At 45.7% G+C, this 123915-nt stretch overlaps 1 protein-coding gene and 1 non-coding gene across 3 annotated transcripts; one reads left to right on the top strand and one right to left on the bottom strand.

The window, feature by feature from the left end:
* Positions 1 to 691: 691 nt before the first annotated feature.
* Positions 692 to 763, top strand: TRNAW-CCA (transfer RNA tryptophan (anticodon CCA)). Its single transcript has one exon. It is a non-coding gene; the product is annotated as a tRNA-Trp (tRNA).
* Positions 764 to 31507: 30744 nt separating this feature from the next.
* MTMR12 (myotubularin related protein 12) lies at positions 31508 to 100057 on the bottom strand. 2 transcript variants are annotated; one of them, XM_061393801.1, is made up of 17 exons: positions 99852 to 100057; positions 70889 to 70949; positions 68306 to 68448; positions 66736 to 66808; positions 65774 to 65904; positions 63924 to 64017; positions 60159 to 60288; positions 52878 to 52953; positions 48240 to 48346; positions 47474 to 47598; positions 45238 to 45316; positions 43655 to 43725; positions 41115 to 41287; positions 38611 to 38778; positions 37556 to 37717; positions 34920 to 34946; positions 31508 to 34396 (listed from the first exon to the last, which is right to left on the bottom strand). In XM_061393801.1, exons 1-17 carry the CDS (start codon positions 100017 to 100019, stop codon positions 33827 to 33829), a joined length of 2358 nt encoding a protein of 785 aa, XP_061249785.1. In that variant the 5' UTR covers positions 100020 to 100057; the 3' UTR covers positions 31508 to 33826. The 2 variants fall into 2 exon arrangements, with proteins under 2 accessions (XP_061249785.1, XP_061249786.1); XM_061393802.1 differs by lacking the exon at positions 34920 to 34946 and having other exon boundaries at positions 99852 to 100053.
* Between the last annotated feature and the right edge of the window lie 23858 nt (positions 100058 to 123915).

The following is a 123915-nucleotide window of genomic DNA, read 5'->3' as shown; positions in this document are numbered from 1 at the left end:
GGCTCCAAAATCACTGCAGAGGGTGACTGCAGCCATGAAATTAAAAGACGCTTACTCCTTGGAAGGAAAGTTATGACCAACCTAGACAGAATATTAAAAAGCAGAGACATTACTTTGCCAACAAAGGTCTGTCTGGTCAAGGCTATGGTTTTTCCTGTGGTCATGTATGGATGTGAGAGTTGGACTGTGAAGAAAGCTGAGCACCAAAGAATTGATACTTTTAAACTGTGGTGTTGGAGAAGACTCTTGAGAGTCCCTTGGACTACAAGGAGATCCAAACAGTCCATTCTAAAGGAGATCAGCCCTGGGATTTCTTTGGAAGAAATAATGCTAAAGCTGAAACTCCAGTACTTTGGCCACCTCAGGCGAAGAGTTGACTCATTGGAAAAGACTCTGATGCTGGGAGGGATTGGGAGCAGGAGGAGAAGGGGACGACAGAGGATGAGATGGCTGGATGGCATCACTGACTCGATGGACATGAGTCTGAGTGAACTCCGGGAGTTGGTGATGGACAGGGAGGCCTGGCGTCCTGTGATTCATGGGTCGCAAAGAGTCAGACACGACTGAGCGACTGAACTGAACTGAACTGAACTCATTTTTCCTGGAAGTCTAGAGAGGCAAGATTTCAAGGCTTTACCAGGTAGTTTAGTACCTATGCAGTGTGATCAGCAGAAGTCTTCTGAACTTCTAAGGCCTCGTGGCGCAGTGGTAGAGCGTCTGACTCCAGATCAGAAGGTTGTGTGTTCAAATCACGTCGGGGTCACAGTGTTATTTTGGACTTCCCTGGTGGCTCAGACGGCAAAGCATCTGTCTACAATGTGGTAGACCCAGGTTCGATCCGTGGGTTGGGAAGATCCCCTGGAGAAGGAAATGGCAATCCACTCCAGGACTATTGCCTGGAAAATCCCATGGACAGAGGAGCCTGGTAGGCTACAGTCCATAGTCCATGGGGTTGCAGAGAGTTGGACACAACTGAGCGACTTCACTTCACTTCATAAGGCAGATATGAAAACTGTTGACAGGGAGATAAGGAATCTTCTGAGTCATTAAGATCTCTACTGTGATTGGAAGTTTTAGGCCAAAGTAATCTTTTGGGTATTTTACCCCAGGCTCCTCTATCCTCTGGAATTCTCCAGACAAGAATACTGGATCAGGTAGCCATTCCCTTCTCCAGGGGATCTTCCTGACCCAGGGATCAAACCTAGGTCTCCAGCATTGCAGGCAGATTATTTACTGTCTGAGCCACTAGGGAAGCCTATAATCTTCTTGGAATTTACTTCAGGTTTAAGTATAATCCTCAACCTTTCTGTTGCACTAAACATTCTCCCTTTTTCTCAGCTCAATGGAATCTGAATAGCTTACTTACTGATACCTAGGAAAACAGTTCCTTATACACATATACAAATTTAATGTGTTTTCTGCCCCACGTTCACTGAATAAATTATCCTTAGTTCCCTGTGTCGACAGGAAAATAAATGCCTTTCTTATCCAAGATTTTAAATAAATCACAGTGTGATAAGAAAGAATTGACGCTTAGGAAAAAAAAAATAATTGGAGTATAGTTGATTTACAATGCTGTGAATAATTGACCTTCTAAAGAATGTCTCCCTCTTTCCACAAACCACAAATTTTCCTTCTAGGAACAAAGGTTGCTTTCCGGTCAAAAGGTTGAATGCTGACGCTTCCTGAGTAGCTCTGTTAGCTTTCTGTGCTGTAGAACAAATAGAAGACCTTTCAATATCATCTCACAGTTTCTGTGGGGCCGGCATCAGGCACAGCTTAGCTGGATTCTCTACTGTGGGACTTAGAGGGAGGCCATCACGATGTCAGCTGAGCTGCATTCTCATCTGAAGACTCAAATGGGAAAGAACTGCCTTCCAAGTTTGCTTGGGTTACTGGCAGAACTCATTTCCCGATGACTATAGAACTAAGGGCTTCCGTTTGTCATTGGCTGTTGTTTGTCTAGTCAAGACTATGGTTTTTCCTGTGGTCATGTATGAATGTGAGAGTTGGACTGTGAAGAAAACTGAGTGCCGAAAAACTGATGCTTTTGAACTGTGGTATTGGAGAAGACTCTTGAGAGTCCCTTGGACTGCAAGGAGATCCAAACAGTCCATTCTGAAGGAGATCAGCCCTGGGATTTCTTTGGAAGGAATGATGCTAAAGCTGAAACTCCAGTACTTTGGCCACCTCAGGCGAAGAGTTGACTCATTGGAAAAGACTCTGATGCTGGGAGGGATTGGGGGCAGGAGGAGAAGGGGACGACAGAGGATGAGATGGCTGGATGGCATCACTGACTCGATGGACATGAGTCTGAGTGAACTCTGGGAGTTGGTGATGGACAGGGAGGCCTGGCGTGCTGTGATTCATGGGGTCGCAAAGAGTCGGACACGACTGAACGAATGAACTGAACTGAACTGTTGGCTGAAGGCCACCCTTGGCTCCCAGAGGCTGCACGTGGTTTCCTGCTGAATAGCCTTCTTCAGCATGGCTGCTTACTTCATCATGCCGACAAGGAGAATGCCTAGTGTGAATCTGTCAACGTCATGGAGTTTTATAGAATGTAACGTTGTCCTGGGAACGACATCCTGACACACTTTCCATATTCCATTGGTTAGAAACAGTCATTAGTTTCAGCCCAAACTCAGGAGGACAGGATTACATGAACGCATGAACACCAGTAAACGGTGATCACTGGAGATCACCTTTGGGTCTGCCCAGCATAGCCGACTTGAATCCTTTCTTCATAGAGATGGAGTATGTGACTGAACAAATTAATAAAGAAAGGCTAACCTATCTTTCAGTATTTTATGTTATGTATTTTCTTTCTTCATTACTCCTCAGAATAGCATTTGTATGAGTTATTTATTGCTGTTTAACAAACCATGTCCCCCAAATAGTAGCTTAAAACAGCAACTATTTGCTTATTATTCTGAGGGTCAGAAATTTGGGCTGGCCTCAGCTAGGCTGTTCTGCTGGTCTCCCATGGGGTTACTTGAATGGCCGGAGTCAAACTGCAGCTTGACATGGGTTAGTTACTTTAACACAGACTCACTTGCATCCGTGGAAATTGATGCTGGCTGTAGGTCTCCAGTAGGCTGGCCTGGTATTCACATGGAATCTGAGTTCCAGGAGGCAGAGAAGCTACAAAGCTCATATGTTGTACAATATCATTTCTGTCACATTCTATTGATCAAAGGTGAGCCCAGATGCAGCAAGTGAGAAAATAGACTCTACCTCTTTTCCTTTGTAGACTTGTGTGAATTTCAAAACTGAAAACCCTGCAAGATATTTACCTGATAGCTACCAGAAACTATCCATCCTCACATACAGAGCATTTCTTAGCTGGTTAAAGATTCGGTGGCATTTAATGTTTGTTATTGCTAAAGTAGTTAATTGATCTTTGCTTAAATAAGCTACTGTCTCCACATATCTTCGCATGTTAGTCTGAAATGTTGCTAGGTTTATTCTCAGTAAATGTCCATTTTAATATTGCTAGTTGTTTTCCTTTTTCTTTCAACTTTTTATTTTGATAAATACTTCTAAGCATTTAGTAAATAAACCATAAAAGTTTTAGATGAACACTCTGTAGGTGAACTCTTTTCTAACATTGAAAAGGAGAATCTTTTCTTACTATCACATAAAACCCAGAATCCTGAAAGAAAACATTAAGAAATTCAATTCCATAAAAATAAAAAATTCCTGAATGGAAAAAAAGTAAAATCACAGTCAAGACACATGGCAAACAGGAGCACAACAGGTTAACAGATCATTCCCATAAAAACAAATAGAGTTGGCTCTTAAATATGACAAAGAGCTAACTTTATTAATAATGAAGGAACATTAAAAGTACACCGATAAAACCATTTCACCAATTAATTGGAAATATAACATGTAGGCAAAAGCATGGCGACACCATGTATGAAATGACACAGGTAGGTGGTTGTTCATTGCAACGTAGAAGTGAAAGCCTGGAAAATAATAATCATATGGTTCCTCAATGGGAGAGTGATTAACACCCAATGGAGGACCATATCCTGTGAAAATGAGTGAGGAAGCTCTGTGTGCTAAGAAGAAAAGATCTCTGATATACATTGTATAGAGAAAAATACAAATAGCACAAAGGTTTACATAATATGCTGCCTTCCCTGTAAGAAAGGGAAGAACAAAAGAATACATATTCATATTTTGTTTATATGTGTATTGTTAAAGCCCTGGAAAGATACAGACAAAATTCACAAAAAGTAGTAGTACATGATGTGGGAGATAAAACAGGACACAGTGGTGAACAAGTAAATGATGTATTAGGTTTTTCTATGCGGCGTAACACTTTTTAAAAAATCTACGCATACATGTCTTTCATTTATATTCAATTTTAGATTTACTTTTTCAAAATGTCAGCTCTATTGAGATATAATTCATATATATACAATTTACCTATTTAAATTGTATGAATTCATGTTTTTTAGTGTATTCACGGGAGAAGGCATTGGCACCCCACTCCAGTACTGTTGCCTGGAAAATCCCATGGACGGAGGAGCCTGGTAGGCTTCAGTCCATGGGGTAGCTAAGAGTCAGACACGACTGAACGACTTCACTTTCACTTTCCACTTTCATGCATTGGAGAAGGAAATGGCAATCCACTCCAGTGTTCTTGCCTGGAGAATCCCATGGACGGAGAAGCCTGGTAGGCTGTAGTCCATGGGGTCGCACAGAGTCGCACACGACTGAAGCGACTTAGCAGCAGCAGCAGCGGCAGCAGTGTATTCACAGAGTTGTACAACCATCACCACAATCCATTTTAGAACTTTTTCATCACCTTCACCAAAAAAAGCACCTATGCGTAGCAGTCATGCCCCTGTGCCCCCAAACTCCCTCCCTTGGCCCTAGACAACCATGAATCTACTTTTTAAATTTTACTTAGTTATTTTTGACTGTGCTGGGTCTTTGTTGCTTCATGTTGGCTTTCTTTAGTTGTGGCAAGTGGTAGCTACTGTTCGTTATGGTGCAAGGGCCTCTACTGAGGTGGCCTCTCTTGCTGCCGAGCATGGGCTCTAAGTGCACAGGCTCGGTAGTTGTGGCTTCCAGGCTCTAGAGCCCAGGCTCAGCAGTGGTGGCTCACGGGCTCAGCTGCTCCAAGGCACATGGGATCTTCCTGAACTAAGGACTGAACCCATGTCTTCTTTTTTTTTTTCAGATTTTTAATACGCTGTCTAGGTTTATTTTCTTTCAAGGAGCAAGTGTTTGGTTTTTTTTTTTTAATTTTATTTTTAAACTTTACAAATTGTATTAGTTTTGCCAAATATCGAAATGAATCCGCCACAGGTATACCTGTGTTCCCCATCCTGAACCCTTATTGCAAGACAGACTCTTAACTACTGGACCACCAGAGAAGTCCTCCTACGCATGTTTTAAAAGTCAAAATTGTGGTATTGTTTTGCATTTATGTAACCCCTTTTCTAAAAGCTCATGATACCTCTTCAGTACTATGTGGCAGTTTTTACAATATCCTCCGGAGGTTTACCACAACATTTCTTTCATATTTGTTGCTACTCTGTTATCCTCTCCCCAACAAAGCCCCTCCCATCAATTCACAAACAAAATTCAGAAAGTATTCCACATGAATTGAACAGGGAAAGCTCTTCTGAATAAAGCATACTGACCATATGAAACAAGATTCAGATACAAAACACTAATTTTACCAAAAGTTAACCTACTCAAAATAGAAATGATGACTTCGACTAGATTATTTCTTCCCACCAAAACGAATTAAGAATGCAAGAAAGTTATCTTAATAGGTAATTTAGCAATATTCATAATAATCTTAATAATGACTACATCTTCTTTAACTCAAAATCCCAGTAAAACTTTACTTTGACTCACTTAATAAATAAGATAGTGGGATGTAAGTAACTCTATTTCCTTTTAAGAAAGGGATGTTCAGATAAGTCAAAATTTAAAAAGTAATAATCCTAAATTTGACATTGAAATTGGGGTCTTTTTTTTTTAACAGTTGCTTGATCAAGTAGGTTTGGGTTTTGGTTTTTAATTATTATTCTTTTTATTTGTAGAAGAAATAGGCTTCGGAAATTTTATTATCAACCAACTACAGAAGATCTGTTTGAGAAGACCTGGGAAGATCAGTTTCTCTGTCTCTGCATTGCTTAACTGCTATTATGCTGCTGCTGCTGCTAAGTCGCTTCAATCATGTCCGACTCTGTGTGACCCCATAGACAGCAGCCCTCAAGGCTCCCCTGTCCCTGGGATTCTCCAGGCAAGAACACTGGAGTGGGTTGCCATTGCCTTCTCCAATGCAGGAAAGTGAAAAGTGAAAGTGAAGTCGCTGTCTTGTCCGACTCTTAGCGACCCCATGGACTGCGGTCCACCACGCTCCTCCATCCATGGGATTTTCCAGGCAAGAGTACTGGAGTGGGGGTGCCATTGCCTTCTCCGTAACTGCTATTATATTCTATTGATATTTCCGATCCAGTCATCAGCTCTTTGCTACCTCTCAAAACTAAGCCGTGGCCAATAGCTGGCCTACATTTACCCCCCAATCAAGAGAGGGACTCTATAGCTCCTCTTCTTAAACCTGAGCAGAACTTGAGACTGCCTCAACAACTTAGTGTGTGCGTGCTAAGTCATTTCAGTCGTGTCTGACTCTTTGCGACCCTATGGACTGTAGCCCTCTAGGCTCCTTTGTCCATGGGATTTCCGAGACAAGAATACTGGAGTGGGTGGCCATGCCCCTCACCAAGGGATCTTCCCAAGCCAGGGATTGAAACTGTATCGCTTACACCTCCTGCATGGGCAGGTGGGGTTTTGTTTTTGCTTTTTTTTACCACTATCAATACCTACTTCTGCTTTGTTCTCTAAGGGTGATTGTTCTTGGAATCAACTGCCATACTGTGAGGAAATCCAAACCGTCTAAACTGTTCCGAGGTCCCCTAGAAAGAACAGAGGCCCTGGTCCACATGTCTGGCTGAGCTCCCAGTTAGCAGCACAGTTTGCAAGCCATGTGAGTGAGGGGTCCTGAAAGTGAATCCTGGCCTTCAGCTGAGCCGTCCCAGCTGATGCCATGTGGAGCAGAGACGAGCCGTCCACTCTCGTGGATGAGAATAGGAAGGATTCTCCCGGCTGGAACTGCTCTAGAGTGGAGTCTGGTACAGATTCAGATTCACAGGACTTCCTTCTTTCTGAGGTAAATCAACCAAGCCAAGAATCAAGAGGAATTGTTAACTGCCAGTAGAACTCTGAACCTTCTGTCAGCCTCCCTCATCTCAAACAAGTAATTTAGTCAAAGTTGACCCTCCACTAATTTGACAGGCTGGAGGTTTTTATCAGGAAGTCAAGCCATCGATGGACACCAGGGCCAGGAGCAGTCTGACTGAGAAACACAAGCAGGTTCATGAGGCAGTCTGGAAGAGAAGAAAGTGGATAAGCTCTCAAGAGACAGGGTGAGACCCCTCCAACTGTGAGGGCAGGACCGAAAAAGACAAGCCAGTTAAGTGACTTCAGCTGATTTTGCGTAGCTGCCTCAGAAATTGTCTCTTGTTTTTTAGTTCTCGAAAGCGGTGTGGGTGGGATGAAGTCAGATGCCAAAGAAGTTCAATGAGTTTAGTACTTCTTGTTTTTAGAGGATTGCCTGCACCAAACAATCTTTCGAAAATTACGCAAGTCACAAACACATTCTTATGATAAAAGATTCAAACCAGAATCAATTCCAGAGAGCACCTTTCATCCTCATCCCCATTTTCACATCTCTCCTCCAAATCAGCCAGGACTGTGGTGTGGCCCCATCCTTCCATCCCCATTCTATGCGTTTATGTGCAACACATTCACACGTTATACAGATTCATGTGAAAGGGTTGTGTTGTACGTGTTGTGCTGCATGTAGCTTTTTTCACGTAACAGTGTGTCTTCGGAATCTCCCCGTTTCAGTGCGTTTAACTCTATCTCATTCTTTTTATTTTTTAAATTACTTTTTATTGGTGTATAGTTGCTTTAGAATATTCAATCGGTTTCTACTGTACAGAAAAGTGAATCAACAATACATACATCCGCTCTTTTTTGGATTTCCTTCCCATTTAGATCACCACAGAGCACTGAGTAGGTTTCTCTGAGCTATACAGTAGGTTTTCATTAGATATCTGTTTTATATATAGTATCAATAGGATATATATGTCAATCCCAATCTCCCAATTCATCCCACCCACCCGCTTCCCATAACATTTGTTCTCTGTGTGTGTCTCTATTTCAGTTTTGCAAATAAAATCACATATGCCATTTAGATTCCACATATACGCACTGATATACAATATTTGTTTTTCTATCACATTCTTTTTGCTGTACTGTATTTCACAGTATGAGCAAACAATTTAATCTGTTCAGTAATGATGAGGACACCTACTTTATTTCTAAATGTTCACTATCCCAACAGTGCTGTGAGAAACCCCTCTGTGCAAACATCTGCCTGCCAAGTGTTTCTGTAAGATTGATTCCATATCTCAGATTGAGTGTGGGCTCATGAATAAAGCAGCTCATGTCCTGGTTTATTTCTCTCGTTGACATAACATTCACATAGTCTCTGACATCCTTTTCTCCTCTGCCTTTAAGGACCGTTTCTTGAGTGACTGCTCCCGAGGAACTCTAGAAGGGCTACTCCCTAAAGAAACAGAAGACTCCAGTGACAGGAAAATTAAGCTCTGCAGAAGCTGAGGTTAAATAAGACACAGAATTTGAAATGAGCCACGGGAAAGCAATTTTGGTCTCCCCAAGAGTTTCTTAAGAAAGATGACCTTGACATATGTTTACCTTTCTTGGTTCCCCTACTATTTTTAGTTATTTGGGCAAAGTTAAGACTTGATTATAAATATATCCTTTTAAAATAAAAGAAACCTTATAACATGAATGTAGAAGGTTTCAGCTAAAAGTAGCCATATTCTGCCCCTGTAGATGACCATCCGGGCTGAACGGCATATACCCTTGGAAGCATCATTAACTCCTTTACCCTGCTAACCTCCTCTCAGACAGATATATTTGCCTCATGGTACTAACTGATGCCTCACGACCTTAGAATCTTAATGCCTCTTCCAAAGGTCATCTGACCAAGTCTAAATCTAATCACCAGGCTTCCCAGATAGCTTAGTGGTAAAGAATCTGCCTGCCAATGCAGGAGATACAGGTTCGATCTCTGGGTTGGGAAGATCCCCTGGAGAAGGAAATGGCAACCCACTCCAGTATTCTTGCCTGGAGAATTCCATGGCCAGAGGAGCCTGGTGGTCTACAGTCCATAGGATCACAAAGAGTTAGATATGACTTAGCAGCTAAATGTTAACAACAAGAAAATCATAGCTATAGCAGCCTTTGGATCTGGTTTACCAGCTTTACTTATTTAACATTTTTTTTGTTTTTTTAATATGTACTTATTTGGCTGCACCAGGTCTTTGTTGCTGCAAGTGGCATCTAGTTCCCTGACCAAACCTAGGCCCCTGTATTGGGAGCATGGAATCGTAGCCATTGGACCACCAGGGGAGTTCCGTTTTCAGTTCAGTTCAGTTCAGTTGCTCAGTCATGTCCGACTCTTTTCAACCCCATGGACTGCAGCATGCCAGGCTTCCCTGTCCATCACCAACTCCCAAAGTGTGCTCAAACTCATGTCCATCGAGTCAGTGATGCCATCCAACCACATCATCCTCTGTCGTCCCCTTCTCCTTCTGCCTTCAATCTTTCCCAGCATCAGGGTCTTTTCCAATGAGTCAGATCTTCACATCATGTGGCCAAAGTATTGGAGTTTCAGCTTCAGCATCAGTCCTTCCAATGAATATTCAGGACTGATTTCCTTTAGGATGGACTGGTTTGATCTCCTTGCAGTCCTAGGGACTCTCAAGAGTCTTTTCCAACACCACTGCTCAAAAGCATCAATTCTTCGGCGCTCAGCTTTCTTTATAGTCCAACTCTCACATCCATATGTGACTACTGGAAAAACCATAGTTCTGACTAGATGGATCTTTGTTGGCAAAGCAATGTCTCTGCTTTTAATATGCTGTCTAGGTTGGTCATAGCTTTTCTTCCAAGGAGCAAATGTCTTTTAATTTCATGGCTGCAGTCACCATCTGCAGTGATTTTGGAGCCCAAGAAAATAAAGTCTGTCACTGTTTCCATCATTTCACCATCTATTTTCCATGAAGTGATGGGATCAGATGCCATGATCTTAGTTTTTTGAAAGTTGAGTTTTAAGCCAGCTTCTTTACTCTCCTCTTCTCACTTTTACCAGTTTTACTTTTATCTATTTGTCTCAATAAGGGTTGAGGAGGGGAGGTAGAAAACCAATAGGTTAGGTTTGCCTTTTACAAAGGTCAGACCAGTGGGAGGTTTCAAAGGCAAAGCTAATTATAAGTCAACCTTTGTTCTGGGGCCTGACATAACTGAATTGAATTCCACCTATCATGTCAGTAAAACTATAGCCTTTCGTCCAGCTATGTCAAAGATACACCTACCATTCTAAGAAGGGTTTTCTTCCTCAACCATAATTCCTCAGAGCTGTGACAGTCCCACTCCAGTTGCCACAGACGTCTTCTGTCCCTCATGAGAAAAGTCTCTTTGTAAAGGTGGTCCATTTGTTTGCTTGTTTATTGAGAGGCATCTTTCAAATTGTCTAACTCCAAAAACCGTTTGCTTGTTTATAGTAGAAAAATAAACCTAAAAAGGCCATTGCAATTTGAACTAAAATTCCTGTCTCGGGAATAGGAGCTTGGCTAGGAATCCACATTTAGAGAGATGAGATTGAGGACATCAGTTTGCTGTAACGGGACTGATATGAATCAGAGGAGATGAAGTAGTAGACACAGACTGGCTGTTGTGCTCTCACCACTGTGCTCAGCGTTTCGTCAGGGGAAGCAGAGGTGGGAGAAACAGATGATGTTGTGCTCTCACCACTGTGCTCAGCGTTTCATCAGGGGAAGCAGAGGTGGGAGAAACAGGTGACGTTGTGCTCTCACCACTGTGCTCAGCGTTCCGTCAGGGGAAGCAGAGGTGGGAGAAACAGGTGATGTTGTGCTCTCACCACTGTGCTCAACGTTTCATCAGGGGAAGCAGAGGTGGGAGAAACAGGCGATGTGCAGTAAACAAGATCCCACCATCTTCCATTTCCTTTTTCTCTTTTTGACAACGAAGAAATAGTAGTTTTATGAGACAGTTAAGAAGCCACTAAGATACTTCGAAGGTATTACCTTCAACTATGCTCCCTATCTTCTTTTCAGGGAATATTCAGCCCCTACAGCTACCACCAATGCAGCAAACCCTCATTTGAATTCTTTTAATAATTCACCAACAAAGAAAATATCGCTTGCAAAGTTGCTCTGGTATCCCCCAAGCTTCACTATGGCCCCACGGATCCCTTAGCCCTGGGGGCCAACTTCTCTTGGACAGTCTCGAGTGGGGTCCCTTCTATCTTCCATTATTTATAATCAGAAAGTTTCACTTTATTGTAATCATGTTCATATCCACATTCATGGGCCATGCCTAACCCACGGCAAACTGACGTCTCAGAACACTCAATATTTAGTCTCCAGCCAGAGCCACCATATTCTGAGACCCATTACCATGCTCTTTCATTAAGCAAGTGCTGTGAAGTGAAGTGAAAGTCACTCAGTCATGTCCGACTCTTTGTAAACCCATGGACTATACAGTCCAGTGGAATTCTCCAGGCTAGAATACTGGAGAGGGTAGCTTTTCTCTTCTCCAGGGGATCTTCCCAACCCAAGGATAGAACCCAGGTCTCCCACATTGCAGGCAGATTTTTTTTACCAGCTGAGCCACAAGGGAAGCCCAAGCAAGAGCTGTAATGCTCCCAAATTATCCTTTTGTTCTTTCTCAGGCATCTCTTCCCACATGGCCCACCCAACCATCTACTCTTACACCTCTGGGTGGGCTTCAGTTCTCTGAAACACACCTCTTCCCTAAGTTACAGATGGGCCTGAGACATAGGCCTCTTCTACTCTCATGTGTGCATGCTCAGTCGTGTCTGACTCTTTGTGACCCCATGGACTGTAGCCCGCCAGGCTCCTTTTGTCCATGGGATGCTCAGATTCCCCAAATCAATGTTGTGGGTTGTGGGGGAGTAGAGTCCCCACCTACCTCTGCTCACACTCAGGGAGCTCAATGGGTAGGAGTGGGGTGCTTCACCCCATCCCTTGCTCTCTGCCGACTCTTCTTCCTAGCCAGGGGACCTTTAGTCAAGAGAGGTTGGGGAGGGTATGTTTGTGTGTGTGTGTGTGTGTGTGCCATGAATTCTTCAGGGTCTGCAAGTGGCCAGTAGAATTGCACATGGGGAAAAAATATCTATTAACTGTATAAAGTAATCTTCTCTCTTTTTATTCTGTGCTCAGCTGTTTCCAACTCTTTATGACCCCATGGATTAGGCCCACCAGCCTCCTCTGTCCATGGGAGTTTTCAGGCCAGAAAACTGGAGTGGGTTGCCAATTCCTATTTCAGGGGATCTTCCCAACCCAGAGATCAAACTCACATCTCTTGCGTCTCCTGCATTTGCAGGCAGATCCTCTACCACTGAGCCACTCATTGGAAAAGTCTTAAAGTAAAGTACTAGCCACCACATTTTCTCCAGTGGTTTGAATCAGACAAGGCATGACTTACCTCCTGTATGAGCTGTTGGGTCCTACTCTGCCCAGGATTTGGAGGAGAGGCATCTGCTGCCCTAAATTCCATATCATCATGCAGTGTTCTTCAGGCAGATTACTGCAAACTGGTTCACTCAACACCCTCTCCAGCCTACTCCTAGCACACAATACTTATAGAATCCTAAGTATATGTTACATGCTATTTTAATTGCTTTATATTTATTTATAATAATAATTATTATTATTTGCCATGCAACGAGGGATGTGGGATCTTAGTTCCCCAACCAGGGATTGAACCTGTGCCCCCTTCAGTGGAAATGCAGAGTCAACCACTGGATTGCCAGGTAAGTCCCACTTTATTAACTTGTGCCCTCCTCATAAAATGCCTATGAGGTGGATACCATATTATCTCCATTCTCCAGATGGGGAAAGTGAGGTTAAGAGAAGTTAAGTAACTTCCCAAAGTCACAGAGCTAGTAATTGTAGTAACGAATAACTCTAGTCACCATCTAGTGTCAGAGTTGGAATTGACACAGTTTCAGGATTCCGAATCTGTGCCGTTGATCACTGCGCTGTGCTGCCATGAAAACCAACCCTGTTAGCTGAAAATGGGGAAAATCAATCTTCCTAAATATTTCGTCATTAGACTCAAAACTATTTTACTTAACAATTTTAGTGACCAAAAGAATCAGAGTTTATAATGCACACTCGTTTCCTTAAAAAAGAGCCTTGTTATCCAAAGCATCATGCAAAAGCAAAACATAGAATATTTTAAACTAGGAACTCCTTGGTGATCTGCTGATAAGAATATGGCAAAATTTCTTATCAGATTTGTAGTAACTGTTCTACTAAAAAAGATCTGTCAGCTCTTGCAAGGTCATTCCCCTTTAAATTTCTCTTCAGCTTATGCATCCAGACTGTCTCCAGCTCAGCAGTAAGTAGCCTTTAAAAAAATGTTTATATTATATTTTATTCACTTATCTATTATTATTGGCCCTACTGTGTGGTATGTGGGATCCTAGTTCCCTGACTAGGGACTGAACCCACAACCCTGCATTGGAAGTGTGGAGTCTTAATCACTGAACCACCAGGGAAATCCCTAAGTAGCCTTTATTTTACAAAATTTGTGACTTGTTCTCCATATAAGGAGCTTCTGACTGAGTGTATTAGCCAACTATTGCTGCATAACAAATTATCTCCAAATGGTAGCTTTAAATGACAAAACAGTTTTATTATCTCATAGCTCCTAAAGATCAGGAATCTGGTCATGGCTTAGCTGGGTGCTCTGCCTCAAGCTCTCTTGCAAGACTGCTGGTTTCCAGTAGGGCTAAACCTTAATAGATTTCCTTAATAGGCTTCCAGTAGGGCTGGACCTTAATATTCAGCTGGGGGAGGGAGGGTCTGTTTCCAGGCTTACCCCTGGTTGTTATCTGTTCAGTTCACTTCAGTTGCTCAGTTGTGTCCGACTCTTTGTGACCCCGTGAATCGCAGCACACCAGGCCTCCCTATCCATCACCAACTCCCGGAGTTCACTCAAACTCATGTCCATTGAGTCAGTGATGCCATCCAGCCATCTCATCCTCTGTCGTCCCCTTCTCCTCCTGCTCCCAATCCCTCCCAGCATCAGAGTCTTTTCCAATGAGTCAACTCTTCGCCTGAGGTGGCCAAAGTACTGGAGTTTCAGCTTTAGCATTATTTCTTCCAAAGAAATCCCAGGGCTGATCTCCTTTAGAATGGACTGGTTGGATCTCCTTGTAGTCCAAGGGACTCTCAAGAGTCTTCTCCAACACCACAGTTCAAAAGCATCAATTCTTTGGTTCTCAGCTTTCTTCACAGTCCAACTCTCACATCCATACATGACCACTGGAAAAACCTTAGGTCCTCAATAAATTAACCAGAGACATCAATTTCTTGCCATGTGGACCTCTCCCCAGATAGCTCACAAAATGATAGCTTGCTTCCCTAGAAACCAAGTGCTCCAAACATGAGAGAGAGAGAGAGAGGAAAGTCACAGTCCTTTGTAACTAATCCCTTTTGCCATACCCTATCTGTCAGAGGGAGTCACTAGGTCCAGCCCACACTCAGGGAGAGAAGATTCACAAGGACATGACCATTGGGACCCATTCTAGAGTCAGCCTGCCACACTGAGGAATTTTCTTCTTCCCGATCCTTGTTGTCCTTACCATCTTGTCTTTTTAAATTCATTCATTCATTTGGCTGTGCTGGGTCTTAATTGCAGCAGGCAGGACCTTCACCGCATCATGCAGGATCTTTAGGTACAGTGCAGGGACTCTCCAGTTGCGGCCCACAAGCTTAGTTGGTCCCTGGCATGTGAGATCTTAGTTCCTTGACCAGGGATCAAACCCACATCCCCTGCATTGTCAGGCAGATTCTCAACCACTGGACCATCAGAGAAGCCCCCCATCCTGTCTTTATAGGATAATCTAGGTCATGTGATATGGCCAGTCAACCCAGGCCTGATAGTCCATATTTGAAGCACATCCAGCATCCTTCCACAAATACAACAGTGTGCTTTTTACAAATGAATGCATAATGAAGCCTGGGGGGGTGGGTGGGGGTAGGGTAGTGGGGGGAGTCTTCCATAGCCATCTCCTTGTTTGGATGTGTTCAGGTATTAGACTCCTAGATCTACAACCTGTAGCATTTAGAGGCAAGAAGCTCCCCTGCCTCAGAATGTGCCTGTATCCTCTCCGGCATATCCTGGGAAGCCCTTTGTCCTGTGAGTACTCTACTGAACTACACGGAGTTAGAGGAATTGTGCAGGAAAAGACTCAAGTTTTCCCAGTGAGTGTCTAGGTCTAGGAAAGGCAGCTGAATAGAGTATAATGCCACGGGATTGTCAGGCTTGCTGTACTCTTAATTAAGCCTTTGTTCTGAGTAGTCTTGGAGACACAAGCTGAGATGTGGAGAGGGTTTATGAAGGCAGGTGGTCTGGGTAGAAGAGAGGAAAAGCAGTGGACGAGAAAGGTGAAGATGACATTCTGTTAACCCCCTGGGGGAGCTCAGCGATTCACGTCATCCCTCTGGGCTTGAGTTTGTCCTCTCAGAAATAACAGGGCTGAAGCAGATAATCTATACATTTTATGGGTAAACGACCAGCAGGAAGAATTCATGAGAAGGCTAGACAGGAATGTGTTTAGCTGTTGCGAAAAGGAAAGGGGGATAAGTCAGTGCTGAGTTACTAGGAAGCTACTGAAAATAGTTTATGAGATTAAAAAAATATCATACTGTATACTTTTTCTAACTTTAATAAAATTTCATTTTGGTGTGAAGATTTTGTTTTGTAAATACAGAGCTCCTTTCCTTCTGGAAACAACCACCTACTGTTACCAAAAGGCATGTGTGGGGGTTCTGGGTGCTCGCCGCTCAAAAGCCAGTAAACAGGCTGGGTTGGTGGTAAGGAAAATTTGCCTTATTTCTGATGCCAGCAACTGGCGGAAGGGTGGTAGACATCTGTCCAAAGGCCAACTCCCCACCCTGACAAGTAGGGGGTGAAAGCATTTACAGGCAGAGTGGGGGATGGGCAACATGCAGAAACAGCACAGTCATCTCTGTTGTCTTCAAATTGGTCATCAGTGGTCTGACTAACATCATCTGGGTTGTTTTAGGTACAGTTAATCTTTAGTTCTGGCGTGCACTTGTTTCCATTTCTTTGCAGTCAGTTCTTGGAATTGTGGTGGTTCAAGTCCTGGGTACAGTCCGGTCCTCACATAGTTAACTTCTCCAACCTGGTGTTTTGGTATCTATAAGACAGCTCACAGGAAATGGCTCAGAATATCATCTACAGCCCTTGAGAAAGAACTAAAGGTCCTTGACTATGTTTAATGACTGCCTTAGTCTCCTTAGTGTTTTTCTTTGTTTCAGCATTTCTCACTTCTCTGATTAAAGTTATTTTTTAACTAAAGTTTTCCACCAGCAATAGGCAGGCAGAGGACATGTTGGAGGGGGGCAAGGACCATATGGTCCTGCTCCATTTCACTACTGTTCTTTTTCTTTTCATTTCATTCATGCTGCATGGCATATGGGATCTTAGTTCTTTGACCATGGATTGAACCTGCACCCCTTGTATTTGATGCACAGAGTCTTAATCACTGGACTGCCAGCGAAGTCCCAACCACCTCCTATTCTTCTTTTCAATCCCTTGCCTACCACACACACATATACACACCATTCACATGATAACCAGGGAAGCCACCATGTTAGTGCACCATGATTCTGCCTCTCTCGGCAGGGGACCGGTGCACTTATCTGAGCTGGGAGAGTCCTAATCCTTAGCTGATTTGGATCTAGAGACAGGTGGTCTAGTCTGTCTTAAGAATCCCAGGACCATGAACTGTGAAGTCAGGGCATGCAAGGACTACATTTTCTCTTACTTGGACCAGAGAAAATTGGTCTGAAAAGTAAGGATGAAACTAAGCAGACATACAGAGGAAAGCCACTGAGGTGGAGAAAGAACATAGGCAATGTTTGCATTTCTGGTTCAGTAATTGCTGAGGCTGGCCTGGTTTCCAGTCATTTAGTTTTGGAGATACAACAGGATTCTCATAACTTCCCCCTATGCTTAAAGTATATTTGATTTGAGTTTCTGTCTCTAGCAACCAAAGTGGGGAAAAACTTCTGACTTATTCACAAGTTCATTATAGAAGCAATTGTCAAATTATTAAAAATATAAAGTGAAAGTGTTAGTCACTCAGTCACGTCCAACTCTTGGTGACCCCCTGGACTGTGGCCGCCAGGCTCCTCTGTACATGGAATTCTCTCATGCAAGAATACTGGAGTGGGTTACCATTTCCTTCTCCAGGGGATCTTTCTGACCCAGGGGTCAAACTCAGGTCTCCTGCATTGCAGGCAGATTACTTACTGTCTGAGCCACCAGGGAAGCCTATAAGGAAGAATATAAAAAATGACCAATAATTCTACGAGTTTGAGTTTTCCTAACATTTTGGAATATTTTTCCTGTTACCTTTTCCATGCATTTTTGTAAAGGAAATTAGAAACGTGACAGAAGTTTTAAATTCAAGCTTTTTTCACTTAAGGATGATGTTGTGAACATTTTCTTGTGTCAATTAATATACTCTTCATAAACAACATTTTTACGACTGTATGACAATTTATGTTCATGAGAAGTGACTGGATTTGGTTGACATTTTGGAAAGATTCTGTCTTCAGAGTGGAGATCAACTTGGAGATTAACATCCATAAAGACAAAATGAGAGACAGTGAGAGAGCAGTCCAGGTGCTGCCCAAGCTTGTTAAGATACGTGTGGTGACAGTGAGGATGGAGAGAAGAGGAAGGCCATTCAGAAGTCATGTAGTAGGTAGACCCATAGGGCTTGGGTTTAATTAGGGTCAGGGAACAGGGAAAGAAGACATCCAGAGCAGTGAAGTGAATGGCACAGCCATTCATGAAGACACAACTCTGGAGGAGAAGCAAGTTTGGAAGGAATGAGTTTAATTTTGGATATGTTGAGTTCTAAGTGTTTTGCAGACATTCAAGTCTTGCTACAGGGTAGCAAGCAGGAGACAAAGATCTGGAGTAGAGGCAGGAGATAAGGACTGGGGAGTCATTCATATCCACATGGTGACTAAAGCCACAGGAATGAACGACATCATCCAGGAAGAGGGTTAAGAGTGAGAAGGGACCTGAGGAGGATAGAAGAAAGAATCTCTGTCAAGGAGACTAGGAAGCAGCAGCCAGAGGGGTAGGAAGAAAACTAGGAGAGTGTATTATCATGGCACCCAAGAGAAGAGATTTACTCAAGGAGGAAATGGCCGACAGTGCTGGCCACTGAGGGAGTCAGTCAAGGTCTGGCAGGTGTTGATGGCCAGCTCCCCAATGCCCACGTCCCCCTTCTTGCCTTGTCATGCTCAGTCCTAACTGCTCCACAAGATGAGAACTGAAAAGTGTCCTTTGGGCTTGGTGACACAGAACTCATTGGGTTTTTGAGATAACAGTCTTAGAAGTTTGGGGTTGGGAACTTCCCTGTGACTAAGAGAAGTCCAGTGGCTAAGACTACATGCTCCCAGTGCAGAGGGCCTGGTTCCATCCCTGGTCAGGGAACTAGATCCCACATGCCAAAGCTGAGAGTTGGCATGTCACAATGAAGATCGACTATTTCGAGCGCTGCAGCTAAGACCTGGCACAGACAAATACATGATTTTTTTTTTTTTTTAAAGGAAGTTTGGGTGGACTGAGAAGTGAATGTGAGACGGGACAGTGCTGGAGGGCAGGCATGGGGGTGGGGAGCATAGGTGGAGGAGGAAGATAAGATCAAGACATGAGTTTTGTTTGTTTCGAGATAAGCTAGAGTGGGGCTCATTGTAATACTGATGGACAGGACCAGTAGGGACTAAATGACCAGTGTAAGTCGCTCTGTTGTATCCAATTCTTTGTGACCTCATGGACTGTAGCCTGCCAAGCTCCTCTGTCCAGGGGATTTTCCAGGCAAGAATACTGGAGTGGGATACTCCAGGGGATCTTCCTGACCCAGAGATCAAACCCAGGTCTCTTGCATTGCAGGCAGATTCTTTACTGTCCGAGCCACCAAGGAAGCCCAGGACTGTCTCCCTGAACTAAAGGACCAGGGAGACAGAAAATAATAGAGAGCAAAGGTTCCTGAGAAGATAAAAGGCAACGGTAGTCAGTGTTCAGGTCATGGAATCCTGGGATTCCATGTGCGTAGAGGCAGTCAAGTCTTCCAGAGCAACAGAGAGAAAAACAGTGGAAGAAAGGCAGTGGAAAGCTGGGAATGATGGGGAGTGTGGACCGGGAGCCACAACCTCCCTGAACAATGCTGACTTAGGTCCGTAGAGCTAGAGAAGATTTCCTTCCTATCTTCTCTATTAATAAATCCTATCTTCTTGATGTGGTACACATATACAGTGGAATATTACTCACCCAGAAAAAGGAAAAAAATTGGGTTATTTGTAGAGCGTGGATGGATCTAGAGTCTATCATACAGAGTGATGTAAGTCAGAAAGAGAAAAACAAATATTATATATTAATGCATATATGTGGAATCTAGAAAAAATGATACAGATGAATCTATTTGTAGGGCAGGAATAGAGATGCAGACATACAGAATGGACATGTAGGCACAGGGGCGGAAGGGGTGGCAGGATGAACTGGGAGAGTAACACGGACATATACACTGCCGCGTGTACAGTGGAGAGCTAGTGGGAAGCTGCTGCATAGCACAGGGAGACCAGCTGGTGCTCTGTGACAATGTAGAGGGCTTGGGTGGGGGGCTGAGAGGAAGGCTCAAGAAGGAGGAGATATATGTGTACATATAGCTGATTCACTTTGTGGTACAGCAGAAACTAACATAACATTGTAAAGCAATTATGTGTGTGTGTGCTCAGCTGTGTCTGACTCTTTGCAACCCCCTGGACTGTAGCCTGCCAGGCTCCTATATCCATGGAATTTTCCCGGTAAGAATACTGGAGCGGTTTGCCATTTTCTCCTCCAGGGGATCTTCCTGACCCATGGATCACACCTGCATCTCTTGCATTTCCTACATTGGCAGGCGGATTCTTTACCACGCAGATCAGATCAGATCAGATCAGTCACTCAGTTGTGTCCGACTCTCTGCGACCCCATTAATCGCAGCATGCCAGGCCTCCCTGTCCATCACCAACTCCCAGAGTTCACTCAGACTCACGACCATCAAGTCAGTGATGCCATCCAGCCATCTCATCCTCTGTCGTCCCCTTCTCCTCTTGCCCCCAATCCCTCCCAGCATCAGAGTCTTTTCCAATGAGTCAACTCTTCGCATGAGGTGGCCAAAGTACTGGAGGTTCAGCTTTAGCATCATTCCTTCCAAAGAAATCCCAGGGCTGATCTCCTTCAGAATGGACTGGTTGGATCTCCTTGCAGTCCAAGGGACTCTCAAGAGTCTTCTCCAACACCACAGTTCAAAAGCATCAATTCTTCAGCACTCAGCCTTCTTCATAGTCCAACTCTCACATCCATACAGGAAAAACCATAGCCTTGACTAGACGAACCTTTGTTGGCAAAGTAATGTCTCTGCATTTGAATATGCTATCCAGGTTGGTCATAACTTTCCTTCCAAGGAGTAAGCGTCTTTTAATTTCATGGCTGCAGTCACCATCTGTAGTGATTTTGGAGCCCAGAAAAATAAAGTCTGACACTGCTTCCACTGTTCCCCATCTATTTCCCATGAAGTGATGGGACCAGATGCCATGATCTTCGTTTTCTGAAGGTTGAGCTTTAAGCCAACTTTTTCACTCTCCACTTTCACTTTCATCAAGAGGCTTTTGAGTTCCTCTTCACTTTCTGCCATAAGGGTGGTGTCATCTGAGGTTATTGATATTTCTCCTGGCAATCTTGATTCCAGCTTGTGCTTCTGCCAGCCCAGCGATTCTCATGATGTACTCTGCATAGAAGTTAAATAAGCAGGGTGACAATAGACAGCCTTCATGTACTCCTTTTACTATTCGGAACCAGTCTGTTGTTCCATGTCCAGTTCTAACTGTTGCTTCCTGACCTGCATATAGGTTTCTCAAGAGGCAGGTCAGGTGGTCTGGTATTCCATCTCTTGCAGAATTTTCCACAGTTTATTGTGATCCACACAGTCAAAGGCTTTGGCATAGACAATAAAGCAGAAATAGATGTTTTTCTGGAACTCTCTTGCTTTTCCGATGATCCAGCGGATGTTGGCAATTTGATCTCTGGTTCCTCTGCCTTTTCTAAAACCACCTTGAACATCTGAAAGTTCACAGTTCATGTATTACTGAAGCCTGGCTTGGAGAATTTGAGCATTACTTACTAGCGTGTGAGATGAGTGCAACTGTGCAATAGTTTGAGCATTCTTTGGCATTGCCTTTCTTTGGGATTGGAATGAAAACTGACCTTTCCAGTCCTGTGGCCACCGCTGAGTTTTCTCAAATAGGAAAGTCTGATAATAACCAATACTAGCAAGGTGCGGAGAAATGGCAATCCTCATATGTTGCTGAGGAGAGTATAAAATAGTGCAGCCACTCTGGACTACAGTCTGGCAGTTCCTCAGGAAGTTAAACAGACAGTGACTATGTTACCCAGACATCGCATTGCTAGATACCTATCCAAGAGAAATAAAAACATATGTCTGCAAAAAAACTTGCACAAATGTTTCTAACATCATTAGTCATAATAATGTGGAAGATATGGAAACAACCCAAACTAAGGAATGGGTAAACTTGGTGGTTTGGATGGATATGGACCCATCCAACAGGTGAAATGCCCAAACTAGTGAACGGATGAACCAAATGTGGATATCCATACAACAAGCTGTTATTAGGCCACGCAAAGGAATGAAGTTCTGATACATCCTATATATATTGATGAACCTTGTAAACATTCTGCTAAGTGGAAGAAACTGATCACAGAAGACCACATACATGATTCTGTTTATATGAAATGTCCAAAATAAGCAAATATCAGAGACAGACAAACTAGTGGCTGCCTAAAGCTGGCAGATCATGAGGGGTTGGGAAGTGATAGCTAAGGGTGAGTTTCTTTTGGAGGTGATGGAAATGTTCTATAATTGTGGTGATGGCTACACAACTGTGAATATATTAATAACTATTGCTTAGTACACCTTAAATGGGTGAATTGTATGGTATGTGAATTTTATCTCAATAAAGCTGTTACCTGTTCAGTTCAGTTCAGTTCAGTCGCTCAGTTGTGTCCGACTCTTTGCGACCCCATGAATCGCAGCATGTCAGGCCTCCCTGTCCATCACCAACTCCTGGAGTTCACTCAGACTCAAGTCCATCGAGTCAGTGATGCCATCCAGCCATCTCATCCTCTGTCGTCCCCTTCTCCTCCTGCCCCCAATCCCTCCCAGCATCAGAGTCTTTTCCAATGAGTCAACTCAGGCCAACCTGAGGTGGCCAAAGTAGTGGAGTTTCAGCTTTAGCATCATTCCTTCCAAAGAACACCCAGGGCTGATCTCCTTCAGAATGGACTGGTTGGATCTCCTTGCAGTCCAAGGGACTCTCAAAGTCTTCTCCAACACCACAGTTCAAAGCATCAATTCTTCGCACTCAGCCTTCTTCATAGTCCAACTCTCACATCCATACATGACCACAGGAAAAACCATAGCCTTGACTAGACGAACCTTTATTGGCAAAGTAACATCTCTGCTTTTGAATATGCTATCTAGGTTGGTCATAACTTTCCTTCCAAGGAGTAAGCGTCTTTTAATACCACCTCCAAAAGAAGAAACTCTCAGCTAAAGATGCTTGCTCCTTGAAAGAAAAGTTATGACCAACCTAGACAGCATATTAAAAAGCAGAGACATTATTTTGCCAACAAAGTTCCATCTAGTCAAAGCTATGGTTTTTCCAGTAGTCATGTATGGATGTGGGAGTTGGACTATCCATATACGGATGTGAATGCTGAAGAATTGATGCTTTTGAACTGTGGTGTTGGAGAAGACTCTTAAGAGTCCCCTGGACTGCAAGGAGATCCAACCAGTCCATCCTAAAGGAGATCAGTCCTGAATATTCATTGGAAGGACTGATGCTGAAGCTGAAACTCCAATACTTTGGCCACCTGATGTGAAGAACTGACTCATTTGAAAAGACCCTGATGCTGGGAAAGACTGAAGTCAGGAGGAGAAGGGGACGACAGAGGATGAGATGGTTGGATGGCATCATTGACTCAATGGACATGAGTTTGAGTCAACTCTGGAAGTTGGTGATGGACAGGGAGGCCTGGCAGACTGCAGTCCACGGGGTTGCAAAGAGTTGGACACAACTGAGCGACTGAACTGACTGAAAGGGCAGCTTCCTTCTACCCAGCCTGTTCTCTCTGGGAGTCATGAATACTCTAAACCACCTGGTCTACGAACAGGGGTACCCAACAAGGCAGCTCACTGGGACATAGCCATGGAACTGTATCTCTGAACTGAGCAGCCGGGGGTGTCAGGCTGGAATTCATGGAGCTCAGTTGCCCTTTGTCTTGACAACTTGGCTCCTTTCTGCCTGAGTCAGTCCAGGATAAGTTCTCCTTGTGCCGACAACACACTGAGCCCTTATTCCCTGGCATGTGCTATGTTATTGCAAAGAAAACCAACAAATTTTGAAGCTGCTCACACAGTAGAAGCATACATCTAACTGGTTAGGCATGGGCAAGAAATGGCATGTGTTACATTATGTTTTTCTTACCACCTACTATAAACAGATGCTGTTTAATGTCTTGGCATTTTGCTCATTTTTTTTTTTTAATCACAAAACATTTATTTCTTGAATTCTGGCTGTTGTTTCTTCGTGTCTCATAGCTCAGAGGATTTGGGGTGGTGGTGCATGTTTGAGAATGTCATTGCACTTGAAAAGGCTGGTGGGGAGCCTTGGAACTGGATGAATGTATGGGTGCTCTGGGAATTGAAAACACTACAGGTATTTGATTTTATTTAATTAAACAAAAGGTTCTAATTCACAGTAAGGACTAAATCACATACTCATCTAGTTTAATTTCGCCACTTCCTGGGAGGCAAGGGACAGGGTGGGTCAAATATTCAAGAATTCTGGGAAATCAGGCCCTGTAACCAGAAGCCCTGGGGCAGGATGAAATTCAGCCTCCTAGTAGAAATAAGAAGGGCATTTAGAATGCCCACGAGCATTGAGGATATATAGAAATAGTACCCCTTAAACAAGAGGGGAGCCACAGCCACAGATTCTCCCACATTTGGAATCTGGGGAGAAATCAAGGAATTTATCTTGAGGTAGGAGAGAGGTGAAAGGGTTAGTTGTTACAAAAGCCCTTTATGATGCTCTTTGAGGCGCTATTATATAAAATGCATTGGAACTCTACCTCCTAATTTAGAGGAATTTTCACAAGACCATGCTGAGTGAGGCAAGATAAGGAGATATGGGGACTTCCCTGGTGGTACAGTGGATAAGAATCCTTCTGCCAATGCAGGGGATGGACACCGGTTCAATCTCTGGTCTGGAAAGATTCCATATGCCACAGAGCGACCAGGTCCACACGCCACAATTCTGAGCCCGCACATCACAACTATTTGGAGCCAGTGCGCTCTAGGGCCCAAGAGCCGCAACTACTGAGCCTGTGTGCTGCAGCTACTGAAGCCCATGAGCCTAGATCCTGTGCTCTGCAACGAGAAGCCACTGCAATGAGATGCTCACACATCACAACTAAGAGTAGCCCCCGCTCGCCGCAACTAGAGAAAGCCTGCTAGCAGCAACAAAGATGCAAAGCAGCCAAAAACAAATTGTTTTTTAAAAAGAGAGATGGGTATAATCAGCACTCTCCTAAGTTCATATGGTCTCTCAGAGGGTTCCTGGCAGGGCTGGGCCCCATTGCTCACTGCAGTAACTTACATGAACCTTTCCTAATTGCTCACTCATTCACGCTGTTCCTTGGGATCACTTGCCAGATAAACAAGTTGCATTCAAACATTTGTCTGAGTCTTGGCTACTGGGTAAATCCAAACTAAGCCAACGAGTAACTTCCCTGGTGGTCCAATGGTTAAGAATCTGCCGGCCAACGCAGGGGACACAGGTTCAATCCTTGATCCAGGAAGATCCCATGTGTCACAAGGCAACTAAGCCTGTGCACCACAACTACTGAAATCTGTGTACTCTAGGGCGCATGTGCTGCAATTACTGAAGCGCATATGCCCTAGAGCCCGTGCTCCACAGCAAAGAGTAGTCTCCACTCGGCACAAGTAGAGAAAGCCCACGTGTAGTAACAAAGACTCAGCACAGCCAAAAATTAACTAATTAATTAAAAAAACAAACAAAGACATAGAGACCTTAGGTGGCAGCCACAATGAACCAAAAACTGCAGGCCGACTTCATATACCCTAAGCCTCCCATACAACTGTAGGGAACAGGGAGGCGTTCCCCCAGATACGACTATGACTGAACATCCAGTAAATGTTAACTACTGATATATATAATGATTGAAGTCATGACTTGATCCAAGTCATTTTGGCCATTACATAATTGTGACACTCTTCTGCTAAGTCAGTAGCTTCTGGAAATCAGCAGTGGGCAGGGGCAAGAGTATATCCCAAGTACTGACACATCTCGCTGCCAGAAGATGCTCAGCAAACCTTTGGAGGTAGATTTTGAACATCTGAAGTGCTTACATAGCCACCTTTGGAACTTGGATTCCTGTTTGGGGTATTTCAAATGTTAACTGCTCCTGGTTAAGTTTACACACACATACACACACACACACACACACACACCTCTGTTTACCTAAAGTATTTAAATGACCACATAATAATAGCTAACATTTGTTGAACATCTACTACGTAATAGACACTTAAGAGGAACTCATCATTAATCCTCCAAAGCTCCAATAAGATGGGTTCTGTGAATGCTGCCATTTTACGGGGAGAGAGGGACAGTAACTCCCTCAGCCAAGTCCCACAATTCGTAAGTTGTGAATCAGGGGTTCAGAAATTCAGGTAGTTTGGTTCTAGAGAGGCCACCCCTTAACTATCACACTCCTCAGCCCCTGATGGGGGCCGCTGTCAGTCAATGTAGAAAAACACAGAAATGTGACATTCATAATATGATGAAACTTGAGAATTTGACAGGGAAAGATGACTACCTCACAATTAATAAGCAGTGAATAGCTGGCATCTGTTCTGGGCAGGCAAGCGCACAGCACACTCAGAGCTGTGGGGAGTGGCCCAGTGAAGACCCCGCCCCACAGCTGGCTGGCCCAGACTCTCCGCCCCGGATCTGGAATGGGACCAAGATTCCAATTCAATCTGACTGGTCTCTTGAAAACACTTGCTGTGGGAGTTTCATTCCACTTCATCAACTGGGAAGACAAGAAAGCTGGTATGCAGATCCAAGAACAGCAAAGAATGCTCAGAACAGACTACATGGGCTTCAGGGAGAATTCCCTGGTCGTCCCATGGCTAAGATTCCACACTTTCAATGCAGAACCCAGGTTCAGTCCCTGATCAGGGAACTAGATCCCACATTTTGCAACTAAAGATCCCATATGCTACAATGAACTCACCTGCTGCAACTAAGACCCAGAGCAGCCAAATTAAAAAAAAGAAGACTACATGGGCTTCAGGAACAGAGATCCAACAGCATCTCTGACCCCCACCTCCAAACTCATAGTCTCTCTTTTTGGCTTAAGATACTGTAACCCAGAGTTCTAATGGATGCATCCATCACATGTTTTCAAGTCAAAAAGAAGAAAAAAAAAAAAAATCACATGACTACTTTAGGAAGATTCACTAGCAACATGAGACAAAGGACAAAAGCAGAGAGAAAGGAGTTTAGAATGATGATCCAGGCAACAGAAAATGATGGTGCAGAAATGATGGAAACAGAAATAGGGGGCTCTGGGCAGTGGGGGGAGGAGAACATGAACATTCCGGTTCCTTCTCTCAGTTTCTTTATATCTTCCTGGTGGCCAGGTAGTTTTATAAGGATAGGGTTTCTCTTCTCTCATAAAAGACTGCTATAGTCGTAGGCACCTTTCCTCCCTCTGTTTAGAATTAATTCTTGAAGGGTTTATTTTTAAAATTTTCCATGCAATTCCCTGGTGGTCCAATGGTTAAGACGCCACACTTCCACTGCAGGGGGCACAGATTCAATCTCTGGTTGGAGAAATAGGCTCCTGCATGCTGGAGGCATGGCCTCCTCCAAAACAATCCAACTTTTTTTTTTTTTCACTTTTTGGCCACGCTGCATGGCATGTGAAATCTTAGTTCCCTGACCAGAGATTGAACCCATGGGCCCTGAATTGGAAGCAAAGAGTCTTAATCACTGGACTGCTGGGGAAGTCCCCCAGATCCAACATTTTATTACAAAAACTTCCAAACACACTCAGTTTTAAAGAATTTTGTGGACACTCATACTCCCACACACCCAGCTCGAGATCACATCACTGTCATTTTATCTACTATCCGTTATTCACTTTATCACATATCCAGCCATGTCCATCCCTCTACCCAGCCATTAATCCCTCATGGTGTTGGTGCCACTGAAAGTAAAACGCAGACAACAGAGCATTTCCCCATAAATAATTTGTTAGCAGTATCATTAAATAGAGTTCAAGATTTGCTTAATATTCTCTTAATGCAAAATTTAAATACCGTGAAACACACAGCTTCAATGTAATTTCACCGAGATTTGTCACACACCTGTATAAGCCAAATGCTTATCAAGATGTAGAATGCTGTATACTCTGAAGAAACCAAAATTGAAAAAGACACATATACCCCAACGTTCACTGTAGCACTATTTATAACAGATAGAACATGGAAGCAACCTAGATGTCCATTGACAGATGAATGGATAAAGAAGCTGTGGTACATATACACAATGGAATATTGCTCAGCCATAAAAAGAAAGGCATTTGAGTCAGTTCTAATGAGGTGGATGAACCTAGAGCCTATTATACAGAGTGAAGTAAGTCAGAAAGAGAAAGATAAATATTGTATACTAATGCATATATATGGAATCTGGAAAGATGGTATTGAAGCATTTATTTACAGGGTAACAGTGGAGAAACAAACATAGAGAATAGACTTATGGACATGGGGAGAGGGGAGGAGAGGGTGAGATGTATGGAGAGAGCAACATGGAAATTTACATTACCATGTATAAAATACATAGTCAATGGGAATTTGCTGTATGGCTCAGGAAAATAAAACAGGGGCTTTGTATCAACCTAGAGGGGTGGGATCGGAGAACGCAATGGCACCCCACTCCAGTACTCTTGCCTGGCAACTCCCATAGATGGAGGAGCCTGGTAGGCTGCAGTCCATGGGGTCGCTAGGAGTCAGACACGACTGAGTGACTTCACTTTCACTTTTTACTTTCCTGCATTGGAGAAGGAAATGGCAACCCACTCCAGTGTTCTTGCCTAGAGAATCCCAGGGACGGGGGAGCCTGGTGGGCTGCCGTCTATGGGGTCACACAGAGTAGGACAAGACTGAAGCGACTTAGCAGCAGCAGCAGCAGCAGCAGTAGAGGGGTGTGACGGGGAGGGAGATGGGAGGGAGGTTCAAGAGGGAGGGGACATATGTATACCTATGACTGACTCGTGTCGAGGCTTGACAGAAAACAACACAATTCTGTAAAGCAATTATCCTTCAATTTAAAAAATTAATTTAAAAAAATGTAGAATGCTGGACTTCCCTGGTGGTCCAGTGGTTAAGAATCTGCCTGCTAATGTAGGCAACACAGATTCGATCCCTGCTCTGGGAAGATTCCACATGCCCCGGAGCAACTAAGCCTGTGCGCCACTACTGAGCCTGTGCGCCACTACTGAGCCTGTGCGCCACTACTGAGCCCGCACACCCTAGAGCCCTTGCTCTGCAACAAGAGAAGCCATCACAATGAGTAAGTAGCCTCCACTCACCACAACTAGAGAAAGCCCACTCGCAGCAATGAAGACCCAGTGCAGCTAAGAACAAAAATAAAATAAAGATGTAGAATGCTGCCATCATCCTGGAACAAGTCCTCCTGCCCCTTTCCCAGCCCATCCCTGCCCCCACACCTCCACTCTCACCCCAATCTGTTGTTCTCCACTCTAGGTATAGTTTGGGTTGGGCTGTGTTCAGCTCTTCCTGCAGCAATGCATTCCAGGCCAAGGTCCTCAGGTCAGTCTGACGGGGATGAAATGTCGCCCTTTTGCATTCCTTCCCAGCCCAGGAATGGCACGCCCTGTGCCCTTTCAGTGTGGGGAGCTGTGCCCTTTCGGCGATGGGAATTAGCAGTGCACTTGCCTGCCCCAGTCCTCTGATTATTTGAAAAGTTCTCCATTCAAGACTAAAACAAACGTCACATAGCTTTTCACAAAAGGAATATTCAAACCTAATGTTTTTAAAAAAAAAAAAGTTAACAAAAACTGGACTGACCAGCAAAACTGGATTTTTTTAAAAAGCCACATACTTCTCTGGCTGTCCACTGGTTAGGACTGTGTATATTTCCATATGATTACATACCTTCATATTCTTAAACTGCTAAAGGTGGACGGTGTCATGGGAGGATTAAACACCAAAGAATTTAAAAGAACCTGGGCCTGAACCACAAAATAGACCAACTTGTCTGTTTTTAGAGATACAGAACCATCATTCTAACAAATAACTTTCCTGTTCAATACATAAATGACCCTTAACCAGTTATTTGTTATTACCCATGGCCGGCCTGATTGTTAGTACATTCCCATATAAGCCCTTGCACAATACCTGGTTACACTGGAACCCAAGGCACAAACAGGGCCTTCTCTTTTCCACCTCCATCTAATATTTTTAAGAGCAAGTGTGTTTGGGGATGGTTGCTAGAAGGGTCGATGTGGAAGGACCTGTCACTGAAGGCCCTGTCCCCTGGCCTTGCAGTAGTCCTGCCCTGGGGTGGGCTTCACAAATGCCCTAGGGCCCAGCAGGGCACAAGCACAGCTGAGGAGACTCTCCTCCTGTTGAAGAAACAGTGAGCACAACCACGGGAGGGGAGGGGCTCAGAAAACAAGCGAGAGTCCAGGTTCCCTCTGCCCGTCCACTCACCTTCCAGGACAGGAGGTGACACAGAAGGCAGGCAGTCTGTTCTCAGCAGGAGCCACCTCTCCCCACTGTCCTGTTTCACACTGGATGGGAAATGAAATGCTCACTCTTCCTCTCCCCGCCCTGCTTTCCCTCAGTCCCCCCTTGGCCCGCACCTAGAAATCCAGGAACAAGCAAAACCTGGAGAGAGGGTGTTCTCCCAAGTCCAAGAGCCAGTTAACAAATGTGGAAAACAGGACTGGAGTCGGCTAACCTCAGGGCTTCCCAGGTGGCACTAGCGGTAAAGAACCTGCTGCCAATACAGGAGACGTAAGAGATGTGGGTTGGATCTCTGGGTTGGGAAGATCCCCTGGACAAGTAAAGGGCAACCCACTCCAGTATTCTTGCCTGGAGAATCCCACGAACAGTGGAGCCTGGCAGGCTACAGTCCATAGGGTCACAGTCGGACACAACCAAAGTGACTTAGCTTGCATGCACTGCTAACTTGTAGGGGCCAGAACTTCTAACGGGAGTTTAATACAAATATCAGGTACCTGACGCACGTGAGGGCAATGTGGCAGCAGTGGGAGCATACGGAGTTCCAGGGATGGCTCAGAACCGGCCCTGTGCCAGGCCTGGCCCACAGCAACAGAGCGGTGAGCAGAGCCGGGGGAGAGGGCCACGGGCAGGAGCAGGCAGAGAACAGAGCTTCTCAACCAACAGCGATAGGTCTCATTCTCGAAGACGAACGCTAAACAAATGAATGAGGAAAAAGTCCTCCTTGTACACACCGTACCACCCAAGCCAGCCTGCTTACTCTCTGAGGCAGGAAATGAAGCCTTTTCTCTTTCATCAAAGCCCTTCCATCAACAGTTATTCTCATTTTATATATCCCCACAAAAGCAGAGAGGCAGTGATATTTCATTTCAGGGATTAAAAAACTCTCTCCCTTTACTTATCCTGTAGGCATGCATGCATGCTAAGTCACCTCAATTGTGTTCAACTCTGTGTGACCCTATGGACCGTAGCCCACCAGGCTTCTCCATCTATGGGGATTTTCTAGGCAAGAACACTGGAGTGGGTTGCCATGCCCTCCTCCAGGGGATGGATCTTCCAACCTGAGTCTCATGTTTCCTGCACTGGCAGGCAGATTCTTTACCACTAGCACCACCTCCTTACTCTATAGGGTCCTACCCTGTTTTATTTTTTGTTATAGTATTTTATCACCTCCTGAAATTTTAAATCTCTATTTGGTTATTGGTTTTCCATCCACCCACTAACCAATCAACCACCTCCCCCTGCAACACATACAATGACTAAATGAAAATAATTATTCCATGTTATACCAACCACACCAAATACAGTATTGTAAATTGTGCTTTAATTTCTGCAATCAGATACGATGCAGTGAAATACAAGTATAAACTTTCATTGTACATCCAGAAAATAAAAAGCACATTTATACAGATTTAGCCCAACAGCTTATTCCCTTTAAAAAAAAAAAGTTTCTAATGTAATTAAAGCTAATTTATCTTCAGTGTAAAAACTTGGAGGTATAAACAAACTCAAGATATTATATACAGGAAATTAATATACATTTCCAAACGTGCACAGTGCAGCATTTTAGACAAAGTAAATGATCTCATTTTAGCTTTTACTGTTAACCATAATCCATATCTCAATCTTGAATAAAAATGTCACAATATATAAATCCACTGAGAATTCTGTACACAAATACAAGTTTATAGAAATCTCATTTCAGATATAAATACATAAACTGTCATGACCTTACATGTTAAAACAGCTTATTTTTCTATTGTAATTTTATTTTAAAAAAATCATAGAAAAATATTTCAATGCACATTCAACTGCTATGAGAGAGGCCATGACCTTGTGCCTTTAAACCATACTTTATGGATGTAAAGCATCACACTGGGCATTTTTGGAATGAAAATTACTAAGATCTTAAGACTGAAGAGGCTACTGTAGAAATATTCCCATTATAATATGATCACAAAACTAGTTAACTCCATAGTGTATCTGGGAGGCAGTGGGGCAGAGAAAGGAGGTGAGTGCTAATTTAAGAAGGCCCACAGAACACAGCCAATGAATTAGGGTCATTTTAAAGTCCCCACTGCAAGCCTACACTGACCTTACTAGTGAGACTCTTAAGGCAACCAAGACTGGGCATGCGTTTGGCCCCAGATGCATAAACCCTGCCCTCCCCTCAATCTCCATCGTCTTAACAGACCAACAAGGCTTGAGCATCAACTCGGCGTGGGGAGGACTGGAAAGCAATTTCCTGTGGTGTACAAAAGACGATTCAGTGCAAACCGAGAAACTCCTCTTTGTCAACAGTTTCAAATTTTCTTATTGCCCTTCAGCAACTGAAAGCTTTTCTAAACAGGTAATGTTCAAATTGGAATCCATACTGGAGAGCAAACAGATATAAAAGGCAAACTTCTGATAGGGAACATTCTGACGTGAGATCGATCATTTTTCCCACTTCCTTCTGTGGAACTGAACAGGTTTCCACAGAAAATGAAAAAACAGGTCCTTACTAAGTGTGCTTTGCCGGTACTTAAAAACTATAGATCATTTAAACAGCAGATCCAGGAAGGTTACCAGGCATAGTCAAGTTTCTTCTATGGCTTTTTAAATCGCTGAGGTACTATGTGGTCACCATCACTTCTGAGACTTATGCTTAACCGCTTCCCTATGATAGCCGCGTTCGACAGTGACCTTCTTCCCCGGTCTGCAAGGTAGCGAAACTGGGGAAACGCCTGAGGACTGCGGTCACAGATGCTCCGAAGCCTCGGCGTGCTGTTGGAAAAAGGTGAAGCAGCCTCTTTCAAACACTGCGTGCCTCCGGGAGAATGGAGGCTCCTCCGGGCAAACCTAAGAGATTCCCCCAGTTTGACCCACAGGCTTAGCAGCAAGATCCCAGGACGAGGTACACCAAGGCAGGGATTGCGAAGGGACAGTGGAAAGCGGTGCACAGCCAGTGGCGAGCGGCGGGGAGCCTGGGGCTGTCGGCCGCGAGCCAGCCCCCTGCCCCGACATAAAGTGACACAGTCTGAGGATGGTCGGAGACATTAGGATGGTGACACGCATGGCAAGAGGACACAGGAAAACTGCTACGGTTTGGAAATGAAGGCCACACATCTTAACACCGCTATCTGAATCTGTTAATCCAACACACACATACACCACACACACACACACACACACACACACACACACACACACACATCATGTAAAGCTGAACTTGCTCTGAACTGGGATGGGCTAAAGAGACGCTACTCCTGACGACTGGATAAAGCACATTGGCACAGGAAAGGTGTGAGGACCATACGGCGTCCAAGCACAGCTTACCAAAGCCCTTTCTGAGTAGTAAAGTAGCTACCGTGGGGTCTGAGTGATGCTAACACAGAGGACACTGGCCACAGCTGTATTACAGGTCACGTACTAACTCCTTTCAATAATACTCGAGATACGGGTTTCAACTGCATAGTCTTTCAGAACTGGGGGGGAAAATGAGAACCAGCTCTTTTCCAGAAGACCCAGGCTTTCCCTGGCAGTCAGCTTCAGCGTGACATGCCAACATGGAAAGCAGACGTGCCCAAGCTCCTGTCCCAGCCTGCGAGGGTCCTCTCTCACTGCCACCGAGCAGGCCAGTCACACGTCCCCTAGATCCACAAACTCGTCTTCTCGCTTGGCCAAGTCGTCTTCATCTCCCAGGGCTTTCCACCCGCTGGTGGGCAGGACGGGCTTGGAGGAATGTCGCTGCAGGAGCGCGAAAGGGAACAAGGAGGACAGGCGGCCCGAGGTCCTCGGTGGCGAGGCAGCCTCTGCCTGGAGGGCCTCCTGGCTGTGGTGTCTCGCCTCGATTTTCTCCTGTAGGCGCTGGACTTCCTCCATCATCTCCAAGAGTTTGCTCATGGTGGCCACTCCGCCACCACCCAGGATCTGGGCCTCCGGAATCCAGCGCAGGTAACGCTGGGCCCAGACTTTGATCTCCGGGCCCTCGAGGTGAGGCAGCAGCAGCCCCTGGTAGCTGGGGGGCCTGCTGTGCCAGCCGTCATAGAACTCTCGGAAGCCGTCCTGCAGCTCCTCCGAGGAGTTGATCAGTTTGCTGATTCTCTTGCCCAGCAGGTTTTTAATTAAGTGATCCGTTTCTTCCCTGAAAAATCCTCTTTTGGGAGATGATTTCGATTGGGTGAGAGGCAGAGAAAGTTGTCTTTGATGCTTTGAGAGAGAACACAAATAAAAAAAAGTCTCTGGTTAGCCCAAGAGCACAGTGACAGTTGTTTCCATCCAAAAAAACAACAAAAAAAGCAGAATCCTACTTTAAGAAGAGTCATGAGAACTGCCCTGTGAACGCAAATTCATTACAATGCCATCACACACAGAGAGAAAGCGGCAGCGGGTGGGTGGGGGACGCTGTTTATTCCACGATGAGCATATCAGATGCACGCTGGGTTGCTAAACAAACGGGTGAGACCAGGCGCAGGGTATTAAGCACTCATGAAGAACAAGCTGAAGTTAAGACAGGCGGATGAGGACCTCTCTGGTAGTCCAGGGGTTAGGAGCTCGCCAGCCAATGCAGGGTACATGGGTTCGATCCCTGGTCCAGAAGGATTCTAAGTGCCAAGAGGCAAGTAAAACCATGCACCAGGCTCTACTGAGCCCAGGCTCTAGAGCTCCGTGACTAGAGAAGCCATTGCAAAGAGAAGCCTGTGCACTGCAACCAAGATCAGTCCCGACTCACCGCGACTAGAGAAAAGCCAGAGTGGAGCTACAAAGACCCAGCACAGCCGGTAAATGAGGGAATAAAAAGAGAGGCAGATGATGAGTCAGGGGTGTTTGGAGACGATGCCTATTCATCTGTGAAGGGAGCAGAATGTTTCTTCTTTGAAAAACTTAGCGGGCTCGCTTCCACAATACTCTCAACACCTGTGAAGAAACAGTGCCAACGACCTGAAGAGCCTGTTGCTCCAGTGAAATAACTTACAGGCTTAACTTGTGGGAGGTCAGGCATCCAGTGGGAGGTCAAGCCTAAGTCAGAAAGGTTCTTTTGGACAAAGAGACAGATGGGAGCAAAAGGAACTTGAGGACTGTCTAAATGGGCCGGGTGTTCTTGTCAACGAGCTGCACAGGGTGGAAGATGCTGGAGCGTCTACACGCTTGTCCTCCTCAGGAATTTGACCTGAAGCCAAAGCTCGGCGCTGTATTTTGGGATGCACTGGGAGAGGGTTGTGGGGATGGCCAGGACGGTTGCAACAGATCCTTGGTGCCCGAAGATAAAGGTAAAAACCTGAGGAGGAGCTACTTCTCCCCATCTCTTTTGCTCCTGAGTTGTCATGTGAAATAAGAAGAGACAGTTTTATTTTGAGACTAGGCTCCTAACTCTGTAACATGTTCCTACCAGTGGTTCGTATTTATTACGGAGTGTAGAACAAACAATAAAAATATACCGTAGAAACCAAAACCATTCACAACACCCCAAGTCAGAGACGACCAGGATTGCTGACTTTCCGTCTGAGGGCAGGAGAGTTGGGGGCCGGCCTCTTCTGCCCAGTGACCCAGGTGAGTCAGGGATGAGGGAAGCAGGCGGGATCTTCACTGCATGCCGGGCTCCATGCTCAGTGCTGAACATGCAACCACTCACCTGGTCCTCAGTCGGCATTACTGCCCCACGTTACACACGAGAAAACTAAGGCACGGTGGTTAAGTCAAGCGCAAAGGCCCCGGTACCAAGTGCCAGGTGTGGTCTCACAGTCTGGCTCCGGAGGGAGCCCGGACTCGTAACAGAGCCCTCCCCGTCTTGGAAGCCCTTCTCTCAAGCCCAAAGTGAGTGGAGCGCTCGGGACAGGCCAGGTGGGGGCAGCACTGTGTCCCTGTAGCCTGGTCAAGGCCTGGGGCTGAGGCTGGGACCCCACACCTGAGCGGACCTCACGGTCTCGAGGGGGAATCACGGGGCAGCGCACTGGGCATTCCCAGGGCAGCCATGGTTGGCCACGGCTCTTTGGTCTCTACAGAACGTCTCCAAGGCTGCCTGTTCCCCAACAAGAGGCCCCAAGCCTGACACCAGGACTCCTCACCCAACGGCCTCAAAGGTTCTCGCTGGCCCACCGCTGGCCCTGCATGAGCTAATACAACCTCAGATGCCCTGACCTGTAGCTCAAGCCTCTCCCACGGGCCAGCTCCTGCAACCTGGGCCCTTAGATTCTTCACTCCCATCTACGAAAAGGGACGCTCAGAAAAACAGGGCCTGGGCAGAGAAATGGACTTACAGGTAGAGCTTCCATGTCCTCCCTCAGGGCTCTGAGTGCCCTCGCCCCTCTGGTGGGGGCAGCTGGGCCATCTTGACCTGGCGGGAGGCGTGTGTGCAGCCACCAGGGGGCACAGCACACTGACAAAACTGACCTCTGGCCTGGCTGTGCAGGAGCGCAGGGCGGTTCTGGCCCAGCAGACAGGACAGAGGCTTAACCAGGAGTGCTAACACCCAGCCTGGGCCTGAGGACCCTTGAAGGGGTGAAGCGGCAGCCAGCAGAGCCACCTTCTGTGAGTGCTGGCATTGACTCATGGGTCCCCAAGCCCCTTTAGAATGGAGCCATCTCCCACACCAGAACTGGCCAGGCCCCTAGGAGCCCCGCAGGACTTCTGAACCAGAAAGATGGTGGTGGAAAAGGCAGTGACGTGCTCTGACTTGCGAGGGACCATCACTGACCACCCTGCTCTCCTCTTTGTGGGGGGCTCCCAAGTCAGGAGGCAGAACAAGAAATGCCATGTACATCATACATCATCTAGGGAATGTCGGAGTTTTAATAACTGGTAAAATCAGGAACAAATATCTAAAGGGAAACCCAAATAATTTGATGTTTGTCATTTAAGCCCAGGTCTGCAAATAACAGCCCAAGGGCCCAACCTGGCCCATGCCAGCCTCTGTAAATACTGGAACACAGCCAGGCCCGTCTGCTCACATGGTGCCCATGGCTGTCTTCCAGCTCCAACAGAATGGCGGGGGGTGATGGTTGTGCCAGAGCTCTGTGACCCCTGACAGAAGATTTCAGTCACAAACACCATTTTTAGCATGAAGAGAGGCCTTGCTAGTGAAGACGTGAACTGGTACAGATGACAGAAAACCCTCACTGTGATCAGCATTCCCTCTGCTCTATCAATCACACTTGGGCAGGGCTGAGACCCTCGATTCCCCACAGCATCCCCTGGGACACTCGGGACAAACATGCATCTGCCGAAGGCAAGGATGCTCAGGGGCCCTGACAACCTGCCCATCACAGTCTCGACTCTGTGACTGTGCCCAGAATCCACAGGTTAAATGTAATCCTTCCACATAAGGAGATCTCTGCATAGACAAGGGGGTTAGACATGCACAAATCTTACTTTGAAATGCGTTCCTTTCCGCTGGACTTTCTCCAGTTTTGGCTTCTCCACGTAAAGAGGGTTTGTGAGCAACGTCTGGGCTTTGGGTTCAAACTGCACGGACCAATCCCACACGGTGAGCAGATTCAAAGGCCTGCTTTGTGAGTCCTGGCTCTCCTTGCCCTGCCAAAACAAGCACAGGTCACAGTGTTTGCAGGGAGGGCTGAGGAAAGCAGACAGTGCGGAGAGACAGGCTCCAGGACAGCGCACCCGGCCTGCCCTGAGACCCGGCCTCCGCGGCACCGCACGTGAAGGCTGTGGTCGTCGGTGGTCGCTCCCCGATGGCTTTAGGTGGGGAGGAGGCAGGACACGTTACTTCCAGCAGAACTTGTGCCGGCCACTGTGCTGCCACACGCTCACTACACCCTCAAGGTCGCTCCTATTTTTTCAATTTACCTTTGGGGAAATGGAGGCTGGGAAAATGAAGTGAACCACCTGAGGCCATGAGGCTGGCGGGCAGCAAGGCTGTGTGACTGGAGGCCCGGGCTCTGTTTCCCGCTCCCTGTAGGATGCGGTGAGACCCACCGGGAGGGCAGCTCCGGCAAACCCCAGGCCCCCAGAGGGCTAGTCGCGGCCCTGACTAGCAGAGTTAAAGCCCCGGAAGCAGGGCCTCAAGGGAGACTATAAAGATGTTTAAGGCAGAGAGCGAAAGCAGAGCTCCCCTCCTCTGCCTCCACTCTCTTCTGAGTCACTCCCGGCATCCGTCAAGTGGAAGAGAATGCATCTGAGCTGTTCACAAAGACCCCTTTTAATGTGCTTAATCCCCAGCTCTCACACCGGCTCCCAGCCAGGATATTTACCCTGTGACCCACAGTGACGGCCTCAGTGACTCACTCTCAGAGATAATAATAATTCGGACTTGAGGATTACATATCAATACCTGGAAAGTACTCAGAACAGGGCCCTCTGTGTAATCACTGTTATAAAGACAATATCATTTTCATCATCGCTCCTCTTACATCTTACTTGTTAGACACGGCTTCTTCAATACACAGGTTCCTAAGAGCGACTCTTACCACGTTCATATCTTTTTGATGAGGCGAATTGAAGAAGAAGGTGCTAAAAATAGGTATGTACAGGCTGTCTGACAAAACGGTCAGGTACGTCTCTGTAAACTCGAACGCTGGGGGATGCTGGTGCACTAGCTGCCACACGCAGTCCAAGAAGAGCAGGAACACGGGAGCCTACGTGAAGATAAGACACGCGTGATGGAGGGGTGCCAACGGTCCGAAGCCAGCGGTCCTGGGTATAGTGCAGCCATCTGGACAGCTGTGGAGTAGCCTCTCCTGGGCACTGCATGCTCTGGGAAGCACATTCCAGGCAACTGCCATTCCCAACTGCATCCCAACCCCAGGGATAAACATGCTTGACTGAAAAACCACACACCCGTGGATTAACCTCGGGACTCAGCAGTAGCTCCCTATGTGAAAGACACTCCCGAGATGAAGGAAAATCTCCCTGCCCATCGACATTGGCAGAAGAGCAGTTGCAACTGAGCCTGAGGACAGGGAACGTTAACTCTGAACCTCAACAAGTGAAACACTACTCCCCACCAAAGAATGCCACCCTCCTCACACACACACAAAAAAAAACTACTCGGTTTCTTCAAATTTTGTGAATACTCCCTTCTCCGCCCTGACAATGGGGCTTCCCTGGTGGCTCAGATGATAAAGAATCCACCTGCAATGTGGGAGACCTGGGTTTGATCTCTGGTTTGGGAAGATCTCCTGAAGAAGGGAAAGGATACCTACTCCAGTATTCTGGCCTGGAGAATCCCCATGGACAGAGGAGCCTGGCAGGCTATAGTCCATGGGGTCACAAAGACTGAGCGACTATGCACACCGCCCTGACAATGAGGGCCCAGAAGAGAAAGCAGATGGGAGAGGAAGCAGAAGCGACAAAAATGAGTTTCTAACATTTTTCACAAATGCATTTTTTTTCATCGATGGCCTCTTTTATTAGCCTCAGAGGCAAGCTCTTTCTTAGTAGAGTTTCTGAGGGCACCTTGTCGTTCCCCAGTGCTCCTCCTCGAGTCACCAGTGACCCCGTCAGGGGGACAAGGCAGACTGCGTCACGGTCTCTCCATTCCTGAGCCAGGCTGAGGTCTCACACGCAGCTCCTGAGAGGCAGGAGCTGGCAGTCCAGCTCTTGACTTAGTCCAGTGCTGTGTCAATTACATCACAAACTGGACCATCCAGTTTTCCGTCAAAAGTCCAAGGTGTCGATGTTGAGATGTGAAGAAAGGTCTACATGGCAACCTTATCTCACACCTCATTTCACGTTCAGTGGCATTACATAAGAGTGGAAAATATCTGAATCTCACAGCACAGTCAAGGAAATGGGCTCAGAAAGTACAAGTGATTCCTCCCAGCCTGGGTGAGCGGGCGGATCTGCTCTGGGGCTCCTTCCCCTTTAGACACACGGTGCCCGTCAGTCCCCCTGCTCTCAAGATACACAGACTACAAAAGACGTGCAAAAATACCCTCTTCCCAACACAGTACCAACTCTGCTGAGTGCCATCAACCTTTCGAATTAGTTTCTCAGGAAGGCAAGTCCCTTCTAAGACTGAAAGATGGTGATACATATTCATCATCAGCCTGATGGGACACAGATGAGTATAGACCAGTCCTCAGAGAAATCTGCAGGCCCAGCAAGGGCGGCCTGGTCTCGCAGGACACACCAAGCCTTTATGGGCAGAAGCCTCAGCTCTGTTTCCAGAGCCGCTGTGTCAAGCTGCCCAGCACCGCAGACAGACTTGCCTATTATCTGGGGGAAGAAAAACCACCAGCCACCCTGCTAGCATATGTTAGCTCTGCAGGTGATTTAATTACAGTTCACATGTTTTCATTTTTTCTTCCATGGTCGTTAATAATGCAGCCAAAGCAGTTGGCACAGCTGTAACCAAGACAAGTACGTCCCAGTTTGGGGGGTGGGGGGACTCATTTTCACTAATTGGACTGTCTCGCTGTCTCTTCAGGCCTGCAGCTATCATGGCGAAGGCCCAGGTAATGGATAGCATTCACATAATCCTGGGCTTTATTTTGAAAGGGTTTATTGCAAGGGAAATTTACTTTGTGTTATTATGTATTTTCTTATTATTATGTGTTATTATGTATTTTGTATGTATTATTATGTATTTTCTTGTTATTATGCATTATTATGTATATACAGGGAAACTTGTACCCTATTTATTTTTTTGCAAAGACTAACTTATCAGAAATTGTGAGAGTCCCACCGAGTTCATTTTTATTTAAGTTTTACAAGTCAACATCACTTCCACCGTGAACTATAATACACCCTTGGGACACACAATTTAGAAGAGAAGGTTCTGAACACACTTCCTAATAAATATCCCTTTTCCCTGGGAAGGGTTTCCAGTGTTTAAATCATTCACACTCACTGACCAGTGACTGGTCCTCGCCTTCCTGAAAAGCTCCTAAGGTGTGCGCTGTGCAGGTATTAAGGAGAGACGGGGCTCCGTGTGTCCGAGGCTGCACAGGTCTGTGCTGAGGACACTCACCTCCTCCTTGTCGCTCTGACGGAGGTGGTTGCAGCGGTCCAGGAAGCAGTGGCCACCCATGACCCACTCCTTTTGGACAAGGCTCTGGAAACCGAAAACGGTTCGACAGTGGGGGTCCATCATCACTTGCGCCAGAGAAGAAACGAGGCAGCAGAGGTCGGAGGCGTTGTCCTCTGTGGTGGGGGGTGGGGTTGCCAGGCAACAGCACAGCGAGGAAAGAGGGGACCAAGTGTTAGAAGAGCCGCGGGGGGCACAGGCAAAAGCAGGGCCCCCACACCAACGTCTACCCCGACAGTCAAGTTCTAACTCCCAAAAAGGCTGGGCCATTGGTGGCAAAAGGTAACATGTTCAGCTTGAGAGACAAACGCTTCCAGCCTGGCTGGCACCGGCTCCAAGGGACACTGGCACTAACGATGGACTCTTTACTGGTGAATAGATGCAACGCGGCAAACCCAGTGTCAGCATGGGGGGTCAGACGCGCCACACAATGAGGGCACGGGTATGGCAGCTTGCTGGCCTCCACAGACCAAGTTTAAAACCCTTCCAGCTGGGGCGTCAGGATCGCCATCCCTGAGCTCACTGTTTCACGGCTCAGCTGCTTCTCAGCCGCCTTTCCTCCGCTACCTCTGCTTCGGAGAAAGGGTAACATCCCTGGACTGCACCAAAATGCTCTGATTGTCAGCTCCATGGCTCTTGCCATTTCCATCTGAGAGCACGGAGGGGCCTGCCTAGCCTAGAGGTGAAACTCTCCCTGGTAAGTATAAGCCACGTGTCCACCCCTTGGGCGACGGTACAAAACTCACATGATGAAAACTCCGCTCACATCCTTGTTCACCATCTACCACTCGTAGCAAATAACAACATACGTCTACATCTGAGCATTTGTCTTAAGAATTTCACAGTCCTTAAAGTCAAGGTCTACATCCTCGTAGTTTCTACTTTACAAAAAGAAGCGGCACTCAAGTTGCTATTTGAAAACGTCCATGAGGACGATGGTTCTGGTAGTCACAGGGTTAGAGAAACTTCAGAATGAATCCTAAGTAGGGAGGTGTTTGCACTGTTAACCTCTCCTGTGACCCCGGGGCCAGGAAGCATTCCAGGGCCAGGCTTACTGTGCTCCTATCTCTCCTCCAGGAAATTAAGTCTAAACCATGGGAACCCCAGGGTTCAGAAGAAACAGATTTTTATATTCATCTTTCTTTTGAAACAAGTTTCAGTATTCAAGAGAATCTTTCTTCTTGTGTATGAAGTATATTATCAGTACAAGTCCCAGGAAGAGTGGCTAGAGAGTGAGATTTCAGAGAAGACATGGCTCCGCCGTCTATCGGGGAGTGAGGCACAGCTCAGCCTCACCTGCTGACCGTTCTCACTTCACTCTGCGCACCTCTGGGGTTGGTGCAGTCTGGCCTGGGCACTTGTACTCCTCAGCCCCCAAGTCTTTATCCCTCCTTTTCACCAGTTACTCAGTACTCTGGCCACTGTTAACCAGATCTTTTTCAGTAACACCCTTATGCCAGCTCTCTCTCAAACTCAATAGGGTGTAAACTTCCAGAAGGCAGAAGCTCTTACGTGGGAGGTGCTCAGTCCGCGTGTTAAAATTTAAGTCACAGGGTACAGAAGCCATAGGCTGACACATTTCCGGTCTGCTCACAAAAGCTAAGTCCCAGGAGTCGGACACTCTCGCAGAGAGTGTCAGAAAAATGATAAAAGCTTGAGGGTGTGGAAGCATGAGACACTCTGCTTAAAGCATGGGGCCACAAGAAACTTTAAATATTCACAATGGCAGATAATATTTTAGCTCAGATCTAACCAATCCCAGAAACAATCTTTGTTGCACGAGGCTTATACACACTGGGTGTGTATGTCCAGCCCACATGTACAGCGACTTCAGTCTACTCTGGAAAAGGAAATCATGGACCACACAGTTTCTGCAACAACTGCACAAAGTTGTCAGACACAAGGATGCAGAAATAATAATTAAACCATCCATGGGTCTCGTCATACAAAAAAGGTCATCCAAACTTTAACTGAGTTAGTATAAAACAAAACCCCAAAATATCAGGAAATGTGAGCTTTGGTAAAGACACCAAACAATTCCTTCTTGGGCTGCGAATACATCTGCCAAGTTCCAAGTGAAGGAATGTAATTTTAAACTATAACAATGAAATCCAAGGCAAGGATTCCAAGGTCAGGGTAAAAAGTATGGGAAGGATTTCTACACTAGCTCACTCCTTTTATAAGACAATCTTCCCTGGTGGCTCAGATGGTAAAGCATCTGCCTGCAATATGGGAGACCTGGGTTCGATCCCTGGGAAGATCCCCTGGAGAAGGAAATGGCAACCCACTCTAGTACTACTGCCTGGAAAATTCCATGGATGGAGGAGCCTGATAGGCTACAGTCCATGGGGTTGCAAAGAGTCGGACATGATTGAGCGGCTTCACTTTATAAGACAATTCCACTTACATAAATCTCTATATACAGAAACAGAACCTCCAGTAAAGGAAAAAGGAAACCACCCTTTGTGCTTTAAATGTATTACCTAAAAGAAGAACGTTCATGTTTTGGGCTTCTAGACATTCTATAATCTCTACTGCTTTTTTCAGGCAGCGCCTAAATAGGAGAGAGACAAGTAAAACAGACAATAGATCTTGAGCTTGGTATTATGAACAACAAGAAATTTAGAGGCAGTCTAACTTGATCTTCAGTGTTCCATCTCACTTACTGTCTCATACTAACATTCTCCAGAAAAGAAACAAATTATTGTTTACACTATTCAGGTACTGCAAGACATTCATCTGCTTATTAGAAACTTAGTTTTCAGAAGGGAATTCCAAAGTCAGACGTAAAAATGCTCTTAGACAATTCCTAAACTGGGAATTCTTACTGCAGATTTATACCTGAGTGTGGCAGTAAGTCCTAGAAAGACCCTAAAATGTCTATATCTGGAGGCTGTGCTACAGGCCCATTTTGTTTAATTCAAGATCATTGGCTAAATGTATCCGCCTGTCTGGAAAGGACCATGTGTCCCGAAATCCCTTTGTCTCTCTAGACACACTATTCCCTTTGAAACTGTTGCCACCATCAGCAGCCCCACCTCCTGGATTGATAACCCTGCCACGGGGGTGCCTCCCCCAGGCTCTTCAGCTGGTTAGGGATGCACACCTTCTCTACAAGCCCCACAGAAAGAAAGGGCCTCTTATTTTATAACATCTATCACAGTACTTGCAATTATATATTCAAATTATGGGACATGCAGCAGGCTCGTCAATACCTATTTGCTAAGAAGGGTTTGGAGGCCTGTGGCTCCTCTGTACAAACCAGGCAGGGCTGAGGGAGAACGCGGAGAGAGGGGGGAGAGGGGGCCTGCCTTTTCCTCAGAGGTGCCCTGGGGCTAGAGCCATTCGCTCACTCGCTCTCACCCAAGCATCATACCTGTTCTGCACCTCCCTCTGCCCTCGCCTCTGTTTAAGGGCAATGGAGAGAAGCTATTCAAAATAGGAAGTAGGACAGGGAAAAAAGTTTTGTTCTCTCAGAATCTCTACTTAATCCCCCAAATGAGAAAGACTAATTGGCACTCATTATAGTAAAAAGCAATTTAATATGTAAGAGACATAAAAGATAGCGAATTCTTCTAAAAAAGTATGCAATAAAAACTCAGCATCTGGGAATTCCCTGGCTGTCTAGTGGTTAGGACCCCGCACTCACTGCAAGGATGCAAGTTCAATCCCTGATTTTCACCAAACCACCCCCCGCCCAAAATAAAAACAAAACCGGAGAACTCAGCATCCCCCACCTTCCCAACCCCCAGCCTCCTCCCTGGAGGTGAGCACTGCAGCTCAGTTAGAATGCTGGGGTCCCACACCCCCTTTTCTGCAGCCTTCCCATCCCTGGTCCATAGTCTCAGGAGCGGATCTGTGTGGGCAGGTAGCATATTCGTAAATCCTGATCAGACATGCACAGAAATAATAAATAACAAATGCAAAATCCAGCTGAGCCCTGAACAGAACATGTGACCTAAGAATATTTAACTGTGAAATATAAAACAGTTAATTTGTCCGTTTGCTTTACTACTTTGGTTTACCGAACTGTGAAATTTACGAGCAAAACAACACCTTGAAATACCTGATTATGTCCAGCCAGCTGCTACTCTCCAGCAGGGAAAACCATTTGATGTCTGTGTCCCAAAATTCAGTACTATTATCTGAAAAGAAAGGAAACAAGAGTGAAGAAGTCGGGCACTGTTTGCAGAAGCCGCTGTAGAACCTGTGCTGCTCAGTGGCATAGCCCTACGCTACACTGAGAATCTAGCACCGGGCTCCGGTTAAGTCAAGTGCGTTTCAAGCCTTCAGCTGAAGTGGTTTTTGAACCGTAAACCTTTGGAAGGGTGTGGTAGTCAAAAATAGACTTTTTTTTGCACAAGTAAAAAAGTGCCCTACAATCTGTCCACCAAGTCACGGCCACCCTGTAGCTCGACAAGGAGAGAAACATGCTTTAGGCAGACACACCAACATTCAGCCTGCTGCTCTTAGAAGTGGAAGATGCAATAGGCCACGTCCTGATGCCGTGGAAACTTGAGGGGAGAGCTAGCTTCCACTGGAGTCTTAAACACACACATATTTATCCTGCACACTGGACACGACCTCCCAACCCAACTGGAGACAGAAGCATTGCATTTTACAGAAGTCTACTGCCTGTGAAAGTTGCAAACTCAAATCAGTGAGAAGGCAGATACCCCTGCCAGTACTGGATGGTGACAAAAGAAGTGGAGAACCACAGTCCTGGATCAACCAGCACAATTTCTTACTTCTCCTCCACGTGCCTGCTTTTTGCCAGTGTGTTCCAGTTAGAGGTGTACACTGGTTTCCCTTGGTGTCACAGTCATCTTTGTCTCCAATGCCTGGCATAGCTGGTGTGTATAATGGAAATGCAATACATGTTGGCTGAATGACTGAGTAAATCCTAAGTCAGACCACTAGGCTAAAAACGAAAAGCTGGGAAACGCAATAAGCGTGACAAACATCAGAGGGTAAACACGAACTCAAGAGTAAAGAGAGAGGGGACATCTGTGTGTCAATGGCTGAATCATGTGATGTATGGCAGAAACTAACACAATATTGTAAAGCAATTATCCTTCAATCAAAAATAAATACATTTGAAAAAAAGAGTGAAGAGAAGGGACTTCCCTCGTGGTCCAGTGGCTAAGACTCATCTTTCCCAATGAAGGGGGCCTGGGTTCAATCCCTAGTCAGGGAACTAGATCCCATATGTTGCAACTACAGAGTCTACATGCCTCAATTAAGAGTTTGCATGCCACAACTAAAGATTTCACATGCTACAAAGAACATCGGAGATCCTATGTGCTGCAACTAAGATCCAGTGCAGTTAAGCTAAGTCACTTCAGTCGTGTCCAACTCTGTGTGACCCCATAGATGGCAGCCCACCAGGCTCCCCCGTCCCTGGGATTCTCCAGGCAAGAACACTGGAGTGGGTTGCCATTTCCTTCTCCAATGCAGGAAAGTGAAAAGTGAAAGTGAACTCGCTCAGTTGTGTCCAACTCTTAGCGACCCCATACATAAATTATTGAATAAAATATCTTTAAAAAAAAAAGAGTGAAGAGAATAGGGAATTCCCTGGCAGTACAGTGGTTAGGATTCACTGCTTTCACTGCTGAGGGCCTGGGTGAAAAGAATCAACAGGTGACCGACCTTGATTAAATCTGATCCAAGGTCTGAACACTTCACACTGGGCAGCCTGGGCAGGGAAGGAGGAGTGGCAAGGATGGACATATTTAATTTTCTACTTTGTACATTTCTGATTAACTGGAGTTTTTTACACTGTATATTTTTACACTGGAGATCCAGGACTGTGGTTCTCCACTTCTTTTGTCACCATCCAGTGTAATATATATTACACTGTAATATATGCTGAATCAGAAAAATAAAATAAAATACTTCCACTCAGTGGAGGAAGAGTCCATTCAGTAAGTGACTAAGAAAAACAAACAGATCATTGACCTTACAAAACAGCTGGGGAATACAGGTACTGCATAGTTCCACAACTTCTAAAGGAAGAAGCCCAACGCTCACTACTAAAAACGAAAGGAAGGAAGAGAGGAGAAGGGTGGCTCTGTGTTCATTGCTCTGAGAAGGGGCAATGGGACAAGAGCCCAGGGGAAATGATGGGAGGAAATGTGGCAAGGGCCACCAGCCCCGTGGTAACCAGCCCCTCCGTTCTGTGACTCCCACCCCCATAGCCGTGTCCGACCCAAGGAACCCAGGGACAAGCACCGCCTTTCACCCGAGCCATGGAGCACGTCTTTTTCCAGGTGACAGCGGGTTTGGCTCAGAGTTCTTCTCACCTATCAGAAACAGCTGTTTGAACTTAGAGTATGCCATCTGGATTTCCTGCAGGGACAGGAAGTTGCTTGAGAGGTCTTCAGTTTTAGCAGTCTCATAGGGGGGCCTGTGGACGGTCCTGTAAATCCTAGGTATCAGGAAGGAACGAGACATTAGAAGAACAGGCCTGAGTCACAAAGTTTCTCCCGAGCACTTCCTAGGCGCCAGGATCTGTGTGCAGAGCTCCCAGCGCCTCCTCCCCAGTGAGGTAACTGCTGCCCAGCGGCAACTCCTGGTCAGCCGGGGCCGGGAACTCAGGGACAAGCAGCAGAGCCACCACATCTATAAACTGAAAGAGCCAGGATGTGAACCAAGGCAATTTAACTCCTAAGTCCACTCCTTTTCTTGTTTTTAAATTCATGTAGTTTAGGGGTGAATAAAAACATTTAACTTTTTTATTCTGAAAATTTTCAAACATGCCAGAACAGAATAGCACAGTGACATCTATACCTTGACCCAAATTTGACAACCGTCAATATTAAAGCTATCAGACTACTTCCCCCTAAACACTTTGGCCGTGTGTCTCTCAATACAATACAGTTGATGCACTTCAGGACCACGTCATCCCAACTCTTTTCAAATTAAAAACAACCTCGCTGAGCTGTATTTCCAGCACTCAGGCTTTATCAGTAGGTAAACTGAAATGGACTTACTCCCGAGAACTGTTCCCAGCTTCCCGGAAAACAACCGAGCCAACTAAACGATAACAAGATGCCCAATAGTGCTGACCTATCCGAGAAGTTCTTCTGGATCTGCGACATGCTGTCATCTTGTTCTTTGGGCAGGGCCGACATTTTCAAGAGGGCACATCCGTTGTGGCAGGACCAACACCATATCTGCAGAGAGAAGGAAGGTTTTCCAGACATGATGTAAACCACCTTGCAGAGGACAGGTAAGCTTAGCCATGAAATTCATACAGGGAAATTATACCTTTAATACGAAAGACCTGAATATAGTCAACTCTGTTATGCCAAGGAATCAATGTGTTATACTCACAACAAAAAAGACTGATTTAGTCTTACAACCACCACCACCACCTCAAGTCTAAGTAGTCACATTCACACTCACTGATGGTCTAACAAATACCTTATGACTTGGCTTTAGTGCTGGGAACCTGGAGGATGATGATAAAATCATTATCATCATTACTGTTACTGTTATTATTATTATTATAGAGGCTATTATTACTATAATCATAGAGGTTATCACTGGGGTAAAGCTATTTCAGGATTTTACATGAATTAAGTCATTTGATTCTCACAACCACACTCAGACAGGTTAGAGTACTAGCCCCAATAACAACAAGAAATAGGGCTGGAGAGACTGAGAAACATCCCCAAGTTGCACACCGTAGAGCAATGACTCTGAAGGCCCTACTCCACCGGGATGGTCAAAAGCGGGCAGCTCCCATCATTACACAAACTTCAAACTAGGAAAAATGGACAGCTGCTTATTCAACATACACTGATAAGAGACTTGCACAGGAAAGACACTGAATTTGGTTGTGAGAGGCTGGAAAGAAGGCTGCAATACTTTGCCTACCTTCAAAGAGCTTTATACTCCAAAAAGGGAAATAAATTTGCAAATCTAATAGGAAGTAGAATGTGGTAAACCACAGGAGAAGGGAATTTCAATGAACAACAAAGGGTGGGCAACAGAGGAAGAAATCATGTGACTGCCCTTAAGTGATAGAGTCAAGCGTTTTAAGCATTTTTCAGGGGGAGTTTCATTTGTTTGTTCTGTTGTACAGGACAAGGAGATTAGATGTGATTTGGGGGCAAAGTAATGTAATCTGCCAGTAGAACCTGAAATGGAGGAGAAGGAAGGCTGGTTGGAGCAGCCTGTGTAAAGGTCTGGTTAAGGGTCTGACAGTGGCTAAAGCCCAGCCCCACTCTGCTGACCAAGCTTTTGGGCCCAAGGTCAAAGGTCAACCAAGAGGATTTCAGCTGTCTAGAGGGCATCCTCTCGTGAGTCACCTGCAATGTAAATATCAACCATACACGGGAATGCCAGCAGCAGCCTGGGCTGGAGACGAGCACGCAATCCAGCCAATACTCCGAACCACCCTCAGAAAGGGGAACCGGTCTGGGGTTTCAGAGGAAGAGGGTAAATTAGTACAGGGTGTGTTGGGTGTCTAGGGCCCACAGGACATCTGTGTGGAGAGACTGAGGAGGCACCAAGGTGAGAGGGAGGCGGGCTGCCACTGCAGACACGGGAGCCGACTGCCGGCCATGGAGAGAGAGCTGCTGAGGGACACAGAACTGCCTCACGAGCTTCCAAAGCGAGCGCAGGCCCTGTAAGATGCCGGTGAGGCGGAAGTACTCCAACACAGACAAACCCGAGGTCCCCGGCTGCCCTCCTACTCCCCCCTCCAGTGTCACACTGCACCCTCAGCCCGGGCACTCCCGCCCGGCGGCTCACTCTGAGAAAGGGGACCCTCTCAAGCCATGACTGGTGGCAGGTTCTAGGAAGTCACGTGTTCTCATCCTCTTTATCTCCTCTCCCGGGGCAGAAAGAATCTGTTCTTGGTAATAGCCAACCATGGCTCATTTCCCCACTGGGGCTCAACTGTAACCATCTCCTCTCAGCTCAGGCATGGAGGGGACTTACATTCTCTATTTGAAACAGTAAATAGAATGCAAGCAACATTCTTGGTGAGAGAGAAGACTTCTCACAGGAATTCAGCAGAAGACACATGCGTTCCCCTACTATTATCGGTACAATTTCTGTCTGGGAAAGGGCCACAGGTTCTTCGTATGAAGGACTTGACAACAGACAAGAATTAGTTTGATGATCCTGTTTATCTTAAAAAGGGGATAAATCCCCCCATTATTTGCTAAGTCTCCTTTGTTTTTCGTCTTTTTAACTCAAGTATAGCTGATGTACCATATTAAGTAACAGACGTACAAGAGAGAGACAATTTTTAAAGGTTATACTCCATTTATAGTTACTATAAAATTTTGGCTATATTCCCCATGGTGTACAATATATTTAATACTAATATCTTTTATACACTGTGTGATGGAGTGGAATCCAAGCATGGAAGTGTCTGTCTCAGGGAAAAGCACCCATGAGACTGACTTAAGAGCTGAGGTAGGTGCTATCTTCAAGGAACTGAAAGAGTGAATGACAGACAAACTAGGGTGTTCTGACTTTGGTATCTGGCAGACATTCATTTTTAGAAAAAAAAAAAAAAGCCCAACAACTTTAAGGAAAACATCTGCTCCTTGTTCCTTGGAAGAAAAGCTATGACAAACCTAGACAGCATATTAAAAAGCAGAGACATCACTGCCGACAAAGGTCTGGATAGACAAAGCTATGGTTTTTCCAGTAGTCATGTATGGATGTGAGAGTTGGACCACAAAGAAGGTTGAGCATCAAAGAACTGATGCTTTCGAACTGTGTGCTGGAGAAGTCTCTTGAGAGTCATTTGGACAGCAAGGAGATCAAACCAGTCAATCCTAAAGGAAGTCAACCCTGAATATTATTGGAAGTACTGATGCTGAAGCTGAAGCTATAATACTTTGGCCACCTGATGTGAAGAGCTCACTCAATGGAAAAGATCCTGATGCTGGGAAAGACTGAGGGCAGCAGGAGAAGGGGGCGCCAGAGGATGAGATGGTTGGATGGCATCACCGACTCAAAGAACTTGAGTTTGAGCAAGCTCTGAGAGATGGCGAAGGACAGGGAAGCCTGGTGTGCTGCAGTCCACGCGATCACAGAGTCAGACACGACTAAGTGACTGAACAAGAACAAGGAAAACAACTGACAATTTGTTGCTAGTGATAAAAGCTGTACTTTCAAGCAAAAATTACAATTTTGGAAGACTAGTCTCTGCCTTTTTAGCTGAACAAATTCCCAATGTTCAAAGACTTTTCTAATGAGACAGGAATGATATTAAAAAACGTGATTTGCATCTAAGAAAGCACGTCAATATTTGAACATAACCTAGTGAGTTGTTTTATAAATGACCAATGTATTATGCTTTTAAAATCATGCATGTTTTAAGATCCATTCAGAGTACAAGACAGACCAATGGATTTTAATGCAGTGAATGAAAAGTTCATTGATTATGTTTTCAGATTCTTTATTGCAATTAACCTTTACAAAACCATTTATCAATTTTTTGTGTACCATATTATCTGACAAGGCTATTAAATACTCCTTCCTTTCCTAAATACACATCTATGTGAGGCTGGATTGTCTTCGTACACTTCAACCACACCCAACACAGCACAACAGACTGAATGAAGGAAAGGGGATAAAAGAAGGCAGTTGTCTGTTTTCAAAAACGTACAACAGTACTATCCTGCTTTTTTGTTTTGGACAATATAGTTATTTATCATAGAAATACTTATGTTAACATCTAATGAGTTTACTACTAAAATAAACATTAAACAATTTTCCAGTTTTAGTTTCTAATATGGCAAATATCAACAGATACAATCACATAAACAAAAACTCTTTGAGATTCTCAATGATTTTTCAAGAGTGTAAAGAGTCCTGAAACCAGAGAGTTTGAAAACAGCTGCATGCATTTAGAAATAGGAAAAACTCACATAAAAACCCATATTTCTTATTTCTCCTGAGAAGTCCAAGCAACTGGCAAGATCAGGCCTATGCTCCCTCATGGCACAAACAGGCTGGCACAGACGAGCAGGCAGCCCTTCATGCAGGCAGAGGGTCTCCTTGCCTGCCCAGCCTGCACGCACTGCTGGGGCTGGGACCGCTGCTGAGATACCTCACCTCCCATTACAAGAGTGACCTCTGAGGGGCACCAGCAATGTGCACGGCCCAGCATTTATCTGTGATTCTCATTCTGTACTCAATTCCCTGCAGGCTTGGCAACTCCCAACCACCAATTAGAAACTGAAATAACTGCCAGAGTCTTGCTTTCTTTGATCAGCGACACGTGAAATATGGCTCCCATCCCAGTCTGTTCTGTGAAAACTAAGTAAGTCTCCACGCTGTCTCTGGGCGGGAACTCAGCTATGCCCATTCAGGATTAATGGAGAGGCCGAAAAGGATTTGAAACCCTACAACCCTTGGAGGGGACGGTTCAGCCTCGGAACAATTTAGGTGTTAAATTAGGCTGGCTTTCAACACCAGCTGGGCCTAGAATCCTCCTAAAGCTCTTTAAAGATGTCTCTGCTAAGAGCTCCAGGGCCTCTGGGAAAACTTCAGAACTCTGTCCCCCGGGAGCCTCCTGTCGAAGGGGCTCCTCTGGGGAGTCCCGAAGGTATTTTTAGATTGCTCTCGGGCTGAAAACAAACTGTTTAATACCAAAGCCAAGGGCTTTAAGTAGGATAATCTGCCAGAATGGACCCATGAGTAACCCATGCTTTCAGGGTTTCCAGGTGCACTTACTGGTATGCCACGACCCTGGAAGAACTCTATGTCCTCTTCGAGAAGAGGGGCGGGGACGACAAAGTATGCTGGCAACCTAGAGGAAAGAGATGTCATTGGTTTTAGTACCAGAGTTAATTCATTAAATATGAACGGTCACCGTCGATGAACACAGGAAGTTGAGCAGACTGTCTTGACATGGACCGTACCTCCCGGTTAAGAACAAGAGCAGATAAACTGTCTCTGTCCAAATCAGTCAGGAATCTGAGTTCAAATCCCAGCTCTGCCTCTGATTCTGTGTAACCCTAGGTAAGTTACCCCACCTCTCTGGGTCTGTTTCCTCATGTATAAAATGAAGGGAATTGGACATCTGATATCTAACAGTATATGAATTCTTTAAAAAATTTTTTTAACTGGAGGAAAATAGTTTTACAACATTCCCTCCCTATTGAGCTTCCCTCCCTGCCCCCATCCCACCCCTCTAGGTCATCACAGAGCGCCAGGCGGGGCTCCCTGTGTTACACAGCAACCGCTCACTGCTGCTGCCGCTGCTAAGTCACTTCAGTCGTGTCCGACTCTGTGTGACCCCATAGACGGCAGCCCACCGGGCTCCCCCGTCCCTGGGATTCTCCAGGCAAGAACACTGGAGTGGGTTGCCATTTCCTTCTCCAATGTATGAAAGTGAAAAGTGAAAGTGAACTCGCTCAGTCATGTCCGACTCTTAGCGACCCCATGGACTGCAGCCCACCAGGCTCCTCCGTCCATGGGATTTTCCTGGCAAGAGTACTGGAGTGGGGTGCCACTACCTTCTCCGAACCTCTCACTAGCTACCTATTTTACACGTGGTAATGTACATACGTTGAGGCTTCTTTCTCCATCTGTCCCACTCTCTCCTTCCCCCACTATGTCCATAAGTCCATTCTCTAGACATCTGTGTCTCTATTCCTGCCCTACAAACAGGTTCATCAATACCAATTTTCTGGATTCCTGAGTATAGGAATTCTGAAACTAGGAGGGATCTTTCTCATCATACAGAGACAATATACCTGTGTTGATCTGAGTCAGACTAACATGAAAACCAATAATTATGATGACTACTGCCCAGACATTTTATCAAGTGCTCGGACAACGTTTAACTGCTTACCATGTGTCAGACTGTTCTAATTACTTAACGTGAATTATTCATTTAATCCTCCCACCAACACTATGAGGTATGTGTACCATTATTCATTCCCCAAGAAACACAGCTCTACTCAGGCCCTTCCCGGGTTATACAACTAGTAAGAATTAGTGGAGCTGGAACCGGGCCCCAAGCAGTATGACTTCAGTTTCTAAAGAATAAAATAAATTTAGGTTCTAAAAATAACAAATTTGTTAAGTAGTAGGATGTAGGAGAGTTAGGTTTTTAGAGCTGCAGAGGTCAGAGACATACTGGGACACTATCTCTTCCTCTAATTAGGAGATGTAGGTTTCTATTAAAAAGACCTCCTGAGTTCTACCATTGTGGAGCTATAAATAGCTTTCACTCAAAAAGCTTGAAGGAAGGATGAGAAGGCAGAAGGTGCCTATGGTGTAAAAACTACAATGGCAAACAATCGGATGGTGTTTGTGTGCACACCCCTGCTGCTGCTAAGTCACTTCAGTCGTGTCCGACTCTGTGTGACCCCATAAACGGCAGCCCACCAGGCTCCCCGTCCCTGGGATTCTCCAGGCAAGAACACTGGAGTGGGTTGCCATTTCCCTCTCCATTGCATGAAAGTGAAAAGTGAAAGTGAAGTCGCTCAGTCATGTCTGACTCTTAGTGACCCCATGGACTGCAGCCTACCAGGCTCCTCCATCCATGGGATTTTCTAGGCAAGAGTACTGGAATGGGGTGCCATTGCCTTCTCCGAGCACACCCCTAGTTTGAAGTAAGTTTCTTAAGTACCAGGTCATGGGAAAGATGGATTTTCCGAGTTGAAGAGATCAGAATTTGAATGGGATCAAGTCATTAGATCTAATCAATCGAAACAACAGTTCAAACATCATCATGGTGATGTAATCATCAAATCCACACTGTAGGGCAACAATCAGACGAATGGCCTGGTTTCTTCAGGTAAACAAGCAAGAAAAAGGTAACCATGTGAGAGTCTATAGATTATTTGAAAGTTGTGATAATGGTGTTATGTTTATAAAAAGTCCTTAATTCTTAGAAATGTAAAACTGAAGTATTGATGAATGAAATATGATGAGCTCTAGGATTTATTTCAAAATAGTCAGGGCGGGGTGTGGGGGGTAGAGTACATAGAGGCATAGAGACTAGCCATGAGTTAATAACTGTTGAAGTTGGGTGATGAGTAAAAGAAATTCATCAAATTCTCTTTTATACTCTTTGAAATTTTCCATTAAAAAAAAAAACACACACAACTCTTAATGGTAATTAAAAAGAACAAAGCTTCCATAATATGTGAGGCAAAATCAGGTTGAGAACTACAGGTTGAGGCTAAGATATTAGCACATGAAACCATTAAAACTTAGAATTATTTGACTTTTTGAGATTCTGAAGCGTTCAGGGTATTTCCTTCAGGTCCGCTTGAGTGGGTGGGCTTCTTCAGGTGCTGTTACTGATGCAAAAACCTCTTCACAGATCAACAGCTTTCAAACTCAAGCTCCCCATTAAAGTCACATGGGAAGACCTAAAAACTCCCAGTGTCCAGGATGCACTCAGAACTACTAAATAGCAGAGAGGTAAAAGATCTCTAGGTGTGCACAGAGGATGAAAGCTGCTGTTCTAGAAGCTCCTGCACAGCAGGTGTGCCCACAGGATAAAAGCTGCTGTTCTAGAAGCTCCTGCACAGCAGGTGTGCACAGAGGATAAAAGCTGCTGTTCTAGAAGCTCCTGCACAGCAGGTGTGCCCACAGGATAAAAGCTGCTGTTCTAGAAGCTCCTGCACAGCAGGTGTGCACAGGGGATGAGGGTGCTTAGAAGGAAGCAGATTCTTCAGCCCTACCTGGACCTCTACAATCAGAAGCTGTGCTTTCACCAGCTCCCAGGAGATGGGGCCGCACAGCCAACCATGAGAAGCATGGCCCTAGATGGCAACTTACAAACAGACCGCTGTTCCCCAACCCTTTCAGGAGACTCACCCGTGGGCTTCATTTATGAGCAGGCTCTCAGCTCCTTCCCCAGAGGCCCATGAGGTGGGGCCACACTGCTTTAAAAATCTACATGCCCTCCTCTACTATGGTGAGGGTGAATATTTTACAATGCTGGTGAACCAGCATTAATTTTTAAATTTTTTTTATTATTTTTTCTTATCAAGTCTTTCACTTGGGGGAAAACGTCAGAACCCAGTGTATTAGCATGTTTACATGCAGTCACTGGGGATTCCCATGTGGCGCTAGTGGTAAAGAACCTGCCTGCCAACACAGGACACATAAAAGATGTGGGTTTGATCCCTGGATCAGGAAGATTCCCTGGAGGAGGAAATGGCAACCCACTCCAGTATTCTTGCCTGGAGAACCTCCATGGACAGAGGAGCCTGGTGGGCTACAGTCCATGGGGTATTAAGGAGTTGGACACGACTGAAGTGACTTAGCATGCAGTCACTGAGAAAAGGGGCTGCACAAATGGGCAACTCTGCCCTGCTGGGGGGTCTGCGACATCCCCTCCTGTCCCAGTGAACTCGAGGGGGCTCTACGGAGGCTCTGCCATGAGACTGCCAGCGTTTACAAGCAACTCACCCTCCTCCTTGGAGAGTGCTCATTTTGTCATTAGGATGAGTTCTGAAGACAAAGTCAACAGCCTCTCCAAACACGAGCTGACTTCCTCAAGCAAAGTTGTACGATCCTCTCAGGCACCACCTCCAGCAGGGTGAGGGAACCCCCAGAGCAACACCCCCTGGCCAGCAGTCTTCCTTGACTGAGTCAACTTCTTGGCTCCTCTGTGTCACACACTCCCTACAGGGCTGGGGACCTTCTTCTGCCTTCTCAGGGAGGTGGGAAGAGGAAGGCTTTTCAGGAGAAGGCGAAGCAGACACTCCGTTCCTGATTCTTATCCAAGCTGATTGGGGTCCCTCCTCTAACCACTGGGGCTTTTGTTAATTTATTCATTCTGGCCCCTATCTACTGAGTGGGTCTTATGAGTCAGGCACTATACGTGGTACTGAGGATAGAAAGATGAATAAAGACAGTGTCCTTGATTCCCCAGAACTGCTGGGCTGCAGAAACAAACATGAACCAAATGGTGATAGGTGCTTGCTGCTGCTGCTGCTGCTAAGTCGCTTCAGTTGTGTCCGACTCTGTGTGACCCCACGGACTGCAGCCCATCAGGCTCCTATAGATAAAAATAAATTCCAAACCAGAGGAGTTGCAGGGAGACAGGCATATGTGCAAGGAAAGACCTCACCTAGTCCTGGGAAGACTCCCTGAAAGAGATGCCTGAGCAGACATCTGATTGACAACGTGGAGGTAACTCACTGGTGCAGCCCGAAGTGAAATGAGACAGGAGACCACACGGGCAAGGCCCACAGGAGGGGTCAGGGGAGCTGGAGGGGTGGTGCATGGAAAGCTGACAGCTAGGCAGGAATCCAGCCACGAAGGGCCTTGGAGGGCCTGTCAGAAGTTTCATCTTCTCTATCATGCACAGTAAGGAGCACTGACGCAGAGGAGAGGACGGTGAGAAGCCTTCTGGATCCACCTGCTCAACCTGCTCCACGGAGCATGGATGCTGGGGCCAGAGTGGCTGGGGGAGACCACGCAGGCAGCTACCACATGTTCCAGGTGCGAACCAAAGCATAGCTTCTCCTGTATCGTTCCAGTGGGGCAGAAAAGGAGGGTGGTGCTGAGTGTGTGTGTTGGGGAGGGGAGCCTAGCTGGGGCAGTTTGGGGGAGTGTGTTTGCACTGAGTGCTCTGAACACCAAACCTTGCTGAGGCTCCATCTTCCCCACTTACCACTAATTAGAACCCCCCACTCCAACCCCGACACACTGCTCTGCTCACCTTCTCTACCTGGTGTGTTTCTGCTGTGCTGACACCTATGCAAACACCAGTGACTTGAATCAGTAGGCGGCAGGATTTTAAAAAACAACTCTGGGAGTGGGGCTGCCTCCTCTCACTGTCAACATCACATTATAAAACATCACCTCCGAGGAGCAGGAGTTTCTGACCTCCTTCTAACTAGCTTTCCCTTTACACGTTTTGTGACTGTAAAGACAGGAAGAGGGGCAAGAAGGCGTGAGGGGGGTGTGTGTGATCCCACACTTGTCCTGCAGGTCCCGCCCCACTGTCACCCTCAGGTGTGCCGTGACGAGAGGGCTAACCATACAAATGTCTAAGACAAAGTCAAAACAAAACACCAATACAGTGTATTAACGCATATACTTGGCATTTAGAAAGATGGTAACGATGACCCTATATGCGAGACCGCAAAAGAGACACAGGTGTAAAGAACAGACTTGGACTCTGTGGGAGAAGGCGAGGGTGGGATGATTTGAGAGAATAGCATTGAAACGTGTATATTATCATATGTGAAATAGATTGCCAGTCTAGGTTCGACGCATGAGACAGGGTGCTCAGGGCTGGTGCACTGGGATGACCCTGAGGGATGGGATGGGAAGGGAGGTGGGAAGGGGGTTCAGGATGGGGAACACATGTACACCCGTGGCTAATTCATGTCAACGTATGGCAAAAACCACTACAATATTGTAAAGTAATTAGCCTCCAATTAAAATAAATAATTAAAAAAAAAACTGATCTGCTGACAAGGCCCCTCAGAATCACGAATATAAAATGCTCTAGAAAAATATGGATTTTTGGAAACTGTTAGCAGGGTGTTGAGGAGTGTGTTCCAAAATGATAAGATTCAAGTTTCCAAAAAAAGGGTGACGCAGAGTCATCCTTTAAAAATGTAGGTCAGACCACATCAAACCTCTCTGCTCAAGCTCCTCCGCTCTGCGCTCTAAACTCTGGAAACCGCCCCAGCCATCAGCACCCAGCTGGCCCTCTCCTCCCTGATCACACCCCCTACTGCTCCAGCCGCTCAGTCCCCTCACTGCTCCTCACAGCACCAGACTCAATCCCACCTCAGGGCCTCTGCCCACGCTGTCCCCTCTGCCTGACGCACCCTCCCACCGACACCTCCAGCACGCCCCAGCCCCTCGCCTGATCTACTTTTCTCTCCATAGCACTCGAAGTGAAAATGAAAGTATTAGTCACTCAGTTGGGTCTGACTCTGTGACCCCATGGACTGTAGCCCTCTGTCCAGGGGATTCTCCAGGCAAGAAAACTGGGGTGGTTTGCCATTCCCTTCTCCAGAAGATCTTCCCTACCCAGGGATCAAACCCAGGTCTCCTACACTGCAGGCAGATTCTTTATCATCTGAGCCACCAGGAAAGCACTTATTACCTTTTAATACACTGTCATTACTCTTAAGGGTTTCTTAAAAAAAGCACAGGATCGATGTGGAGAAAGTGGAACCCTCAATTGCTGTGGACAGGAGTATAAAGTTGGTGCAGTGGCTGTGGAAAATAGTCTGGCAGTTCCTCTTAAGGTCAAATGCAGTTACTATATGACTCAGCAATTTCACCCCTAGGAATACACCTAAGAGAACTGAAAATACGTCCATGTGAAACCTTATACTCATGTTCACAGCAGCATATTCACAATAGCCAAAAAGTGAAAACAATTCAATGTCCCTCAACTGATGAACAGATAAACAAAATACAGCATATCCACACCATGGAATATTATTCAGCAGTAATAAAAGAATGAGATTCTGATATCTGCTATGACATGGATGAGCCGTGATAACACTGTGGTCAGTGAAAGAAGCCAGGCACAAGGGCCACATATTGCACAGCTCCACTTATGTGAACTGCTGAGGACAGGCAAACCTATAGAAACAGGAAGTAGATGAGCGGCAGCCTAGGGCTGGGGCGGGGGGTGGAGAGTGACTACCAAGGGATATGGGGGTTTCTGGGGATGATGACAACGTTCTCCAATCGACCAGGGTGATGGCTGCAGGAGATGCAAGAAACGCAGGTTGGATCCCCAGGTCGGGAAGATCCGCTGGAGGAGGGCACGGCAACCCACTCCAGTATTCTTGCCTGGAGGATTCCATGGACAGAGCGGCCTGGTGGGCTACAGTCCACGGGGTCACATGGAGTCGGACACGACTGACTGAGCAGCTGAGCACACACGGCTGCACAACCCTATGAATGTGCTAAAAACCACGATACGCGTCACGGGGATGAACGGGTACGGCACCTGAATTAAATCTCAACGAATCCGTCAAAAAGAAAAGCACGGTGCCGAGAGCTTACCTTTCACAGACTTTATAGCCTTCATTGACACTCACTGCCTTGTACTTCATGTTGCCTTTGGTCCGCTCCAGCTCCCGACACCAGTCCTGAAGTGTGTCAAACATTACGGCGTGTTTCTTGGGGTCCGTAGCTAACAACACAAATGGAGAAAGACAGTAAAATCTTGTCATGAAGCCCTGGTGTTTTAATGCTGTGAAAGTGGCTCCTTGGGCCCCAACTTCCTCCACAAAGCCCATTTTTATCCCTGCAGAATGAACTCACTGCTTCATCTTAGCCTTGTTCCTTTCTTTCTGTCATTCACCCAAAATTATGAGCGAGGCTCTGTCTTTTTGTACCAGGGGAAAGGAGCTGTTCTCGTTCCATTCCTTGCAAAAGTAATTTATAGCTCCATTTGCAGTCATCTGACCATGAGATAATTTATATAACATAAAAAGATCCCATGAAGCACTAAAAGACCGGCTTGGCACAAATGCTAAAATAATAAAATATTTTTAGCCCTACCCATGTGTGCATAAGATGGCAAACTCATTTGAACAGCATGTCAGATTCCTGAGTCTAAAGCCTCCTTGCCAAGAAGAGGAGTCCTCAGTGTGACACCTGGCTCCTGAAGGCCACAAAGGAGAGGGCCACGTTGAGGGTTGGGGCCCATAGGCCAAGGGCCACGTCTCGGTGATGGGGACTTCTGCCCCTCACCCTGCCACTCCCTGCAAGGAGGAAGGGCTCAGGAGCGCTGCTCACGCAGCCCAGCAGGTGTGCCGTGGTCCTCCCCACAGCACTGCCTGACGCGGGTGACATGCACCAAAACACCCTTGGGTGGTCACACAGATCAGTTCGTTCCAACCTGTGCACATCTTTAAAAAGCAAGCCTTCTGGGGAAAACAAAGTGTTAAATTAAATGCCCACCTGCTCCTTTTAATAAAACCACATCATAGTACAAAGAGTGATAATACAAACAATGATTTAAGAAAAAACAACAACAGTAATGAAACTTATATAGCACTTAGGATGCCAAGCACTATCTGAGCACCTTTCAAGTAATAACTCACTCCTCACAACCCTACAGGGTAGGCAATATTATTTCCTTCATTCAGACATGGCACAGAAAGGTCAATTAACTTATCCAAGGTCACATAGCTAGACAATGGGAGAACTGGAATTCAAACCTAGGCAGCATAAATTTTCCATAAGGTTAATAGATGCAAATAAACTTCCCCACAGACATAAGTAATACCAATATTCCTATTCAAGCATACTAGGTCATTTTCTTAGCAACACAGGTAAGTTCTTCCTTGAAATGCCACGTCACAAACATTTAGGACCTTTCAGCCAAAGCACATTTGTGAATTATTAAACCTGAGAAAAATGAAAGATGTTCCGATTGCAAAGCACCCATTTCTACAAACCCCTACACAATAAAAAAACTAACTGGTCCACTTGCACCTCTCAGTTATAACCTTTACTTTATCCAAAAAAGGAGGCTGGAAGGAGAAGAAAAGGATGCTGGAATTTGAATAGAAGACAAGATGCTACACAGCCTGGACATTCTGGCACAAAAAAACCTCCATAAGGTAATGAAACTGCCAGGGTCAGTCAAGGTAAGAGTTTTGGCACACAGATCGACACCTGCGGGGGAGCTGGGATACGTCCTGTGCTGGTCCAGACCAAGAGTCAGGATACAAGGGAGAGGCAGAGCTCCTAACAACAGTACAATTTTCACATGTAGACCCAATAAATGTTCACACAAGTACAGCAATCAACAAAGAGGCTGTATTTTGTACAACTCGTACTGCAACGTGCTGTTGTCAGCCAGCGCCCCGCTAATCAGCATGTACACGTACTGCTACTGTGAAAAGAGCGTTCACAGACAGGAACTTACTACACGAAGGCGCAAGCTTTAGGCTCAGACTACTAACAGTGCTAAGTACACTTTCATGCCAATGTCATTCTCCGGGCAGAATCTGCCCTGAATAAGCAGTTACACTCTCAATTAACCCTCACTCAATGACTGTACCCTATGTGCTGTGCATTTAACAATCTACAGTCTTCAAAACATTCATGGGAATCATTAACACTACTGTTTTTCCAATGAGAAAACAGAGGCCTCAGGAGTTAAGTGCCATCCCCAGGGTCTACGCTACTCGGCAGCTGGACAAAGATTTGAATTCAGGAGGGACAGACCTGCAAATTCACACCTTTTCTGCAAGATCACCACAGTTCACCAAATGCAGCCTGCTCTCCCACATATCTTCATCTCTGCACACGCCAGTCTCGCTGCCTCAAACACTCCTGAGTGCCTTTCGGATACTCCACAATCTCCACCAGCAGCTCAGGCCCGGCCTTCGCCCTCTGACAGCCCTCCCTCCCCAGCATGGCCGGTCCCTTCCACCAGAGCACACAATGCTCTGACTGGTTGCTCTTATTTCTTTTTCTGGCTGCGCCATGTGGCGTTCAGGATCCTAGTTCCCCGACCAGGGATTAAAGCCGGGCCCCCTGCAGTGGAAGCACAGTGTCCTAACCACTGGACCACGGGGAATCCCCTGACTCAATGCTCTTAGAGGGCAGAGATTCAGTCTTGTTCGTATTTCCAGGGTGCCTGACCCAGAGCCAGCATTCGAGAAACATTTACCAAGTGAGCAGCTGGTGACAAAGCAACTCTGCATTCCACAGAGCCCGACATGTGCAGGCAGGACATGTCACGTCCCTGAAGAGAGGCTCATGGCACACAGGATCGGTCGACCCCAACTTCATGTTCAGAGTGACGGGCAGATAGGAACGTAATGTACAACATGACGAATAAATTAACACCGCTGTGCGTTTATGTATGGAAGCTCTTAAAGACAGAAAATCCTAAGGGTTCTCACCACAAGGAAAAAAATTTTCTGTTTCTTTAATATCATGTCTATGTACGACGATGGACATTCTCTAAAATTACTGTGGGCATCATGTCATGACGTATGTAAACCAAGTTGTTATGCTGTGCACCTTAAACTTATACATGCTGTGTCAATTATATCTCAGTAAAACTGGAAGGAAAAAAAAATTAAAATACTAATTTGGAATTAAAAAAAAAAAAAAGGAATGGGAAGAGCAAGTGAACAGATGGAGGGGAGAGATCCAGAGAAGGATGAAGACAAACATCTGTGGAAACAGTGTACAACACTGGGCATTATTAATAGCTAGTTCAGATGACCACAGTTTCTTACTAAAAAGATTGCTCTCTTTTTCAGGGAACCAAATGGAAAACATTTGGAATTTCAAGTTTTCGAACCAAACTGATTTTCGGATGTGCTCTCTTCTGTACAAGTGTTCCATTCCCCATCCCCAAATATTTGCTATAAAGCATGTCCTGGCTGTTTAAAAACTTTCTAGAATGCAAAACTTTTTTTTTTAGGGTCTTATGAAATGAAATCAAGCCTATTAAAGTGGAAAAAAGAACCCAGGGACAGAAAGGGTGATTTTAGACTTGTCTCAATTTTCTTTCTCTATAGTCTCACATTTCCAATGACAATCTATTGATTTTAATCTTTCATAAGAACCCATCAAATAATCCTTCACAAAAGGCAAACAAACCTAAAAGATAAGTTAAAGCAACAAAGATCACGGGAAAGAAACAGAAACCTTTTTTAAAAAAAGAAATTTGAATCAATCACTCAAGTAAGAGGTGACCCATTGCTAGAGAAGATGCGGAAAAAAAACTCATGGATGGGTTTTCTCCCATGAGTTGCAGGTAGGAAGGGTCCTGCCTAACTGCGGATGAAAGCTTACCTGGGCTGTTTCGTGCTGCAGTCGCGTAGGAAAACAGAAACAATCGTTTAAGCAGTTTAGGGGCCTGGGTATGATGAATTATGCCACTGACAATCTAAAAAGAACCAAGTAATGGATACAGTCATGCTTTTGGCGAGTAAACACTGACAGACAAGACCCAAGTTGTCTAGGTTTTCAGTAATGCCCATGGGCTCCGCTGAGCAACATGCTAACTCTCATTGAGGTCTGTATCTGTGATATTATCTCTTGGAATAATGCCACACAAACAGAATGCTAACTATTTTGTCAGGTTTTTTAAGAGCTTTGAATTTCTAGGGCAACTTTTAAGACATAATCTAATTTATCAAAGACAGAGTGCTAAAAAAAACTTAAGTGCCATATTCAGACACTCTAAAAATCTGACATGTCAAAAATGTAAAGAAAAAGAAAGTGAAGTCACTCAGTCATGTCTGACTCTTTGCTACCCCATGGACTGTAGCTCGCCAGGTTCCTCTGTCCATGGAATTCTCCAGGCAAGAATACTGGAGTGTGTTGCCATTTCCTTCTCCAGGGGATACTACCAACCCAGGGATTGAACCCGGGTATCCTGCCCTGCAGGCAGACTCCTTACCATCTGAGCCACCAGGGAAGTCTTTCTAAAGATGTAAAGCTGATATCAGATAATAACCAAGACACTGAGCTATTCCAGTCTGTGTTATGGCCTGAAGGATCTTCTTCTAGAAGACAGCCTTCCTTTGGTGGCTCAGACGGTAAGGAGTCTGTCTGCAATGCAGGAGACCCAACTTCAATCCCTGGGTCAAGAAGATTCCCTTGGAAAAGGGAATGGCAACCCACTCCAGCATTCTTGCCTGTAAAATCCCATGGACAGAGGAGCCTGGCAGGCTACAGTCTATACAGTAGCAAAAAGTTGGACACGACTGAGTGACTTCACTTTCTTTCTTTCTAGAAGATAAGGAACTCAATCTACCATGCTTTTTGTTTGAAGTTCCAAACAAAAAGTATATTTGGACAGATGATAAAAATCATCATTCAAAGTGAAGTTTCTTGCTTCTCAGGGAATTTTCCATATCTATACCATTTCTTCCTGCTCAGAACAGATACTGGGGTCATGTTTATTATTCTAACCAAACTCCTGCACTACCTGAAAGAAGATTAAGGGGATATCTAAAAAGAATGTCTAATAACTAACTGTAGCCAAAGCCAACAGATAAACTGGCCTCTCGCTAAAGGTTTCCCCTGATGCATTTACCATGCCAGTGGCAAGTCTGAGACCTTCAATATCTTAAGAGAAACCTTGGAACTTACAATAATCACTGTAACCAGTTCACCCAGTTACACACCTCAATTTGCTGCAGCAACCAGATTAAGTAAGTGACCAAAAGCACAGGCTCATTTGGTGACTCATTTTGCCCATGACCATGTACCTCCACCTCCCTCCACATGCAACCACGACCTTCCAGACGTCAACTCCTTCATTCGGGAGTTGGGAGTCACTGCTGCTGCTTTTGGAAAGGCTGGCGGGGTGGCGGAAGGGGACTGCTTCTAGCTGCTCCATCCATCTTCCCCTCCCTGACTGCCTTCTGACCCTGGTTTCCCACCTCCTACCCTCTGAAGCCTCTGGGAACAAACATGGTGTGAATCGAAGGACTAAACGTAGCATGTGCCATGACAACACAGTCCTGCTCTACCAAGTTATCTCTCAATTCTAATCAAAGCACATGAGGTTATAACCAATTTCAACTTTACAGAGTGAAAGGCTCCCCTCAACCTTCGTGCAGTGGAAGCAAGAACTGAGTAAGTGGGGAAAACCTGATGGGAAATAAAACCTAAAAACACATGCGACTAGTTACCCTTTTGACTTCCTCTTCTTTTGTGTACCTCAGACAGAAGTGGAATACCCGGAGGTCTTTACAGTGGATGACCAGCTTCTCAGGGTACTTCTTCAGCTGTCCAAAGAGAGTCTTTTTTTTCTCATCAAACACTACAAAACAATGAAATCAACAAGGGAAATAAACAAGGTAGACTGCTAACTTCCAAGGAGGCCTTTCAAAAGTGAGAGGAAGGGCGTCATCTTCTCAGTAACCATTAGCACGGCCCCATCACACCCAGCTGGGGCCTGTCCCACCCAGCAGGGCCCCCGCCCCGTCCCACCCAGTAGGAGCCTGGGACTCTGCAACAGCCAGGGCTCCTCACTCCTCCTGAGGAAGTACAAGACCAAAACGGACCTGCCACTGTCAGCAGAATCAACTTCTGCAGAAAACCCAGCTCTGAAAGCTGAGATTATGAAAGATGGGAGATCATTAGGGACCTGACCTGGGACAGCCGACTCCCAGGTTTATGGCTAGGGCCCCTCCTGACCATGAGTTTGGACATCCTGGTGCTGGAAACTCCATAAATGGCTACTGAATAGTTGCTCACAAAGCCTTGACTACCAAAATAGAGAAGTGATGTCAAGAGAGGCTTTGTGTAATCAGCAGAATAGACAGCTGTGTGTGGTACAACAGACTTTTACAGATTAGCCTTTAAAGTAAGACCTGCATAGCTAACGATGACATATGACCAACATCTAGCCTGTAATGGCACCATGGAGTATTAGAAAGAACAGGTTCACGTTCAAGTCCAAGCTTCTCCAGCTAATAAGCTCCTCTTCAAATAAGCCACTTCACATCTCAGTTTTATCATCCAGAAAACTGATTAAGATAAATGGGTGAAGAAATTTTAGTAAACTATAAAAGGCCAAAAAAACAAAAAACAAAACCAACCCATCATTACCAGCTGTACATTCAAAGGCCTGGGGAACACAGATACTTACCTCCATAAATCTGATCAACACAGTGGAGGGTAATGTCATTTTCTCCTATGACCTTATTCTTAAACTGCGTTTCCTAAAAAATTCAAAAGGAAACAACTGTGATTCCTTGCTAAGCACTGTTAGACACTTACAGGCACAATGAATTACTATCCCCAACTCGCATACTAAGAAAAATGAGGGGCGGGTGGGGGAAATGGGCGAAGGTGGTCAAAACGTACAAACTTAGGTTATATTATAAAATAAGTCCTGGAGATGTAACATACAGCATGATGACTACGGTTAGTAACACTGCACTGTACATTGGAGAAGGAAATGGCAACCCACTGCAGCGTTCTTGCCTGGAGAATCCCAGGGACGGGGGAGCCTGGTGGGCCACCGTCTATGGGGTCGTGCAGAGTCAGACACGACTGAAGCGACTTAGCAGCAGCAGCACTGTACATTAGAAAGTTGCTAACAGGGTAGATCTTAAAAGTTTTCACCACAAGAAAAAAGTTGTACAACTATGTGAGGAGATGGATGTTAACTAAACATATTGTGATGATCATTTCACAACACATACGTATCCCAAATTCATCATGTTGTACATCTGAAACTACTACAATGTTATATGTCAATTCTATCTCAATAAAACTAAAGAAAAAATAAATGAAGAGGTATACGCCCTAAACAAACAGGGAAATGTCACATCCCGAGGAAAAGGACAATGAAGTAGCAAAGTGTGTGAGAAATGTTGTGAACAGTCGTTTTCAAACCCAGGCAGGACATGTCAGTCCTGGGCTGCTCCCAGGCAGGCCAACAGGCCAGGCAGCTCTGAGAGGTGCTGGGAGGTGGCACGCAGGTTCAGATTTTTCTACCCAAATGCAGATGAGTGACAGGTGAGTGACAGAGCTATGAGAGGGCAGGAAGAAAACCCCAGGAGAGCCACATTTCTGCGAATGCTATCTCTGCACAGGACTAGGAACTAGGCTGTTACCACAGTGGCGGCACAGACGCCCACACTGTGAGGCAGCGAGATGCTGCATGGCCGGGCTGACCGGCTTCCAGGACCACGCCGTGTGCTCTGAGCGGCGCGGACAATCCTTTTCTCTCCTCTGCTCGCTCTTCATGAGGGGGACAAGTCTAACACAAGAACACTGCTGCTCGGTGCAGAGCAAACACAAACCCAAACTCAAGTGCTGCATTCAGCACCAGTCTCATAACTGTACTTAGGTGCTAAATTTGGGGAAGAGTTCAGTGCAGAGAAAACATGGGGAACTAGTGCATTTGGGGAGCTGTGATTCCCCTGAGTGACATGTACCGCACTGAAATACAGAAGAAAATAAAAAAGTTGACGGTGTGAACCTATGAGGCCAATGCAGGCCAGCACGACGTGAGGCGCTGGTGGAGCTGCACAGTGGTCCTCCTACCAAAGGGAGGTCCCCAAGGAGGGAGAGCAGATCACGGGTGAGAAGGACTCTGGCCTTTGTGTTTACATGCATTAAGGGCAAGTTGCTGAGAAGCTGGGAAAAGAGACAACGAGGTAACAGGGGCAGTGCTACCCCAAACTCAGCCAAGTGCAGCTCACACGCACATCATTATCCAGGGCAGATTCATCGTCACCCAAGAAAGCAATCTTGAAGTCTGTGCAGACAAGCCTCCCGTAGATTCCACGCTGACAGGAATCTTCCTGGACACACTTCAGTACTGTGTTGGCTTCACACAGCAGCTGTTCACCTGATGGAAACCAAAACAAGGTGTCCTGAGAGTCCTCAGGCAACATACAGAAGGCAAGCAGTACAAGCTTCCCCGGCTCTATTCCTGTAAAGACAAACACAGGCCACGACACGGCACAGGGGAGCTGCAAAACCCAGGGGGGAGACGAAGCAGCGTGGGGCCCACGGAGAGGTGGAATCACAATGACTCAGATACACCTTCACACGGGGCACTTCTATCTTCTCACTGCAAATAATGGATGTATCCAAAGAGGCAGAAATGACCTAGGCTACACCAGCAGGCACAGATCTTAGTGCTTCTAGTACTTGAACCCGAACAGATGTTCTGCACCCAAGCAGAAGCGGTACCCAAGCGAGCAAAGCCAGAAGGGCTGGCCGGCAAGCTGTGGAATGTAGTTCTCGGGCTCCCCTTCCTGCGAGAGTGGCCATTCCTTACCCCGGAAAGAGGACGGGGTGTGTGCCTGGTCCGGAGCTCTCAGGCAGCTTCCTCAGGCCCAGGGGCTACAGCATGACCACGCTCAGTCTGGCTCCGCAGACAAGGATGGGAGGAAAAGGGAGGTCAGAGGTTTGTGGGAAAGCAAGCCTGTTTCCTCTCTTTCTTCGCTGAGCGTGTTTCCTCTCACTATGTCACCTTTCCTGCTCTCTGCAGACGCCCAGCAGCACGGGAGCTGTATTTCCTGGTGACAGAGAGAGCCAACTTCCGTCTCCAGTCAAAGAGATGAGGGTTTAGGGATAGGCAGGAAGCGGAGAGGCTCATGAGGGCCGGATGGTAAGGACAGAAAAATAAAAGGAGGATACAGGGAAATGAAAAACTAAGTATAAAATTAAAAAAAAAAAAAAAACCCACCTAAGCATAAATACTTTGTGACAAGAAAAAACAGGAATTTTCTCCTCATCCAACAGACAACTATCTTCTTAAAATCTCCCTCTGGATTTTCCCTCCAATGTCTTTAAATTTACCATTTGGCTCAAAATTAATCTATTCTAACTTTCAATATGAAAACAAAGAAGAATTTCAGATACTAAGACTATGAAGGGACACATAAAACGTTTCACCTTGTTTTTTTTCTCTTCCAAGTAGTTAAATAAAATAGAAATATAGGAAGATGGTTCCGTCACGAGCTCAGCCTCTACAGAGAGGTCAACATCTATAGGTCAGCATCCTGAAACCACCAGGCTTGAAGAAAACAATGAAGTGATGAGGGCCTCACTGGGGTTTAAAATGGTCTCAGAAAAAGTGCCTTAGCTGAGTCCAAGGTAGAAGACACGTGAGCAAGGTTTTCTGTGCTTTCAACCCCTGGTGTAAAAACAGCTTTAAAAATAAATAAATAGAACAGCCTTAACAGTGAACCTCTCCCAAGCCCAGGCAAGCCATATGGGTCCATGGTCAGGCTCTGGAGACCTCGCCACACTTGTCAGCCAGTACAGACAGATGGAGTCTCGGGTCATATGAGGCACGAGCTGGGAAAGATCTTAATCTAGTCTAGGAAACCTGGGCTGCACACCGAGACGAGACATCAGGAATCCAGGGAATGCGAGAATGTACGTAACACTAAGCTGAAGACAAAAGTAAACTTCCGAATCTGTAACCCAAGAAAAGGAAATAGAATAGGGTATATGGATTGAGATTTAGGCCATTTTTATAGGGAAGAGCCTCTGACACTTAAAAACATTTTTTTTAAAAGTTAGAGATTCTGATGTTTACCAAATAAGGTGGATCAGTCAGAAACTTGTGCATATTCATATTGTCCGAATAAAAGGGAATAAAATTGAAAGAACCAGAATGAGGCCTTAATTGTTTTGGGAAATGTACCTAAAAATACTTATGAAAAAAGCTGGAAAGAAAGAAAGCAGAAGAACTGAACGCACAACTCGCAGGATAGCCCCATGTATGGAGAGCCTACACCACCAGGTCTGTTTCTGAATTCAGAAATGATTAAAACTCAACTTACGCTACAGACAGTCACTCTCCTCCATCTCAAAAAAAAAAAAAATTCCAACCAATCCAGTCTCCTTGGTGATGACAAACAGCAAGCCCTGGCAGCACAGGGCTGGGGAGTTGGTTAAGCCCCACCAGGGTGGGATGTAAGGATCTAGAAGGGACCAGGATCTTCCAGATAGGGACCAGAAAAGTTGATGGGGCCAAGTAAGGCAACCTGAAAAAAGACCTCATTTGCTTACAAAGAGGTGAGAATTTCCCGCCTTTATTTTCATCCGCTGTGGGGAGGAGGAAACAAAAATTCTTTGCAGATGTTGTAACACTCAGTCCCAGGTGTGCAGTTACTGAACTAAAGACCTTGATATTCTGGTCCAACTCATTACTGTCACACACTGTGTGGATGAAAACAAAGGACTTTATATATAGTGCTACTAGAAATGACATAATTTATTTCTGGCTTTGAATTGCACATGGGGAGGTACGACACTAACATGACTGTTACCTGGCAACAAGTGGAGAGTTACTTCCTTCTCCGTTGCTTCCTTTTCGTTTGTGTGAATTTCCTAAAAGAGAAGAGCAAAGCGTAATATATTTAAGGGCTCAAATGAATAACATAAAGCCATACTTTCAGAATACATGCTAAACCATCACGTTCAGCAGCTTTTTGTTTATTTGACAAGCTAGGTGTTTTTTTTTAAATTGAAGTGTAACTGATTTCTCAAATGGTAAAGACTCCACCTGCAATGCAGGAGTCCCGGGTTTGATCCCTGGGTCGGGAAGATCCTCTGGAGGAGGGCATGGCAACCCACTCCAGTATTCTTGCCTGGAGAATCACCAAGGACAGAGGAGCCTGGTGGGCTACAGTCCATGGGGTCGCAAAGAGTCGGACACAACTGAGCAACTAACGCATAGCTGATTTACAATGTTAATAGCTTTTAAAAAGTAATTAAAAAAAAACTTTTAAGAAAATAGGTACATTTGGTTTATTCTTTTTTTTGGCAGCATAGCACGTAAGATCTTAGTTCCCCAACCAGGGACCAAACACCAGCCTAACCACTGAATCACCAGGGAAGTACCTAAAGTATCTTTAACTAAAGAAGCCAGAAAATTTCAACAGGTCAGTTCAATGGATTACACTAACGATTCAGAAGTGACAATGATTAGGAGGAGCCCCAGGGATGGGCACTCCCCACATACAGGAACAGATGTCACTCAGCAAGGCAAGGCAGCTCGAGCAGAGTCAGAGAGAGAATGGAAGACAGCCCAAGAATGATTCCCTTCTTCCTCCAGTGAGGATCAAGGATAAAAAACTAAAGTAGACTGCTGTGTTTCTGAGAAAATGGACCTGTGTAAAGGGCTTGAAGGTAAAAACAGGAAGCTATGAATGTATCAAGTCAATACTGATCCATCCACTCTGCAGCATGTGCATGCATGCTAAGTTGCTACAGGCATGTCTGACTCTGTGATTCTATGAACTGTAGCCCACCAGGCTTCTCTGTCCATGAGATTCTCCAGGCAAGAATACTGGAGTGGGCTGCCATGCCCTCCTCCAGGGCATCTTCTAGACCCAGGGATTGAACCCATGTCTCTTCTGTCTCCTGCATTGGCAGGTGTGTTCTTTACCATAAGCGCCACCCGGGAAGCCCTGCAGCACACCAGGGCTCAGAAAAGGTGGCTGGGAAGATGTTTGCTCATTCTAAGTGACCTAAAACCAACAACAGTGCCCCAGGATGCAATCATTTCTAGTAAAGAATCAAGGCCAGGTTCTTTTCTTTTTTTTAAATGTACTTATTTTGGGCTACACTGGGTCTTCATTGCTGTGCACAGGCTCTTTCTAGTTGTAGAGAGCAGGGGCTACTCTTTACTGTGGTTGCACGGGCTTCTCGGTGGGCTGGCTTCTCTTGTTGCAGAGCATGAGCTCTAGGGAGTACCTGCTTATTGCTCTGCATAATGTGGAATCTTCTTGGACGACGGATTGAACCCATGTCCCCTGCACTGAAGGAAGATGCTTATCCACTGCACCATCAAGGGAAGTCCAAGGCGAGGTTCTGTGTCACTGTTTCTCAATTAACAATGTCTTCAAAGGCTTCTATCCAGGGTTCAGTGTTTCCCCGATATTCAAAGATAACTAGCAATCATTTCAAATCCTGAAAGATGATGCTGTGAAAGTGCTGCACTCAATATACCAGCAAATTTGGAAAACTCAGCAGTGGCCATAGGACTGGAAAAGGTCAGTTTTCATTCCAATCCCAAAGAAAGGCAATGCCAAAGAATGCTCAAACTACCACACAATTGCACTCATCTCACACACTAGTAAAGTAATGCTCAAAATTCTCCAAGCCAGGCTTCAGCAATACGTGAACCATGAACTTCCAGATGTTCAAGCTGGTTTTAGAAAAGGCAGAGGAACCAGAGATCAAATTGCCAACATCCAGTGGATCACTGAAAAAGCAAGAGAGTTCCAGAAAAGCATCTATTTCTACTTTATTGACTACGCCAAAACCTTTGACTGTGTGGATCACAAGAAACTGTGGAAAATTCTTCAAGAGATGGGAATACCAGACCACCTGACCTGCCTCTTGAGAAATCTGTATGCAGGTCAGGAAGCAACAGTTACACCTGGACATGGAACAACAGACTGGTTCCAAATAGGAAAAGGAGTACATCAAGGCTGTATACTGTCACCCTGCTTATTTAACTTACATGCAGAATACATCATGAGAAACGCTGGGCTGGAAGAAGCACAAGCTGGAATCAAGATTGCCGGGAGAAATATCAATAACCTCAGATATGCAAATAACACCACCCTTATGGCAGAAAGTGAAGAGGAACTAAAAAGCCTCTTGATGAAAGTGAAAAGAGGAGAGTGAAAAAGTTGGCTTAAAGTTCAACATTCAGAAAATTAAGATCATGGCATCTGGTCCCATTACTTTATGGGAAATAGATGGGGAAGTCGTGGAAACAGTGTCAGACTTTGTTTTTTGGGGGCTCCAAAATCACTGCAGATGGTAACTGCAGCCATCAAATAAAAAGATGTTTACTCCTTGGAAGGAAAGTTATGACCAACCTAGACAGCATATTAAAAAGCAGAGACATTACTTTGCCAACAAAGGTCCGTCTAGTCAAGGCTATGGTTTTTCCAGTGGTCATGTATGGATGTGAGAGTTGGACTGTGAGGAAAGCTGAGTGCCGAAGAATTGATGCTTTTGAGCTGTGGTGTTGGAGAAGACTCTTGAGACTCCCTTGGACTGCAAGGAGACCAACCAGTCCATTCTGAAGGAGATCAGCCCTGGGATTTCTTTGGAAAGGAATGATTCCTTCTTTGGAAGGAATGATGCTAAAGCTGAAACTCCAGTACTTTGGCCACCTCATGCAAAGAGTTGACTCATTGGAAAAGACTCTGATGCTGGGAGGGATTGGGGGCAGCAGGAGAAGGGGACGACAGAGGATGAGATGGCTGGATGGCATCACTGACTCGATGGATGTGAGTCTGAGTGAACTCCGAGAGTTGGTGATGGACAGGGAGGCCTGGTGTGCTGTGCTTCATGGGGTCACAAAGAGTCAGACACGACTGAACGACTGAACTGAACTGAACTGATGATTTCCATCCTGGGAGATGCCAATAAATGAAGCCTCCCTGACACAGCGCCTCTCAAAGCTGTGGAGCATCAGGTCATCTGGGGGCATTGTTCTTCACCTCCGCAGACGCTCAGGCCCCACCACAAGCCTGAGGAATCAGAGTGTGGGAGCCATTGCTGAATCTCTTGTCTGTAAACACTCCCCAGATGACTCTGACACACTGCTCCAGGTTACACAAGAGAGACTGTTTTTTGCATATGTAAATGCTAGGAGTGGATTTGGTAATTTAGAAATTCTCATTGAGAGTTTTCATCATCTGTCATGGACAAAGAACTAAATTAAAGCACAATTACTCTTGACAGGTTTATCATCTTTGTCTGAGGAAAGCAAAGCTATGCATTAAATTCAATCAGCTGTTAGAAAACTAGCAATCATCTTTAGTACTTGGAATTCAGTTGAAAAACTGAAGCCAGGACAGAGAAGACTACCTTATTGTTACGCTGTCCACAGAAGTATCATCTTCCGACTTAAAGATTTTATACTATCCCCAAATTACCGACGTACATCAATTCTTGAAATGGTTAGTGAAATCCTTTGTTTACATCCCATGAACAAGACAATCAGGAGACATCTTTCAGGACGGTCCCACCCCCCAAAACTCCCTTGTCCTGGACGACTGTTCCCTGCTTCCCTAACCTCCTTCCTGGACAGAACCACCTCCTTCCCACCACCTGCATGAGCTAACAGATAAGACATACTTGCAAATAGCTAATCATTTTATCTCCCCCATTAATTCGGCTGAAGGGCTAAGAGAAGCTAATCAAGCTGGCTACTTCAACTACAGGCTTTGTAGCATGTGCGCTAAGTCACTTCAGTGGTGTCCGACTCTTGGCGATGCTATGGACAGTAGCCCACCAGGCTTCTCTGTCCATCATATTCACCAGGTGAGTATAATGGCAGGGACTGTCGTGCCCTCCTCCAGGGGATCTTCCCAACCCAGGGATCGAACCTGAATCTCTTGTGTCTCCTGCATTGGCAGGCGGGTTCTTTACCACTAGCGCCACCTGGGAAGCCCACAGACTTTGTAGATTTGGCTAGCTTCCCTGGTGGCTCAGAGGTTAAAGCGTCTACCTGCAATGTGGGAGACCTGGGTTCGATCCCTGGGTCGGGAAGATTCCCTGGAGAAGGAAATGGCACCCCACTCCAGTATTCTTGCCTGGAGAATCCCATGGACGGAGGAGCTTGGTGGGCTACAGTCCATGGAGTCGCAAAGAGTCAGACACAACTGAGCGACTTCACTTTCACGCAACAGCAGAGAAAGCTGTTCTGTAGAGAATGAGACACATGAAGAAGACAGGTGGAGACAAAAGACCGTCCTCCAAACAAATAGCAGTCCAGGCCTGGTCTCCATAGATTTCCAGGCTCTGGTGATGCCCAACCACGCCTCTGGCCCACAGTTCCAAGCATCACACCTGTATCTTTATAACAGACTCCCTTGTGAGCCAAAGCTAGCTACAGCGATTCTACTGACCGTCACCAATGGTATTGACTTTGGTCAACTGCACCAACAACAGAGAAACCAGAGATGATGGACTCATGTCATGCAACATGTCAATGTGCAGTATGTTCAGGGCTACAGGATTAGGAACCGACATCAGAGACACCGTCTCACATGAGTTAAGACTGGCGGAAATCACACACCAGACCTAGCACCTGCCACTTCAACCGTGTGGATTTTAGGTGAGGACGTATGAGGCCTCCAGGCTGTAAAACCTCACAGGGTTTCACCATTATTCAAGCGGAAAGAGCCCCCCCTGGATGGCGTGCCTTGGCTGCAACCCCCACAATCCCTGCATGACCTCTCAGGGTGTAGGGGCACATACTACTCCCTGCTCTGCCCTTTCCCACATACCAGGTAAAGCAGAAACTGCCTTAGAAACAAAACACCCCAGGGACTTCAAGTGGTTAAGACTCCCGCTTCCACTACAGGGGGTGCAGGTTTGGTCCCCAGTCGGGAAACTAAGATCCTGCGTGCTGCATGGCGTGCCAAAAAAAAAATCCCATAATGTTCTCAGCCTTGTCTTTTCCAAACTAAGTCATACAGTGTATGTATTTGTGCACACACACACACAAATATACACATATATGTATTGTTCAGTCGCTAAGTTGTGTCCATCTCTTTTTGATACCATAGACTATAACCCACCAGGCTCCTCTGTCCATGGGATTGTCCAGGCTCTTGCTGGACAGAATGCTAGAGTGGGTTGCCATCTCCTTCTCCAGGGGTCTTCTTGATTCAAGGATTGAACCTGCGTCTCCTGCATTGGAAGGGGGGTTCTTTACCACTGAGCCACCTGAGAAGCCTATATATATGTACAGATGTATATAAAAGCAGAGGATGCTAGGCTTCTAAAGATAATTGAGGTTTGTACATGAAAAAGGAGAAGAAGGAGATTTCTAAGAAACAAAGGTAACTGAATGAATCTCTACCAAGTGCTAGGTAAACAGGAGCTCACAACCCAGTGGGGAGACGAGACAATACTAACACACTGTTCCGCCATATGCGACAGGATGATGCTTTAACGAAGGCTCTGAAACCTTCTTAAACACAAAAGTGGGGACCTGACTCAGTAGAGGGACCAACAGAGGGCGGGGAAAGGGCAAACTGTTCAAGCAGTCTCCCTGGAAGTGGCTCACAAGGAGGGTGCAGGAGTTCAACAGATGGACCAGCAGAGGGAGGAGGAAAGGAAAGAGACGGTGCAGACATGGTGACAAGGAAGGCCGTTTTAAGGAGTCTGGGCTTTATCCCGTGGGCTGTGAGGAGCAAGGAGTTTAAGCAGAGTGCACTAAACACATGGTGTTTACTATCTGCAACAAGTGTCTTTCAGGTAACAGCACAGGACTATGTCAGAAACCTGGGTGGGTTCTGGCCTCCAGAGCAAGCGGGACCATCTGGGCAAGTGTCCTGGCCTCAGAGTGCCCGCCGAAGAGAATGGAATCAGGAGCTGCACTGCCTGCCTGATGATCACATCATGACAGCACAGTGAGCCTCGTTCAGTATTTGTGCTCTCAAAGGAGGCAGGGTCCATGGTGGCTCGCCCTCACTAGAACGGCAAAGCAGGACCCCTGCAGACCAGCTCTCCATTCTAAAACACAGGCATGACAGGGCACCCCGATCTCAGAGCGGGAGAAGAGAAACCTACCAGAAGCATCTCCTTGGAGAAAAAAGGAAAGGACTGGAGGCCTTTTCCCCTCGTGGAAAAAAGGGAAACTGGAGACTCACCCTTGTCTTTTTCAAATGCCCCAGAAGCTTATTACACATTTTTCACTTTAAGAGTAGTCCTTGGTACTTCCCTGGTGATCCAGTGGCTAAGACCCAGTACAGCCAAATAAATAAATAAAAATAAATATATTTTGTAAAGAGTAGGGACTCCTCCTCGTCTCTGGAATAATGTTAAATACATTCTGATGCTGGCAACAAGTTGCTGACCAAAAGCTGATGTGAGAAAAAGGAAAACCCACCAAGCAGCTAGGTCGTGGAGGAGCCACATATCTCATGAAGTGTGTGGGAAATTTGAGCGTGAGAGGCGGTGGCAGAAAAACCACCAAGATTTCTAACAGTGCTTGACTTCCTACTAAAGCTGCCACTATTCATCAGACTTCCTTCAGCTGCAGACAGGGAGAGGAGAGGTCAGAATAATGAGGTAAGACGCACACTGCTGCCGACAAGCTAGTGTTCAACAAAAAGGAGTCTAACCACCCAGCGCATGTGAGCGCTTGCCTCGAATGCCACTAAATAACTTTGTGTGAGTGTGCTGTTAGCCGTTCAGTTGTATCTGACTCTTTGTGACTCCATGGACTGGGACCCACCAGGCTCCTCTGTCCATGGGATCTTCCAGGCAAAAATACTGGAGTGGGTTGTCATTCCCTTCTCCAGGGAATCTTCCCAACCCAGGGATCGAACTTGGGTCTCCTGCATTGCAGGCAGACTCTTTACCATCTGAGCCATTAGAGAAGACTAAACAAGTAAACAGCTTTACTTGTCCAAAACCCAGGTCATACAGCAACCTCAGCTATTTGAAACACTGCTGAAAATCCCAAAGTGAAAAAAGACTTCTGAGTGGTAAAGACAGGTGTGTCCAAGTTTGTACACGGCAATCAAGGCCCTCCACAAGCTGTCAGTCTCAGCTTCCACTTCAACTGCACACGTTTAACTATAATAAGTCACATTTATTAAGTTCTATGAGGTGCCAGATAAGTACTCGTCATAAGTGTCTCATTAAGCCGCATAACACCAGAATCGGTACTGCTTCCATTTTACAGATGAAGAAACTGAGGCTTAAAGAGGTTCAGGAACTTCCCTTTAATAGGAAAATAAGTCACTAACCAAGGGTTCGGCCCAAGCCCTGACTAACTCCAGAGCCCACATTCCTTGCTGCTGTGTTCCAACAAACACGGTCTCTAGTTTCCCACCACAAAACATCCATTGCGTGTAACAGAAAACCAGTCTCCTGCTACAAAACTCATTAGAACAAATTAGAAAAATTCCCTTACGAGAACTGAACTCCACTGTACAAGGCTTTGCCTCGTACAGGACAGAAGCACAGGAAAGCAAGTGCCAGCTGCGCGCCTGAGAATCTGCTAAGAGACTGTGGAGCAGCCTGCCTGTTTCACTCCACTGGCTCTCAGTTTTCTCTAGTGTCTTACCAAGTTCATATTCAGGATGCACACATCTCAAAAGTGTGGTGGACCTAGAATCTTGGCAAAGGTGGAAAAAGGGAAGGCTCTGCAGGTTGACCACTGACCTTGAAAAGAATGGGGCGGGGGTCTCTACCGTGAAGCTCTCCTAGGCCAGATGCTTGTAAATGTTCATGTCAACCCTTCACTGCTTACAAGGGCTCTGAGTCAAAAACCAAAATTGTTATTCTCAGTTTAATTTCATCCAGGCAGAAGGGCAAATTCCAAGAGGCAACATAACATCCCTAAAGGTTCCAAAACACAATTTCTTTCGATTACATCTGGCACCAAGTGCTAAAAAGACATAATACAAACATTTTTATTTCCTCCAAGTCGCTCCACTGCTCTAAAATGGACACTTAATACTCTGTTTTCTCCGCTAAAATAGAAAATCGGAGGGAGAAGATGCATTTGTGGCTACATATTAGGTGGCAATCCATGTGTATCTCAGAACAAAATTTACCTTTTTTTTTTTTTTAAAGCAGAGTTGTATTTTTAAAACAGCATAGTACTAAGAATTTAAGTTTTCTTTCCCCTGTTTCTCCAAACTTCTCTCTGCGCATGTATTAAAAACAAGTAATACAGACTTGAGGCAACAGTCCAAACCCAGCTCTGGTACCTGCAGACATGAATTTGGGCTTGCCATTTAACCTGACTGAGCTTGGCTTCCTCCTGTGTGAATGGAAACAACACTGCCTACTATGAGGTTATGAGCAGAAGCAGGTGTAAACACCTGGCATACGTATTCAGCAAATGAGATTTGTTACAACTATTGGACTGAGCAGAGTCTGTCCTCCTTGATTCCTGTCTTTTTCTCTCCCTTTCCTCTGATGATTAAATAAAGGTTTCAACATACTACTTAAGAGCTGCAATTATTTAAGATTCTGCATGAGCAGAATAACCTCTGCTCCTCTTGTCAGTCCTGTTTCCCACGTTAAACGAAACTGACTCCACTCAGGAGACTTCTCAATTCTTTTTTCTGGGGATCAGAAAACTCCTGCAATTAGCAACACCCAGACTGGTCCTAATTCCATTAGACTTTGACTACACAGGACTATCTGAAGTCATGGAAAAAGAAACGGCCTTTTTCTATTAATAGGACTTGTTTTCTACAATGAGTTAGGTCTGGTTATTTGGTGTCTTTTCTTCTGCAATAGAAAGTATTCTGAACCCACTTACAAGACCAAAAGAGTAAACTAACAGCTTCCTTAAGAGAACACCACATCCCAGGAAGAGACTGCTCAGGCACCGCGACCAAAGGAAAGTTCTCTCAACTGCTGAGTTTATTCAAAGCAGGTTAAACTGAGAATTCCCTGGTGATCCAGTGGTTAAGACTTGATACTTTCACTGTCGTGGGCCTGGGTTTGATCCCTGATAAGGGAACTAAGATCACACACACACACACACACATACACACAAGCTACTGAAAGTTGGTGACAAATTGAGAATAAAAACTTATATAAGCACTTTTGTACTGGAATTTAAAGAGCCATACTGCAGGCTAATATCACTACTATCTAATATCTACATCACTAATATCTAATCTGTCTATTTATCACTTCAAAAACAGTATAAATAAGCACCATCACCACCAACCACCCCTTCACCCCTGAAATCAAAATATACACCAGTCCTGAAAAGAGAAATTATCTAGGGGACTCCAATAAATCAGGGTGTGTAAACAGGAATGAAAAGGAAACCCTCCCCTTAGAAAAAAAGTGAAATTCTCCCTTTTCTCTGGGAAGCCACCTGTACAGGTTGGGGAGAAGGCAGGGAACACAGAATGCAGAGTTCTCACATCTTAACAGCTCTTTTGCTTACATATTTTTATAGTATTTTCTTTTTTGGACCCCATAAGAAAAACACAGAAAGAACTAACAAATACAGAGATAATATTTTAATATTTCAAAGTGTTTTCTCTTTTTTTGAGAAACAAGAGTTGTAACATCTGCTGTTGCTGATCCTGGGGGAATTAGCATAGCTAAATGGAGAAGAGGGGAAGCGGTTAACAATAAGGCACAGCCCACGTCTGGATGCGCCAAGGGTTATGGGACACAATGAAATTCCCACGTATACATCCTCCTCCTGACCAAGCTGAGTTCTCAATGCGTAATAAGCTGCTGTCTTCATGGGCAAATTTACTGGGCAAGTGATTAAAGGCTATCCAACTTGACCTTTACAACTGGATGAGAAAATACAATCTCTTCCTTACTGACATCACAAATTACTCCATCGTGACTCAGGGGTTGCTGGTGAACTGCAGAAATCACAAGTGTCCACTCTATGAACGTCAAAGCGGCTACCCTCGAGGGCCAGCCCTTACGGAGGCTGAGAGGTGAATAACAGTAACAAACATTTCTAGAGCCTTAGGTACCAGGCACTGTTTAAAGGGCTTTATACTTATTAACTCATTTAATCCTCACAGCAAGCCTTGAGGGAGGGCTCTTATACCCGCTCTTCCCTCCACTCTGCAGGTGAAGACGCTCAGCTAGCATGTGGTGCAGGTGGAAGTCAAGCCTGACAGCTGGCTCAACCTGCGTTCTTACACGAGGCCACATTACTTCTTCTGTGAAATGAAGGAAAACAGCACAGGAAGATCACTGAATGCATCTGCTAGACAAGCATCACTGAAAGAACCCACAGTGTTTGTTGTTCAGTCGTGTCTGATTCTTCGCGACCCCATGGACTGTAGCCTCTGTCCGTGGGATTTTCCAGGCAAGGATATTGGAGTGGGTAGCCATCCCCTTCTCCATGGGATCTTCTGACTCAGGGATCGAAGTTGGGTCTTCCACATTGCAGGCAGATTCTTTACCGTCTGAGCCACCTGGGAAGCCCCAGGAAAAGCCTCAAATTGTTGTGGAGAGGGAAAGAGGCTGAAAGAAAAAAAAAAAATACATCTACCCTAGGAGTAATGGCCGCTGTGTGGGGAAGAACTCAGGGGCTTCCTCAACACCACCCGAGAGCTCAGCTCTACGACTTACTCCACTCCATCCTCCAAGGTCGAGGTCTCTGTCACTCCAACCAACCCTCGAGAGTTCTGTGAGAACCTTGTGTGGTCCCACACTCCAGGAAAGGCCCCAAAGCAAATAACACAGAATGGTTTGGGCTACCCTGTGCTTCCCTTCAGAAGCATGTCATCTAGGAGTCCCCTTTACACCTCCTTCCCCTTCACCCTCAGTATCCAGTCTTTGACCAAATCCTTGGGTACTGCCTATTACAGACACCCAGAGCCCATGCTCCTCTCTCACCTCCACCAGGACCAGCCTAGTCCAGGCTTTCTTCGTTGCCCACATGGACCAGTGCAGCAGCTTTCCAACTGCTCAGCCTGCATCTGCCCCTCTGGCACCCACTGCCCGCCCTGGAGGGGCAGTGGCCCCTCAGGACACAGCCCGCTCTGGGTGACCAGTGGGAGAAGGACAACGACCTGACAAGGCCCGCCAGGTCCTGCACAGCCTGGTCCCTGCCTCCCTGTCCAGCCTGGTCCCCCTCACCCTCCTCCTCAGTCTGCATGTCGGCCACACCGGCCTTCCGTCAGCCTCTCGTACCTGCCAAGCTCCTTCCTGCCTTGAGTCCAAGCCCCTGCATGGAATGCTTCTCCTCTCTGCCCTGTGAGTTTCTGTGTACCCATCAGACCTCAGGACAAGGGTCATTTCCTCTGGGAAGCCTTCTCTGCCATCAGGTTCTTTAAGCCCTCTGTATCTTTCCCTCTTAGCACTTGTCACAATTGCAGTATCACATTTGTTTATGTAATTATTTAAGTCTATCTCCCCATCAGTTTATAAACTCTTTGAAGGCAGGCTCTCTGTTTTTCTGTTCACCATACTGCCCCAGAGTCCAGTGTGTGTCCATGTGCATGTGCGTGCTAAGTCGCTTCAGTCGTGTCTGACTCCTTGTGACCCCATGGACTGTAGCCCACCAGGGTCCTCTGTCCATGGCATTCTCCAGGCAAGAATACTGGAGTGGGTTGCCGTGCCCTCTTCCAGCAGATCTTCCTTACCCAGGGATCAAACCCATGGCTCTTATGTCTCCTGTAGTGGCAGGCAGGTTTGTTACCACTAATGCTGCCTGGGAAGCCCCAGCACACGCCTTGCAAACAGTAAGTGCTCAAAAGATTTCACTGAGTAATTTAGTTAATAATGACTTTAAGTAATGAGAGGTTTTTAAACCACTCCAGCGGGGGCCAGAGAAACATTTGGAAGATTAAGAGACAATATCTAGGCTTGGGCATTAACACGGGCGGCATCACCAAACGCTCTCATGTTACTGGAAAGAACATTCCATTGTAGACTGTCACGCATATGACATTCATCCAGAAAGACTGAAAGTCGTGGAGCCTGTCCAGTGAGAGAGGCAGGGCAGCAGCCACCATGGATGGACTTGGTGTCCTCCCAGGATCTCACAGGCAATTCAACCAGCGTCCAGGGACGGCTGCTTCTACCCTTTCCCTCTTCTTTGGAGCAGTGGGAGCTTCTTAACTGTCACCTGGTTTCAGCAAAGGGCCCTGGGCTCCCCCTTAACCCTCTGCTCCTTCTGCCCTTCAACTGTGACACTCCTTGCCCAGCTGCCTTATCAGCAAATGGCCACAGTCTTATTTCCGGAGCTGGACACGTGGGATAAAATCCCTTACTGACCCCAATTGTGTATCATGTTCAATGCATAAAAAAAGAAGGTTAGGAAAGTACAGTTCTTTTAACAATCAAGCAGAACTGGTTCTACTACTTATGCTGACAGACTTTTTTCTCTGCCACGGCCCGAAAAGGAACTCAATTGGAAAGTGATGCAAATTTTCAACAAATGGGGTGTTAAGCAAGGCCCCTGTGGTTTGTGCAGCACCTCTCTGTTCTGACAGAGCTTGCTATTACCACAAGAGAGTAGCGGAGACTGCCGCTGGCGCTGGTCACTTGAGCGTCCAAGTCCTCAAACCCGGGAGTCCTAGAGGCCTGCATTCAGTCAGCACAGCAGCTTGAAATAAACGGAGGGAGGGCAGTTATGCCAGAGGGGTGGAATCAAGGTTGGGGGTTTTTTGTTAATTACTTATTTCAATATTTACCCCAATGCTATGGCTACCTTTGTTTGTTTGTTTTAAAAGGGGATAAGGGCATAAACAGCAGGTCTTCCAGTTTCCCTACATTTTACCCCACAGATCAAAAGGAGCTACCTCCGTTCCTGCTGCGCTTGGACAATGAGCAGTTCCCAGGACTTGCTGCCCCGACACGGCCTGGGAACTCCGCCCGCGCTGGGCCAGAGGCACTCCCATTCTGCCACCTGTGCCAGACAAGATGTGAGAACTGCCACCCACTCTCCAAGCTTGCGGCCCAAAGGAGACATGCCCACTGGGACCCACCTCCCACAGCTGGCCCAGCATGGATTCCTTTTCCTTTTTTTTAATTGTGGCAACAGTCACATAATATAAAACATAATATTTTAACTATATTCAACTGCACTGTTCAGTGGCACTAAGTACATCCGCCTCGTTGTGCAACTGGTCGAGCATTTGAAAGGCGTCCACCCGATGGCTCAGACTTTCGTCTCTGAGAAGGAGTGGCACAGATCACAGGGCTGCAGTGAGCCTGCGGAGCGAAACCAGGAGTCAACACTCAAGCTGTGTGTCTGGTTCCTCAGAGCCGCAAGGTGGACCTGCCTCCAATGGATACTGACTGATTCCAACCACCAGCTTCCAGGTAGGCTAACCACCAAACACCCGGGATAAAAGATGGAGAACTGACTTCAGCATTCAAGACATTTAGACAGACACACATTAAAAAAAAAAAAAAACTCGAAAACTGGGGAATCAGTGCTATAAATATTCATTCATTATGCTAAGTCACTTCCGTCATGTCTGACTCTTTGTGACCCCAAGGACTGTCGCCTCCCAGGCTCCTCTGTCCATGGGGATTCTCCAGGCAAGAATACTGGAGTGGGTTGCCATGCCCTCCTCCAGGGGAATCTTCTCAATCCAGGGATGGAATCTGTGTGTCTTACATCTCCTACATGGCAGGTGGGTTCTTTACCACTTGTGCCACCTGGAAAGCCAGTAACATATTAATAATAGACACCAACAGAAGGTTCTCTTTTTACACATCATCTCACTTAATCCTCTCCACTCTTGACTGACATTTCTGCTCCCGTTTTAGAGAGGAGGAAATCGAGGCTGACCAAGGGTAAGTGAAGCGAGACCTGAGCCTGGGCCTGCCTGCCCAGCGCTGTGCCCTTCGCTGCAACAATCCTGGGCCTGCCCGCCAACCATATCCTCCCCAGCAACGCTGTCTCCTCCCCTGCCTTTCAGACGCTCTTTCACCGACTGCACTATCCTTTCTTAGGCACCTGCTGTACCAGCACAGCAAATGCAGGGGTGAACTCAACACACAGCCCCACCCTCCCCAGAGCACAGGGGGTGCGACCACAGCGGGGGCAACAGTGACGTGTGCAGGGCTACGCCGGGGGCGGGAGCGGGCAGGCCACGGTGGGGACTCGGCACGGACACCTAACCACATGCGGAGGTGAGACCAGAAAAGACCGCTACCCTCAGGAAGTGTCAATTAGGCTGAGACCTGAGAATCAGCATAAATGAGTTCCGGGCCAAACAACCGACCCGCTGTCTGGCTGCTCTTCCTCATCTCCCTCCTGGGCATCTCCTCATAGGACCTCTGCTCCTTAGGGAAACTCTCCAGCAACACATGCTGATGGCCCTCCTCCCCTCAAACGAACCTGCACTCCAGACTCCTCTTTGGGGATCCAGATCTGGACCCCCAGACAGCCTCCCAGCCACTCGTGCTGGAATGGCCCTCAGACCCTCCAAATTCCCATTTCCAAATCAGCTCACCCCTTCCCCCATCCCTCCCTGCACCTGTCGTCCTCTGGACTCCAGCCCTGCATCCACCGGCAGTCATTCTCAGCTCTCCCTCGCCTCTCGTATTTGTGTCTGCTCTGCTTTCTTAACAGCTCCAGAAGCCATCCGCACCCGTCATCGGCCCTGGCTGCAGCACTTACCCCAGCCACCATCGGGTGTACCTTGCCCACTTCTGATCACCCTCGCACTGCCTCTACCCCGCCCCCACACCCACAGGGCCCCTCATCCCCCCTCGCCAGTCCCACCCAGCCAATTCGCCATCCAACCCACTGCCATATAGTTCAAATCCTCTGCAAACCTTTCTTATGCTGCAATAGTTTCTTTCCTTGTCTGTCTCTGCAAAGAGTGATGCTAAGTGGGGGCTGGAGCTGTACTTTTCGTATTTTTAGCCTCAACAACTTATATGCTCCTAGATAGCAAAATGCCAATAAAAGTCTACTGAAAGCATGCATAACAAAATAGAAAGAGAAAAACAATTCTTGATCCTGGTAATATTCTTTAATCCTAAACACAGTTCTTGAGACAATTCTACCCAAACTGACTACCTGATACTGCGCATCACTGTTGGACACCTATAACTTACATAATGTGTATGTGTGCTTAGTCACTCAGTCATGTCCCACTCTTTCAAGTCCATGAACTGTAGCCTGCCAGATTCCCCTGTCCATGGAATTTTCTAGGCAAGCATACTGGGGGGGGTTGCCATTTCCTTCTCCAGGATCTTCCCGACTCAGGGATCGAACCCATGTCTTCTCCATTGGCAGGAGGATTCTTCACCACTGGACCACCTGCGAGGTCCAGCTTCCGTAACACTGTGCACTGACTATGCTTCGAACGAAAAATTTTTTATTTTAAAGCTTAAGAATAAATAAATAAGGAAGTCCTTTGCCTTCCCAGAAGCCACCCCGCTTCTCTCTAAGGAGAAGGGGCCAGTCCTCACCCGAGTCCACACAGGGAAGGTGATCGCTTTTGTGTAAATTATGTACTCCAAAAAAAATTTTGTTTTTAATCTTCGCCTTAGTACTTGTTCTTTTTGTTTGTTTTATTTTGAATGGACAGCCATCATAGACCCCTTTTTTTGTCCCTCAACTTGAGATGTATGAAGGCTTTTGGTCCCCTTGGGAGCGGGTCGAGGTGCGGAGGCAGTCAGGGCTTTCCTGTACACTGACTTGAGACCAGTTCAATAAAGTGCACACCTTAAACACACACACACACAAAAAGAATAAATAAATAAAAACTACCACCTAAGTTTGTGATCAGTGGCAAGTATTACTGACCTTTCCTCACACCTCTCCCTTAGCTGGCTTCCTGAAACACGCTCTAGTTTCATCGGTAGGGCAGGGGCATATTCAAAAACACTCTGAATCTGAAGCCTGATCACTAAGGATGGAGTTTAGAGACTGAGTGAGTCTACCTACTGTTGAGGTCTAGGAAGCTGGAGAAATCAAATTAGGATTTGTTTCCTGGAGCCGATTTCCAAGGCTGCTGGCCCCTGACTCCTGGACAGATGACTCTGCACCCTGCCGAGTCAGCCTGACCAGGTACCAGCTTTGCCGCTGACCACAGCTCGACTCTACTAACAGTACACTGCCTTGGCAGGTGGAGACAAGCAACAATTACTGTTACAATAAAGCACGACGTCAGCATCTGATGTCCAGTAAGAGGCTAACCGACGCTCTCTGTCTGGACTCAAGGTCCCAGACCACAGACATGAGGCAGTTCGAGACCTGGTTTTTAAGGACTCTGCTCTTTACACATCATGCAAATCAGTTCTCAGCCACAAGCAGTGTTCAGTTCATAGGGCGAGCAGGGAATTCTCAGGGGCATTTCAGGCTAAACATCCATTATCCACAAAAATAGACTAACTTAAACATGTAAATGTGTAATTAGCAGAGGTTTTACTATGTCCTATTTCACATGCCCTGTGTCATTTGTCTTAACAACAATCCCTCACATTTTCATCCTCACTTCACAGATAAAACCAGTGAAGCTCCAGGAGGTTAGATGATGTGCCCAGGCTCAGAGGGCTAAATAAGTGGTGAAGCCAGAACTCAAGACTTCAGACCCTAAGTTTGGTCCTTCTGATTCATAAACTGTGATTCCATAAGAGCTTATTAAGACATAACTCCCATACCATACAATTCACCCATTTAAAGTATACAAATCGAGGTGTTTATCAGTCCACTCACAGAATTGTACAACTGTCACCAAAGTCAACTCTACAATATGTTCAGGTACCCAAAGGTGCCTTTACCCAAGAGCAGTCACCCCGTTCTTCCCACAGCCCTAAGCAGACAATCTTAAACTTTTCTCTTATTACACAATAGTACCATTAAGTGTCTCTTCGACTCTGACAAGTCTCCAGGGCAGGGGAAACAGGCAACGACCTCCCACGGCGCCCTTACACCACCCCCCCACCCCACCCCCGCAACAGCTGAGCCTGACTATCTCATTCATGTATCATTCTAAATCCTTTCTCTCCCATTTAGATCTCCTGCTAGTCCCCCTTATCTCAGATTTTTTTTGAAGGAAAAAAGTAACTGCTCGCCAAGATGATCCACGGTAAAGCCCTCACCTGTTTTGACAGCTCATCACCCACTGCACAGCAATGGAAGGTTTACCATGCTTCTTAGCAAGGATCACTCTTACCAGGCACTCCCCAGGCCTTTAAATAATCCAAACCCTTTATCACATTCTCCCTGGTAGGAAACTCAAGCTAGAGAGGAAATGGTGAGACCGTGGGCAGCATAAGCCTCAAAACCCACAGATCTGACCTCGCCAAAGAGCTGGCTCAATTCCAGCAGACAGGGCCTGAGCTCAGGAGCTGCCTGAGGAAGTTAAGGGCGGCCCGAGACACACTGTGGGCAACAGCTGGGCTTCAGGCATCCACGCAGGTCAATAGCCTACCAACGTCAGCACCACAGTGACAGTGAAAACGAATATTTTTAGGCAAAACACCTCCTGCCAAAGCAGACTCTTGGGGCACAAAGACCCAGAGTCAAATCAGTGATCACACCGAAGTTCCTCATATAGTTCTCAACCTCAGCCCCCAAAGCTCACTCTGCAGGAGAGGTGAACACGACCTGAGTGAAGGGCCCACCAGCGACCTTCTGAGGCCCTCTCCCATGATGGCCCTCAGCCACCGCCCTATTCACCCTTCCCTGAAGCCACCGTGAGCTCCACAAGGGCATGCTGAGTGGTGGGCACTACAGCCCTGCCCTGGAGGAGCTTAAGTCCTGTTGGGGAAATGAGAGCCACAGACACACAGCACAAAGGAGCAGACAATAAACGCTCGACAGCACCATCAAAACCCGAAGCTACAGTCAGCCTGCACCACGGACACAAAGAAGGGAGGCTGCCAGTCACGAGGAAAGACTTGGGAACGTGAAGGGGCTGAAGGAACAGGCGCCCTCGGGGGCCTTCACACTGCACCTCTCACACCCTCTCTCTTCTGGTCTGTCTCTATTCTTGGGCTTCCTCTGTGATTTCATCTGAAACAGCAGTTCTCAAGAGGGGCTGAAGGAAGAGATGCCAGTGAACTGAAAAAAACTACAGGTTCCTACTGCAGGTCTCCCTCCCACTCCCCACCCACCCCCATCATTCACATACACCCTTCCCCCTGCCCCCGGGGGTCATATCTGAATCTCTAAAGCAGGACTGGGGACACTGGGTTTTGAAAAAGTTGTTCAAGAATCATGCTGGGGTTTTTTGTTGTTTTTTTTTTTAAAAAAAAGCTCCTTGAACAAAATATGTTTAAAAACACTTGCCTAATCCAGGAAATGAGACCCAAAGAGGTGAAGGGGCTTCCTCGAGGACACTCAGATAAGAAATGGCCACAGCCCAAGGTTCCTGAATCCAAGCTATTGCTCTATCAACAAACCAGAAGCAGGCAGAATCTGGGTGAGCCTGGGAAAGGTGCTAAGGTTCGGACCAGTGAAAGGGGCAGGGGGCATGAAAGACCCTTAAATAGGAAAATGACACGTCAAGGTGGTGTCTAAAAGGAGCCTGGCCATGATGTGAGGGTTGTCTGGGGGAGGGGGGTTCCAAAGGGAGAGGTGGCAGGTGGGAAAACCTGTGTAAGGTAAGCAGCTGTGGTTGGTGGTCCCGGGCATCACATGAGGTGCTTGGTCTGGACCACACAGGACTGAGGAAACGAGAGGTGCTGGCAGCAGCTGGGAAGGAGGGAAGCGGAGCTGAACTGGAGGCAAAGTCCCAGGACCTAACATGTTGCCCAAACCCCAGGTATCCCTGGAAGCCCTGAGATAAGGGAAGTTACTGATATAGGAGGGCAGAGAGGGCATCCATGAAACAGCTCACTGAGAAAGAAAACCGTGCTGGAAGGGAGATGGGAAGGATGCACACTGTGGGTATGGCAGGATCCCACAGGAGGGACGGCACCCCCAGCTCCAGACTCACGCCTCTGCGAGGGAGCGCAAAGAATGATGCTCAAAAGGAACGCAAGCTGTTATCGGGACCTGCTCTAGTGGCCAAAGACAAGGACACGAGAACGAAGACACACAGCTGCGACTTCTGGGGTGAAGACTTAACAGCAAGTATGGCAGTTAACATTTCCTAAGCATTTACTCGGAGAAGGAAATGGCAACCCACTCCAGTGTTCTTGCCTGGAGAATCCCAGGGACGGCAGAGCCTGGTGGGCTGCTGTCTATGGGGTTGCACAGAGTCGGACACGACTGAAGCAATGCAGATGCAGCAGCAGCAGCAGCAGCAGCAGCAAGCATTTACTACAAGCCAAGTTGTACTGCGTTAGCAATTCTCCACGGAGGGCCTCACTTGAGACTAACGACACTAAGTATGGGCTGGATACTAGGACCTTTATTCCCATCATACAGACTAAGAAACTGAGGCTTAGAGAACTTACATACCCAGCCTAAATCCATACAGTGAGTAGCAAAACTCTAATTCCAAAGCCATGCCCCTAACCCCTCATGACACCGAGAGTGAGGAGGGCAGTGCTGGAATGTACACCAGCGCTAGGAGAAAGAGGTCAGGGGGCGGTCACGGGACCACCGAAGTCTTACCATTTAAGCTAACTGATGGGACCAGCAGCAGCTGCGGAAACACATGGCACTGCCTTCTGTGTGTCCCCTCCTTGTCCCCCTCCAGGGCTGTGCTGGGCTGTGCTTAGTCACTCAGTTGTGTCTGACTCTTTGTGACCCCATGAACTGAGCTCATCAGGCTCCTGTGTCCATGGGGATTCTCCAGGCAAGAATACTGGAGTGGGTTGTCATGCCCTCCTCCAGGGGATCTTCCCAACCCAGAGATCGAACCCAGGTCTTACACACTGCAGGCAGATTCTTTACTGTCTGAACCACCAGGGAAGCCCAGGAATACTGGAGTGGGTAGCCTATCCCTTCTGCAGGGGATCTTCCCTAGCCAGGAATTGAACCGGGGTTTCCTGCATTGCAGGCAGATTCTTTACCACCTGAGCTACCAGGGAAGCACCTCAGGGCTGCTATGTATAGATGTCAGGTCAGCAGAGGAGCTGGCAAGGAGCTGAAAGCCTTGGGGCAGTAGCTCTTCCATGATCTTGGAGCAAGAGGAACTGGGGCAAATGAGAAGCTGCCTACAGGCTCACCAAGAGCCAGGCTGACCCGTACAGCAGCATCCACAGAAAACGGAACAAACTGCAGGTCCCAGAGGTACCCCCGGATTCTACTCTTTAAGACCTGCCGCATTCACATGCCCGCATGCACCTTACATAAGAGATGATGACAGACGGTCCAACCACCTGGTCCCCACGCACCTGTGAGTCTTCCAACTTATCCCTCTTGCCTGCAGCCTCCTTCTCCCCACACCGGAACCCATATCAACACTGCCCCTTCCAAGTCCCACGCAGCCTCCCAATGAGGCCAGATGCTGCCGTGGGGCCGCAGCAGGCCCTCCTCCGTGCCTGGGAGTGTCATGCGCTCCTCCCTTGTCAACAGGCAGCACCTACCTCCGTGCATTGCAGCCATCTGTCGACGTGCCATCTCGCCGGCAGAATGTGGGCCTCCTGAGTACACAGACTGCTTTTTTCTCTCATTCCTAATTCTAACACAGTGCTTAGCAAATGGTAGCAACACTCAATAATTCTCCCAACTCAAGTTATTGTTTGGGCGTACATAGTGCTTCTGCTCATGCTTAAAATAAGCCTGCCAGGAAGATGGGCACCCAAGGTTAGATGAAGATCAAAGGGAGGCTCAGAGAGGGGAAGTCACACCAGGAAGCAGATCTCAAGGGATTCAAGCAAAACAGGGATACAATCTTACGTATGGAGAAAGAGGAAGGAAGAGTGAGATTTTTCATCCAAAAAACTGGGACCATTCCCATCACAGGCATTCTCAGGAATCTTAAAAAAAAAAAAAAAACAACCCTCTCAGCAAAAACAAGAACAAACAAACAAACAAACAAAATCCAGCAGTTCAGGATCACTGCCTGAGACAGGGGCTGACAATCTGTTACCAGGCAAAAGGCAGACTTCAAAATATGTCACCCCTGTAGCCAGTGCTTTCACGCACAAGCCCTGCTTTTCTCCTGGCTGAAGCCACCCTCTCCCCACAAAGCAAACAAGTGAGGGCTTAGACTCCTCTGAAAGGCCGCCCACCAGCTAGGTGTACAAGGACTGAAGCATTTAAAGTCAAAACAGCACATGATCTGGCTACTGCCTTTGGAGCACGTAAAGAGAATTATTACTCCCAGAGGTGATTTGATTTTCCTTACTCATATCTTCGGTAAATCATTGACCAGATGTGATAAATGCATAAAATGTGGCCTATGATGGAGAGACTCAAAAATGAGGAGAGAGGAAAAAATAAGTCTACAGAATTAATCCAGCAAAATGTCAAAGGCCAAATGTTAACAATGAAAAAAAGCCGACCACTCAGTGTTCTCATTAGGTTGGAATTTTAAATATAATCAAAGCATTCTCAAAAGTAAAAAGGAAATAAGAAAAGAGGAAAAGAAACTTTCCGAGATAGTGAAAAACACTCTAAGAAAGAGTTACCACACAGAGAACTTTCCGGGCAGGGTGCCATGGCGACAACTGCAACAACTGAAACACTCCACTGTCATTAACACCTTAGCTTAGGGAAAGATTTCTGAATTCTAAGACTGATGACTGAGTACTTTCTGGAACCCTCCAGGGGGCTCCTGTATAACAGTAACAGTGAAAGCCCACATCTCCTGAAGGTTACCCAGCTAGCGGCCACGTTCTCTGCTAAGCAGCACCTGCTGTGCACAATCACAGTTCAGATTCATAAATGTTCACATACACCTATCAGATAAGACAGATGTCATTATTTCCACTTTTCCAGTAAAAATACAACTGAGGCTTGGAAGGACTGGCCTCATGCATAGGTATCAAGACGGAGGAATGACAAGTGGCTGCTTTCCCTGGAGAGTGACGCCCAGGTACGCAGAGGGGACTAGGGGAAGGGGGAGGCCCCTGTGACCCTTCAGCTCTTGGAAAGGTTTGCTCACTCCTGGGGTCCCTCTCCACGTCTACCTCCTCTCTTCTTCCCTCCGAAGCAGCAGCAGACTAGAGGTTGGCAGAATTATTCCAATTCAATCCTACCTCCCAATCTACCTCAAGAGGCTGATTCTAAGTGATTCATTGAACTACAAACCCTCTGTTCTCCTTGGGGTCTCCAAAAGAGCACATCAGAAGTCACAAGTGTGGACTTCCCTGGTGGTCCAGTAGTTAAGAATCCACCTGCCAGTGCAGGGGACATGGGTTCGATCCCTGGTCTGGGCAGACCCCACATGCTGCAGGGAGACTAAGCTGTGCACCACAAACGCTGAGCCCACACACCACAACTACCGGAGCCCAGGTGCCCCAGAGCCTGTGCTCCACCACAAGAGCAGCCACTGCAGTGAGAAGCCCTTGGACCACTGGAGAGTAGCCCCCACTCGCCGCAACTAGAGAAAAGTCCACACGCAGCAATGAAGACCCAGTGCTGCCAAAAGCAAGCAAATAAATAAATACTTAAAAAAAAAAAAAAGACGTCACATGAAAAACTGAGGCTGGCTCCCTGCTGGAAAAACAGCTCTTAAGTTTCTGCTCTGCTGACAGGAATCAGTGGTACCACCTTCAAACACGATTACCACAGGGCAGGCTATACATTTTTAGACATATTGTGTTTGCAACAGCGTAAGACACAGACCAAGCCTGGACATACTACAAGAAAAAATGGAAATAGTCACTTTGGTTATTAGGGTAGCATAATTAAGGGTAGCTTCATTTTCCTGGGTAGCTTCATTTTCCTAACTTCCAAAGTCGGCAATATTGTCTTTATCATTAAAATAAGGTATACAACTTTCATAGCGATTAAAAATTTTTCTGACCCTCTAAAAACTGAGTTCTCTCTGATGCATACTGCGATACAGGACGGTTTCCTGTGGAAGTAGTCAAAGGACAGCAAACATTCTGCTGAGCATGTGCAGAGAAGGATCCAGAACATCTAAGTTTCTAAGCATGGGTGTCCCACAGCCTGAGACTCTAACAGCACGGCTGATTTTAACATCAGAGACAGAAGCAGGGTGCAGAAGAGTGGTGGCTGCATGGGGGCCATCACAGTGGCCACTGTGTTGCTGGCTGCAGGCAGGACTGCCTGATATCAGCCTCCTGACATCTTCTGGTGCTCTGTCTGCAGAAGCTGTGTGGTGCTGGAAGGGACCCAGGGAGATGCCGCAGGAAGCACATGCAGTAGAGAAAAAGCGGAAGCTCTGGACAGATCATCAGGCTAAAGCCACAGCTAGGAAAGTGGTCGTTTCAGGAAGAACTCTTCATGTCCTTTAACAGCCTGTGAAGTCACTACTGATGATCTCGAAGCTCAAGGAGAAAATTCTGCCCTTAGAAAAAGTAGTTGGGAATGGAGTTCTTCTCCACAGGATCTTAAACTAACGGATCTAGATTTTGCTTTCAGAGGTATTCCTTTCTTGCTAGAACTGAGGAAGGAGGTCTGTTTTAGGATAAGCCAATCTCTTCTTGTCATCGACCCATCAAAGTCATCAAAGTTGGTATTAACAGTCCAATACCATCGTGTTCCACCAAAAAATAATCTCAATCATTTCATCTGTTCTGGACCCCCAACATCTAGAACAGTGCCAATCACCACTCGGTGCTGAGTAAGTACCTGTTGAACAAATTAAATCATATCTCCAATGAGCCCCATATCTGCTCATGATCCCCTGGTGGACAAACTAACAAAAGCCAAGAAACAAACTGCTGCCAGAGAACAGGAAAAGGCATTCTCGTGTGCAAACACCAGGCATGCCTACAAGTATGCTTCACTAACAATATCCCCAGCATTCACAAACAGAGGGATAAGAGAATGGCCCTGGAGTCCGACCACCCTAGTTTAAATCCTGGCACCAACCCTTGCCAGCTGTGACCCTGAGCAAGGTATTCTCTGGGTCTCACTTTGCACGTCTGGACACAAAAAAGAGAGGTCACGGTAGTACTCACTGCATAAAACAGATGAGGATGAAATGAGATAAGGAGTTTCTGGGACACAGAAGTGCCTAATCAATACCAGTAGAAATTTTTTTAAAATTTTAATATATTCCCACAGTCCTAGCTCTGGGAAGCATACAGGATCACAGGTTCACTTCCCCCCACCAAAAGAAACAGCCCTAAGTGAGGAAGAGGCAATCAGATGCATTCTTCTCCCTGGGGGAATCAATGAAAAGCATCGGCTCTTAAATCTGGATTTTTTCGACTTTTCTCAGTCTTCACATCTCTTGTCTGTTCTCCTCAAATCTATATAAAACCTTTCCTGAACTCCTGTGGGTCTGGCTTAGTCACAGGCACTACTGGCCTCAGGAGACAGCTCTTAACCCTGCTCTACAAAAGCACTGTACCCGTGGGCAGGACAAGTAACCCTAAGGGCCTCATTTCCACATCAGCAGAACAGACCAAGAGTTCACGGGTAGACTCGGTCATCTCTATGTTTTCTTCCAACTCTAAAAATTCACAACTAAGTAACTAATAACTATTACTAGTACATTCAAGTCAAACACTGACCTAAACTCAACTAGAAAGTACATCTTAACCATATTTGGCATACCACACGAACACGGGCACAAGTAGGGCAGACTCTCAAAACTGAACTCTTCCTGGTCTTAGTTTCAGAAGGCAACACACAGCACCCCGAGGCATTTATTCAGCTCTCTCAGCACGAGAGACCCCGTTCTTATTAAATCAGAACTTTCTCCTAGGACCACAGAACTTTCTCCTAGGACCACCATTTAATGGGGTTTCCCTGGTGGCTGAGCAGAAGAATCTGCCTGCCGTGTGGGAGACCCGGCTTCGATCCCTGGGTCGGAAGATCCCCTGGAGAAGGGATGGCTACCCACTCCAATATTCTTGCCTGGAGAATTCATGGACTGAGGAGCCTGGCGGGCTACAGTCCACGAGGTCGCACAGTTGGACATGACCGAGCAACTGAGCGTGCACACACAGTGGTGCTTTATTTATTAATACAAGCTGCCAGGTACAGACAGTAAGCATTTCTAACCGCTGCTGCTAGGTCGCTTCAGTCGTGTCCGACTGTGCGAGCCCATAGACGGCAGCCCACCAGGCTCCACCGTCCCTGGGATTCTCCAGGCAAGAACACTGGAGTGGGTTGCCGTGGCCTTCTAAACTAAGAACTACCAAAGCAGAGCTTACAATTTCAAGGTAGCTGAGCAGAGAACTGCCAGTCTTAAGGAAATCAGTTGTCCTTCGGTACCAGAGAAGGTAACTGACCAGAAAACCATTTTAAAACCATACTACCTTCCTGGCCTCTTTGTGCTACCTACCATCTCCCATCACACTGTCCGTCTCTGTTGAGGAAAAGGGGTCTAATTTAAAAAGAAGTTACAGTTGACAACTGACATGGAAAGACATTTACAATATACATTTCTGGTGAAATGGGCAGATTATAAAATAATGTGATCAGCAATATTAATCCCATTTTGGTAAAAAAAAAAAAAAAATATATATATATATATGCCCTACACACACACCTGACAGGATACACTGCAAGTCACGAATAAGCTTGCAATTTTTCCATTGAAAAAATGTTTGCTTATCTACATTGTCTTATTTTTCCACAATGAACACTAATGGTTTCTGAAATCACCATAATTCAAACAGGTGTTTTCTGTATAAGAACAGAAGAGCTGGCACCCAAACTATAAGCTACCACCTTGCTGAAGCAGAGCTCAGCATTCAGGGTTCCACTGCACAGAGGCACCTTGTGCCTGGGCCTATGCTGGGGTGAAGGTGCTGGCATTTTCAGGTACAGCCATTGGGTACCACCAAGACCAGCCCAGCTCTCTCCCTCCTGTTCACCTCAGCTTCCAAAACCATCGACTTCCTATTTACCAAATTTATTGATGTGCCACCCTTTGGGCAGAGATTACAAAACGCGACCAAAGTTCCTAAATTACAGCTCAAGATTTTAACTTGCTTGTTCACTGATTTAGGAGAATCAGTGACAGAAGAGCCAAGTTACTGTGGCAGAGATCCAATGTTAACGGAGGAAGTAAACTCCTGTCCCTCATTTTAGGCCATCCAATGCCAACCCTTTCGGATCACAAGAGAAAAAAAAAAAGTCCTTATGTGTAAAAGCATCATCTGCAAATACTTTTACCCAGTTAAGCCTTCTGCTTTTGATAGAAAGTGCTAACTCTTGATAGCCTCTTTGGCATACAGAACACAGATCCTGTTAAATCTTACAAGATCTGATCAGTCAAGAACAAGTTCATCACTGGGCACAGGGGCCATAAGGCACCTTACATCCTGAAGGTTGTCCTGGTGGCTTAGTGATCTACCAGCAAAAAGAGCTGTGAGAAATTGCGACCTCCCAGCTAACAAAAGCAAACTGCGTACAAAGAAGTGATGGGAGAGCACACATGAAAAGCACTAAAGATGAACTCGATATGAGGGAAAGGAATAGGAACAGCAGAATGACAGTCTTCAGAAGAACTTCTATTAAGTGAACCAACAGAAGTTTATCAGATCCAGGGCTCTCAGAGACACATAGCGACACCTCAAAACTGCTCACATGTATTTCCCATAATGTAATGGCTAGCAAAAGCTAGATTATACTTAATGACAAATTGCTTCCTCACTCTTTCATTCCCTTATCTTCTAAAACTCATCAACAATTTAGGTCACAGCCTTATACTCTGTCACAAAATATTTTTAGAGACAGATTTCAAGAAAGAAGCACAGTGTCTACATAGCTTTATTTTACTGTGAGGAAAGAGAACTGCCAACTATAAGGATCTGAAAAATGTGACCACTTCAGGCTTATTTTGGGGTTGACCCACTCCCCTTCCCTAATATCCCTCAAAGGAAATATATCAGGAGCTGTGGGCAAAGAGGGAAAATATGCCTAATTACAACATGTGTGCTTGGTGGATAAAAAATTGGAACATTCTTGAACTCTGGCCACATTTCAGAAGACTTTCCACTCGCATTCGAATCTCACTAAAGAGGAAAGGTTAAAAGATCAGTTTCATTTCAACCCAGGCTCAATCAAAAAGACACAAAGAGAAATTGACCACATTACTTACCCTCGATACTATAAGGGGAGCCTGCTGAATATTCAAGATGACCCTGACTCCTTATCAAGCATTTACAGAGGAAGTGGTTTTTATTTTAAAATTAGGACTAAAAATAAGAAGAGTCCTCTGCACTGGAAAAAAAGACACACATTTGAATTTAAAGATACACATGCAAAGGCTTCAGGCCACTGGTGGTTTTATAGAAGCACTCCCTGATGAAGACCTCTCCTCACAGCCCACCTGCCTCTGCTTTACAGAGGTGGGAAGACAGCACAGGAATTTGCCAATGCTTCCGCATCCGTTGCTGACTAATGTGCTAAGAGAGGAGCAGGGAAAAAAAAAAACCCTTCAGAAATCAAAAATGAAAATGCACCTAATCAGGCATTTGGATCAGGAGCTCAGCGGGGCCTACAAGCTGCAGCCTAACTTCCTCTCCCGGGACTCGGGCATCCCCCTCCCTCACTGGATTCTGCAAGGCTGGTTTCCTTGATGGCCCTCCAACATTCCAGACTCTATCCTCAGATCCCAAACATCCTTCAAGTCTTTGTTCAAATGCCCCATGTGCAAGGAGGAAAAGGGGGTATTTTCTCTTCCCACCATACTTTTCAACTTCTAATATACCATATAATTGAAAAAAAAAAAAAAAAAGCGTTAGTCACTCAGTCATGTTCAATTCTTTGCGACCCTAAGTACTGTAGCCCTCCAGGCTCCTCTGTCCATCAAGATTCTCCAGGCAAGAATACTGGAGTGGGTTGCCATGCCTTCCTCCAGGGCATCTTCCTAACCCAGGAATCATACCCATGTCTCCTGTGTCTCCTGCATTGGCAGGCAGGTTCTTTGCCCCATGGGCCATCAGTCAATCCCTACTCTTATCCCACTTGCAACTTCTAATATACCATATAATTACTTATATCTATTTTACCGACTGTTTACTCCTCTCTCCCTCAGATAAGCTCCCAGAGAACAGGGATATTTATTCTGTTTACTGATGTATACCCCAAGCAGTTTAGAACAGTGTTTGGCCCTGAGTAGGAGCTCAAAAAATATCTTCTGAATGAATGAATGAACTTGACAGTAAAACTCCAGGAGGAAAGCAGGAGGTGGAAAGGCTTATGGTGAGGGAGTGAAATGAAAGGGGGAAGAAGCGACAGAGGGGAATTTACAAGGAAGAGATAGATACTGATTGAGGCCGGGACCGACCCCACTTTCTCCCAGTAGAGCTGATGGGAAGCGGGAAGCAGGGCACGGGATCCCGCCAGCGGCATCATATAGCACTCTTAGAAGCAAGCAGCTGAGATAAGCAAGCTCTACACACTCACTGAGAAATTCCGAGAGCAGGGCAGACCCACCCGCCGGGATTGCAAGTTCTACGCAGGTCCTCGGAGTTGGGGCGGGGGGTGGTCAGTACCCCCAGCCCTTCCCCTCCCGTGGTGCCCCAAACCCAAGCTCCCCTCAACTGTAGCCAGGAGCCAGCCGGGCCGCAGGACCTTCCCGGCCAGGGCCCCTTCACCTGGTATCCCGGTGAGGTGGGCCCTGCACTCGAGCACCTGCCCGCCCGCGTCGGGGAATCCCACCCGGGCCCGCCGGGAGTCCCATCGCTCCCCTGGGCCCTCATCCCGCTCAGCTCCCCTCCGGCACACGGACAGGAAACGCTCGCGGCCCTCCGGAGGCAGGGAAGGGGCTCCCGGCGCCCCCCGCCCCGGCCACTCCAGCACGACGCCCCGCCCGCGCGACGCCCCCTCACCTCGGGGCGCACGTACGACACGAAGGAGGGCTTGGGCGCCTTGGTGCCGCCGCCACCGCCGACTACCCCTTTCCCCAGCATACCGCCACCCTGGGTAGCAGCAACGCGCGGGAGCAGAGGCGGCCGCTCGCAGCGGCCACCAGCACTGGCGGCCGGGGCTCCGCCCATCCCCAGGGCCGCCGCGGCCGCGGCACCGCCCGCATCCGGCTCCGCCGCCTACACCGCTCGCCCCGCCCAGGCCGGCCCGGGCCCCACCTCCTCCGCGGTTGGGCCTAAGCCGTAGGGAACCCGCCGCCGGAGGCCACGCCCCCTCCGTTCGCGACAGGAGGATCTGATTGGCGGATAGTCGCCTTCAGATAGGCTCCATTCCACCCTCTTGCGGCCAAGCCCGCCCCTATGCGTTCTCTGATTGGCCAAAATGCTCTGCCGGCCGCGCCCACGCCAAGCCCCTCCTTGAATGAACCTGGAGGGATGTTTTCTCTGACCAATCCAGAGCGTTCTCTCCAGGTTCCCCGGCGATTGGATAGCAAGAATGTCGCCGTCGCCCAGTGATCCAGCAGTCACTAAGTTGTGAGCGTTGGTTCACTGCAGTTCTCTTTCCTCGCCCTTTTGGAACAAAACTTCCGAAAGAGTAGTGTATGGAACCTCACCGAATGAGTGATGTTCAGGCTTACTATTTTGAAAAGTGAAAGTAGCTCAGTTGTGACCGACTCTTTGCGACCCCATGGACTATACAGTCCATGGAATTCTCCAGGCCAGAAGACTGGAGTGGGTAGCCTTTTTGCCTTCTCCAGGGGATCTTCCCAACACAGGGATTGAACCCAGGTCTCCCGCATTGCAGGCGGATTCTTTACCAGCTGAGCCACAAGGGGAAGCCTTACTATTTTAAGTGCAGACAAAAATGAAACAAATCAAGTGCTAGGCACTTAGGAATAGGTTTGGATGTTTGATCATGAAAGGCCTTGTAGACCTCTTTTTTCCTAGCTTTTTTTTTTTTTTATCTGTAGTTCTAACAATATAAAAGCCCTTAAGAGATTTCTTTTATTCACCCTCCCGAGTTACCAGTGTGTTAGTCACTTAGTCGTGTCTGACTCTTTGTGACACGACTGTCACAATGAGGAGTCTGCCAGGCTCCTCTGTCCATGGGCTTCTCCAGGCAAGAATACTGGATTGGATTGCCATTTTCTTCTCCAGGGGATCTTCCTAACCCAGGGATTGAACCTGGATCTCCTGCACTAAAGGCGGATTCTTTACCATCTGAGCTATAGGGAAGTCCTAAGTTAGCAATAAACCCCTCACTGTTAGTGTAGATTGCAAAGAAAATTCATTTAAATTAGACATTTGGCTCCAAGCATTGTATTAGACACAGGTGAATAAAACAGGACCCAACTCTCAAAAAATTCAGTCTACTGAAAAAAACTAATACTAAATATTTGCAGTTACCTTTGTTGGTGTCAGACACTGGTAAGCAGTAGTCTCATCAATAGTTAATGCTGTTTATCCTCTTTGTATCCATGACTGCCCCACCACCAGCATCAAAGCCACTCCAAGTAAACATAAAATCTAAGTGAAAACAAAGGTACTTACTTTTGCAATCATAGTGTTGTAGCCACGCGTTCTGGGACACAAACTCACTCAGAAGGACAATGCAGATAGATAGTGGAGTGCAGTTTATTACACCAGCAGGCCCAAAGCAGAGTCTCCTCTTAGCCAAGGACCCCGACCAGTTTTTGTGAAAACCTTATATTCCCTCAGTGTACCTGCTCAAACCCACCTCCCCAAATTCCTTGAAACTAGTCTGGACAAGGTAAAAGAGATACCCATGATTCTTCTGTCATAAGCCTAGATAAACAGTGGACATTTATCAATAGGCCTGTGGTCATATCCCGATAAACATAATGGAATTTATGTGTTCTGTTACAGAGATAATTAGCATATTCTTTTAGGCCACAGAGAGTCCAAGTACAAGTCCTGAGGCTCTTTTATCCTGGGGGTCTGGTTTTCCATTGGTATTCAGAGTCCACTGGGAGGGTGACCCTGCGTGTAGCCTAATGTTGGCAGCCTGGCCTAGGATGGAGTCCAGCTCTGTTTCCTCCTTCACTAGGTTAGGACAAGTCCTGTGGCCTCATTTCCACCAGACTGCCATCCTTCAATCTATCCAGTACAGCAGTGCTGGAGCCACCAGCATTGCATTGTCCCAGTCCTCAAGCGGAAGAGCAGATGCAAGGAATTAGCCCCAGTCTCACAAAAAGTTATTGACAGAGCTGGGATTCCAACTCAGGTGTGTCTGATTTCAAAGCCCAAGTTCTAAACATTATAATTACACAAATTAGGAAGGAGCACCATAAAGTGAAAATGTTAGTCACTCAGTCGTGTCCCACTGTTTGCGACCCCCGTGGACTGTAGCCTGCCAGGCTCCTCCGTCCACAGGGATTCTCCAGGCACGAATACAGAGTGGGTTGCCATTTCCTTCTCCAAGGGATCTTCCCGACCGAGGGATTGAACCCAGGTCTCCTGCACTGCAGGCAAATTCCTTTCTGTCTGAGCCATCAGGGAAGCCCTGGCACAATAAAAGAGTGGTCAGTTCTATTTGAGAAGGTCAAGTCAGGCTTCATAAAGCAAGACACTCCTTAGGGAGGTGTTGGGAATGAAGTTATCTGTGGGGACTAACAGCATCACTTTATACTTCACAACAGTTTTTACTTTTCAAGGTGAACCAAAAGGGTAGATTTTTAGTAGTCTGGACAAATTTTTAATTTCTGAGTTTTTCAAAGGACTTTGAATTTTCCAGGGCTTTCCCAGTGGCTCAGATGGTAAAGAATCTGCCTGCAATATGGGAGACCTGGGTTTGATCCCTGGGTTGGGAAGATCCCCTGGAGAAGGAAATGGCAACCCATTCCAGTATTCTTGCTGGAGAATTCCACGGACAGAGGAGCCTGGCAAGCTATAGTCTATGGGGTCGCAAAGATTTTTACAGTCTGAACAAATTTTTACTTTCTGACTTTATCAAAGGACTTAGAATTTTCCTTGATCTTCTACCATAGTCAGGATATTAGCATGGGTGCCCGTGGCCAGGGCTTGCTTCTTGCAACTAGCACAGTCACCCAGGGCAGGCACTTAGAAGGTCTTGGGACATAATGCTCTGTGATTGTGGCCTTCAAATTCTGAATCATTTTATCTTTAAATTTGTGTCTGCTGGGACAATGGAGCAAGCCCAGGGGGTCTTAGAACCTCAGCTCCTGCACAGTCCTCTCTGGTGTCCACTGCTAAGCTGCTGCTAAGTCGCTTCAGTCATGTCCGACTCTGTGCGACCCCATAGACGGCAGCCCACCAGGCCCCGCTGTCCCTGGGATTCTCCAGGCAAGAACACCTGAGTGGGTTGCCATTTCCTTCTCCAATGCATGAAAGTGAAAAGTAAAAGTGAAGTCGCTCAGTCGTGTCTGACTCTTAGTGACCCCGTGGACTGCAGCCTACCAGGCTCTTCCGTCCATGGGATTTTCCAGGCAAGAGTACTGGAGTGGGGTGCCATTGCCTTCTCCTGGTGTCCACTATGCCCTGGCATCCTGCCCTCCTCCCCACCCTAAGACCTGCTGGAGACCTCTGTCAGGGCAACAACCGGACCTCATTAGAGGGGGCCTGGTGAGCAGGAAGTCTTGTGTTCAGCCATGGCCATCCACCCCTCTCCCCATGGGTGCCTGAACATTGACAAGGAGATGATCAGGGTCAGGTACAGTTCCCCCAACACCTTCCTGTGTCTCTGGGGGGTGGGTGGTAAGTCGCCACCCCTGCCCTAGGCTGGCAGTTCCATGGCAACTGGCCAGCAGCTACTGCACATGGCCAGGCACAGAGGCTCCAGTCCCATGGAAGGCAGGTCCCCACCCATGTGGGAAAGGAAATTGACTTCCCTGTCTTAGGCCAGGACCCCACATCTTCATTTTGCACTGGCCCTGACTATGCCCTTTATTATCTGTGTCCTCGGGCAAGTTACTTCATCTCTCTGGGCCTCTGTTTCTACCCAGGATAAGAGTAATAACAATAATTATGTCAAAGTGGTTGAGGACTGTTATGAAGATTAAAAGAGGTAATCCAGGTGATCCCTGATAGGCAGCTAGAATTGCACAGGTGTTGGCTGACTTTGGTACAATTTTACCAAGCAGGACATAATTGACATCTTTTCCAGGACTGTAGACAGAGAAGCAAAGTGACTTCTCCCAGTGCTGAGCTGTGGCACCCTTGTTAAACAAAGATTTTTGTTTGTTTGTTTCCTTATTTTTGTTTTTAACTTCTGGCCCAATCCTTGAACTAAAAATAATGGCCTTTATTTGTAGTCCACCATATCAAATTTTCCTTCCTTCAAACCATCCTGTTTTATGATAATTATTTTATCCTGTTCTTCAGAATCCATTTGTGATCAAATGGGTTTGCAATGTGGTGATGCTGGAAACTTGATATAATCACTGCATCCATATATTCTCAGAAATGTATAGCCAGCAGGTGAGGGATGTTTTTAAAGACTGAAGATAGCTGCTGCTTCCAGGGGCAGTTTCCACTCAGTGAAGAAAACCTACATGGTCTTTAACGAGCAGTAAGGGGGTGAAGGGGGCTTCCCAGGTGGCTAGTGGGTAAAGAATCTGCCTGCAATGCAGGAGACGTGGGTTCAATCCCTGTGTTGGGAAGATCCCCTAGAGGAGGGCATGGCAACCCACCCCAGTATTATTGCCTGAAGAATTCCATGGACAGAGGGGCCTGGTGAACTACAGTTCATAGGGTCACAAAGAGTTGGACACAATTGAAGGGACTGAGCACGAAAGGGGGTGAGGACAGAAAATAAGCCAACATCTGTTTCCATCTTCCTCTTAAGGTTCTCCAGCTATCAGCATATTTTCACTTGATCTTTAGGGTGTGGAGCAAATCTCCTTGGGAGAGGCCCTCCCAAATGACTGAAAAATTCCTGTCATGCTGAGGTCAAATAATTCTCTGTCTATTAATAAACACAGATGGTGGCCTCTAGACTTTGAAATATTTTAATTTTCACACAATAGTTTAAGGTCACTCTTTTCTCCTAATGCTGTCCTAAGCTTTCTTGGAGAAGTATAAATAGGAACAAATCTTAGCTCACATAGAAATGAGTGCCAGACCAAAGACAGTGCCGTTTCTTCCCACAGATGACGGAAGCCAAAAGTCTACTCCCACAGGGTTGGGGGTGGGGGGATATTTTTCCTCTGGCAGATAGTTAAGTCTGGATATTTGCATTTCCTCCTCCTTGGAGTCACTTGAAGAAGCCTACATGCGCATGTTACTCATCTTTATCTGCTAGGTACCAGGCTTATAGTTCAGTTCAGTTCAGTTGCTCATAGTAGAAATTCAATAAGTATTTGTGCCTGAATAAAAGTGTATTCAATGAAAAGCAGCCTGGGCAACAGTTGATTAGATAGCAGGGGAAGCAAGAATTCAAACTGCAGCATGCAGGTTAGATTCTGCACTTTTAAGTTGCTTGGAAACAAAGAAAGACCTACTTTTTAAATGAATAAAATAAAACAAATACATAAAACTCAAGGACTAAAATGCACATATTATTTAATGGCCACTTGCCAAATTCCAATTTTAGCAAATGGTCCAGGTCTGAAGGCTTGCCCTCTTCTTTCACTGAAAATAGAAAATTCCTTAAGCTCTTGGTGCAACTATGGGTCTTCCAACCCTTCCCTGAAGATGGTGAGGAACAGACCTGGGTGAAGAAGTATTTGAATCATCCTCCACCTTGTGGGGCAATACAGTGTGAGCCTGCCGGGGAGACTCAGTGATGGTGAACAAGGACCTCCTGGGGATTTTTTTTTTTTTTCCTTTTTCACAACACACAACCTAAACTGGTTACATGGTAGGGGGCCTGATGAGCCCACTCTATGATTTGTATTCTGTCCTTTTCAAAACGAGACAGGCTGGGACCTGGGACCCTTTACTTGCTTTCACCTAGACAAGGGTCTCCTCCAGGATCTGAATACAAAGAAACTTTAAAGGAGTAAAAACAACTACATGCATGGATATAGGGGCAAATTATGAACAGGATACAAAAAGGCCAAAACCCAACTGCCACTCCTGAGGGGTCAGGAAAGAAAGCAGGGTGCCACACATACACCCTGCACACATCCCCTCCCCTCATTTCAGGGGCCAGCTCACCACCCACTCAGGGAGTAAGCAAGGGAACCTGTTCCTTGTTCTTGCTTTCTCGTCTGGCCTCTTAATTTCTGTTGATTAAAGAGGCCAAGAACCCAGGTTAGTAACAAAAATGAAAGTTAATGGACTGACACTTTCCTAAATAAAGGTTTCCTGATGGGCCTCTGTGATTTGTCTCCCAGCCTCTCCCAATAAGACTGGAAGTTTGGGGGGCTTCCCTGGTGGCTCAGTGGCAAAGCATCCAGCTGCCAATGCTGGAGACACGGGTTCAATCCCTGGTCTGAGAAGATCCCATATGCTGCAGGACAACCGAGCCCGAGCTCTAGAGCCCGGGAGCCACAACTACTGAGCCTCCGTGCTACAGCCACTGAAGCTGAAGCACCTCGAACCTGTGCTCCACAATAAGAGACGTCACTGCAAGGGGAAGCCCGTGTCCACAACTACAGAGTAGCCCCTGCTGGCCGAGACTGGAGAAAAGCCCTCAGAGCAACCAAGACCTAGCACAGTCAAGTAATAAAATTAAATGATAATAATAATAAAAGACTGGAAGTTTTTGAAAGCAGGGATGGTCTCCTCTATAGGAGACCTACAGAGGTCTAGCAACCTAACTAGCACCTAACTGCTCACTGGATGCTAAAATATTAAGTGAGCCTCGGTGAGGACTGGAGAAACAGGGATTTGCATCCAATACTTCGGGAAGGATGAAAATCAATAGGGCAAAAAAAAAAAAAAAAAAGAAAATCAATAGGGCAAGACGAAGGGCAATTTTGCGATAGCCATCAAAAACTATGTCAGGAATTTCACTTTGAAAAATATATCCTGACGAGACACATACATGTGACACGCCATCTATCCAAGCGAACTCTCTGCAGCAATTCTTTTTTTTTGGTAACAGCAGAAGGTTGGAAAAAACCTAAATGTTCATCAGTAGGCAGGGGTTGAATAAATTATGGTACCGCCATACAGTACAGAATGGGATACTACGCATCTATAGGAAAGAATAAGGAAGTTCCTTAGGTAGAAGCTATAAAGCTGAGTGGTTAAAAGCAAATATTCTTGTGTCAGACTGGGTTTATGTCCCACCTCCACCAGTTCCTAGATGTGTGACCTTTAGGTATTGATCTTCTTGGACCTCAATTTTCTTGCCTATAAAAAAAAAATGAAAGTGATGAAGATTATAATGGCATCTGTAGATAATGTATCACAGGAATGTTAATAAACAAATTATTTAGAGAGTTGGTATATAAGGTATGATAGCCAAGATGCATTCAGTGATCAAAGCAAGGTGCCCAAACATATGCAGAGTAGGCTACCATTTGTGTAAAGGAAGAATGGAAATAAAGACTACATATACCCGGTTCCCTGTGTTTGCATAGAATATCTTTGGATAAATACAAAGAGAACTATGGCATTAGCTGCTTTTCCAATGGAAAACTGGGCATTTGGAGGGAAGACTGGAAAAATGTTTACTGTATATCTTTTTTGATTTGTTTTTTTCCAAACTTTAAACTTTTTGTGCTGGAATATACTCAATTAACAATGTTGTGATAATTTCAGGTGAATGGCAAAGGACTCAACCATACATACACATGTATCCATTTTCCTCTAAAATCCACTCCTATCCAGGCTGGCCGGAGAAGGCAATGGTACCCCTCTCCAATACTCTTGCCTGGAAAATCCCATGGACAGAGGAGCCTGGTAGGCTGCAGTCCATGGGGTCGTGAAGAGTCGGACACAACTGAGTGACTTCACTTTCACTTTTCACTTTCATGCATTGGAGAAGGAAATGGCAACCCACTCCAGTGTTCTTGCCTGGAGAATCCCAGGGACGGGGGAGCCTGGTGGGCTGCCGTCTATGGGGTCACATAGAGTGGGACATGACTGAAACGACTTAGCAGCAGCAGAAGTGACTTAGCAGCATCCAGACTGGCACATAACAATGTTGGAGCAGAGTTCCATTGTACACTTTAAAAAAATATATTTATTTGTTCATTTATTTGGCTATGCCAGGTCTTTGTTGCTCTGTATGGGATCTTTTTAGTTGCTGCATGCCTGCACTGGGAGCCTGTAGTCTTAACCACTGGGCCACCAGGGAAGTCCCTATATGTTCTTTTTTATCTTTGGATTTTGAACTATTATCTAGTGCAACAATAAATAAATTATGTATACACACACACACACATATATATATATACGCACACACATACACACATAGAACCATCTCATGTAGTTTTTTTTAATTTTAAGTGAAAGTCACATAACATAAAATTAGCCATTTTAAAGCGAACAATTTAAGCACACTGAATTTTTATTTTAAAGCAAGAGCTTTTAACAAGACCTTGCCATTTTCTGTCTCTGTTGCCTTAGCTTTGGTCCCCAAATCCATCAAGGTCTACTCCCAATGCTACCACTTCTTTGACATCTTCCCTGGTGACTCTTGGCACCCGTCTAGACATCTTCCGGATTTCTAACCGCGGGGAACCTGTATGCTGCCTTGACCCAGGAACTTGGCTATGTCAGAATCAGTGCAATTGTCTCCTTCCCTAGAGTTGAGCCAGGAGTTTCTCTCGTCCAGAGGCAGCCCCATGCTTCTCCATTTCCCCAGGAGCACTATCCTCGGAGCTTTGAGGAGGTTATCCGGTGGATGGAACAGTATTCAGAACCTGACTCAACCTCCGCAGCCTCTGGGACGAGGAAACTGCGCCCTCTACAGGACTATTTTAAAATCGCTGATGAGGAAGGTGTTCTCAGCGCAGGCCGCGGAGTTCCCTCTGCTGGGGAGCTGCGGCACCTGATGAAGGGAAATGACAGAGAAGGCGGCAGAGCCTTGACCTCCCTGTCCTTCTCCACCCGCCTCCTCTGGGCTCACCAGCTCCAGGACAACATAAAACATGCAGTAGAAACCAGGCTGGAGTCAGCTGCTGTCCCACCCCTAGAGGCTGTAGAACAACTATCAGAGCTGGAAAAAAAAAAAAAAAAGAAAGAAAATCATTTTCAACAGCCAGGGGTTGTGGGCAGGTGAGGTGGACGGTTGTCACAAAACCCGGAGAAGCAAAACAGTTTGCCCAAGATCCCACTGCTGGTCATGCCGCCCTGGGACTTACACAATCTGATTTCTGAACATGAGTGTTAAGCCACAGCCATCTGACACAGGCAACTTGGTCTGGTTATTTCTGAGCTTTATCTTTGTCACCTCAAGTCTTCTAAGCCACTCACAGTCCACCTCCGAGCTCCTTTCCATGTTTCTCCCCTGCTCTCTGTCCTGAGTTGAAGCTCCGGTGCACAAAGCCCCAGCCAGCCCTGCGCTGGGGTGGGACAGGCTGCCCATCTCCCGAGCTGGTTCCATTGCTCAGCCTGTTTGTCCCTGGCATGGCGATTCCTCAGAGATTCAGCCAAGTCCTCATCCCTGGGATGCTTTGTGCCCTATCCTTGAATGAGGGGCTTGAAACTGTTGGTCGTTCAGTCATGACCGACTCTTTGGGACCCCATGGACTGTAGGTCGCCAAGCTCCTCTGTCCATGGGATTCTCCAGGCAAGAATACAGGAGTGGTTGCCCTTCCTTTCCTTCTCCAGGGGATCTTCCTGACCCAGAGATTGAACCTGGGTCTCCTCACTACAGACAGATTCTTTGCCATCTGAGCCACCATGCAGGGATGTGGCCATTTTCTCTGCCGGGCAGCCTCCCAGGAGCACCCTGACTCTCTCTCTCCTAATTACTTTCTAGGTCTCATTTAGGGGCCGTTGAAAACTGTGGGTCATTTCCAAACCCCTTGGGAGATAAGAAGAGTCAAGGGGCTTTTGCAAGCTCTCCAACACTTGGAAAGGCTGTGCTACCATTTCAACTACTGTCTGCCCGGGCCCAGGGGAAGGGAGATCATCAACAAGGCATCACATACTGGAAGTCCCATACAGGGGAGCCAGACTCAGGCCCACTCTTCTCTTAGGTCCCCTGAGCCATAGGGTCACAGGGTGGGGAGGGGGTGAAGGTGGGGGGTAAGTGCAGGGACACTTCCTGCTGCTCACTCTGCTCTTTCTCTCTGAGGCTGGTCTCTCCCCAGCTCAGAACTCTGGAGAGAGAGAGACAGAGAGACAGTGTGTGTGTGTGTGTGTGTCTGGAGTGGGAGGGAGGAAGCAGCAAGCAGAAAAACCTGTTATTTTGCTTGGCTTTTCATTTCACATTTCTCTTGACTCTTTGACTCCTGGGATAATAGAAGTCAAGATCTGGCCTCTGATTCAGGGATGATCTCCAGGAGACAGCAATGAGAAAAGCTTGTTGGTGTCTCACATTGTGATGATTGACAACTTAACACTTCACATGTCATCCAAGCATATGAAGGCTGTGTCTCACAAACTCAAAAGGGTGTGTTGTTCCTTCTTGAATTGTAACTGAGGTCAAAGCGTTGAGTTTAGATCTTAAAATTTCTGATACTCCGGAGCTGGCTGGAGAAAAGTGAGGGACCTGGCCTCCAGGCTGTTTCTCCCAAAGATGGCACTGAGAGAATCTTCTTTTCCTTCCAAGTTTTGCTCGGGGCTGAATCTGGTTTGAAAGTCTGGTAGAACAGTGGGAAGAACTTCTGTGCCACAGAGGAGGAACACTCGCATTTGGAGCCTACTGATCTCAGAGGGAAAAAGGAAGCTGTTGTCATAAAGGCCAAGAGAACCCTCTCTAATAAAAGCAGGCAAGCATGCCTCCCCAGTGGGTTATTTGAGCTCAAAGTGCAGCCAGGTCTGTTTTGAGCTTGGCTTAACCCATCCCCACTCACCGAAAACATGAAAGGCTTATTGTTCAGGTGTTGCTATAAAAGGACACAGAAGGTGTGAAAGACCCACTGTTTTCTGTTGGAAATAGTCATCTGCCCCAAGATATAAACGTAATCAAAATTGTTTTTTAAAAAATCTTTTTAGTCTAAAGGCAAAAAAAAAAAAAAAGAATGTAAAGAATGGAAATGGCTGAGCTGCAAAGAAATATCGCACTGTTTTTGAGAGTAAATTTTTCTGCTTGAGCACTGTTAATGACGGGCCATTCCCCCATCTCCCCATTTCCCTCCAGAACACTGGAGTCTATTCACCATTCATTCACCTGGTCTCTGGAACAGAACCTGAGGGCAGCCAAGTAAAGCACCAAGCCAGGCAATCTCAGACTTTGCAAATATCTGACGCAGGTCTAAGAAGCCTGAAAAAAAGTGTTATGGCTCAGCTGAATTGGGGACCCAGAAAGAGAGGGGAAAAAATGCAATCCATTCTCTCATCTCACATGAGACAACACAGACTAAAGAGAAAATACAGAGAAGGTTAATTTGGAACCATGTATGTGGTCAGAAAAATAATCAATTCATTTTAATTTTTTTTAATGAGATTTTTTGGTCACACTGGGTCTTAGCTGTGGCCCATGGGATCTAGTTCCCCGACCAGGGATCAAACTCGGGCCCCCTGCATTAGGAGCGTGGATTTTTAGCCACTGGATCATCAGAGAGGTCCCTCAATCTGTTTTTAGAAAGAAGTCTCTCTGCTCTGCTTTTTTCTTGTCTCCTCATATTGCCAGGGTGCCACTTTCCTCAACCTAAAAGAGACTCTGCCCCTCTGGGTCATAGAAGGAGCCCCTCATAGACCGGTGAGGCTGACCTCAGAGGCAGCGGAACACACACCACATGCAGAGCTGGGAGCAAGCGCTGCGCTGTGCAGGGGACAGGCAGGTAGGTCCTGGTACAGGGAGTAGTGGGAGAGGAGGCTTGAAGATCAGCCTGGGAGTACAGTTCAGAGGGCCCTGAATGGCATGCTAAGGATTTTGGAATTTATCCTTAGGCGTGTGGAGCTTCAGTGGGGTTTTTACACCATAGTAATTATTTAAGTATTATTAGGTAATCATTTCCTATTGCATAGTAAAAGTTATTAAAGAAACACAGAGATTAGCAAATCTCCTAATCAGAAACAAAAGTCATAACCTGCCGCATAGGGGTCACCACTGGGAACATTAAGGGAAGAATGGACTATATATACATCCTTCTCTAGTAAAACAAAAAGGGAGCATTCTTCACACATGGCTTTATAATCTGATTTTTTTCATTCAACATTGGAAAGTAACTTTCTTTATGTGTTAGCGCTCCTACATAGTTATTTTCAGTTTTTTTCCTGACCTAATATTCTTGAGGAAGCTAACGTCATCTCAGGGGTTGAATGAGTGGGTTTTTTTGTTGATTTGGGGGGGAGGTTGTATTTTTGGCCATACTGTGAGGCCTGTGGGATCCTAGTTCCCAGATGAGGGATCGAACCTGGTCCCTCGGCAGTGAGAGTGTGGAGTCCTAACCACTGGACCACCAGGGAATTCCAAAAGTGATTTTTAAGGAGGGGGGCACTCCCTTTTAGAAGCACTGGTCTATAGTAACACTTAGGTGATAGAACTGTATTTCATTAAAGTTCTTATTGGATATATTAATTGATTCTAATCTTACTCACTTGCCAATAATTCCTCTGTAGATATATTTGAATTTATAGTTTGCTATACTTATCTGGTTAGATTAAATTCTTTTTTTTTTTTAATGAAAGAAGTGGAAAATCTTATTTGAGCCAAATTTGAGGATTATAACAAGGGAACAGCATCTCAGAAAGCTCCAAGAAATGTTCACTAGATTTAATTCTTTAAGATAACTTCTTTGAAGTTCAATTTCTGGCTCAAAATCTCTATCTGTATATTTGCATTAAAGAAAAAAAAGATAATTCAGATGTCATCAGAGCTGGTGACCTTGTTTTTGCTTTTGAGATCTTAATATTACTTAATATTTTCAATCTTTATAGTCTTTGTCAATCTGGTTGACAAAATGTTTATTTTTAAAAATTTGTTTTTCCAGTAGTCATGTATGGATGTGAGGATTGGACCGTACATAAAGAAGGCTGAATGCCGAAGAATTAATTCTTTTGAACTGTAGTGTTGGAGAAGACTCTTAAGATTCCCTTGGACTTCAAAGAGATCAAACCAGTCAATCCTAAAGGAAATTAGTCCTGAATATTCATTGGAAGGACTGATGCTGAAGCTGAAGCTCCAATACTTTGGCCACCTGATACGTAGAACTGATTCATTAGAAAAGACTGTGATGCTGGAAAAGATTGAAGGCAGGAGGAGAAGGGGACGACAGAGGATGAGATGGTTGGATGGCATCAGCGACCAATGGACATGAGTTTGAGCAAGCTCCAGGAGTTGGTGATGGACAGGGAAGCCTGGCGTGCTGCAGTCCGTGGGGTCGCAAAGAGTCGGACAGGACTGAGCGACTGAAATGAACTACACAAATGTTTCATTTTTCTAATTCTTGACCATTCAGGTGGTAAATCTTTATGCTGTGTCTAATTCTTTCCTTAGTAGAATCAGATTCAAATGATTTGAACATATTTATTAACTCTTTGATATATTATAATGGTTTCTCTAGTTAGTTGTCTTTAAATTTTATAGTTTTATATTTTTAGTGCTAAAATTCACGTATTGATTTTCATACTGAGCCAGCCTTGCATTCCCAAGAGAAACTGCACTTGGTTGTGGTGATTAATCTTTCTGTATATTACTGGATTTTATTTGATAAATCTGTTAAGGAGTCTTCAATCTAATTTTTTTAAAATTTTATTTATTTATTTGGCTGCTCTGGGTCTTAGTTGTAGCATGTGGGATCTAGCTCCCTGACCAGGGATCGAACCTGGGCCCCCTGCACTGGGAGCTCAGAGTCTTAGCCACTGGACCACCAGGGAAGTCCCTCTTCAGTCTAATTTCATCAGGCATATTGGTCTGGAGTTTCCTTTGAACTGTTTCTACCTAGTTTCGGGATCAGGATAATGTTGGTTTCATGAAGTAAGTCGAGGTTGAGCCTCAGAATAAGAAATTACTATAATTATTATAGTATTACTTATAAATAGCTATATGGGGTCACTTGCTCTCTCTCCTTCCCCTCCCCAGTCTGCATAGTGTGTTCCAGTTCCCCCAGATGCCCCTTTTCAGCCCTCTGGCCCAGAAATCTGGAGTTTTAGTTATTGCATTCTGCCACACACTTTTATGGCTGCACTCAAGTCCAAGGCTAAGCAGTGAGTTTACCGCTGGAGGGGGATATATGGCAAAACTGTTGGTTTGATGATACTTCTGGTCTTTTCCAATCTGCATGCTACAAACTGTGGTTCAGGGGGGACCTCCCTGGTGGTCCAGTGGCCAAGACTGCATGCACCACCTGGGTTTGATCCCTGGTTAGGGAATGAGTTCACACGAGGCAACTAAAGATCCTGCATGCCACAGCTAAGACCCGGTGCAGCCAAGTAAATACATAAAATGTTAAAAAGAAAAAAGGCTATGGTTCAGGATCCTCACATTGTGGTTCTATGTATTTTATCCAGATTTTATAGTTGAATTCTGAGGGAAATATGGGAAGGAGGGTACTTACCTCGTCTTACCAGGACCTGGAGCTCATAAATTTGGTTTTGATTAATATGGCTGAGTTTCTTCACTGTTCACCTGAAACTGTCACGACATTGTTAACTGGGTGTATCACACTACAAATGAAAAAGTTCAAAAGCAAAAAAAAAATGTGTTGTAGCTGCCCTTCCACTTCACCATAGTAAGCCCTTTCCTGTTTTAAATCTCTTCTGATATGCACTGCTTCTATAAAAAGAAAAAAAAGGAACTCATGTAATTAAGATCTTGCCATCTAGAACATCTAGAAGCATTTTCCTTTTAGCCCATTTTCCCCTCCTCTTAGTCCAATCAAACAGCAGACAGGAAGACAGGCAAGCTGCTCTACTGTTACTGTGAGATTTTTAAAAGAGAGGTTTTGTTCTCTGTTCTGAAATAAAGAATTCCCTTGAGGCTATGGCTTGCTTAAATTTCAAGCCTCCTTCCTGATATTTCTTTTGAAACAACCAATGAAGGAAACGTGTCAAGTGTTTCTTTACAGCTGTCTTTTACATTAGGTGAGGGAGACATCAAAAACCCTAGCTTTCGAAACATGTGATTATAGAATTGAAGAATTTTGGAACTGACAGTAATTTTACAGATTGTCTGGTCCCCAGTTTAACATATGTGGTTGCACATGAAGATTGGAAGGGTCCATAGGTAAAATGTCAGGGATCTGAAATATAATAAAACCAGATGCCCACAGGGTCGAACTGGTAGACAAAAGTAGAGAACAGTAGAGGCTTTGGTAAGCTGACCAGAACAGGCTTTGTCTTAAATTTTTCCTCTACAGGGAGTAAGTAGCCATTACTCTCATCATAGGAACTTTGCCTTATGTCATCATATCTTCCAGTTTGATAGAAGTCAGATTGGGATTTTCTAGTGAAATCTTTGTTTAATATTGGCTCAAAGTTTCTAATAGTATTTGGGCCAAATGAGACACAGTTACATCCTGGGTATAGTACTTTAGGTATCATTTTTGACTTATGGCTTAAGTAAAGGTTAAAATGCAGAGCAAAGGAGATGGAATTTCCTTTTTCCTATCCTTGCTTAAACATTGACCTTTGAAAGAGATACAGCTTTATAGGTTCTTTAGAATGAAGTGCGGGAAAAACAGCTGATGGGTAGGTCTTTGAAGTAGACCAAAATTGGGATACTTAAAATCTATTTGCATATGTCTTTTTAAATTTTTTAATTGGAGGATAATTGCTTTACAATGTTATGTTGGTTTCTGCCATACATCAACATGAATCAGCCATAGGCATACATATGTCCCCTTCCTCCTGAACCTTCCTCCCACCTCCCACCCCATTCCACCCCTCTAGGTTATCACGAGCACCAGGTTTGAGCTCCCTGCATCATACAGCAAATTCTTACTGGCTATCTAGTCTGCATATGGTAATGCATATGTTTTAATGCTATTCTTTCAGTTCGTCCCGTTGTGTCCTGTACATCACGTCTTAAGCATTAAAATTCTGCAGAAAGAGGTTTGACTAAAGCAAAAATTAATACAATGTTGTAAATCAACTATATTTCAATAAAAATATTTTTAAAAGGACAAATCTATAGGAGGTACCTAGCATAAAGGTTTAAAGTTCAGGCTTTGAGGCCAACAGGACTTTTCAGGAAGGTAGATTTCTGATGCTCTGACACATTCAAGAAGTGATATTCAAATGATCGTTATAGCAACAGCATGTTAGTCACCTCAATCCCTGGTTGATTCATGTGTGATGAGTATCTACCACCTAGTGATGTCCTGAAGATGAAACCACATATACCATATTAGCACAGTGATGTGGAGTTGCTTGAAGGTGTTTTGAGTAGCAGCGATCAAATGGATGCTTTAGGAGGAATATACTGGGGGTTGTAGGTTGAACAGTGTAAAAACTGGAGACAGGAAATAAAAAAGCAAGACTGGAGACTGGATAGAAAGAAAGGATTTGGAAATAAATTTAACAAAAGGAGTATCTGAAACTTGGAAGATGGATGAGATCAATATCATGTATACATAAGAAGATGCTGATGATAGAACCATGGAAAGTACTACACTGACCCTTGAACAATGTAAGGGTGGGGGCCCAGTTAGAGGAGTCAATCCTCTGCAGTGGAAAATTTGCATAACTTATAGAAGGTCTTCCATATCCCCGGTTTCTCTGTATCTGCAGATTGTGCAGTGCTGCTGTATTTACCATTGAAAAAAATCCGCATGTAAGTGCACTGCTGCTGCTGCTAAGTCGCTTCGTCGTGTCCGACTCTGTGCGACCCCATACACGGCAGCCCACCAGGCTCCCCCATCCCTGGGATTCTCCAGGCAAGAACACTGGAGTGGGTTGCCATTTCCTTCTCCAATGCATGAAAGTGAAAAGTGAAAGTGAAGTCGCTCAGCCATGTCCGACTCTAGTGACCCCATGGACTGCAGCCTACCAGGCTCCTCCATCCATGGGATTTTCCAGGCAAGAGTACTGGAGTGGGGTGCCATTGCCTTCTCCATGTAAGTGCACTAGTGCAGTTCAAACCTGTGCCGTCAAGGGTTGATTGTACTCAGAAGTCGCAGAAGCAGAGAAGGAATGTTCAAAGGTAGAAGGAAAAGATCCAGAAAAAAAGGGAAAAGTTGAGGTGTAGAAAAACCAGCACCCACTTTTTTCTAAAATATTATTCATATTTGTATTTTCACTGCCATGAAATAGTTGTTATCACCTTTAAGAACATTGATCATTTTGAGTTCTATTCAAATGATCTTTACTAGATCTTTACTCCAGTACTCTTGCCTTGAAAATCCCATGGATGGAGGACCCTGATGGGGTGCAGTCCATGGGGTCTCGAAGAGTCGGACACGACTGGGCGACTGACTTCACTTTCACTCTTGACTTTCACGCACTGGAGAAGGAAATGGCAACCCACTCCAGTGTTCTTGCCTGGAGAATCCCAGGGATGGGGGAGCCTGGTGGGCTGCCGTCTATGGGGTCGCACAGAGTCGGACACGACTGAAGTGACTTAGCAGCAGCAGCAGCAGGGCTTCTCTAATAGCTCAGTTGGTAAAGAATCCGCCCGCAACACAGGAGACCCCCAGTACATGGACCAATAGTATAATACCATTTTAAACTCAAAAAAGATGTTTTTATACCTAATGCCAAGAATTTTTTTCAACTTTTTATATTGGAGTATAGCCTATTAACCTTGTGATAGTTTCGGGTGGACAGCAAAGGGACTCAGCCATACATGTATGTATCCGTTCTCCTCTAAGCCCCCCTCTACTCCAGGCTGCTGTGCTACACAGTAGGTCTTTCTTGGTTATCCATTTAAAATATAGCAGTGTGTACACGTTGATCCCAAGCTCCCTAATTATCCCTTCTCTCCATTATTCCTCTGCTAGCAACCATAAGTTTGTTCTCTGAGTCTGTTGTAGATAAATTCATTTGTATCATTTCTTTTTAGATTCCACATATAAGGGATGTCTTATGTCTCAACTTTCTTCATTCAACATGGCAATCTCTAGGTCCATCCATGTTGCTGTAAGTAGCATTATTTTATTCTTTTAATGGCCGAGTAATATTGCATTGTATATATGAACATCTTTATTCATTCCTCTGTCAATGGATTTTTAGGGTGCTCCCATGTCTTGGCTACTGTAAACAGTGCTTCAGTGAACATTGAAATGTATGTTTATGTTTGAATTATGGTTTTCTCTGGGTATATGCTCTGGAGTGGGATTACTGGGTCATATGATAGTTCTATTTTAAGAATCCTCCATAGTGGCTCTATCAATTTACATTTGCATCAACAGTGTAGGAGGGTTCCCTTTCCTCCATACTCTTTCCAGCACTTATTGTGAGTGGATTTTTTGATGATGGTCATTTGGACTGGTGTTAGGTGATACCTCATGGTAGTTCTGATTTCCATTTCTCTAGTGACACTGAGCATCTTTTCAAGTGCTTTTTGGCCATCTCTGTGTCTTTTTTGGAGACGTGTCTACTTAGATCTTCCACTCGTTTTTTTGAATGGATTGTTTTTTTGATACTGAGAAAGGCGGTTAATTTTGAATATGGTCAACGACTTCTTTGCAAGTGATCCTATCCATTTTATTGTTGTGCTTGTTTTTAAAAAGCCATTTCCACTTATAGCATTCTATTACTCTTGCTATTCAGTTTCAAATTTAAATGATAAAGATGGGTTCAAACTTCTAAAATTCCTAAAACTCACTTGACAAAAAAAAAAAAAAAGCCATTTCAACTTTTTCCCCTGTAGGTATTCATATCAGATGGTACTTAGAATCCATTCTCTCCCCCATATCATCTTTTTCCCCTCTTCTGTGGTTCCAAATACATGCCATAATTTTGAACAAATTCACTATCTTGGTCACTCTGAGTACCACATTAAAATTAATGCCCAGAGCACATTATCCAATTACATATATATATCCCGTATCTATTTAATAATATCCAAAAAGTTACCATCAAGCAATTAATGTGTTGTGTCCCCTGAGGCTTCATCTTATATTTAGTCTGCCACCTCCCACCCCAAGTGTGGGCCTCTATCTGGGCAGCCTTAGCATCTCTAGGAATAGTCCTACTGCAGACTCCTCCCAGCCAAGAGAATCAGAATGTGAATTTTAACCAGATTCTGGAGTGACTTATTCACACATCAAAATTTGAGGAAAGCTGGCCTGCCTCGAGATCCAAGGAGTGTGGGCACCCTAGTTAGTTGGACTGCACAGGGTTTTCTGGAAGCTATGTTTGTGATTCTCTGTCCTACAACTCTCTAAATTGCAGTTTAATTTTCTCCAGAGTAGTCGTGTGTTTAGAATGTAGGCTTCATGAAGCAGGCTATGGCAGACCCATGAACAGAGAATCTTGCCTATAAAGGCTTGCAGAACTATCTCAATAAAATTAGCTGTGGTTGGTAATGCAATTTTTTTAAAAGATTATATTTATTGGTTGTGCGAGATCTTAGTTGTGGCATGCAAACTCTTACTTGCAGCATGTGGGATCTAGTTCCCTGACCAGGACTCGAAGCCATGGCCCCCTGCATTTGGAGCATGGAGCCTTAGCCACTAGACCACCAGGGAAGTCCCAGTAATGTAGGTTTTAACTTCCCTCCAGCCCTCCACATTGTGCATTAGTAAAAAGCAAGCCTTCTGTTTCTGGGTACATTATAATACACTGAGATATAACTTCCCTTTAAACAGCTTATGGCAAAGCTCAAGGTAAATTACAACACCCTGGATTTTTTCTCATTCAAGAACCTGTCATACTGCACTATCCTGTATTTATTTAATATAGGGTCCATACTGATCCAAGCGCTAGGTATGTCCTCTGCTGTTTCTCTACTTCTGAGCTAATATTTGTGTATTTTAAGAATGATTAATTACTTGGGATCAGACAACTGCCTTTTCATACTTTCATTCAACAGATCACTTGATTTTTAAGAATATTTCACATGAGGTCACTAACTGATCAGTCCTTTCTAAACTGAAGACCCTTTGTCTCTAGTACCATGTATTTACTTGGGACTGTTAGGAAAGAGTGAATACAGTAGCTTTATATTTACCATGGAACCAGCTTAAGTATTGTTCAGAAAAACTACTCAAGCTTTTAAGTTAGTTGTTTCCTATTTTCAATTTTTACATCTAATATTATTACACTAAGCAAGATAAAGAACTAAAATCACCTAGATGATGACTAATCAATAAAATTGTTTATGGAACTGGGATATTATGATTTGCTGAATATTAGTTAACTTATTGCTGTATCATAAAACATCTTTGATATTAAATTTAAATAATTTAAACTGTAAAGCATGCTTATTAAAGCATGATCCATGTATAACTTGCATCACAATCACCTGTAACTGAAGAAAAACATTATTTGGAGATGGTCCTATCAGATCAGATCAGATCAGTCGCTCAGTCGTGTCCGACTCTTTGTGATCCCATGAATCACGGCACGCCAGGCCTCCCTGTCCATCACCAACTCCCGGAGTTCACTCAGACTCACGTCCATCGAGTCAGTGATGCCACCCAGCCATCTCATCCTCTGTCGTCCCCTTCTCCTCCTGCCCCCAATCCCTCCCACCATCAGAGTCTTTTCCAATGAGTCAACCCTTTGCATGAGGTGGCCAAAGTACTGGAGTTTCAGCTTTAGCATCATTCCTTCCAAAGAAATCCCAGGGCTCATCTCCTTCAGAATGGACTGGTTGGATCTCCTTGCAGTCCAAGGGACTCTCAAGACTCTTCTCCAACATCACAGTTCAAAAGCATCAATTCTTTGGCGCTCAGCCTTCTTCACAGTCCAACTCTCACATCCATACATGACCACAGGAAAAACCATAGCCTTGACTAGACGAATCTTTGTTGGCAAAGTAATGTCTCTGCTTTTGAATATGCTATCTAGGTTGGTCATAACTTTCCTTCCAAGGAGTAAGCGTCTTTTAATTTCACGGCTGCAGTCACCATCTGCAGTGATTTTGGAGCCCAGAAGAATAAACTCTGACACTGTTTCCACTGTTTCCTCATCTATTTCCCATGAAGTGGTGGGACAAGATGCCATGATCTTCGTTTTTTGAATGTTGAGCTTTAAGCCAACTTTTTCACTCTCCACTTTCACTTTCATCAAGAGGCTTTTGAGTTCCTCTTCACTTTCTGCCATAAGGGTGGTGTCATCTGCATATCTGAGGTTATTGATATTTCTCCCGGCAATCTTGATTCCAGTTTGTGTTTCTTCCAGTCCAGCGTTTCTCATGATGTACTCTGCATGTAAGTTAAATAAACAGGGTGACAACATACAGCCTTGATGAACTCCTTTTCCTATTTGGAACCAGTCTGTTGTTCCATGTCCAGTTCTAACTGTTGCTTCCTGACCTGCATACAAATTTCTCAAGAGGCAGGTCAGGTTGTCTGATTTTCCCATCTCTTTCAGAATTTTCCACAGTTTATTGTGATCCACACAGTCAAAGGCTTTGGCATAGTCAATAAAGCAGAAATACATGTTTTTCTGGAACTCTCTTGCTTTTTCCATGATCCAGCGGATGTTGGCAATTTGATCTCTGGTTCCTCTGCCTTTTCTAAAACCAGCTTGAACATCAGGAAGTTCACGGTTCACATATTGCTGAAGCCTGGCTTGGAGAATTTTGAGCATTACTTTACTAGTGTGTGAGATGAGTGCAATTGTGCAGTACTTTGAGCGTTCTTTGGCATTGCCTTTCTTTGGGATTGGAATGAAAACTGACCTTTTCCAGTCCTGTGGCCACTGCTGAGTTTTCCAAATTTGCTGGCATATTGAGTGCAGCACTTTCACAGCATCATCTTTCAGGATTTGGAATAGCTCAACTGTAATTCCATCACCTCCACTAGCTTTGTTCGTAGTGATGCTTTCTAAGGCCCATTTGACTTCACATTCCAGGATGTCTGGCTCTAGGTCAGTGATCACACCATCGTGATTATCTGGGTCGTGAAGATCTTTTTTGTACAGTTCTTCTGTGTATTCTTGCCATCTCTTCTTAATATCTTCTGCTTCTGTTAGGTCCATACCATTTCTGTCCTTTATCGAGCTCATCTTTGCATGAAAGTGTTCCTTTGGTATCTCGGATTTTCTTGAAGAGATCCCTAGTCTTTCCCATTCTGTTATTTTCCTCTATTTCTTTGCATTGATTGCTGAAGAAGGCTTTATCTCTTCTTGCTATTCCTTGGAACTCTGCATTCAGATGTTTATATCTTTCCTTTTCTCCTTTGGTTTTTGCTTTTCTTCTTTTCACAGCTATTTGTAAGGCCTCCCCAGACAGCCAGTTTGCTTTTTTGCATTTCTTTTCCATGGGGATGGTCTTGATCCCTGTTTCCTGTACAATGTCACGAACCTCATTCCATAGTGCATCAGGCACTCTATCTATCAGATCTAGGCCCTTAAATCTATTGCTCACTTCCACTGTATAATCATAAGGGATTTGATTGAGGTCATACCTGAATGGTCTAGTGGTTTTCTCTACTTTCTTCAATTTCAGTCTGAATTTGGCAATAAGGAGTTCATGATCTGAGCCACAGTCAGCTCCTGCTCTTGTTTTTGCTGACTGTATAGAGCTTCTCCATCTTTGGCTGCAAAGAATATAATCAATCTGATTTTGGTGTTGACCATCTGGTGATATCCATGTATAGAGTCTTCTCTTGTGTTGTTGGAAGAGGGTGTTTGTTATGACCAGTGCATTTTCTTGGCAAAACGCTATTAGTCTTTGCCCTGCTTCATTCCATATTCCAAGGCCAAATTTGCCTGTTACTCCAGGTGTTTCTTGACTTCCTACTTTTGCATTCCAGTCCCCTATAATGAAAAGGACATCCTTTTTGGGTGTTAGTTCTAAAAGGTCTTGTAGGTCTTCATAGAACTGTTCAACTTCAGCTTCTTCAGCGTTACTGGTTGGGGCATAGACTTGGATTACCGTGATATTGAATGGTTTGCCTTGGAAACGAACAGAGATCATTCTGTCGTTTTTGAGATTGCATCCAAGTACTGCATTTCAGACTCTCTTGTTGACCATGATGGCCACTCCATTTCTTGAGGGATTCCTGCCTGCAGGAGATATAATGGTCATCTGAGTTAAATTCACCCATTCCAGTCCATTTCAGTTCATTGATTCCTAGAATGTCGATATTCACTCTTGCCATCTCTTGTTTGACCACTTCCAATTTGCCTTGATTCATGGACCTGACATTCCAGGTTCCTATGCAATATTGCTCTTTACAGCATCGGACCTTGCTTCTATCACCAGTCACATCCACAGCTGGGTATTCTTTTTGCTTTGGCTCCATCCCTTCATACTTTCTGGAATTATTTCTTCACTGATCTCCAGTAGCATATTGGGCACCTATTGACCTGGGGAGTTCCTCTTTCAGTATCCTATCGTTTGGCCTTTTCATCCTGTTCATGAGGTTCTCAAGGCAAGAATACTGAAGTGGTTTGCCATTCCCTTCTCCAGTGGACCACGTTCTGTCAAATCTCTCCACCATGACCTGCCCGTCTTGGGTTGCCCCACGGGCATGGCTTAGTTTCACTGAGTTAGACAAAGCTGTGGTCCTAGTGTGATTAGACTGACTAGTATGGTTTCAGTGTGTTTGCCCTCTGATGCCCTCTTGCAACACCTACCATCTTACTTGGGTTTCTCTTACCTTGGGCGTGGTCCTATAATACTTGTTAAAGATGCAGTTTCCCTATGTGGACTTACACAAAACAATCTCCAAGACTTCAAGACATACTAGATGAGAAAAAGTAAAGTGCAGAAAAACGTACACAATATGCAACCATCTGTACAGAGACAAGTGGGGCACACACATAAGTGCACAGACCATGTGTGAATATACAAATGGATTAACACTGCCTCTAGAAAGGGGAGCCACGTAATTGGAAAACAATGGGAGGCAGAAGATATTTTGTTTTATGCTGTATACTCCTTTATACTTTTTGACCTTTACAACATGTTATGAACAATCTGTTC

This window comes from Bos javanicus, chromosome 20, assembly GCF_032452875.1.
Source record: "Bos javanicus breed banteng chromosome 20, ARS-OSU_banteng_1.0, whole genome shotgun sequence".
NCBI lineage: Eukaryota > Metazoa > Chordata > Mammalia > Artiodactyla > Bovidae > Bos > Bos javanicus.
The sequence above is the reverse complement of the archived record's forward strand: the minus strand, read 5'-3'. Positions and strand labels throughout refer to the sequence as shown.

Excerpts from the sequence above, each read along its gene's own strand:
- MTMR12 (XM_061393801.1), bottom strand. The coding sequence starts at position 100,019 with ATGGGCGGAGCCCCGGCCGCCAGTGCTGGTGGCCGCTGCGAGCGGCCG. Across the intron at positions 70,950-99,851 it reads TGTCGTACGTGCGCCCCGAG|GAAATTCACACAAACGAAAA; the intron begins GTGAGGGGGCGT and ends CTTCTCTTTTAG. Across the intron at positions 38,779-41,114 it reads GTCAGAGCGACAAGGAGGAG|GCTCCCGTGTTCCTGCTCTT; the intron begins GTGAGTGTCCTC and ends ATCTTCACGTAG.